The sequence below is a fragment of the Copadichromis virginalis genome, linkage group LG17 (assembly GCF_057382275.1).
Source record: "Copadichromis virginalis isolate Kocher_CV1m ecotype Utaka linkage group LG17, C_Virginalis_male_GT1.1, whole genome shotgun sequence".
Lineage (NCBI taxonomy): Eukaryota > Metazoa > Chordata > Actinopteri > Cichliformes > Cichlidae > Copadichromis > Copadichromis virginalis.
The window spans coordinates 23,594,772-23,734,211 of record NC_140634.1 but is presented as its reverse complement, the minus strand read 5'-3'; the positions used below and the strand labels follow the sequence as shown (position 1 = coordinate 23,734,211).

The 139,440-nt window shown below is 40.1% G+C and overlaps 9 protein-coding genes across 10 annotated transcripts; 2 read left to right on the top strand and 7 right to left on the bottom strand.

Annotated features, from left to right (window-relative positions):
* Window positions 1–27,982: 27,982 nt before the first annotated feature.
* Window positions 27,983–79,308, bottom strand: nrip2 (nuclear receptor interacting protein 2). The gene is made up of 6 exons (XM_085436556.1): window positions 78,863–79,308; window positions 42,569–42,883; window positions 36,728–36,810; window positions 34,986–35,092; window positions 33,270–33,322; window positions 27,983–31,350 (listed from the first exon to the last, which is right to left on the bottom strand). Exons 1-6 carry the CDS (start codon window positions 79,016–79,018, stop codon window positions 31,234–31,236), a joined length of 831 nt encoding a protein of 276 aa, XP_085292682.1. The 5' UTR covers window positions 79,019–79,308; the 3' UTR covers window positions 27,983–31,233.
* Window positions 79,309–81,764: 2,456 nt separating this feature from the next.
* klhl42 (kelch-like family, member 42) lies at window positions 81,765–88,150 on the bottom strand. The gene is made up of 3 exons (XM_085437013.1): window positions 86,989–88,150; window positions 86,722–86,915; window positions 81,765–84,189 (listed from the first exon to the last, which is right to left on the bottom strand). Exons 1-3 carry the CDS (start codon window positions 87,750–87,752, stop codon window positions 83,735–83,737), a joined length of 1,413 nt encoding a protein of 470 aa, XP_085293139.1. The 5' UTR covers window positions 87,753–88,150; the 3' UTR covers window positions 81,765–83,734.
* Window positions 88,151–93,447: 5,297 nt separating this feature from the next.
* On the top strand, window positions 93,448–108,945 carry LOC146689456 (endosome/lysosome-associated apoptosis and autophagy regulator family member 2-like). Of its 2 annotated transcripts, none has more exons than XM_085437695.1 (22): window positions 93,448–93,728; window positions 98,153–98,273; window positions 98,348–98,537; window positions 98,642–98,789; window positions 99,568–99,657; window positions 99,742–99,847; window positions 99,929–100,078; window positions 100,329–100,417; window positions 101,682–101,862; window positions 102,516–102,644; window positions 103,093–103,183; window positions 103,290–103,392; window positions 103,571–103,708; window positions 103,849–104,121; window positions 104,218–104,391; window positions 105,125–105,314; window positions 105,723–105,819; window positions 105,904–106,005; window positions 106,148–106,274; window positions 106,607–106,785; window positions 108,251–108,413; window positions 108,506–108,945. In XM_085437695.1, the coding sequence occupies exons 1-22, from the start codon at window positions 93,591–93,593 to the stop codon at window positions 108,572–108,574; spliced, it is 3,048 nt and encodes a 1,015-aa protein (XP_085293821.1). In that variant the 5' UTR covers window positions 93,448–93,590; the 3' UTR covers window positions 108,575–108,945. The 2 variants fall into 2 exon arrangements, with proteins under 2 accessions (XP_085293821.1, XP_085293820.1); XM_085437694.1 differs by having other exon boundaries at window positions 108,503–108,945.
* Window positions 108,946–109,985: 1,040 nt separating this feature from the next.
* LOC146689455 (tetraspanin-9) lies at window positions 109,986–117,578 on the top strand. The gene is made up of 9 exons (XM_085437697.1): window positions 109,986–110,342; window positions 114,013–114,054; window positions 114,504–114,583; window positions 114,681–114,872; window positions 114,947–115,021; window positions 115,120–115,221; window positions 115,314–115,445; window positions 116,441–116,524; window positions 117,215–117,578. The coding sequence occupies exons 3-9, from the start codon at window positions 114,521–114,523 to the stop codon at window positions 117,284–117,286; spliced, it is 720 nt and encodes a 239-aa protein (XP_085293823.1). The 5' UTR covers window positions 109,986–110,342; window positions 114,013–114,054; window positions 114,504–114,520; the 3' UTR covers window positions 117,287–117,578.
* Window positions 117,579–118,572: 994 nt separating this feature from the next.
* Window positions 118,573–123,250, bottom strand: LOC146689454 (putative imidazolonepropionase). Its single transcript, XM_085437696.1, has 9 exons — window positions 123,059–123,250; window positions 121,691–121,797; window positions 121,279–121,343; window positions 120,922–121,199; window positions 120,626–120,851; window positions 119,870–119,994; window positions 119,668–119,761; window positions 119,195–119,355; window positions 118,573–118,770 (listed from the first exon to the last, which is right to left on the bottom strand). Exons 1-9 carry the CDS (start codon window positions 123,193–123,195, stop codon window positions 118,665–118,667), a joined length of 1,299 nt encoding a protein of 432 aa, XP_085293822.1. The 5' UTR covers window positions 123,196–123,250; the 3' UTR covers window positions 118,573–118,664.
* A 361-nt stretch (window positions 123,251–123,611) lies between these two features.
* On the bottom strand, window positions 123,612–126,342 carry LOC146689453 (putative imidazolonepropionase). Its single transcript, XM_085436752.1, has 5 exons — window positions 126,151–126,342; window positions 124,784–124,890; window positions 124,372–124,436; window positions 124,015–124,292; window positions 123,612–123,944 (listed from the first exon to the last, which is right to left on the bottom strand). Exons 1-5 carry the CDS (start codon window positions 126,285–126,287, stop codon window positions 123,656–123,658), a joined length of 876 nt encoding a protein of 291 aa, XP_085292878.1. The 5' UTR covers window positions 126,288–126,342; the 3' UTR covers window positions 123,612–123,655.
* Window positions 126,343–126,707: 365 nt separating this feature from the next.
* LOC146689452 (putative imidazolonepropionase) lies at window positions 126,708–129,436 on the bottom strand. The gene is made up of 5 exons (XM_085436770.1): window positions 129,245–129,436; window positions 127,876–127,982; window positions 127,464–127,528; window positions 127,107–127,384; window positions 126,708–127,036 (listed from the first exon to the last, which is right to left on the bottom strand). Exons 1-5 carry the CDS (start codon window positions 129,379–129,381, stop codon window positions 126,748–126,750), a joined length of 876 nt encoding a protein of 291 aa, XP_085292896.1. The 5' UTR covers window positions 129,382–129,436; the 3' UTR covers window positions 126,708–126,747.
* Window positions 129,437–129,796: 360 nt separating this feature from the next.
* LOC146689451 (putative imidazolonepropionase) lies at window positions 129,797–132,548 on the bottom strand. Its single transcript, XM_085436732.1, has 5 exons — window positions 132,339–132,548; window positions 130,970–131,076; window positions 130,558–130,622; window positions 130,201–130,478; window positions 129,797–130,130 (listed from the first exon to the last, which is right to left on the bottom strand). The coding sequence occupies exons 1-5, from the start codon at window positions 132,473–132,475 to the stop codon at window positions 129,842–129,844; spliced, it is 876 nt and encodes a 291-aa protein (XP_085292858.1). The 5' UTR covers window positions 132,476–132,548; the 3' UTR covers window positions 129,797–129,841.
* Window positions 132,549–132,666: 118 nt separating this feature from the next.
* On the bottom strand, window positions 132,667–135,685 carry snrpf (small nuclear ribonucleoprotein polypeptide F). Its single transcript, XM_085437322.1, has 4 exons — window positions 135,538–135,685; window positions 134,796–134,921; window positions 133,028–133,092; window positions 132,667–132,881 (listed from the first exon to the last, which is right to left on the bottom strand). Exons 1-4 carry the CDS (start codon window positions 135,538–135,540, stop codon window positions 132,815–132,817), a joined length of 261 nt encoding a protein of 86 aa, XP_085293448.1. The 5' UTR covers window positions 135,541–135,685; the 3' UTR covers window positions 132,667–132,814.
* Between the last annotated feature and the right edge of the window lie 3,755 nt (window positions 135,686–139,440).

Genomic DNA, 139,440 nt, shown 5'->3' with positions numbered 1-139,440 from the left:
GAAAACGTTCATATTTAGTGAAAGATATTTATTAACATTATCCAATGAGAGTTACTGAATGTCTGTAGGCAGTGAGATCTTGGTGGTTGATGAGGCGACAGAATGTCATCTATGTTTTGTTTTAAATTCAGTTTCAATGCTGAATCTAAGAAACAACAGACTGCAGAGGGAGACTTTAATAGAGGTTTACTAACTCTTACTATCATATACATTGTGGAAAAATCTGTCTTTATTTAGCATAATATATTTGTTATAAGCACTAAATATGTTTTATGATTAACTGATGAACACTAACGTACCAAGCTGAAAATTCTGCTCACCAGTCAGCAGCTTATATTCACAAAAAACAGATAAATCTGCGATCCATGCAACTCTAACCAGCAGAGGTGGGACCAAGTCATTGTTTTGCAAGTCTCAAGTAAGTCTCAAGTCTTTATCCTCAAGTCTCAAGTCAAGTCTCAAGTAATGTCAGGCAAGTCAGAGTCGAGTCTCAAGTCACTGGTGTAAAAGTCCAAGTAAAGTCACAAGTCTGAAACTTTGAATTTCAAGTCCTTTCGAGTCTTTAAAAAAAAAGGAAAAAAGAATGTTGCAGTTATGCTAAATGTAAATATTAGACCATGTAATTTTAAATCTGTGTTTTTCTCAACACATGACAAAATAGTGAACTTAGAAAATATACACAAATTGTGAAATTGCACCTCTTTAAAATGCAGCTCAATTAAACCTAGCTCCAAGAATAATTTTCACCGACAGTTCTGAGATAAGCTGCATGTTATTCTTGGATGCGCTTGTAGGACCGGCTTTAAAATCGCATGACAAAAATATCATACATATTAAAAAAAACTGCATCACCAACGTAGCCTGGAAAACATTTGCTAGTTAGATGAAGTCAGCTATCTCATCGTAGCATATTTATATGCATATTTATAATCATACGGTTCTTGGAGTGAGTGCATACACTCATGAAGTTTAGTAACTTCAGGTCACTGCAACAAGCCCAGGTACAGTTTACCGACGGATGGGTGCAGGACCTTGAAATGCACCGTGTAGAACGAAAGACCATCGTACGTATCATAAGTTTACCAGTCTCACAAATCGTCGTCATAAATACACATTCCTTAACCGTTTATTAATAGGACCTTTGAGCTCAACGGTAATTAATTAGTAGTGGAAATAATTTCTGGTACGCGTTACAGAAATGTAGCAGTGACAATAATACTGTATGCTGTAATCGTACTGGGCAATTAGTGATACAAAAAACCTGTTTTATCCTGTGAATAAAAGTATGTTTTTGTCAATGTACCATAATAACAGAAGCGAAACACAATATTGTGTCAGGACAATTCACTATTTATGCACAATAAACAAAGGAGCATAGCGCGACAATTTCTGTTCAGCGTCAGACTTGCTTGTAACCTATATCACCAATTATGTTATGAAAATGACGCATTAACTACAACAGAAGACTGACCTTTGTGGAAATGCTTGGAGCAGACTAACATGTGAGCTGGAGTGTTCTGGGACGTTATATTTGGTCTTTGAATGGCTGCGATCCAGGCCATCCGTCGCCTCTTTGTTACTTCGGAAACATGGCTCGAACAATTTCTCTTCAACGACGTAATCCGATAACAACCGATTTCTTTACCCGTCGGCTTCCCGTGGCTGTCATGTGACCGGCTATTGCAGTTAATAATACAACAGCTTCTTGCCATTTTTTGTGTTTCTTTTTATCGCTGTATAACTGATTTCAATTAAAAGCCTGCGTGCGCTAGTACCTCTTGCCACGAGTTCCCAGAATCCTTTGTTGTTCTACCCCAGAATGACATCACATTTTCAATCTCTATATGCATGTTACATTTTATATTTGGGGTGAAATATCAAGTCTTTTCAAGTAAACCGGTTCAAGTCCAATTCAAGTCCCAGGTCATTGGTGTAAAAGTCCAAGTCAAGTCACAAGTCTTACAACATTTTTTCAAGTCAAGTCTAAAGTCATAAAATTAATGACTCGAGTCTGACTCGAGTCCAAGTCATGTGACTCGAGTCCACACCTCTGCTTAAAGGTAAATAAATATAATGTAAATTATTTTGACACCATAATATTTAGACACCACCATCAGAAATGGAGTTGTACAATTTACAAGGATGCAGAAACCTGCATTCAGCTGAGATTGAAGTAGTCACTTGGATGAGTAATGAAATGCAGGGGTCATAATTATGATTTTGTTGGGAAAATTAAAGGTGCCCCACAGGGCTCCCTTTTAGGACGTGTTTTATTTTCTGTTTTTATTGAAGCATCTTCATGCAGATGAAGTTATTTAAATTCCCTTTGTAGTACAAGAGCTTTAGACTGCATTTGTTTTTTCTTTACTCTAAGAAAAATGTTTTTTCTGACCTTGGCCAGGTCTCTCTTGGCCGGGATTTCCTGGTTAAAAGCTAATAATAATGCTGGGTTTGATAGAAGAACATCAAAAGGCTATAAAATGTGGACGTAGATGATGCAGTTTTTAATGTCATTAAAGATGCTGTACAAATCATTTCACCCTGGAAAAGAACAGTTTAAAAAAAATCATTAAAAGCTCTAAATTACCACAGCATCCATGCCCACAATGAGTTTACATAAACTTTTAACCACAACCACATCCACTACCAAAATAGGGCTGTTCAGGGGACTATTTCCTAAAAACTTTTACTTTAAATTGCAGATATTTTGTGTTATCTACATCACAGTTGTTCTGAATCCTAAAAGTACCTCATGTTATGATTGGTATCTTTTAAATGTACTTAACTATATTTACCTCATCAGTTTGTACCTCATGAAAAGGGCAAGTGGCCAAAATGTATGCTGATAGCTGTGTGAGTAGATGAGTCATTATTAAGTTAACCCCAGCTGTAAAGATAATTGCAGCAGTTGCAGTCATATCACAGTCCTTGGTTCAGTTACAGCTAGGGCTGCTCAATTAATCGAATTTTAATCACGATTATGATCTGGGCTTTCAACGATCATTAAAAATGACTGAGCCGATTATTAGCCCCTCCCTCATGCTTTACTCTCGCGCTGCTCCATGTGGCAAATCAAGCGCACTGCTCTGCATTTCGAACACGCGTCACAACAATTAAGAGGACCCGAGGGAAGCTCGGAAAGCTAAGCAGAAGTTATTTGGAGAGGAGTGGACTGCCGTTGGTTGAAAAGAGAGGTACAAAAAAAAAAAACTTAAGTGGTGTGGAAACATTATGGCTTCGCGGAGTCAGACGTGGATCAAGTAGACACAGTGTGTAAACTTTGCTATGGTGTCGTAGCTGCACCACAGAGCAACACTGCAAAGTTCACATTTTTCATTTATTTCTTATATTGCAAACATTTGCACTGTTATCAGTATTTGCACACTATTTTATATTATTTTTTAAAGTCATTATTCAATACATTGTTATTGTTAAACCTTTAAAGCCGGTCAGAGCAGCATGCTCGTTTTGTGTAACTATTTTTAAATCCCTGTAGAACCTGAACGCTAAGCTAGCACAATAAATTTTTTTCCATATGAAACCAGAGGAGTTGTACTTACATCTTATGCCATCAGCTTGTCCTCGGTCACGGTTTCCTTCCACATATAGCTTTGCAAAAATTGCATAAAAAGAGCTTGCAGGAACAAAAACATAATATTCCAGAAACACGCTTTGCCGATCCGATCAGCTGTTCTTAACACTTCCCACATTGAAAAAGACGTCAACGTGAACTATCACAAGTGACGTCATTTTTGCGGAAAATGTAGTTTTTTACTTGTAGGCCTTAGAACTCGAATTGCACTGCTGGAAATAGTTTATTTTGATGCACATGCACATTCTTTGCAAATTTGCATCATAGGATTGTTTTTTTGTTTTTCCTGCAGTATATAAAAATTGCTGTATCTCCAAAAATAAAACTATGAAGACACTCAAAATAAATTTCCTGTTGTTGTAAACTATTTTTTGCAACTTTTTTGTATTTAAAGTTTTGAGGGATAAACCTCTTAAATTTCTCCAAGTAGAAATATATGTAAAAACAAAAACGATTTTCAATTTTTTTGTAGTTTATTGCACTTTTTTGCAATTAATGTAGTTACTATGGACTTAATGCATACACATTTTTAAAATATGGGCTATAACAGTTGTATTGATGTATAGCAACTTGAAATGCTCCCACAAATGGCACTACAGCATGTAAAAAAAATAATATAAGCTCTGGCGGACGAAATAAATATCGTCAAATAATCGTGATCTCAATTTCAGTGAAAATAATCGTGATTATCATTTTTGCCATAATCGAGCAGCCCTAGTTACAGCCTGGTCTTTTAAATGAGTCCAGTAAGTTCACACTGCCTCATCTTCATGACCATCAAAGGTCAAGCAGGGCCCAGCTCATTTGTTATGCTGTTGTGTTTATGTATCCCATCAGATAAGCATGGATTTAAGCTGGTTGGTTTGTGTTGAAACAGAGTATGGGACTCCTGTTTCCATTCGGATTTCCCAGGCAAAATGTCAGCCTGTTTAGCATGCAGAGCCCTGCCTGCTTTCCAGCAATGATTCCTGCGCTCGGCCTTGACTTTTGCTCTGATATTTTCCCCGAGCAGGCAAGCTGGACGTAAAACACATCTCAGACATCTGACCCTGTGACATCACCATGCAGGGCTAATAGCCTTGCCATGATGTCTCTGACCTCCTGTGTGTATATATGGATTTATCTGCAGCTATTTTAGCCACATCATTTCATGGACTTACTCGAGTTGAAGCCTAGTTTGTTTTGTTTAGCAGGAAAATTGTTGATAGGCCACTGGGGATATCTCGTGTAGGGATTTTGTTGTTATATAGTGTGGAACAATGTGAGCAGTGTTGTCTTCATGTCCCTGAATGTTATCACTTGAACAGAGGTGGGACCAAGTCATTGTTTTGCAAGTCTCAAGTAAGTCTCAAGTCTTTATCCTCAAGTCTCAAGTCAAGTCTCAAGTAATGTCAGGCAAGTCAGAGTCGAGTCTCAAGTCACTGGTGTAAAAGTCCGAGTCAAGTCACAAGTCTGAAACTTTGAATTTCAAGTCCTTTCGAGTCTTTAAAAAACCCAGAAAAAAAGAATGTTGCAGTTATGCTAAATGTAAATATTAGACCATGTAATTTTTAAATCTGTGTTTTTCTCAACACATGACAAAATAGTGAACTTAGAAAATATACACAAATTGTGAAATTGCACCTCTTTAAAATGCAGCTCAATTAAACCTAGCTCCAAGAATAATTTTCACCGACAGTTCTGAGATAAGCTGCATGTTATTCTTGGATGCGCTTGTAGGACCGGCTTTAAAATCGCATGACAAAAATATCATACATAAATAAATGATTTTTTTTTTTAAATATCATTAAAAAAAAAAACTGCATCACCAACGTAGCCTGGAAAACATTTGCTAGTTAGATGAAGTCAGCTATCTCATCGTAGCATATTTATATGCATATTTATAATCATACGGTTCTTGGAGTGAGTGCATACACTCGTGAAGTTTAGTAACTTCCGGTCACTGCAACATGCCCAGGTACAGTTTACCGTCGGATGGGTGCAGGACCTTGAAATGCACCGTGTAGAACGAAAGACCATCGTACATATCACAAGTTTACCAGTCTCACAAATCGTCTTCATGAATACACATTCGTTAACAGTTTATTAATAGGACCTTTGAGCTCAACGGTAATTAATTAGCAGTGGAAATAATTTCTGGTACGCGTTACAGAAATGTAGCAGTGACAATAATATTGTATGCTGTAATCGCATTGGACAATTAGTCATACAAAACAACTGTTTTACCCTGTGAATAAAAGTATGTTTTTGTCAATGTACCATAATAACAGAAGCGAAACGCAATATTGTGTCAGGACAATTCACTATTTATGCACAATAAATAAAGGAGCATAGCGCGACAATTTCTGCTCAGCGCCAGACTTGCTTGTAACCTATATCACCAATTATGTTAAGAAAAATGACGCATTAACTACAACAGCAGACTGACCTTTGTGGAAATGCTTGGAGCAGACTAACCTGTGAGCTGGAGTGTTCTGGGACGTTATAATTGGTCTTTGAATGGCTGCGATCCAGGCCATCCGTCGCGTCTTTGTTACTTCGGAAACATGGCTCGAACAATTTCTCTTCAACGACGTAATCCGATAACAACCGATCTCTTTACCCGTCGGCTTCCAGTGGCTGTCATGCGACCGGCTATTGCAGTTAATAATACAACAGCTTCTTGACATTTTTGTGTTTCTTTTTATCGCTGTATAACTGATTTTAATTAAAAGCCTGCGTGCGCTAGTACCTCTTGCCACGAGTTCCCAGAATCCTTTGCGGTTCTACCCGTGAATGACGTCACATTTTCAATCTCTATATAATATGCATGTTAAATTTTATATTTGGGGTAAAATATCAAGTCTTTTCAAGTAAACCGGTTCAAGTCCAATTCAAGTCCCAGGTCATTGGTGTAAAAGTCCAAGTCAAGTCACAAGTCTTAGAACATTTTTCAAGTCAAGTCTAAAGTCATAAAATTAATGACTCGAGTCTGACTCGAGTCCAAGTCATGTGACTCGAGTCCACACCTCTGCACTTGAACACATTTCACATGGAAAATTGCAATCTGGCTTTTTATTAATGTGAATCCGGATCACCTTTGAGGATTATTAGAGGAAAGAAATGTTCAGGTTTGGGATTTTTTTGAGTAACTGTTTTCATCAGATGACTGTTTTAACCCTCATCTCACTGAGAAGTGTGGTTTACATTATGTCCGTATGACTGATTTTTAAATATCATATAGTTACTATGCAGATTTTAATCTTTAAAAAATGTATGCTAAATTTAATTATGTTTTCTTCATTTTAAAAAATATGTTTTTATTACACATTTTAGGTCATTAATGTGGAGATTTATATTATTACTGTTATAAATCCTAAATGCTGGCTTTTTAAAATATTTGACATCTCCAGTGTGAGACATGTTTTGGGAGATCACAGGCTAAAATCATTGAGATGTGAGCATACAGTATACTGTGACTATAATGCCCATGACGGACCTCTACTCTACCCATCATAAGGAGTTGGTCTATAGAAGCTGGCATGCCATGGCATGCAGCCACAGTCCATTCAAGCCACTCTCTATACACTGCCTGCCTCATTTGTTAATATTGTAAAAATGTGTTGCTTGCCTTCCTTGGACATTTCATTAGATACAGCTTTCTAGCACCACACTGCCTTCAGAGCCATCTTAATTCTTCCTGTCACAGATTTTACAAGGTGCTGGAAACATTCGTCGGAGATTTTTCTCCATGTTGAAATGATAGCATCCCACAGTTGCCGCAAATTTGTCGGCTCCATTCATGATGTGAACGTCCTGTTTAACAACATGCCAAAGCCACTCTACTGGTATTGGGTTCTGGTGGCTGTGGAGATCATTTGAGTACAGTGAACTCACTGTCATGTTCAAGAAACCAGTTTGAGATGATCTGAGCTTTTAACACGTTACCTTACCGCAATGGAAGCAACAAACAGGAGTTCAGTATGTTATGGTTATAAAGGCATGCGACAATACTCAGTAGGCTGTGGTGTTTAAATGATGCTCAGTTGGTACTAAAGGACCCAAAGTGGACTTTACATTACCACCAGGATCCTGAACCGCTGAGAAAAGACAGGATGGATCTGTGCTTTCATGTTGCTTACATTAAATTCTGACCCTACCTACAATCTGAATATTGCTGCAGAAATCGAGACTCATCAGGTCAGGCAGCGTTTGTGTAATCTTCTGTCCGTGAGCCCATGTGAACGGTAGCCTCAGTTTCCTGTGCTTAACTGGCAGGAGTGGCATCAGGTGTGGCTCTTCTGCCGTTGTATCCCATCTACCTGAAGGCTGTGCATTCAGACATGCTCTTCTGCATACCTTGGTTGTAACAAGTGATTATTTGAATTACTGTCGCCTTACTCTCAGCTCTGGCTATTCCTGGACATTTTCAGCTGCCACTCACTGGATGTTTTTATCTTTTTTGGACTATTCTCTGCAAACCACAGAGATGGTTGTGTGGGATAATCCCAGCACATCTGCAGTTTCTGAAATACTCAGACCAACAGCCATGCCACATTCAAAGTCAGTTAAACAGCTATTTCCCAAGTCTGGACTTAGTTTGGACTTCAGCAGGTCGTCTCAACCATGTTTACATGAATTGCTGCCATGTGATTGGCTGATTTGATTTTTTTAGATAACAAGCAGTTGAACAAGTGTAATTAATAAAGTGGCCAGTGAGTTCATTTTACAATAAAAAAATGATATTTACAGCTGGGCAAAAACACCACAGGTAAATGAACTAAAATCCGTCATACATGATTAAAAATTAAGCTCAAGATTTTATGCTTGGAATTGGAAAGAACATTTTGATGAGCTGAATGTATAATATCTATAAGAACTTAATCTAACTTTTAAAGGCACTTAAAAAACTTCCTTTCTAATGTCTTGAAAGCTTAATCTGCTAAAAAGAAATATAGCTGTTCAGCATGAAGAAAAGCCTCCACAGTGAGCTGAACACAACCCGACAGTCCAGCCTGGCACAAAGCACACACTGAATCCTCCCTCCCTCCACAGCCTTTAGCGTCAGGTCACAGAATCGTCAGGCAGCCGCTGTCAGATCTGTAAATATATACGACTGCTGGCGCTCAGACAGCCTCTTGTTCCTGTGAGAAAGTAGGAACACCCACAAATCAGAGGAAGAGATGTTGATGTGCTGTCTCTGTTCCCACAAGGTCAACTCCGCTGATGGAGACCAATTCCTGCTAAAAATAACCACAGTTTACTACAAATTTTGCTCATTTATAGGCAAATATTCTCTGAAAGTTGGACAGAGCTGCAACTGCTGGTTATTTACATGAAATTACTTTCATATAAAGGTATTCAGCAGATCGTCCCTTTTTCGCGAGTTTCAGGTGGTATGTGTTTGGCATTTTTGATTAAAAATCTACTCAAACAGTTAATTGTCATATATGTATATATATATATATATATATATATATATATATATATATATATATATATATATATATATATATATATATTAGGGGTGCAACGATATTCGTATCGATATTGAACCGTTCGATACAGTGCTTTCGGTTCGGTACGCATATGTATCGAACAATACAACATTTGTAATTTATTTTATCAACTTTCCTTCTGACGATGCTGTCTGTGTTGAGCGCTCAGTGAATCTGCGTTCGACTACTCCGCCTAGGCTGCACTGTCAGCGCAGATCCACTGAGCGCTCAACACAGACAGCATAGTCAGGAGGAAGAGCACAGGGCAAGCTAGCGAGACAGAAGTTAAGCTCTCCTTGCAACATGGACCTCCCTCATTCAGATCTGGCGTCGGGAATTATTTTGGTTTTCATGTGACGTATGACCCTGAAGGTAAGCGAGTCATGGACTAAAGTAAAACAGTATGTTGGATGTGCCATGCAATGCTCAATTACATTGGTGTGAACTAGTGTGTTAGCGCAGTTAGCTCGTTAACGTGTTGGCCGTCTAGCCCCATGCACGGGGCGATCGGCGGTAGCTCGTCAACGGAGATTTGCCGTGTTGTGGCGTTAAGGTCATTTCAACGAGATTAACCTGAAAGCACTAGTGGGAACACAACGAATATGACTGCACATTTACGCCGACATCATCCTAGTGCAAAGACAAAAACAACAAGCATGCTACTAACTTTAGCCGAGTCATTTAGACAGCTGTTAGCACGTGATTCTCCTTATGCTGCTGAGAATATAGCCCAGAAGAAGCGGATAGTATAGCTTTTATTTTGGAAAGAGACATTTCTCTGTAATAAACTCTCTTTTCCAAAGATGAGTGATTCCTCAATCAGATACAGGGCTTGCAATATCGCTAGCCCGACATCCCGGAGCTAGCGATCTTTCCAGTCGGGCTACAAAAATCTCTCTGCCCTGCCCGTCGGGCTATTGTAGGAAAAATATATCGTTAGCTTCATAGCATAAGTGCCTAAGTCATTGACTTAGGCACTTATGCTATGAAGCTAACGATATGTCAATGCTTTTGCATTCTTTCAGAAATGTAGCTGGGTAATTATGTCATTGGCATCGGTGAGCCACTGTCAATATGTGACATATTGAAATCGGGTTTGAATTTGCGCTTGTTTTTTTGCTTTCACTTTGCAATGACAGCACTGATCTGTGAGTGATGATAATTTGTGCACCAATTCCTCTGACATCGTCTTATTAATCGTTAGCTTACTATGCAAACATGACAAGTGAAATCTCCCGCAGCAAGCTTAAACATGTGAGAGGTTGATCGCGCAGAGAATCGCTGAGCTTATGTGAGTCCGTGTGTAAAAGTAGCAGTATATATATTTTAGTTCTGCTGAGCCAAATAAGACAGGTCGGGGTGAAGAAGTGACAGCCAAAGAAAAGCTTACCACAAAACGGAGAAGTTATGACAAATGAGACTATAAGGCAAAAAGAAAGTGCAGCTTTATGGTTTCATGGACAAAAGAATTTCTGTGACTGCAATATGACGAGCTAAATAACCAGGGGTGCACATAAGTGGTCCGCAGGTGCGCATTCGCTGTCAAAATAAAAAACGCGCACAAGGGTTAGGGTTAAATTTAAAAACTGTACTTTTGAGTTAAAATATATATTTATAATTTTAATAAATGACAAATTAAAAAGGCATGAACATTTTTTTGTATCGAAAAAATATCGAACCGTGACACCAAAGTATCGAACCGAACCGTGAATTTTGTGTATCGTTGCACCCCTAATATATATATATGGTCCAGGATTCTAATAATTTATGTTACTATCTCCTCAGCATAGAAAGGTGAAGCCGAAACCTGACTCTTTTAAACCTGCCATTCTTTTTAACGACACACAGGAGGTGAAAGTCTTGGATGCAAAAAGACTTTCAGTGAAACAACCACTGGACTTGACTTCGGTAAACAATTTTCTTCTTTTTGAGACCAGAGGAGTCGCCTCCTGCTGACATTAAAAACAACGCAGGTTTAAGACACTGCTGTCACCAAAGCCAATGCCATCTCTCACAGTTTTAAAGAAATGGAGACACTTAATTCCCTTTGCGCATGCAAATGCAAGTCTGAAGTTTTTGTGTAATCTGTCTGTAAAGCTTTGCTACTCATTGGATCAAGTCTTTATTTGATTTCTGAAACCACGATATGATTCTGTGATTAGATTAGAATCAAAAACCAGAAAAAAAACAGAATCCTCAAAATAATTCCCAATTTACACGAGGACATCTTTAACCTAGGTAATTTATTTTGCTGATAAAGCTGATATTTACCGTATTTACAATAACCACAATTAGGTAAACGTACTGGTTTTTCTCAGTACAAAAGCTCTGCAGTAACAAGCCATGCCTTTTAATTTTCTTTCTTTCACCCAAACCTTGGGAGTTCATATTGAATTTGTGACAAGCAAATGTTCGAATTACTGCTTTAAAATAGACCCTATGTTTTAGCATCTTAATATGCCTTTATTTAGAATTTAAATATGTTTTACAGGTTTCTGATAATTCCTGCCATTTACGAAACAGTTAGGATTCTAGTCAGTGAAAACTCTTTCTGACCACAGGGTCTGATTTGCTGCACTTGCTGAACTTTACCTGAATGTGCTGAAAATGAATTCAGTAAAATGAGTGCAGCTATTATACTTGATTGCATAACCGAGGCTGAAACAGGCTGAGACGACTGCTGATTAATGCGCTCCCAGAGATCCTATTTACACGTCTCGTACGGCTTGAATACAATGCTGATGAGTCACAAATGGTTGGGACGGCCGTGTTTGCAGGAATACATGAGGATAATTATGCAGAGGCTGGCTTTGAAAGCCCAGCTCATCTTCAGACTGTGGAGCCCCGCAGGAGGTGAAGAAAATCACAAGAACAGCCGAAATGCAATTCAGGTGATATTGTTTACTTTACTCTAGGTGCAAGCTTTGGGTAGTTTGAATGCCACTTTATACTTCGAGTACACAACATTTCTGAGATATATTTTCTCTCCACTGCATTTATCTCACCAAAGTTATTTTCGATTTGACTGAATTGGATCAATGAAAGAAGATGGATGGATGGGTAGATGGATAATCTTGATAAGCTTAACCACTCAAAGAGTGAGAGCACTTAACATAAGCTCTGCCACGTCCCATCAACAGCCCCAAGCCACTGATGGTAACCACACTTGTGATTAACAGCCCACTTCTGACTTAATTCCACAACATTTCTTTGTTTCAGTGAACAACAGGAGTTTTAAAAATTAGGGGAGTTATCTCAGTAGACACAGGGGATTGCAATCTTACATGGTGTCTTATTGTGTAATATCGTGCAAGTGTTGGATTTTTATGCAATGAATTTTATAGCCACTCTTGCTAACAGCGTTTTGATCATTGGAACAATGTGCTGCAGATGTGACAGGATAATGCTTATTTTTGATTCAGTGTCACTTTGAGGGTGAAAAGAAAAGAAAGACAATTTTTCTGGAGGGAATTTATGTTGGAGTGCCTTTCTGAAAATGCAGTCATTGTGACAGTGGAAGTTAAGAGAGAATGCTGGTACTTTAAAAAGGATTTTATGTCATAAATAAATATTCTACATAATTAACTTTGTACACAATCTCCAGTCAGAGGGTCTTATTGTTATTATTATTATTATTTTATAATTTTTTCATACTTTTATGAACAAAGAGAATGTAACATTAAAAAAAATGTAATGCCTCATTTCAACATCTTTAAAATAACAATTAAACTTTACTTGTAATTCTCTGCACCAATACATAAAATATATAATAAAACACGTTTACTTTAGTAATATAGCAAGTATAAAAAATATACTAAATATAACTATAAAACTATTCTGGATAGGTACAGATTTATTTAAAACGACGTATTACTTTACATGGTTTTGATAGTTTAAGAATAAATGGTTTTACTCTACTTTGGGCAACTTGTGTTAGCATCCTAGCTTGTTTAACATTCTTGCATTAGCATGTTGAACAAAATTTAAAACCTAAATAGCAAAACCCAAATTTTACAATCAATTATAAAACTACTAAATCTGACACTTTAAATGCATCTCTGATTTTTATTAGTGGACGTGACTGATTGACATGCTAATACAAGGACGATAGCATTAACATGTCAGCATGTAAAGTGCACCTGAAAAATGTACAAATCTGTTTTGTGCTCTGTAATGATGAGCAGATTTCAGCATGTTTGCAGCCCAGTGCTAAAAATTGTTTTAGTATACATAGCTAACATAACACCTGTGCATGAGATAAATTTGGTAGCTAAATCTAACTTAAGAGTAGAGGGTAAACTTCATTAGGGCTTCAAATTGTGCATTATAGGTGGTATAATTTTAGTAAAAGATATAAGCTATTTTGTCTTGTTCAGTGTCAGGCCAATCAAAAACATGGTAAGGGGTCAATTCTCCTGTTTTGGGGTTTTTTGTTTTGTTTATTGTACATTTTGAGCCATTTTTTTCTTGCCAAACTTAGTCTTGTCAGCCATATCATAATACAACCTCTGGTTGCTGGGGGAAAATGTGTACTCCTGAGCCAACAAGTCAAGTGGTTCCTGGAGCTTGCTGACTTTTGCTCAAATCAGTTGCAAAAATGTACTTCACCAAAATCCTCCATTGCTTCCTTCTATTTTACATGCATGTCTACAAATCCTTGGTAGCTAGAAGCCAAGCGGCAATTCAACATGACAATGTACGACGCAAACTATTGTTTTACATCAGTGCTACAGCCGGAAAAGGCAAACCTTCCCCATTTCCAGTTTGTGTTGCATATTTAACAGTTTCAGTACAGCTTGGGAAGTATCTGTACAGTGTTTGTAGAGAAGTCCGTCACTTTCATTCAAACTACAACCGTAGCAATGTTCTAGTGACAAAAACAGTGACACAAAGAAGTTTTTACCAGTTGACAGAGAAAAACAAGCAATTTCCAAGAAACATTTGCCAAACACCTGAGGAATATAGGTTTTTCCCTAGCGGCAGTGATTACCAGAGGGTCACTGACAAGTCTGTTGGCATGGTTTATAAATCATTTGGAAATCACTTTTCCTGAAACTGCCCTGTGGGAGGCCTGTGTGACTGGGTTCTAATTCACCTGATTGTACACTGTCACCCTGATTGTCACACATCTACTATGGCAAACAAGTTAACATTGCGTGGTTAGTGATCACATTTCTGCAAAAGATGCCCTTTACTAACCAAGCTAGCTAGTTGGGGCTAGCATTAGCTGGTAAATTCCAGTTCTACCTTATGTCCAAATCAAGGCGTGACAGAACTGAAAAAGAGTTCAGAAACTGCAGGGTGGCCTTTCTGGATAGTTTCCACATTTATAACAACTCTGAGTGGGGTGAACTTTTTTTCCCTAACCTATCCAACTGAATAATTGAGTCAAGGATGTCGGTGTCTGGTATGCCTCATCCACTGCTTCGAGTCATTAAACTGGACCTCCTCACTATGTCTGTGCTTTTGGAGCCATTTGGAACATTCTTAATGCCTCATCTGACAAAGAATATGGTTTGCTGTGTGGTACAGATCATCAAAGTTTTTTCTTCAATTTTGGTAAGTCAAATTCTAATATTTGATTAGTCTTTTACTCAGCCCTGATTAGCAGATATGTATGTCTCTGCATTGCACCTGTAAACTCAATGAATGCAGCTTGGTAACAAAGATGCTAGATAACTTAGCAACTCCCCCCTTTCATCAAGTCCACGTGAACAAAAAAAAGGTTCAGATTAACATGTAGATTAATGTAAATTAACAGCTACTGTATGTTGCACAGAGTTACCACTGAAGAATGCAAAGACCGAATGGCAAATTTAATGTTCACATATCAGATATGCCTTATATCAGGAGCAGACAGTCATCTATGAGTCTGGAAATACACAAGCACTTAGCTTCCTAGGTGGTCACAATATTTCTAATAAAATGTTTTACCACTTTTGAAGGAATAATGTGGCAGAGGGGATTAATGTGAAATTAACTGATGAGACAGCTAATATTTGAGTTTCTGGCATGGGGTCAGGCATTAATTCGGTTTGAAGCTGTTCAGTATCATAAGTTTGTTCATCAAGATTTCACACAATTCTGTAGAGAAGCAGATTTAAGTAGAATTCACTGAAATAAACTGATTTTGGTGTAAAAAAACAAACAAACAAAAAAAGTATTTTCATCACATCAGGTTGATGGTAGTTGTTGTCTGTGTGCTGCAAAACGACTACCATCAAGTGCTGTCATTGGAGGCAACTGGACTTCTTTTATGTTTGTGAAGATGTTTCCCCTTTTATCCAATGAGCTTCTTCAGATTCGATGGAGGTTCGCAGGTATTTAACCCCAATCGGAGTCCTGTCTGAGGTGGTCCCCTGACAGAAAAAGAGGAATTGTTCTTTTGCAGAACCATATGCATTTGTGTATACTTACTTGACTTTTGCTGGGTATTTCTTTTTTATTTACCCAAATCATATACCCTTTATCTTGGAAAATTGTTAAATGTTTCTCGGTTTGCATTTTAATTTTCTGGTAGTTTAATCATCGGTCTTGTTTGAAATACTCTGGAGAATCTCCCACTCTGTGGATTTGGATTTACAGAACATGCTGCCTCACCACTGATGACTTGGTTTGATTAACATCCCTGCTTTGCTCTGTGAAGTAAATACTTGTGGGTCATTCCTGCTGTGCTACTAGAGCCTGCAGGGATGTGTTTTCATCCCCTCACCAGATGGAGGGGATGATATAAAGCGGGAAGAGATGCTATTGATAGAGATGAGGGAAACATGATGGAGAAAGCTATTTCTAGTGGCAGGCAAAGTAAATAATGTTTTCTTTTCTGCAGTAGTCTTGCTGCTGGTGTGGGAGTGAACAGTCTGTGATGAGGATGATGGTCTGGCTAGAGGAGTGGGCTGTCAGCCTTTATCAAAGGTCTGCGACAAAAGCAAAGCCCTCCTGCCCACTCTAACCTTCCACAGTTTCTAATCATGTGAAGAGGAGCAGAAATCAAAAAGTGTGTTTATATGAGATAAAAACAACTCGATACCATGTCTGGGCAAAAGATAAGTCACACGCTTTGACTGTAATGGTAGCATGGCTTCACCCTGGCATTGTTTCGATAACCTTACACTATAACACAACAAAACAGTCGCCTTCATTGTAAAAGATCTGCCTTACTGCTGCAACCAATACAATGCTAAAGATGCAACTTTTATTTTGAAAGCAAACGGCCTCTGTCTCTACTTTGCGTCACAGTTTCACTAACGATCGTCTTCTGTGCAAACTACAGGTGACCATGGCAACCTAACCTACCTATTTAGGAGAAAGGAGATAGCAGAGTGGTACAGTCTATGTTTTTAGGGGAAATTACTGAAAAAGAAATCATAGCTATTGTAGCAAAATCTAAAAACAAGACATCCACTGACTGTGATGGGTTAGACATGGTCATTGTAAAAAAGATCTTGGATTGTATAATCAAACCTCTCTGTTATATTTTTAATCTCTCATTTTATTCAGGTGTATTTCCTGACTGAATGACAGTGGCAAAAGTTGTCCCCCTTTATAAATCAGGAGACAGACATAGTTTTAATAATTATAGACCAGTATCATTGCTATCACAGTTTTCTAAAGTGCTTGAAAAACTCTTTGCACAAAGATTTGATAGTTTCATTGAAAAACATCAACTGTTAAGTGAAAGTCATTACGGATTTCGATGGAACAGATCAACAGCAATAGCATTAATGACTACTATTGAAGGCATTTCATCAGCAACACATAATAAATATACTATAGGGTATTCATTGATTTAAAAAAAAAAAGCTTTTGACACTCTGCAACACTCCATCTTGATTTCTAATTTAAGTACTTATGGTGTGAGAGGAATAGTATTGAACTGGTTAAGCAGTTATTTAAATAATAGGTTTCAGTATGTGCAGTGTTTAGGCAATTCATCTGATAGAATGAAAATAGAAGGTGGGGTCCCTCAAGGTTCTGTTTTAGGACCAAAACTTTTTAATTTATATATAAACGACATTTGTGATGTGTCAAAAATGTTAAATTTTGTTTTGTTTGCAGACAATACAAATTTTTATTGTTCCGGAGAAAACTTGAAAGAATTGGCTAAAGTTATGGTTATTGAAATGAAAAAAAATTAAAAATGGTTTGATGTAAATAAGTTATCGCTAAATTTGAAAAAACAAAGTTTATAATGTTCGGAAACCGTGTAAGGGAGGAAGAGATAGTATTCTCTATAGAGGGAGTATTAATTGAAAGAGTGACAGAATTCTGTTTTCTGGGTGTAATAGTGAATGACAAGTTAACATGGAAATCTCATATTGAACATGTTAAAAAAAAGTTGGCTAAAAGTATTTATATCCTGGGTAATGTAAGATATATATTAGATTACAAGACAATAAGAATATTATATTTTTCATTGTTTCTACCCTATCTGAGCTATTGTGTTGAAGTATGGGGGAATACATGTGTGACTAATATGAAACCATTACATTTGTTACAGAAGAGAGCGCGTTGAATTATGCATAATGTTAAATATAGAGAACACACTAATAATTTGTTTATAAAATCGAAATTATTAAGACATAGTAAAATTACAGACTTTAACTATTATGTTTAGGGCGAAAAACAAAACACTACCTCTTAAGTTACAAAGTTTATTTGTATTGTGTTCAGAAAATGGAGACGGCAGAAGGAAGTTTTATTTTAAGCATCGGTTTGCTCGAACCACACAAAGGCAAATGTGTCCAACAGTCATAAGCATAAGAAACTGGAATTCTCTCAATGATCATCTTAAGTGTTGTATAAATGTTTCTCAATTTAAAATCTACTATAAGAATAAAATGATAAACCAATATGAAGAAGTTGAAAAGAATAGAATTTAATTGTAGAAAAATGATCCTTTCAGTTTGATATTTAGTGGTATTGCTCATTGTTGAGTATATTTTTCTGTTTGCTTTGTTTTGTTTTGTTTTGTTTTGTTATGTGCAGAAAATTTTCATAGTGTAATTTTGGTTGCCTACTTATATTATCACAGATAGGGGGCAGGTATCAATAAGAATTTATTCTTCTTCCTGCTCCTTTTCATGCATGGAAACAGTGTTACTTTAATTGAAAGGAAGGTTGTGTATGGGAATGCATTACTGATGTACCATGTGTGAAACAAAAAATAAAATAAAATAATAAAATAAAGGTCTTGCATCTTTAACCCCTTTCTTAAATGCATGTCTTAATTGTTTATGTGTGTGTATGATGTACATGTTTCTATCTGCAGTGTGTGTGTGTGTGTGTGTGTGTGTGTGTGTGTGTGTGTGTGTGTGTGTGTGTGTGTGCGCGGGTCATGTCAAGTGTCATGAGTGTGCGCTTTTTGGTGTCAAGTGTGTTGCGCCGGGAGTTTACGCTCTCCTCCTTAGTTCTGCTTTTCTAGTGTATACTTATCCAAGGTGTTCGACTGTTCTTAACGCTGCCCTTTTGCCCCCCGTAACTTCTGTATATTTCTTAGTATCTCACTTATGCATCTTTTTCCTGTGATGTTACTTCAACTATTCTTGCTCCTAAGGTCACACAGGGGCCTGCTTAAAAGTATAATGTTTAAATAGTACAATGCTAAAAAGTATAATGCTAAAAAGCTATATAATACTATATAATTCCACAGTGGATTATCTCCGGACTGAAGTTTGGTCTGTTTTCAGCATGTTTTTCCTGCCACGCAAGTTTTCCAGAAATCCTTCAGTCAGAACATGGTATGTCATCTTTAGATGGAAACTAGCGAGCTAACTCCCTGCTAACTTTTTACTCCATTAAACTTCATAAATCCTGTTTTTCATGGATTCCTGCATGTTAAACTTTATTGTTACACCTAGGAGAGAGCAGCCACACTGATCATTTTATTAAAAATTTAATGAAAAAATTTAGACAGCTTTAACTCTCAGTGATGCCACAGTATTAGGAGTTTTGACGGAAACAGCTAATGACATCGGACTTAAAAAGCGGATGGGTGGCAACGGGTGGCTGACCAGTCTCTACGCCTGTGTGACTGCCAGTGCATGTCAATAAGAGTTTTTCAACTTGATTAGTTCATTTATCAATACCCGATTAATGATTTAAGTGCTTTCTACAAGTTCTTGAACAGTACATGAGCACAAACAAAAAACTTAAATCAATTCAATTCATCCGCCTCCTTTCTAAGGTCCAGATTACTCTGGCTAATGACTAATTATGCACTAACAGGAAGGGATAACGAGCATTTTCCATCATTATTTTTTCTGTTAATGGCCCAAACCCCACACCCCAGGTGAGACCTGTTGCACTGAATACCTACTGCTCTACATGTATATTGATTCGCTTCTGAAAACATTTATATTTTCCTTTCCTTGTTTTTTTTTTTTTTTACTTTTTTACTTTTTTGCATATTTGTCACACATGATTCACACCATCAAAAACAATGTTAAATTTTAGGCAAAGATACAAAGTGCAGTTTTCAAATTTAATTTTTTATTTTATTAATGTTTTAATTTTTTTAATGTAATACTTGAAAAAAGTTATCTAAACCTATTCTTCAATCGTATGTGAAAAAGTATTTGTTTCTGCTTGTTTAACAAATAATCAAATGTGATTAGCCACATTTTCGGAAAGCTGAGTTCTGTTTAGTTCAGCCACATCCAGGCCTGATTACTGCCAGACCTGTTGCATCAAGAAATCATTAAATACAACCTGTCTGACAAAGTGAAGTAGACTAAAAGAGCTCAAAAAGCAACACATCATGCCATGATCTAAAGATGAGAAACAAAGTCACTGACCTCCATCACTGTAGAAAGGATTACAAAGACATTTCTAAGGATTTGTGACTCCAATGAACCACGCTGAGAGTCAACATCTGCAGATGTAGAAAACTTGGAACAGTGGTGAACCTTCCCAGGAGTGGCTGGCCTACTAAAGAAGAGGTCACTAAAGAACCCAGAACAACATCTAAAGAACTCCAGGCCTCACTTGTTTCAGTTCATGATTTAACAATAAGACAGAGACTGGGCAAAAATGGCATCCATGGGAGAGTTCAAGGAGAAAACCACCGCTGACTCAAAAGAACAGAGAAGCTAATCTTTCATTTTCCAAAAAAACATCTTGATGATCCCCAAGACTTTTGGGGAAATATTCTGTGGACTGATGAGACAAAAGGTGAACTTTTTAGAAGGTTGGTGTCCTGTTACATGTGACATTAAACTAACAGTATTTGATCAAAAGAACATCACAGCAACAGTCAAAGATTGTGGTGGCAGTGTGATGGTCTGGGGCTGCTTTGCTGCTTCAGAATGACTTGCTGAAATTGATGGAACCATCAATTCTGCTCTCTACCAGAAAATCCTGAAGGAGCATGTTCAACCATCAGTTTGTTTTGTGAAGCTTAAGCTCACTTGGGTGGACCACGTCTATGTCTGAATGGCTCAAAAACAAAATGAAGGTTTTGGAGTGGTCAACTCCAAACTTAAACCTGATTGAGATGTTTTGGCATGACAAAACAGACTGTTCTTGCTGGAAAACCCTCCAGTGTAGCTGTTACGTCCCGGTACAGGAGACACATGCAAAAATTTGTCACTGAGAGTTTGGATGCCACGGGCAGGTCTGCTGTTGCTGCCAAGGGAACAGCTGTTGGAGAGGGTTTTTAAACCGGCCACTTGATAATGGGAACCAATCAGCAGCTACCAGCTCTCCAATCAGAAAGAGGACCTGCACAGACACTTAAAGGCACAGAACACACATATGGAGCAAAATCCAGACACCTTGATTCAAAATACAGACAGGCCCGTAACAGTAGCTGAATTAAAACTATTCTTTAAAGAAAAGCAGGACAAAATTCCTCCACAGTGATGTGAAAGACTCATTGTCAATTACAAAGGCCTGATTGCAGTTTTTATTTGATTCACTGTGGTGTTTCCAGAATAAGTAACGTTAGAAGTCTCATCATTTAAGTCTATAATCTTGAAAGGACCAGTGGTTAAACTTGGTTTATCTGTTTAATCACATCTCTGCAGTTATTGCTGGAGGCCGGCAGAGGCCAAGATTTATCTGTTGTTACTGTATGTGTGCTGATCCTACACCTGAGCTCACTTTCCAGTAATTTTCTATCAAAGCAATTACAGAGGTGGGTGAGCTAAAAGAGTAGTTACTGTAAGTTTATGATGGCTTTAGAGCCTCGGAGAATTCACTGGTGATGAATAGCGAGCAATCACTTTGAAACACCGTGTTATTATATGCGTGCTTTCAGCCCTCTGGGTGGAGATTTATATTAGTCATTCTCTCGTGTAGATTGGTGCACCCCCTCTGCTGTAATCCCCAGTCGAAAGCTGCCCTCTGAATGGTAAATATGCATATTGTATGGGAAGATGAGACATTGTTTTATGCAGCACTTCTGCTGCTGGCAGAGTCACCGATGCATAAAGCTTATCTTAAAGAACATAAAGTCAGAGCAGACCCTTTGATGTGTCCTCTCTACCATGAGCCAGTGATCAGTTTGTGGTTTATGTTCAAAGCATCTGCTGCAACTGAGACACTGCATTGCCTTTTCGGTAACAATACTTGACTTCTGGTACTTTCCTACTGGAGGTGTTAGCAGCTCAGTGTTGACAGGATGTGGTGTGAAAACTGACTCAAAACAGGGGAGGGGGTGGACTGAGGGAGGTTTTCTTTAAGGTTCGTAGTAATTTTGTGTTCCTGTAATGTCCTTTCCCCAACCGTGTTCCCCGGCTTAGCGGAGCAAGGAGCTGTCACACAAAGCTTTATTTTTGTTACGCTTCGTGTGACAGCTCTCACAATATCAATGCAGTTTGCTTTGTGAGAAAACAGCCAGAAATGAGGCACCCGCCTAATGCAGATGTGTCCCTGAACAAAAACAGTGTTTTGACAGATTTTCTGGGCTGTGCACCTCTAGGTTTCCCAGGTGCCATTAGTTTCTTTTACATGATGCAGTTTTTTCCTGTGCTTGTCACATTGACATCTGTAACACGCAGCATTGTGGGTCTTTGTTTTTTAGTTATACCAAAGGGATAGATGCAAAAATAAGGATTTCACTTGACACTTGCCTTCAACAGTGGGTGCACAAAGACCAGGAAACTAACACCAGAGTCCAATTCAATTCAGTTTTATTTATAGAGCGCCAAATCAAAACAACAGTTGCCTCAAGGCACTTTATATTGTAAAGTAAAGACCCTGCAATAATACAAAGAAAACAGAGAAAACCCAACAATCATATGACCCACTGTGAGTAAGTGTTTTGGCCTTAGTGGGAAGAAAATTTGTTGAACTGATCATTTTCTTGTATTGCACAATGTTGCCCCTAGGCAACAAAAATATTTTGGGGAGGGGGTGTCTGAAATATAAAATTGGTTTTTGTCAATAAAATGGCCCAAAGCGAGTCAGTAAATGATGTTAAGTAATTTTTAGTATGTACTATTAAAATGTGTACAGTAGAGGGTTACATTCGATTCTAGGTTTAACAGGGAACATGAACAATAAAGGGAGAATGAAGAAAAGACGTTATTGGGAGAAATATGCTCTCTCTTTCCAGTCTTGTTAGTACTCTAGCTGCAGCATTTTGGATCAACTGAAGGCTTTTCTGCGAGGTTTTAGGACATCCTAATAATAACGAATTACTATTTCATTTCATTTATTAATTCTAGTCCAGCCTATAAGTAATAAATGCATGAACAGGTTTTTAGTCATCACTCTGCAGAGTGATGACTAAAAACCTGTTCATGTTAAAATCGTCCCACTAAAAACCAGTGGGACGATTGGGGTCCTTGCCAAGATATGGGAAGACATTGCAAATGTACTTGGATTTTAGGTCGCAAGCCACCCAAAACTTGATCCCAAACTTGTCAGGCTTACTTGCAATATACTGCAGGAAACAGCACCGAGTCTTTGATGGGAAAAGCTGTTCATCAACGGTGATATGTAGACCAGCGTTGTAGCACGTGATGCAGTTGGTGACAAATGATCCCCACACACTGGAAATTGCAGCGAACTTATCAGTCTTTGCTCGATCACTGCGGGTGGACTTGTCATCAAAGCGTAGGTGTTGCATGATGTCTTGGAAGCGGTTTCGTGCCATAGTTCCAATTATCTGTGGGTTTCCCAGGTTTGCCCACCAGCAGTCATTTAGAGATGGAACCCTGTTAATCCCCCGCAAGATGACAATTGCAATAAATGCCATTAGTTCAGGGAGGTCCATGAACCAATGAACATGCTCCATGCACCACTCAGCAGGCCATTTGTAAATATGTGTACAAATGGTTGGTTTTTTTGTACTGTTTTTATCAATAAATCTCAGCAACAAAGAACATACACCCATGTGTGTTGATTTCTCCCTAAGATGGCAAACTGAAACACTCCAAGTTGGTGACTTTTGGAGATTTATTTCCCTGGATGATTGAGAATGCATCAAGATGAAACACAAAAGGAAGTGCACAGCTTTTAGCAGCTCCCCCACGCCCTCAATCACACACCCCCACTCCCCTCCCTCCAGAATTCCCAGATAACGACCCAATTTACATATGAATGACTAGCCAATTTAGCTTCCACTTGGCTGAAGCTAAAGCCTAGCTAAAAGCCATTTGGCTGCTCTCCAGGTTTTAAAGGTAGAAAACGCCAAATGGCGATCCGTGGGGGTTTAAGTGATAGTGCATCTGCAGGTAAATGAACATCAAATCTCTAAGACAGACTGAAATCTGTATATTTATCACCCTTATGATAAAACCCATGTCAGCCATTGGTTTATGGACTTTGTATTTTGAAGCCTCAACATTTGCTTTCTTGCTGTTGCTATGTTGGGACCATATTAGGATGAGGGATCAGAATCTGGAGTCATGCACACTATTATTTCATTTAGTGTGTATCCATAAGATTCGTACAGCAGATCCAAGTTGTGCCTTGAAAACAGGAAATCCGTCTGCATAGAGGAGAACTGTAATAGCAGGCTTGTACAAAGTGAGGCTTTGTGCTCACATTTGCTGCAAACACTCATTTTACCCTGTTTTGATGCAGATTTCACTTGAAATCAGGCAAGAACTGGACTTGTTTTTTACAATGTGTTCTTGTGAATTGATTGTGTATAGCATTTGTTTGATTGATTTGACTTTCTGCAAGACAACAGTCATCCACTGGCCAAAACAATTTTCCAAATACCTCCACGTGATCTAGCCTGGATTTAGAAAAGAATAGCAAAAAAAATCTGCACCTCCTGCTTCAGATGCAATTTGTGTTTGTGTGTTCAGAGGCAGCGGCGAGAGGGGAGACCTCGGGTCATCCAGCTGGAGAGCCTGACCAGGAGGAGTCGAACATTAACTCAGCTCTTCCAGGGCACCCTGCAGACTCGGCTGTTGGCATCGACGAGGGATGACGTGAACGCCAAACTGGAGTCCATCACAGGTCAACTGCAGGTATGCGAGTCAGACCTTCTGAGGAGGGTTTCACTTTTCTCTCTTCTTTATAATTGACTCTTTTCTCTCTCTTTCAGCTCCTTGTCTCAGAGTGGGAGGGATTTGAAGCACAAAGGGAGGAACTTGTCATTTGTTTGGCTGATATGGATGTCCGCCTGAGTGAGGTTGACCAGCTGACAGGAAACACCAGTGAAAAACTGAAACAACTGCAGGTGTGGGCTTGTTTTGATATGACATATATTTGATATGAAACATACGTCAGAGACATTGTCCTAAACTGGACTAACAAAGGACCATGAGTACAACATGAAAAGTACATTACATAGCGTAAGGCTGAAGTTCATTGATCATTTTAATCATAAACTTGTTGTTGAAATGTTTTTACTGAACATGCAAATATCTGCTGATGAAAATGTGTTGATTTATTGGTCTGTTATGAAGCTATTGCTATTTCTAATGTGTTTTATCACTTTCTGATGTTTTATTAATTAAACAATACATGTATTATTTGTTGTGTTATCTGTAGCTATAGTATTTATATATATTTATTTATAGTATATCAAATATATTTAATTATTACTGTTTAAAACACTAATATGTGACATGTATTAGTAGTGATGTTGTGCTGAGGGTTAAAATGCCTTTTTGTCTTTTGGTAACTACAAAATGACAATAAACCATTAATATATGTCTATGCTGTGCTCGTATTTATTTTACCCTACTCAAATTCAATTTATGATGCATTTTATTTTGAAAGATTTAAAATGGTTTTTTAAAGAACCACTCAAAAAAGGTTCTTTAAAATGGTTCTTTTAAAGAACCATTTTTAAAAAGGTTCTTTGAAAAACCATTAAAGGTGCCCCAAAGAACCATTTCTTGATGGTTCTTTGGGGCACCTTTAAAGGTTCTTCAATGAACCACTGAAAGAAATGGTTCTTCAAAGAACCATTGTTTGAAAGGTTCTTTGTGGCACCAAAAAGGGTTCTTCTATGGCATCAGTCTAAAGAACCACTTTTGGTTCCAGTTGGCACCTTTATTTTTCTGAGTGTGAGATAGGATGGTTCTCATTTTAGAGCTGTTGCACAAATGTAAAAAATCTGTCCTACATATTTGTTTAATATGGACACTGAAGGACATATGCTTGTCAAAAAAGACTCCCTCACAGTGCTACTGGAGGCCATCAGTCCCTGCACCAGCCCTCAGCTGCTTGCCTGCAGCTGGCCCTGAGGCTCCCTCCGTAGCCTCTTTCTATCAGTTCTCTTTCTGCATCTACCTCTTTTTCTAGAGGAAGACAGAGCTAGTCCATATTTGGAACCCTGTGCTTCATCTGTAAGAAAAAATATATAAGGAGAGATTCATCAGGGCATGAATCAAAAGCTATTTAGTTAAAACCAAAAACTGTCATTGAAGACAAAGCTTTAGCTGCATTAACATTTAGGAAGTTTTTATTACACTCAGCTATGCAATGACTTTGAATGCTTCTCCTCTTCTGTTTGTGTGTGACTAAATAGGACGAGATGAACCCACAGGCACACCTGTAAAACAAAAAAACGTCTGTGATATCTGACATGTTATCAGCTCTTCTTTTAATTGTATCATCAGACGGAGGGACCAAGCTTTTTTTCTTTTCTTTGGAGTAAGCTCCACTAGCATGTAGCTTGTCCCATGGCCTTATCAGATACTTTCACGCAGTCTAGAAAAGGGTTTGGCTCAGATTCAACAGTCTAAAGAGTAAGGCCAAGTTATATGCAACTTCCTGTACCAGCATGTTAGCATGAGTACGTTCAGGCTGAGGGCCTTTAACAACAGTTTCTCTTCTCCTTACATGGTCCATACTTTTAAGGATATAAAATTTGCCTCCATGTTGGTCAATGAGAGTCTACAAAGTATTTTTAGAGTAATGTGCTCATGATTTGTGTGTTGCAACAATAAATTCCAAGGCACATGTAGACCTGCCCCACAACACAACCTCATTAACATCCATCACCCATCCAACCATTATCTGCTGTGTATCTGGTCTGGTCACAGTTCACCTTCCTGATCACCTCCTCCAGCTCCTTCGGGGAAACACCAAGGCATTCCCAAGCCAGCTGAGAGATATAATCTTCCCAGTATGTCCTGAGTATAGCCCTTCTCCCAGTAGTACGTGTTCAAAACACCCAGCAGGCTTCCTAGTCAGAGGCCTGAACCATCTTAGCTGGCTTCTTTCCATGTAGAGGAGTAGCGGCTCTACTACGAAGCTTTTCTGAATGATCGAGCTCCTCGTTTTATTCTTAAATGAAATAAAAGGCCAGCCTATCTGCTATTTCATTGGTGTTGGTCACTCCAAAACCTTCATTTTGTTTTTGAGCCATTCTGACATGGACTTGGTCTACCCAAATGAGCTTAATCTTCAGGATATATTTCTGGTAGAGAGCAGAATGGATGGTTCAATTACAGCAAGTCGTCCTGAAGCAGCAAAGCAGCCCCAGACCATTACATTACAACCGCCATGTTTGAGATGACTGTGGATGAATTTTAGCCCACTCTTCAATGCAGAACCTTTTTTAATTCAGCCACATTGGAGGGTTTATGAGCATAAACAGCCTTTTTAAGGTCATGCCAAAGCATCTCAATCAAACTGAAGTCCAGACCATGTTTGACTGTTCCTATGATGTTCATTTTATGAAGTGTTGTGTTAGTTTTACTCCCAATGTAGTAGGACCTTTTCAAAAGAGTCCAGCTTTTGTCTCTTCACTCCACAGAATATTTTCCCAAAAGTGTGACAAATGTGCAACAAATTAAGAAATGAGGAAGTGGCAAATTTGTTTTCCACTCCACGTTATATTACATATATATATCTGACTTGGCCTATGGTATACATTTGATAGCTACTGTATATAGCATATAAAAAACACATTAACATGTTAACACATTTAATCATTCTGTGATTTTAATCATGCTTAGATGTAATTTACTGTAAAAGATTGGTTATTGGTGTGTTCCTTTGAAAGAATTTCTAAAAGAAACAATTATCTATAAAACATCAGAGACACAGCTCTCAGTTCAGATATAAAGACTTCTGTCTTTCTTCTGGTTTTCTTTAAAAACACTTGAAATGTTTTTGTCTCGTGCTATAGAGCTAAAAGGACTTGATCTTACTACATATTCAATGGGAATTGGCTTGGGTCTCTGTCATGGAAAAAAAGGGCAGTGCAGCAAGATGGGAACCTTCAATGCTCAGGCCAATCAACTGTCAAAGGCCCCTGGTGCTGTGGGAACATCTGCTTCCTCTATTCTAACATGACATGCTTCTTTATTTAGCAAGATGTAGCAGTGAAGGGCACATACATGGGTGTCTAGTTACTGCAGAACATGGGAATCAGTGTTCAGGCTGGTCTGTCTAGTGGAGTCCTCCCACAGCCAGTCTGCTGAGATTTTTTTCCAAATAGGCTCATCACTCCTCTGTGTTGTGTCTCCTTGTCATAAAATTATGAATGCCAAGCTAGCCAGAATACATACTTTATTAGGCAGAGAAAATACTGTCCAGAAGAAGAAAAACACCAAAAATAAATTTCTGTCATACATCGATTCCTCTCACACGTCATAGGAAGGTCACTAATACAACAAAGAGAAACAAATATTTCCAATCTGACCACCAAGAATAGGCTAGATGGTTGCTGTAGCACGGTCAAAAAGCGTGGCGCAGCTCGAGTGTTGTTAAAGCAGAGCATGATGGTGCTTTCGGTGAGCACATCTGAGGCAGCTTCCTTACTCTCCACACTATGAAAACACATACAAGAGAGGCAGGTGGCACTGTAGTGGGGAGGCAAATCAGCAAACATGAGGCATCAAGAGTGAATAACATCAGCCAAAAAATGGTGGCAAATACACAAAGAAGATCAGTTGCCTAAATGAAGATAAGCTTGAAGAGGTGCCTTGGCACAAGTGCAGCCTTAGCCGAGTGGTTAAAATCTCCTGAAAGAGTCAGAAAGGGAAGGCAGCGGGGGTCGGCTTTTGGCAGCTTGTTCTGACCGGAGCTCGCTGTACCAGTTTGGGACCTGTTCCACTTTTTTCCCACGTGGAGCTGCTGTTATAAGATGGCAGAAAACCCTGCTGTGCTTATAACACACACATCCAGCCCCTTCAGACTTTCAACATGACACAATCAGACTAGTACATAAACATGCAGACTTATACAAAGGCAGAACTTTACAAAGTCATGCAGATGGAATGTTTTGATATTTCTGACTCTTGATATATTTAACCGGCTGGCCTTAAGTCTATTTTTATATGAGGGGATTTATAGGGAACTACCATAACTCAGTCTAGGCCATCGTGATGGGCTGGAAAGTGTGCTCTTGGAAAACATAACCAAATCAGTCTCTTTATGAGGGAAAAAAAAGAATGAAGGGACTTTACAAAGCTAAATATATCTACTTAAGAAATGTTTCCTTGGATCTCTTGAAATTCTCTATGAGAACCGGTCCGTGTCTTTTAAGGAGGTAGCCTGATCCACACTTAATTACACTAGAATCCTAAGCTTCTCAACATTTTCTTTTAACACTCAGGAAATAGCTTGAAGACTCTCTTCGTTTTATATGAGGCGTGTCGTGTCTTAAATGTAGTTTGGGAAATGTGCTTAATACAGCTTCATACAGCATACTGATGACAGCGAGAAGTCTGACACCGCTCTGTCTGATAAATATAAGGCAGGAAATGTTGATTTACAAAATCCAGCCTGGCTTGGTCCAAAGGTGAGAAAAAGAAGCCTTCCAGCACCAATTAAAGCCTCACTAATGAACATGTTAAGGCAATATGTTAAATCCACTGATTCCAGGGGTACGAGGTAAGATAGGAGTGGACGTTTGTTAGCTTGACGCTCTTCTTACACACAGGACCATCTGAAAGAATAAAGCTATATCATCCAATAGAGTTTAAGGAGTGCAGGTAAAGATTAAAAATAAGTGGAAATAAATGTGCACTTTGCTGAATACATGCGTAACTATTGGAAACTGTTAGTTAAAAATAATGAGCAAACAGATGGGTACAAGTTAGGGATAGATGGAGGAAAACTATGTAGCTACAGCTGTGGAATAACAGGTTAAAAATGGCTAAAGAGTGGAAATAAAGCATTTATGTAATTATTACAGTTGAGGATAAATGTCGTTAGCTTCATAGCATAATTGCCTAAGTCATTTGACTAAGTCAATGACTTAGGCACTTATGCTATGAAGCTAACGATGTGACATAATATGCAAAATTCCCACATTTTCATTTTTTACTTTTGTTTCCTAAAATTTGAAAATTTTGAGATTAACATGAAATAATCAGTTTGTATTTCTCAGTTTTCTATGACTATATCTCTTGAACATGTCAAACTCTTTGTGTCTTTTGAATGACTATGGTTCAGTAACCATTCAATTTAGGTAGATACACGGAAATTATTATATCACTGAGGGAGCAGGGGTTTTCCCCTCGTAGGTGAAAGTTTTGCTGGAGGAGGATTTGGGGAAAAATATTATGCTGTTTAATTGCTGTTTATGCATCAGAAACTGTTCGGTATACTATGTTTTTTGCATTTGCAGACAGTTAAGATAACAAACAATGGAAATACTGTTTTTGTGCACAACTGTGATTATTTGTTAGCAAAACTGATAAAATAAATTGATAATACCTGAAACAGATTCATAGCAATTCAAAGCCAATAGCTTTAAGTTATACATAACCAGGTAAAGTTACTGATATTAAATCAAATATTTAGGTAAAGAATTGAACTAAAAAAAACAACAACTTTAAAATAAACATTAACTTTATAAACTGAAACTTATGTATAAAGAGCTAAAACTTGGAGTGGTTGAAAAACACAATCATTATTTTGCCAAATTTATTGGAAAATGAAAGAATGGTTTGATGTTTCTAGCTAAACGTCACAGATGGTGTAAGCGGTGGATGCCTGTCTAAGTGGATCAGTCTTAATAGCTTTTCAAATAAATGGTCAACACACATAGTTGATAAATACTAGAGTATGACTAATGTTTTGGATCAGTTGCTAAAGTATTTGCTAGAAGAAAGTTAGGTTGAATGAGCAATCTGGTTTCATCTATAAAAAGCTTTAAAAAACTTTAATATGCTTATATTCGTTTTTGTCAGCCTTTATATTACGTACAACTTTTATTTTGTACATTTAGTGTTCGTATGGTCTTCAGAAATTAGCTGTAATATGTTAAATAGTGAGTTTTAATGGTGCTGATAGGCTAATGTTGTTGCTAAACATTTCGAAATATAAAATTATTCCTTTAAGAATATCTTAAGTGAAGTTGTTTAACTTCACAATTAACTTGTTTTTCATTCACTCTATGACTCAAAGTATTTTTACAGTTAAATCACAAAATATTCCACAAAAAATCACTTTAAGGATTATTATGGTTTTCCCTTTTAGTGCATTGGCGTATTTGAACAGCTCAGCAGACAAATTGGTTTGAATATATAGTCTAATCACAAAGAATGATTAAACTTACAAGACTGGATTTTCCTCTGTTTACTAGACTAGTTTTATATAAGAGATAATCATGGTGAATGTCTTAATTCTACCAACACAAAGATGTAAACTCAAGCACGACTGATGCGAATGCTCATCCATGTTCTGGCAGTGAGAGACACGGTGACCCCACAGCCCAGACATGAACAGCATCGTGCCGCATTGCTGCAACCGAATAGGCTTTAGGAGGACGTGGTCCCTGCTGCGGAGTCGATCTCACAGGTTCTCGTTGGTGTCGTGTTGGCACTGGCTGTCGGTCAAGGGGTTCAGGAAGGGCAGATCCTCACCGCAGCCCTGCAGCTTCAGGACCCGACTGCTCAGATCCAAACAGCACTATGAGAGGAGTCACATGGGGAGACATAATTAGTACGCTAAATATTTAACCACAGGTGGCCAATCTTGTTTCACAACACACATGAAAAGTTGGATAGTTTATTGCACTTAATACCTCCAGATATATTTCAATTTAATAATCTAAGATGGAAAATTGTGTGTATTCTTAAATTCTGCTAGAGTAGTTTTGCATGATTCATATCCAAAATAATCAGCTTCTGAAAAAAGCAGCTGTAGGTCCCTTCCCTCTCCCTATACGCCAGTTTTCTTCTGATCAGAAGCAAAGTCGGTGTTGTGGCTTCTGAACTCAAAGCCAGAGCTGTGAGTCTTAGAAACAAGTTTGGAACCCCATGGCAACCACTGGTCACTATGGAAACAATGCTTATTCCCCAACCAGTTGACAAGTCGTTGCTGGAGGTTGCCAGCAGTTGCTAGGTGAAACTGGTCACAAAGAGGTACAGAGTGCTGCATAAAAAGAAATCTCATTAATTGCTTTGGTTCCTAACAGAATGCTGCAGCCTGTAGGTCACATGGAAGATACAGGCTTGTCTGCAACTACTTGCCATCTCTAAAGTAAAAGTTGCACCTTTTTAAATGTCTTGGTTGCAGCAGCAGTAATCATAAGGTCTTCGACACAGCACTGTTTTTGCAACCACTCGCCAACTGGTCAGGGAATATACTTTTTTCTCTAGTGACCAAGGCACAAAAAGGCAAAGTGGCATCATGTGACACCCCTTCGATGAGAATGTATTGGCTATTACTGGGTTCAACAAATGAAATTCAGCTGAAAGTAAACCAGGAAGCTGCATTTTGGGCACAGATTTACTCCATCTTTGATATGACTTAAGTCAAAAATAGACCTGGAGGGCAACCTGTGGAACGTTTCTGAAACAGGCCCCCATATTTTCGGCATGATTAGCTCCATTGAGTGGGTGGAGACAAATGTCAGGGGTGATTTGTGACATAAAGATAGCAGCAAGCGTGAAAGGAAAGGTTAACAAGCTGGTAGTGAGATCTGCATTAATCCAGTATCGAACTTTATACGGTGTAATGGGAATTATACCATAAATATCCATTCATTTTGTTGTGTTTTTATTGAGTAATTTGCTTCATTTTTCTGATTCTTCTGTTGTTGGTTGACCATAAAGCCTCCCTATCATTGAACTTGATTATGTCATACAAGTTGAAAAATGAATGATAATGAATTGAAATTTAAAGTGCAGTCTAACACTTTCTCTATGAAAACAAAAAGACTTGGAACATTGATTTATGAAAGCAGGGATGTTTTATTCTTCGTCCTTCTGTTAAGCAGCTTTTATATTACATTTGTGCTGGTGCAGGTCATTAATCACAATTACTAACACTGCTTATGAATATTTGCAGGGAAAGCTAAACACCGGAATGAGCTCGGAGCTAAAATGTTCATCTTACCTCACACAGTCCTTCAGGGCTGATCTACAAAATAGGAGCTCATGTTCTTTTCACACCCTGAAGTCTCACTTTAATTAGATCTTCCAGGAGATAACTAGTTGCCTGATTATGTAAAGCTGAAATAAACGAAGGACTGCTCTCAAACTGCCAGCTTGTCTTGTGATTGGATTTAGATGTCATATTTCAAATGTGAATATTAAACATTTCACGTCACAGAATGTCCAGAATCTCCTCATGTGGGATTTATCTGCACAGCGGGCGCCCGATTAAATGCTGTGCTATAAAAACAACACGACCCTTATGCAATAAGAACCGGCATATTTCCCCCTTACATGTTCAGTTCTATGAGAATATTTCTTCTTCTCCTCCTTTTGGTTATTTAAAGCTTTGTGACCATTACAGCTTAGCTGAGTCTGTAAAAGGCCACGCACACATCAAAAGATGCGATAAGGCTCACAAAATATGAGAAAATGAAATGAGGATTTTACTTTAAGTTCCAAAAGAGTCTGCAGACCCAGGCACAGCTCGAACGCCTCGTCCTCTGAAAGGGAGGAAAAGGAGGAGAGAGATAAGGGCAGAGGGAAGAGAAATACATAAACTGCATTTCAGTGCATTTTGTAAGCTGCTTCCATTTCTTAACACCTCATCTGAAAATGCATTCATTAGCCTGAATCCAGGTTAAGTCATCAGCATGCTCCATATTCATCTGTGTTAATGAGCGCTGTTAAGCATATGTACTTGTGTGGGTGGTGGCAACGTGAGAATTTAATGCACACGAAGGACCCTGGATGCAGGTATAAGGGATTTAGAGTCGGTGGAGAAAGTCCACAAAAAATACAATAATAACAGCAAGCGGTCTTTTTTTTGTCTGTGTGAGGACTGAATGTTTTCACAGCAAGGGAAAGGTAAGTAAAGTAAGAGCAATTGCATGACTTAAGGGCTCTAGATTAACATTTACAAAACAGATTCTAGCTCCTTGCAGGGACTCAGATGAGAAGACTAATAGCTGCATGCTGGAAGCAGCGTTTTTAGTTTTAGATTTAGTGTAGCTCTGTCCAAAGGTAACAAAATCCACCTAAAACCACCCCTGAACCTTTTATAAAAAAAAAAAAAATGAAATAAAAGTAACTACTACTTAGTTACTACTTACTACTACTACTTAGCTGTAGGCTAAGCTTGTAACAGGGTTTATTTAAGGTTATCTTAGACCCCAGTCACAGGAAGCGACAGGTGTTTGCAGGCAAGTTTTCCACTCAAACTACTTTGCAACAACGGCAAAGTTAGGAACAAGGTTAGGATTCATGTCAGTCTGTATGTTATCTACAAAGCTACACCAAGGAAACTGTTGACGCTGTTTTGAGAAGCTAATGCATTTACATAAGTGCTGCAGGAAATAACAAATTCGGTCTACCACTCATTTACACATTTGTCCTGACAAACTCAACCCACCATTGGAGTGGGGCTGCCACTCTCACTATGGTTTTCTTCAGATCATCAGGTAAGTAATCCAATAGCGGGCGCCATATATCCAAAAAAATATCATCGTTGCCACTTAATTTACAACCGATTATTTATAAAAGGTGTTAGATAACTCAGTATAGGATTACTTTCAGTGTATTTATTCATATCACGCCATGTGTTTAAGTAAGTATCAATCATTACTTTGTTATGTTTTTTAATATATTTACTCACTAGTTCGCTTAGGAGATTAAATGGCGAACATGTCCAGGCTTCAAGGGGATTCTCTGTCTCTTTTAGATATGCGTGGATCCATTCATGTATAACTCTACTTTGACATGACCAGTTATACAGCAAAATGTTAGGAAAGGCAAGACCCCCTTTATCTTTGGGCAGCTGTAACGTTTTCATACATAATCTGGGTTTCTTACCCCTCCAAATGAACTTTGACAGATCTTTTCAATTTCTTTTACAATTTTTTTGGTAAGAGTTATTGGGAGCATTTGTAAGGGATATGAAAGCCGTGGCAACACGGCATTTCTATTCCTTAAAAACCATCGTGCCAAAAGTTTAATAGATTTTGGTGAAATTTGCTCCACACTTACCTCCACCCACACACGTGAGACCTTCAGTTCTCATTTATTGGCATCAAGAGTTCATACACAGCTAATGTTATCCAGTTTAAGTCAGTGGTGAACTTTAAAAATCTTGAAATGGTATTCATGATTTCACTGTGATATTTTTACCTTTAATGTAAGCTGAACACTGGACTCTCTGTGTTCCCAGCTGCAGCTGCAGCTCCGTCACCGAGCTGTTCACGTCGCATGGTGAACTGGCCTGTCTGGGCACCAGTCTAGCAGCACACACAGAGACACGCACACACACGACGACAATGAAGAATATCTTCATCAGTCCAAAAACAGCCTTTGTGGGTGTATCATGTCAGTACACCTACCTACAGCAGCTTCACCTCACAAAAACAAAGTGCATCTGATTTTTATTAAAATGTCAATCAAAGGTTGGTGCTGCTGGGATTTTATTAACTAGGATCATAAAAAGCAACAGAGGAGCAGATTTTCACATTCACGTACTCGCAGACAAACACTTGTTTACGATTTGGAAAATGAAGTTTGCCGAATTAACGATCAAACGGTTTTTTTCCTGTGTAGCAGTGGAAGTACTGAAAACTATCACTGAAAAAAAATCTTCAAATCGAGAGGATTCAGAGGGAGGTTCTGTAGCCTCTGCACTCCTTCAGTCTGTTGTACAATATCACATTTTAGCAGCAATACTTTTGACACAAATATAATTCCAATACATAAAATCAAGAGAAGCACCAACAGTTGCGTTTAAGAGTGAATGTAAGAGGATTTCCACATGTGTAATGCAAAGACAAGTCAGAGGATTGGGACTAAAATATGTAGCCTTAAGAAAACCGCTCATCAGTGAGGCTAATCAGAAAAAAAAGGCTTCAGATTCTTAGGGAACATAACTTTTACCCTGTTCCAGAGTGATTGGCTCATCAGGGAAAGAAGAGAAGTCGATGACATGATGCTCCCAGCATGCCTGGTGCTTAATGAACAAGCCTGTGGGAGCAGTGTTATGATCTGAGGTTGCTTCAGTTGATCAGGTTTAGGTTCAGTGATCTAACTACCTGAATAAATGTATGACCATGTTCTTCCATCAACTTTTTTTCTTCCCTTATTCCTATAACAATGCAAGAATTCACTTGGCTCCAATTATGAATGAGTAGTTCAGGGAGCAAGGATTGAGTCTGGACCATAACCTCACTGAGTCTTTGGGATGTGATGGAGTCTTTGCATTGAGGTCCAACTCTCCCATTATTAATGCAAGAGCTTGGTTAAAAAAAAAATTAATTAAACTCTGACAGAAATAAATGTTGCGACATTGAAAAGGCCCGTTAAAGCAATGCCATGGAGAATTACGCCGTCGTTAAAGCTAAAGATGGCCCAACAAAAGAATCTGAGTATGTGCTTTTTGTTTTTTTAAACTGTCTCTCAGCGCTAACCACATTCTACACAGGCATGCGGGTATTAACCTGAACTTTATCCACATTTGGCAAACTCATGGTGTAAACGGCTGCACAATATTTGTAGGGATAAAATGTAACTTTGTCATAGAACTGACTCCTTACTTTAAAATGGAAATGATTTTCTTTTTCTTAAGGAAAATTACGAAATAGCCACCAGAAAAAAAAAGATCTTTATTATATATTTGAAAGTTTAAAGACGACATTAAGATCACATCTTTAACAATCTGGAGAAACTTAAGAGCTTTATGTTGTCATTCAGATTTCTCTTTAAAGCTCATTTATTTAAATCTACTTCTTCTGTGAAGTGTCCTTTCTTCTATCCTTGGTTACTTTTTTAATCACTTCAGTATTTGTACTGAGCTGATGTGTTTCTCAGAATAAATTAAGATGCTAATATTAGGTGCATGTGCAGTGAGTGTTTAGAGTGTTTCTTACCCCAGCCTCTGACAGCAGGAGGTGGAGATGTGGTTGTGTTGGCTGCCGGTGTTGATGGATGCCTTGACTTCAGTCTCGCAGCACTGTGGGGAGACAGAGGGGTGATTTTTGGTGTCACAGTGTTATTTTTTACTGCTTCATTTTGGGACCAGTGCATGCAAGGAAACCAGCCAGCATGAACAGCACATTAGCACATTAACTATGGAGAGCGTATAAAGAACGCTGATCTCTCCTGTTTTGAATGAATCTTTTTGGCTGCCATATGCTCACGACTGCCAAACTGAAAAAGTACTTTCAACTCTCAATCAGGTTGGGTTGTGCAAACAAAACAAATATTCCAGTAGTGGAGTATTTCTAACTCCACTGTTGTTTTTTGCTATTTTGTCTGCTTAGCTTGCTCTGTACTGACTCTCCGTTGCTGCAGGTGTTTAGCTTTTTCATACAGTTAAAAATAAACCACCCAGATTATTCTTCATTACCTCCATTACAGGTCTTGAGGTGTTAACCATTAGCTCTATATTAGACTCAAATTGCTGACAAAAGATCTCACTTCCTCAGTTTGGACAATGATTTTTTTAGAAACATGCATAGAGTGCAGATTTAACACATTGGCCAAGCAACTCTCTGTGTGGAGAGCAAAGTATTTGATGTGGGGGAAAATATACAGTTCACAAACTAATATCCTTCAAGTTAGAACAACAATATGAAAATTAAAAATTATTATTCATTTTAATATCATGTTCTCAGAATTCCAAAAAACAAGTCATGGCCCCCAGTTTTTTTCCTAGGGGCCTTAATTATTTTTTTTTTTCCAGTACATATGCCACTTTGAAAGCACATGGACCCACCAAAGTCAGAAGGACAATTTCCCAATTTGGGAAATAGGATCATTTGATTAGAATTTGAACCTAACTGCTCCAGCTGTTGCGCCAATTCTTTAAGATGGTTAAAAAATATAGTGTTGTTCTATTGTTTGAGTTACTCTATATGGACAAAAGTACTGGGTCTCCTATACATTGCACCTGCATGCGCTGCCTTACAATGGAAACCTATGTCAAGACGCTGCCAGCACAATTCCTTATGCTGATATTAATGCCACAGAAAGTTTGCAGTTACTGAGTAGGCAGAATGCGGGTGGCTTTTATACACTGTGTGCACCTCAACACTGTGAAACCCCTCACTGTACATGATCTACTGTTTAATTACTGAGGTGCTACTTTGCAACAATACCATTTAAAGTTGATGGTGGAATATCCAGGAGGGAAGAAATTTCACAGACTTACTTTTTGCAATGGTGTAATAAGCCAGCAGTTAAAAAGGCTACTGTAGCTTAACAGTAGCTAGCTTAGCAGCTTGGGTCAGCTAACACATCTGATAAATGCATAAATGTTTATACATGCAAGAATAAAATAAGAAAAATATCATGTTATTATGTGCCCAACAAAAATGCAAATGAGTGAATTCCCAATGTATCAATATAGTCTTTTAATCATCAAACTTTTGTCCTGAAAGTACATGTTACATGCTAATGTGAGGTTTGCCCTAATTAACATTGACAGCCTGTTTTATCTCATATTTTCTCAGCTGCTTGTAGTCCACTTTAAGCGCTTTTTTGTATTTTCTTGTAGTATTTATGCTAACCTAACTCACCTGGCGATAGATTTATATTATTACATAGATTTATATGAACAAAGTTGCATCCTATACCCACCAAAAAGGGCATTTAAGTACATTTCCTTATCTGATTTTAAATCCAGAGTTTTACAGTAGCAATGCAAGCAGGCGTCTTTTGGCCCAATTTCCACTGACATTTGTACTTTTCTTTATCTCACGGGTGCCCTGCTGCCTGCAGGGCGCCTCATGTCACAAAGACATGTTTCATCTTTTGCCAGCAGATTGTAATGGTTTATTAGAACTGCAGTCTGCAAAGGCCTCTTCCCATTCAGCATCCTCTGAGGTGATTTCATGCAACATGTCCATGTTTATGGAAAGAAAGAAAAGTACTGGATTAATGAGGTACATACAGAACATATGGCAGAAGCAATGTGCTGGCACCACCCCCATAAGTGAGCATCAGGCTCTTTTTAGGTATTTTCCACCATAAGATGCAGATATATATCAAAGATTCTCGGTGTATTTATAAACAGATTTACTTTCAGATCAAGTAAAGCTTTAGTAGCAGAATCTTTGGGCAATTTCCAGTCATCAACAATCTGAAATATAGTCATCTGTTTCATCTCTCTTACAAATCTAGGACAGTCAGCTTGAGAAAATAAGGCACTTAAAAACACTCGAATGGTTAGTTTCTATAATTTGCTGATGTTTTAAATAAAAGTACAACTAAAAATACTCAGTACAAGTTCACAGGAACACAACATCCTGCATTTTTTAAATTGTATCTTGTAAATAAGGAGTCAGTATTTTAATGTCATGAAAAGAGAGTCTTTCTGTTTTAGATATTGGACATATTTTCAAACATCCAGTGTTCTCTTGTCCTTCTCTCCTCGTTATCTCCTTTATAAGTCAATACCTTATCTACTTGACCCGAGGATATTCCCCCATTTGGAAGTAAACACGTTGATTTTCCATTTACCTTGTTTTGATCCCTCTCAGTCTATGCAGACCGAGCTGACTGAGCAAGGCTTCTTTGTCCTCACTGGCTTATCAGCAGACCCACAAACCTGCTCTTTTGTCTCAGGCCGGTAGTGCAATAATCCCTCCCCATCCCTGAGGTTTAAAAATAGCAGCCAAACAAGTAACTAAAGAACACTTTGCATTTAATAAGTTGATGATAAAACCCAGCAAACGCACACCGAGTAATGGGTGAAAACGCTGAATCCACTGAAAAAGTGGACTTAGAGAAACTGTGTGATATTCTCCCACAGGGATGAGAAGCTGTTTGATCTCTGTATTGATTTCTTTCAAAGGATAAAATACAGTTATGTCCTTGGTGTTATGCATGGCCACAATTCTCCAAAATTCAAATTCAAAAGGGCAAAATATTATAGTATCAAGCCAACGGTTATAGACAAAGTATGAAATATTCTGCCGCATGTGTTACTACAATTAAACTAGAAGGAACAATAAATCCCGTAGTGTGTTACTGTGCCTTTCAGTTGTTTCCAGTCTATGATGGCTATGGCACTCAAGCTAGAAGACGCTGTAAAAGTTTTGAGAAGCCGCTCTTTCTTTATGTTTTGCTTCTAAACGAGCCGGACTTTCTTGTAATTTCTTTAAGTGGTCTTGAGCAACAGTTCTTCAGGCTTTCTCAGGGTCTTTCACTAATTTTCAGTCCAGTCCTTGTACCTGGCCAGATTAATTTTACTTGGTCTAAAAAATAATTTTAAAAAATGCACCTAACTCAAGAGATAAACCACTGTTGTGTATACAGAAAACAAAAAACTTAGGAAAAAAATCTATTTTAAGTTTTGATCATTTTTCCACGTGACAAAGGATCCTAAACACACTGCCAATGCAGTAAAAACAAACATGGATAGAAAAAAACACAATGGAACAAAGTCATGGATTAGCCTCAATCAGAGCTTCGTCCTTGGTATTATTGAAGCAGTGTGGGATTGTCTGAAGTCATAGCCTGGAGAACTGTATAACTGAAGACTACTTAAAAAATGAGAGTAAAGCTGCCTGAAAGAGTTCAGGCTGAAGAATAAAGGTGGTTTAACCAAAATATTGACTTGTAAATAAGATGTTAGGATTTATAGGGCCGAGTGCAGCAAACTCAGTTTTATCTGAATTCAGAAACAGGAAATTAGACGCCATCCAGCCCTTTATGTCTTTAAGACATTCCTGGAGTTTAACTAATCAGTGTGTGTCATCAGGCTCGATGGATAGGTAAAGCTGGGTATCATCTGCATAGCAATGAAAATGTATGCTGTGCCTTCTAATAATCAAGGGTGTAGATTTGGCAAAGATGGAAGGGACATGTCCCCACCAATATCCAGCGGTTATTGAATTGTCCCCACCAATAATTTGATCTCTCCGAGTAAAGAAAAACAAAACCGATAGAAATAAAAAAAAAAAGACGATATGTCAACGTCTCATTCACCCAGCGGTGCAGAACGTTCTCTACCGGAGTCCTACCTCATGTGACAAATATGGCCAATGTGATTGGCTGTGCCTTTCAGGGAGCTCTGTTTAGTTTTAGCAGCGGCAAGCCTGCACTGCAAGGACCTGCAAGGAGGAGAGCAGGATGGCAGCACAAAGGAAGAACCTGGATATAAGGAAGTATTTTTCAAAGAAACCTGTAAGTCACTTAAAGTCAAGTTCACTCATAAAATGTGTCCGTCATAAAACCGTTACATGCTATGCTAGGCTTTGGCCCACATCAGTCTAAAATTGTATGTAACCATGAATAACGTGTTTTGTAAACTAACTGCACAACAGGCAGCAGTATTAGTTGTCTCAGTCTCAGAGTAGGATTTCTAATTTTGTTTGAAACTGTCAGAGAAAACGGCAGCCTCGAGCAAGCCAGGATATTAGTTTACAGAGGCTGTTAAAATTATATGTCTAACGTTAAAATGTTGGTGACACAATAATTTCATCCTAATGTGCTGACATATTCATAGGGTTAATTTTTGAGACAAAATATCACAAAGTAGTCATGATTTTGCAAATATTCCACCTTGTAGTGCAGTTTGCACAAATGGTTTTAAAAATGCACTCATGCTACAAACATTACTGATGAGTCCAGATCTGCACAAATTGACAGAAACACTGAAGCAGCTACACATTTTATTCTTATTGTCATGTATGTCCTATTTGTCAGGTGACAGAAGAACCAACACAAAGCTCAGAGAGTAATGGTGATACAAGATCACAGGTGAAATTGGATGATGACTTGGCGGGTCATTATTGTATTTGAAGCTATTTTTATTTTTGTATGATACCCGATTTATATGGAATATAAACTAAAGTCTAAAATACTTTTTTAATTGTAATTTAACATTATATAAAACTATTAATTGTAATTTTAAATGGTTTAAAAGCATGTAGAATAGCATATGTAGGCAAGTATATTTCTCCTTTTTTATCAAGAAGCAAAGACAAAAAGGAGGAAATAAAAGAAACGGGGCAGAGTTCGGTGGTTGAATCATCAGTCCCCACCAATGCCAAAACCAAATCTACGCCCTTGCTAATAATAATGTCCATGATGAGATGGTGCTAAATTCTGTCCACTGATTAGCACAGGCTTCTTGTCCAGTGAGTTAAAATCTAATAGTATATAGCTTATCCACTATGTTAATGTTGTAGGTAGTATCAACACAATGACCTCAGTTTTCCTCCTGAAAACACTGTAGACCCACCACTGAACCACTGAAAAATGAGAGTATAAATGAAACAGTGGCATAGGCTCTTTGATGACTCAACCTAGGACTACAAATTATGCTTTACAAGGGCCAGTGTTGGGTACAAGTGGAAAAACTAGCCCCCAGGTGGAGAGTTATCTGTTTCTTACCATGTTGGTTAAACACAAGTTTGGGTAACCTGCTGCTGAAGATTTTATACCATTTTTTGTCTTTCTCTCCATCATTTTATCCTCCACACTTTTAAGCCCCTGCGCACTTTTTCTTTTATATGCTGAATCTGTTTTGGGCGCATGCAGATGTGTTGACCAGGTTAGACTTATTTAATCACTGTGACTCAGTGGTGTCTGTGGGTCCTGCAGAGCTTTTGATATGTTGTAAAGAGAAAGTAAATGAAGGCTTTGAATGATGAGTCATGGGAGCAGAGTAGTGTGGTCTTTGTCTCCTCTTTTGTTTTCAGTTTGTTTCAGCAGAGCACCGAATGTGGGTGAGCGTAGATTGAGTACGCAGGGTTCAGTACCTTGCACTGAATGATGAGAGCAGTTAGGACAGGCGAGCTCTCCCCGCCCTCGGGCTTCTCAGCTGTCTGTCTGGCTCCGGCCTCGCTGCTGTCGTCCTCCTCATCCGACCGTAGGCTCCTTTCACTTTCCTCAAAAGACTCCCTCTCCTCTGTGGAGTCGTCAGCCGTGCTCTCGCTCCTCTCCTCGGTGTCAGCAGGTCCGTCCTTGGTGTCGGCCAGTGGGGAGCGAACCCTGGTGCTGAGGTCCCGGCCCTCACCTCTGAGTCGCGTGATGTTTCCCTCCAGCAGGCGACGCTGCACGATGCTGTGAGGTTGCTAGAAAGAAATGCAGAGGACAGATAGGTCTTATACAGGAGTTTTTCTCAGTACAGACCTTTTGAAAATTGCACATAGTGTGTAGTGCGCATATAAGGAGAAAGAAAAACACCCTGTAACTCTACAAATAAATTAGTCAGACCACTGTGTACTGAGCGTTAGTGCAAACAGCTAGTATATAATGTATGTAGTTTAAAATATATTTGTTAGGAAAAAATAGGCCTGCTTCCTGTTTAGGCAAGAATAAAAGAACAAGATGAGCCAGAGATGTACAGCTGCTGATGTGTGAATTAGTATATATATGAGGTGTTGTTCAGATCAGAAACTGAAACACAACTTCTTCTGATGCCTCCAGAAAAGAGCCGAGAAAGAGATCACTTGTGCATATGAAACAGGCTGCTTTTTAATATTTTGCATTGCAAATGAGTAATTTATGCTCATGAAATGAATCACTTTTGCCCACTGATAGTTCATCCAAATATTTCACATGCATGTTTGCATACTGATGGTTCACACTCTGGAACCTTTGTTAAAACAGAGCTCAGATTTCATAGCCACAACTAGGGATGGGTATCATTTAGGTTTTATCCGATACCGGTGCCAAATCGGTACTTTTGAAACGGTGCCGGTGCTCAAACGGTGCTCAAACCGGTGCTTAAAGAATGGAGAACACAAAATTGGTCCAAAAACCTCTCATGTTCAGCTGTTTTTTGTAAAAATATAACAATGTTAGCCTTTTCTGCAGCTATGGGGCATATATGGTATCACTCTTGGCTGGAAGCAGTGCTTAAACAATGGAAAAAACACAAACTTTGTCCTAAACCTCTCATGTTTAACTGTTTTCCACTTTTTCTTTGGTCATTTTAGCCTTTTTAGCCAGGGTGAAGGGAGTATCTGCCATCAAACAAGAAGACAGCCGCATGTAGCTATGATGATGTTTGCTAGTTCACCTTACATGCATTAATGTAATAACGTGGTTAGCCTACTCAACGTAAATTAGCTACTCACGCAGAGAAGAACGGCTGCTGCTGCTGCCACCATCATCCGTCATCATTTCTGCTACACTGGCAGGGCTAGGGGCCAGGACTCTCCTCTTCGTGTTTTTAGGGGATGTTGCATAACAGGCAACCCACCCGCAGTAGATGTGCTCGGTGTGAGGTCTCGCAGCAAGCTATCAAATACGGCGCATTTCTGGGCTTTTAAAAAAAACGCTATGCGTCGCCAGGTGTTTCATCGGATTCGAGGTGTTACCTCCTTTGACAGTATCACAGTATCAGCTTAAAGCACTTGTTGCAGGCTGCTGAGTTTGCAAATTTTGCTATGAAGTACAGCCAGACTTTTGACCGCTTCGCCTTGGACATTTTTAATCTGTAGCTCTGCTCTAACAGAACGCACGTACCTGGCCCCGCCTACTATCCTCGGAAACGTAAAATGATTGGCTAGAATCTAAAGTGTATCACAGCTCAGGGAAAAAAAAGCACCGAAATAAAGCACCGAAATCTGCGCTGCTTTTCGGTCTGGTTACTACCGTTTATGTCAGAACCGGTGCCATCATGGCACCGGACACCGGTACCCATCCCTAGCCACAACCCAAAAAATCCCACAACGTACATGAGAATGCAGCATGCAAAAACAGTTTCATTTCTGGTTTATCAGTGCATGTCAATATCAAAACGAAATGAAAGTTATACTGTTGATATCTGACTTATTTTAACTTCCTTGAGAAGTGCACACAGCTAATATCTACGTCATCTACAAGCATCACCGTTTACAGCTGACTGTCCTCATACTTCATAGTTACAATGCAGAGGGACACATGCTGAAAACAGCTATCTGTTTGAAAGAGAAACAGTCTTAAATCAAAGTGTCCTCACCTCTATCTTTAAGCTTTATATATATGAGTTATAAAATAATCCAACTCTCATGGTTTGGCCCACGTGGATATAACATGAAGGGGTTTTGTTCCCAGTAGATGAGTCACAGGAATAATTTTTAAGTCCGGTATTGTCAGACTTTACCTGTGGACTTTTATTGATCCACTATTTCTTTTGTTATGAATGTTGATTAAAAACAGCACCGCATTAAAAACAGTCATGGAAATGACTGCATGACCTCAAGAACACTTCCAGAAATCACTGTGCCATTAACAAAAAGGTTAACCCTCAGAGGCTTAAGAACTCAACCCTAACCCAAGTTTTAAAAAGGAAAAAAGACTTCATTTGGAAAGTGAAGTCTTTTTGAATCTGGAGCTGTTAAAATGATTGTTTTCTTTGTGTCTGAGAGAACAGTTTAATAAAAACAAAAATGACATATTCTGTCTACCTGGAGTTAGAGTTAGAGTTATGGTTAGGGTTGAGTTCTTAGATGTTTGAGAGTTAAAGGTTCAAGTTCAAGGTTCAAGGTTCTTTATTTGTCACATGCATAGTTATACAAGTATAACACACAGTGAAATGTAGCCTGACACGTTCCTCGACTTGTGCAAAAATTCTCCTCACATGGCAGAATAAAACTTTATCTTCAGTGAAAAAGTGAAACGCTGTCCCAACTAGCTGAGATGAAGGTCGTATTATTAAGACATGAAAGGCAATTCAAGGAGGATACTAATGCTTTCAAGTCATCACTGTCAGCGGACATAAAAGGCTTAATGCAAGAGGCTTTTATTTGATACACAAACCTAGTGGCCTTTTTTTTTCGTCTAATAAACACTCTTTTAAGTAATCTTAATAAAAGAAAATGTTCTGAAAAAGTTCCTCATGTTTGAAACTGCATTTTAAAACACAGCCTCCACAGATGGATATTGAAAAGCCTGATTTCTGTTGCTTTAGAAACACAACATGTGGCTGTTTTTTCTGGATCACATGAGGAGAAAATTCTATTTAAGCTGCCTGTTGCTCCATAATCACATTGTTCTTCCAGCAGTACAGAGCCTGGGTACAGACTTCCAGAAAGTACGCTTTTAAAAGAGCAGGCCACTTAACACCAGCAGAGTCACTGCATTAATAAAGCACAAATGAGTTGAAGGAACACTAAAATCAGCAGGATATTAAGAGATGTTCCTATAATGTTCTAATCACACTTAATGAAAAAACAACAGCAACAAAAAAACAAACCTCTGGCCAGGCTGTCATAGAATAATTTGTTAATAATTTGGGTTTCATAGAAATGTTGCTAATGAAATGATGAGGAATAAGAGGAAAATGCACAGACTTGTTGCTTTTACTGTATGTGGACTGTTTTTGCTGCTCGGCTAGGGAAAAAAAAACAAATAAGATAATATTATGTGACCAAAATAAAAAGAATGTTTGGCCTGCTAACATGCTATTAGCACCTAACAGCTGGGACTGTTAGGGATCCAGTCACTGGTATCGTAGGCATCCTGAAGCATTTGAAGTGGACATTTGGACCCGTGAAAAGTCATCAGATTGCCTCTGAAACAGACTGACTGGATAACTGTCTCGCCAACCAGCAGTGGCATCTGTCGAGCCGTAAAGTCGCAGTTTGAGCATTCTGGGTAAATGCCAAGCCTATAAAGCACATCGCCAGCTGTCTCCCTGCTGTTATCAAAAGCATTGTAATACTCTGTCAAACAACCTGGGACCTCTACAACCTGTCACACACACCAGCTTGCATCTTGTATCTTGTACCTCATTCTTAATACGGTTAACAGACCTGCAGGCATTGAACCTCTATAGGAAGTGACGTTTGGCAACTTCAGTCACTCCTGCACAGGCGATTCATCTTGTGGGATGCGGTGTAATTTCTTAGCTCACATGTCCTGACAAATTAAGCAATTTTTTAAAAATCTAGAAGGAGGTTTGCAACAAATGCACATAAACACTGGTTATGCTCAAGGACAGAAAGGCCAGATTAGACTTTGCCAGAAAGCATTTAAAAGAGCCAGCGCAGCTCTGAAAAACATTCTTTGAAAACCTGAAACCAAGATTAACTTGTACCAGAATAATAGAGAGAGAAAAATGCGGAACGAGAGAAGCAGCTCATGATCTGAAGCCTACAACATTATCTGTCAAACGCGGTGGAGCCAACGTTATGACATCGCTGTCAGTGGAACCGACTCACGAGTGTTTATTAATGATGTGACTACCGATACTCTCGGCTCAGATTCAGCCAAATGCTGCAAAACTGCAAAAGCAACCCGAGAGTTTCTCACGACAAAGAAATGGGATATTCTTCAATGGCTAAGTCGGTCACCTGATCTCAGCCCAGCAGAGCAGCTTTTCAGCCACTGAAGACAAAACTGAAGGTAGAGACACTCACAAACAAGCAGCAGCTGAACGTGGCTGAAACAAAGGCCTGGCAGAGCATCTCAAGGGAGGAGACACGGCATTTGGTGACGTCCAGTCATTGAATCCAAGTATTTAAAAAAACAATCCTTATATTTAGAAAGCATATATGTTAGTTTGCCCAGTTATCTTGAAGTCTCTGAAGATAGGGACTGTATAAAAATGAAAAATGTATGTAATGCAAAACTTTGGCTAAATCCTGCAAATTAAAATTATTTGTTTGATTTAATGTCCTCTCTAGTGTTGCATAGAACAAAAATTACCAAAGAAAAAAAAACAATGTCGTTGCCAAAAACGTAACTTCAAAATAACGTGACTACAAGTGGCAGATTAGGTTAACACAGCACATTAACTTCTCAAGTTCTCCGCTGCTCTTTAACAAAAATCCTCAGATTTAGTCGGCAACATCTAAATGACTGCGAGGTCAACATTAACAACTTTGTGTTCTACCAGTGAGAATTTATATAATCAGCCTCCTTTCTCTTGTGATCAATCAACGGCACGATCTATAAAACTCATCAACGTGTACGTAAGTGATTCAATAACAGCCATCGAACAATGAGTCACTGACACATTTTCCTCTGTTGCAAGTCATGTGTAGTCCACCTCCCAGATCCTTGGCAAGGAAAAACCCTGATAAGATGATCATATGTGACCATCCAACGGCTGGGGCTGTCAGAGATTCACTTGTTGGTATCGAAGGTATTCTGACGCATTTAAAGTGAACATTTTCACCTGTGATTGTCTCTGAAACAGACCGACTGGATAAATGAACAAAATGGACAAACGATCACCTAAACAATCAGCCATTCTTCTGTCTGGGACCCAACCCAGATTAAAGTTTAAATTTCAAACGAGGAGCTGGAGAATAAATTGACATGAACTATACAGTTCAAGAAAATAAACAAGAACTGGATGTATGATTTGTTTTGGAACATGTACGAGCGATCAGCAGCAAAAGCTGACCTTGTTTCTGTGAAGAAACGCCATCCAGCTGCTGCGATTGTCTCCGTTTCACTCCTGATATGACACAGGAGTTATGACACTGCTATTCGCTTGCCTGTTTATTTTCCACATTACTGGGTATTATTTGATGTTCTGCTCTGATGAACATGCACACACCATCTCTGCTGTTAAAGTATTCCTGAGCACAATATAAATGAAGACAAGGACGATTTTCTGGATTGCAAAGCAAGAAGAGGACAGATGGAAACACGACAACTAAAAACAAATAAGAGGAGGCTTCGGGGCCCCGGAGAGGCGGCTGTCTAACCTTAACACAGTAGTAATAATGTCGTGTCATGTCTGGACATGTCTGTGGTCTCACTCTGTTTGATCTGCCATCACGTTTGAGTGGCACTTCAGTCCATCGCCTCTGCGGACCATCCAGGAGTCTGTTTGCCTGCCTGTCAGCTCAAAGAGCTCAGCGAGCATTTATTCACCTTTAAAAAAAATCAGCACATACTTGAAATAAAACAAGTTTTCTGCAGTGTTCTGTTGTGTCCATAGATTGGTCTCGGCCTGCTGGGCTTCACTGCCGAGCTGCAAAAACAGCACACTTCAAACTAGTAATCACTACTCGTGTCACAGAGTTCAATCTAGCCCATTCATTCCTCGCTGAGCTCCAGCTGTGGCTGAGCAGCTCCTCTTTAAATGTCTCCTCCTTGTTGTTCCCCCCTTTCATTTCCTCTCATCTCCCCTTTTCCTTCCCTTATCTCTCCCATCCTTTCCTTTCTTTCTGTCCCCTCCCTCGTCTTATTGTTGTCCTTTTCTCTCTTTACTGTACATCTCCTGTTTCTTTTTATCCTTTTCCTTACATGTAATCATATCTTATACAGTATATTCCTTTCATTTTCCATTATCTTTCCATTTATCCCACTCTTTCTCCTCATCCCAGCTCCTGTTTTCTTCCATTACCTTTTTGACTATTTGCTTTCAATTTTCTTTTCTTCCCTAACCTCTTCTCTTTCCTCTTTCTGGGCATGACATAATCTCCCCACTCTTCTTTATGTCTCATAAAACAGGGTTATTCACACTGGACATGCTCTGTAATTGTTTTTTGTTCTCCAATGCTAACTTTGGTTTTCTCTTTCTGTGTTTGTTGTTCCATAAATCATTAATTTTGGCAATTATACTCTTTGACAAATATGACACACGTAGCTTGTTAAATGGATAGAAATGGCATGTGGAGGATAACAAAAATTGTATTTTAATTAAATTTATTATTAGGTCTGGTGGCATACCAGAATATTTTTATTCAGCACACAAAGAAAAAGACTTAAATGTCAGACTCCAGCAGTTTGCAGAAGACAGTCTGAGTTTGATTAAAGGTTCATTTGTTGAGATCTTCGGCGCTCTCTTTGGACTGACTCACAGAAACACTGAACACAATCTAATTTTAGCGATTAGCTTCTCCATATGTCCTTTGATGGTTAAAGTCTGTTTCTGTTGACCCTCTAACTGCTCTGGGGTCAGCTGGTGTAAGTAAATCACATTTTGCAGCAGGATGCTACCAGCAATCTGCATTTGCTGTTTTACAGTTTAGGGTAAATGCTACATTTTACATTGCAGGACACACTTTCTACCACTCTAAAGTTTTGACACACTGTCTCATTGAATGATTTTTCTTTATGACTATTTACATTGTAGATTCTCCCTAAAGGCATCAAAACTATGAATGAACACATATGGAATTATTTAGCAAACAAAAAAGTGTGAAATAACTAAAAACATGTTTTATAATTTAGATTCTTTAAAATAGCCACCGTTTGCTTTCATTACTGCTTTGCACACTCTTGGCTTTCTCTCAATGAGCTTCGTCGTCACCTGAAATGGTTTTCCACCAGTCTTGAAGGAGTTCCCAGAGATGCTGAGCACTTGTTGGCCCTTTTGCCTTCACTCTGTGGTTCACCTCATCCCAAATCATCTCGATTGAGTTTAGGTCAGGTGACTGTGGAGGCCAGGCCGTCTGGCGCAGCACTCCATCACTCTCTTTCTTGGTCAAACAGCCCTTACACAGCCTAGTGGTGTGTTCAGGGTCATTGTCCTGTTGAAAAATAAATGATGGTCTAACTAAACGCGAACTGGATGGGATGGCATGTCGCTGCAGGATGCTGTGGTAGCCGTGCTGGTTCAGTGTGCCTTCAGTTTCGAATAAATCCTCAACAGTGTCATCAGCAAAGCACCCACACACCATCACACTTCTTCCTCCATGCTTCACGGTGGGAACCATGCATGTAGAGACCATCTGTTCACCTTTTCTGTGTTGCACAAAGACAGGGCGGGTGGAACCACAAATTTCAAATTTGGACTCATCAGACCAAAGCACAGACTTCCACTGGTCTAATGTTCATTCCTTGTGTTTCTTGGCCCAAACAAATTTCTTTTGCTTTTTGCTTTTTCTTAGTAGTGGTTTCTTAGTAGCTGTGTGACCATAAAGGCCTGATTTTTGCAGTCTCCACTGAACAGTTGATGCAGAGATGTGTCTTCTGCTGGATCTCTGTGTGCCATTTATCTGGGCTCTGATCTGAGGTGCTGTTAAGCTGCGATTTCTGAGGCTGGTGACTCAGATGAATTTAACCTCAGCAACAGAGGTGACTCTTGGAATTCCTTCTTCCTTCTTTCCTCGTGTGAGCCAGTTTCATCGTAGCGCTTGATGGTTTTCGCAACTGCACTTGGGTTAAAGCTTTACTAGTTAGCAGTGCCTTCAAAGCAAGTTCAACACATCAGGGATATCTTTTTCTTATCTGGCTTCACCAATCAGGCTCACCACAGAAGTGCTTATCAACTTAATAAGTTAACCCAGACTTTCCTAATCCACAGGTGTTTACAGCAAAGAGGTGACACTGGCAGCATCTTCCCAATCACAAGCACAGACAGGTCTGCTGCCAGCAAAGCACTGGAATTTATAAAATCAAGATAAAAGTATAATATTAGGAAAATATGTGGAGGTTCAGCAGGTAATACAAACTAAAAGCAACACAGCTGCTGCAGACAAAAAGAAGTGTGAGTGTGTGCGATAAAGCGCTGTACGAATGTGTGTGAGCTTTGAACGCTTTAGTGAGTAAGACTCAAAAACAAACCACAGTCCCATTAAATAAATGTTTAGTTGTAGCTTTTATATCCCACAATTAAAAACAGGAGCTGCTAATTGAGTTGCAATGGCTTTATTTGGCCAAATATAGACTAAAAATACTGACTTATTACAATTAGTTCCTGGATTTCTGTTTACATTTGCCAAACATCAAGGGCAGCATCATCCAATGGATCATCATCCCAAAATAAAGTAACACTAATACCTTTTTTAATATTTCTATCTTAAGGGCACGTTGTGTCAGACTTTGAACAGCTCATGAAATACACACTGTGTATTGCTGTGCTGTGCTATGTCTTCAAAAAAATGCTACGTGAGCCAAATTTCCTCCGTTGTGCTCTCAGCACGCTTCTCATCTCGATCCACCGATTGCTTGTTAACAGACTGCGAGTATGTGAATTGGCATGTTTCTGGATTTAATGTAATCTAATCCAATGAAGACAGCAGGCTTCAGTATCCCATAAAGAGTCGGTCCATCATACACGATGCAGCCTGCTGCTCTGCCTCGTTTGACAGCGAGTGTTTTTCATTGCTAGAACAGCTGAAGTGAGGTCTGTTTGTTTTGTGAAGGGAGATTTTGGACAACGTGTTTGTGAACATTTTCTTAACTGTAAAATGTGTAATAGATATTGTGGCAACCATAGGAAGTTTTTACTGTTTATTCTATCTTCCGATCATAATTAAAAGGCATTTATTGGCATTGTTCTTATTTGGTTAGAAATTAGCCGTGAGGCAGATGCTTCATGAATCCTTCCAGCCATAATTAATCCCATGAGGATAATAAGTTTAAAATATCAGTCATAGATAAAAGAAACAGTACAGCTACAGTTGTGCTCAGAAATTTCAAACATGAATGTCATGGCAGTCTTTTTAATGTGGAATGATTGCACAGCATCTTTAATAACTTAAAAAAAACAAGTTAGGTACGTTTCGATTTATATTGGATTTTCTCTAATCCATACAGGGTCAAAAGTATGCATACAGGCTTAAATATATACATGCACTCACTTAAAAATTCTGTGGTGCTGAAGGTTCTGCAAAGGACATAACCCATTAACCTTTTGTTAGTCTTGATAATCCAGACTACAATTGGTAGTTTCTCTTTGCCAACATAAAAAAGATTTGTTTGACAGCACTCAGTACTCAGAACAATAGTACTGATCAGTCCAAGCAAGTACCAATTCTCCAGAGAGGATTGGTCAAACGTGAGCGAAAGTTATGCCAGAAGTTTGTTGATGGATACCAAAAGTGTCTACTCAGTGTGCAACTCGCTAAAGGACATTTATCCAAATATTAGTGGAGATGTGAATTAGATCAAATCCATCCATCTTCCTCCGCTTATCCGGGGCTGGGTCACGGGGGCAGCAGCCTAAGCAGAGAAGCCATGACCTCTCTCTCCCTGTATTCCCCTGGACAAGCTGGAGAATATAATCTCTCCAGCATGTCCTGGGTCTGCCTCCCATTACGGCTAAACTCCTCATCCTATCTCTAAGGGAGAGGCCAGCCACCCTTCGGAGGAAGCTCATTTCTGCCGCTTGTATCCGCAATCTCGTTCTTTCGGTCATTACAAACAGCTCATGGCTATAGGTGAGGATAGGGATGTAGATCAACTGGTAAACTGAAAGCTTCGCTTTTTCACTCAGCTCTCTCTTCACCACTGCACGTACAGCGTACAGCGTCCACATCACTGCAGCCGCAGCACCAATCCGTCTGTCTGTTTCCCCTCCCTTCTCCCGTCACTTGTGAAAAAGACCCCGAGATACTCAATCCCCCCTTAATTGGGGCAGAAACTCGTCCCTGACCTGGAGTCGGCACTCTACCCTTTTTCCGACTGAGGACCATGGCCTCAGATTTGGAGGTGCTGATTCTCAGTCCCACCGCTTCACACTCGGCTGCGAACCGTTCCAAGGCAAGCTGGAGGCCATCACCCGATCAAGCCAGCAGAACCACATCATCCGCAAAAAGCAGAGATGATATCCTGAGACCACCCAGGTGAAAGCCTTCTGCCACTCGGCTACGCCTAGAAATTCTGTCGGTAAAAGTTATGAATTGAATCGTGACAAAGGGGAGCCCTGGCAGAGCCCATCACCCACCGGGAACAAGTCCAGCTTATTGCCAGCTATGCAGACTAAGCCACTGATGAGTGGTTGTAACTTCTGACCACAGATTTATGAAAAACACAAAGAGTCATAAAACACTTTCCTTTGGGGTTGTTAATGATCCTACTCAGTCACTTGAGGTTTACATTTAAACCTGCCATCATCTCAGCCAATATTAAAGGTTTATAATGTTGTACTTTTCTGTCTTATTGTCTAAAAACAAGATTTTTTTGTTTTTCACATGCAGCCAGAGGAATAACCAGGAGTGTTTTCGCAGCGTGGGCACAATTCAAGCCAAAACTGGTCAACTGTCCCGCAGGCATCATGTTCATTTGTGCTCATTCATACGTGGCCTGTTGCTGATTTTGCTGATGTGGGTCCTGCGGTGACCCCTGAACACTAACCCGTCCAAACTGGTCTCCCTCCAGTACGTCAGAAAGACAACTGTTCATGTTTGACTTTAGACCTCGACTCTCTGTTTTTCTCAGTTTCTCTTCCTTTGAGTTTCTCCCTCTGTGAGTCAGATTAGAGGCTGAATGCCATGTGGACTAATTATCTCTGCAAACAGGCTCGCCTCACCCTCATCCAGCCAGTCACGTGACCTCACTAATGCCCTCTCCCTCACTCTGATGGACGTCTCCAGCTGCTGACTTCCTGTCACAGCTTCACATCTGCTGCCCACCCACCCACCTCTACGCTTTCGCCTGTTTTACACTACTCTCCTTCTCTTCATTAAGTCCAATAAACCTCAGTGGAGTCGCAGAAAAACCTCAGTGACTGAATGAAGTACAGATGTGGCGACTAATGGCGCTGCTGAGGGTCTATTTGATGATTTGATCTCATTTAGGAAGACACAATTGATCCACTGATCAGGATTAATGATGTAGCCGTGATTTAAACGGAGCTTTTCACAAAATGGACTTTTTAGAATTGTGGTTATTTGCTTTCTTGTAGAGTATTTCTGACTCATTTCCAGACCTGTGTCGGATATTTTATTGACCAAAAGTTGTTGTATTTCTTTGCCAGCTTTCTTTGCTCCCAGATTTTTTTTCTGCCCTCCGGCAGCTTGTTTCAGAAAAAAAAATTATTTATGCCCTCCCACTCTGACTGGCTGCAGGTGTGGCAGTTAATGGCTGCAGCTGGAGACGTCAAACCGTGTCCAATGCTGAGTGAAGAGCCGAAGAACATGCTGCTGCACAGCAGAGACTCCAGCAGGATGGTTCAGGATGCTAATTTTGTGTCTAAGCTCACAAAATAAAAGCCTGAGTGAAGTGTGTGCTGAGGCTAAGCGCCACAGGCTAATAACACAGGGAAAATAATGAATTCAGCTACTCCTGATGTGAATTTTCCACTGCAGCTGGTAACGGTGTAGTTTTAATCCCAGCTTAATTGCTTTGTCACTGTAGCAAAAGCAAACAAAAGAAATTCATGTCTGTTTTTTTTAATAGAACAATGATTAACTGACAGTGTGTTTGGCTGTGATCACACAGCAGTTGCCTTCCAGAGTTCAGACGTGCTTTTTAGTTTTCTATCTTTATTTATGTGTTAAGTATATTGTGTAGGCATTTCTTGACTGGTTTCTTTTAAAATATAGTTTCTGTTAGTGTCTATAGATCATTTATATCTGATTCTTTGTATTTTGGTTAATGTTACTGCAGCCTCCACTAGTATTCTTGTACACATTTGCTGTGTAGGTCTGCTGTCTGTGCTGAGCTACTTCGTGTTTTACTTCTCATTAGCTTGTCTCCCTTGTATATTGTCTTGCTTTACTTACTGTATGTCATTTACCTTAATTATGTTCAGCTGTGTTTAGGTTCCCTCCTGTTTCCGCTTCCCTCGTTATCTCATGTGTATTTATAGTTTGCCTGGTTTCCTGCCTCATTAACTCTTACTATATTCCACATGGTTTCTCCAGTGTCTTTTGATTTTTTGGAGATTATATGCCACAATAAAGGCTTGTTTCTTTTGTTTTAAACTGCTAGCTTGTCTCTGCAGTCTGCATTTGTCCCCAGTCTTCCTGCACTTTATGACACATTCAGGTACCATGCACAACATTCATTTAAGAACCATAACATGACATGTAGATGAATGAATGTTCAAATAACAGTTATTCAGCTGTACAACAATTGCTGTCCTGCTTTGTCTGTCGTCTTCACATGAAAGCTAAAGTACATACAGTGGCTTCAGAAAGTATTCAGACTCCTCACTTTTTTTAAACTGTAGGTTTTATGTTTTTAGTAAAAGTTTCTTGAAATTCTGTCATCATGGGAACTAATGAGAAAAAAAGAAGAATTTAAAAACGATGTAGCTAAATCGCAGTCAAAAGTTGTATACCTTTGAAAAAGTGATTTGATACCGAAATCCTAAAAAAATTTGATACTGAAAAAGTAAAAAATGTTTTTTTAAAAGCCCAAATGAATTATTTTGACCACATTTTTTTTATGTAAATCTTTTTTCTTGTTTTTTTACAGTTTCAGTTTGGGGCTGTTGTTCATTCCTAGAAAACAACCAACTGAACATACAGAACTGGGCTCTGGGTGCCATGTTTAACTCTTTTGGGCATTTTATAGGCATAAATAACCAGTGAATTAACTAGTCATAAAGAAATGTCCTAAACATTTTTGTTTTTTTCTTCCAGTTGTAAAGATCACAAACACCAAAACAAAAGTTGGATCAGGAGGTCTCGTTTCTCACACTGTGCCAACATCTCTGTCCCTTTCTCTTGCTTCCTCTGCTCTGCTGTGTGGGTTGTTGTGTCGTTTTTGTTTTTGTCTGGTATTTTTAGCCCCTCTATGGCATCGAGGGAGCAGCTGAGGGAGTGTTACCGCCCATCCAAAGCTCTGGATGACAGAGAAAGAAGTGTTCACGCTAACCCCTCTCCAGCCCACCTAATTGTCCTGGAGCTAATAATAAAGCACTAACCGATGTGGCAGACAAACTCTCCAGAGATCCGGGAGATCTGTGACCTTGTCATTGTTGCTCTGAAGTGCTGCTTCACCCTCTAGGGAATACAAACAATTCAGTTCAGGGAGTGGATATGAATGAAAATTAAAACCTGATGGAGGATGAGGTGTGCACATCCCTACCCTGATGTTTTCCTGTCTTTAAAGGCAAAGTTTACTCAGTGCCATTTTATACATCAAGATTGTTTTGGAGTCAGCTGCCCAGTTTTGGAGATACCTAGAGATAATAAAATGGAACCACTTGCCATTTGCCTGGCATAAACTCAGTGTACATCTCACTTTCCCAAAAATCAGTTGCTCCAGTAAAATCCACAAATAAAATGTAATTCTTCCAAACTACATTTGACATCAAAGAATGCCTCCATCTCCCAATAATGAGACACATTCTTGTGACAGCAGGACGGAATGCAAACTTTCATGGCATCCCTTCTTAGCTGCTCAGCTTGCAGGCTTTCAGCTTCAGCGCCAGGGTTTTAATCAAATAGACAAATGCTGTTTGTTCACTTGAGATGTTCTGCCAGTTCTTTACTGCAATTTCCTTTCAGCTGCTACATGTTTGTGGGTCTCTCTGCCCTCAGTTTTGTTTCCAGTAACTGAAAAGCTGCTGTTGGATTAAGATGAGTTGACGCACTTGGCCACTGAAGAACTCTTGGGTTGCTTTTGCGCTGTGCTTTGGGTCATTATCTATTTGCACTGTGAACCATCATCTGATCAGTTTTCCAATATTTGGCTGAGTCTGAGCAGAGATCTTGCTTTGTCTATCAGTAATCACATCATCAAAAAAACAATAATGACACAGTTCCACTGGTAGCCATATATGCCCATGCCGTAATACTGTTTCTACCATGTTTGACAGATGATGTGATTTACTTGGGATCATGGGCTGTTTCACTTGTTTTCTGGTATAAGTTAATCTTGGTCTCATGTGTCCAAAGAATGTTTTTAAGACCTGTGCAGGCTCTTTAGATGTTTTCTGGCAAAGTCTAATTTGGCCTTCTTGTTCTTAAGTGTAAACAGGGGTTTGCACCTTGCTGTAAACATCCGTATTTACATTCATGAAGACATCTCTTGTAAACTGTGGCAATGCTACACCTTCCTATTCGGGAGTTTTCATGACTTGGTTAGATGTTGTAAAATTGTTTTATTAACCATGGAAATAATACCATGGTTAGTGCATTCATTCTTTTTTAATAATGTACCAGATTGCTGATTTGCCCACTGCATTGTGGTGGAGTACAGAAGCAAAACTACAGAAACTGTAATTTACAGACCTAACTGTATGTCCATATGACTGCATTACTGTAGCAGTAGTCTGATCTGATGCACCTCACAAATACAACCACGGTATCTATATAACAGAGAAAACTAAATTTTGCACTAATGCAAAATATTTTTAAACAACAGTAGCTAAAAAGCAGAGGTGGGACCAAGTCATTGTTTTGCAAGTCTCAAGTAAGTCTCAAGTCTTCTTTATCCTCAAGTCTCAAGTCAAGTCTCAAGTAATGTCAGGCAAGTCAGAGTCGAGTCTCAAGTCACTGGTGTAAAAGTCCAAGTAAAGTCACAAGTCTGAAATTTTGAATTTCAAGTCCTTTCGAGTCTTTAAAAAAAAAGGAAAAAAGAATGTTGCAGTTATGCTAAATGTAAATATTAGACCATGTAATTTTAAAATCTGTGTTTTTCTCAACACATGACAAAATAGTGAACTTAGAAAATATACACAAATTGTGAAATTGCACCTCTTTAAAATGCAGCTCAATTAAACCTAGCTCCAAGAATAATTTTCACCGACAGTTCTGAGATAAGCTGCATGTTATTCTTGGATGCGCTTGTAGGCCTGGCTTTAAAATCGCATGACAAAAATATCATACACATTAAAAAAAAACTGCATCACCAACGTAGCCTGGACAACATTTGCTAGTTAGATGAAGTCAGCTATCTCATCGTAGCATATTTATATACATATTTATAATCATACGGTTCTTGGAGTGAGTGCACACACTCATGAAGTTTAGTAACTTCAGGTCACTGCAACAAGCCCAGGTACAGTTTACCGACGGATGGGTGCAGGACCTTGAAATGCACCGTGTAGAACGAAAGACCATCGTACGTATCATAAGTTTACCAGTCTCACAAATCGTCGTCATAAATACACATTCGTTAACCGTTTATTAAGAGGACCTTTGAGCTCAACGGTAATTAATTAGTAGTGGAAATAATTTCTGGTACGCGTTACAGAAATGTAGCAGTGACAATAATACTGTATGCTGTAATCGTACTGGGCAATTAGTGATACAAAACAACTGTTTTATCCTGTGACTAAAAGTATATTTTTGTCAATGTACCATAATAACAGAAGCGAAACACAATATTGTGTCAGGACAATTCACTATTTATGCACAATAAACAAAGGAGCATAGCGCGACAATTTCTGTTCAGCGTCAGACTTGCTTGTAACCTATATCACCAATTATGTTATGAAAATGACGCATTAACTACAACAGAAGACTGACCTTTGTGGAAATGCTTGGAGCAGACTAACATGTGAGCTGGAGTGTTCTGGGACGTTATATTTGGTCTTTGAATGGCTGCGATCCAGGCCATCCGTCGCCTCTTTGTTACTTCGGAAACATGGCTCGAACAATTTCTCTTCAACGACGTAATCCGATAACAACCGATTTCTTTACCCGTCGGCTTCCCGTGGCTGTCATGTGACCGGCTATTGCAGTTAATAATACAACAGCTTCTTGCCATTTTTTGTGTTTCTTTTTATCGCTGTGTGACTGATTTCAATTAAAAGCCTGCGTGCGCTAGTACCTCTTGCCACGAGTTCCCAGAATCCTTTGTGGTTCTACCCCAGAATGACATCACATTTTCAATCTCTATATGCATGTTACATTTTATATTTGGGGTGAAATATCAAGTCTTTTCAAGTAAACCGGTTCAAGTCCAATTCAAGTCCCAGGTCATTGGTGTAAAAGTCTAAGTCAAGTCACAAGTCTTACAACATTTTTTCAAGTCAAGTCTAAAGTCATAAAATTAATGACTCGAGTCTGACTCGAGTCCAAGTCATGTGACTCGAGTCCACACCTCTGATAGAAGCCACTAGAAACAAACTATTCCAGCCTAATTGATGACATTTATGGCATTTGTTTTCTGTGCTGACTGATATGCTGCTCAGTGCTTTGCTGCCTGCTTTTAAATCAGATGTCACTCTGAACATAAACACAAGCTACATGTGATGTCTCTGATGTGTATCTGTTTCTACCCGTGCTGATGCTAGCATGACTAAAGCTAGCCAAGCAGCAGTAAAATATGTGAAGCAAGGCAGAAGGATATACTCATCAAACAAACAGGATCATAAGAATATAAAACCACGAGCACTACAAATGTAACAGAAATATGTTGACATAAAATGGCATGTTATTTGAAATCTACACGAAACAATGACACAACTACTTTTTTTCAATTTTTTCAATTTATTTATTTTTTACCAATTGTCCAAATTAGTCTGTGATTGGCCTTAGTGTGACAGAAATCATATTTATATACAACTAAATATGACTCAGCAAACATGTTTTAAATGGATGATTCCTCACTTGATGACGAATGATCCATTTCCATATTTGCTGAGTCTTAAATTTGATGTCAGTGAACTTTTCAGTGGTTGGTGTTAAAAAAAAAGCCCCCAAATCCCCTATGAGCAAGCACTTGGCGACAGTGGAGAGGAAAAACTCCCTCTTAATAGGGAGAAACCTCTGACAGAACCGGGCTCAGGAAGGGGTGGCCTTCTGTCTTGACCAAGAGGGGTTCAAATGTTCACTGACAATTTAGTTGTATATAAATATGATTTTTAGGACTTGATGTTGACACCAATTATGTGAAATTGGGGACGCGCACAGTTCCGCTTCTTCTTGTTCTTCTTCTTACTTGGCGGAATCTCTGGCAGGTTCTTGACTTCAGTCTTGAGTTCAGCCACCTTGACATTGAGCATTTTCTGTTTGTCTTGTACACTTTGCAAAGATTCCTGTACAGAAAATGCAGCTGACTCTTCTTTTTCTATCTTCTGTTGTTCTGTGGTGTCTTTTTCTTTCTGAGGCTCCTGCAGAGACCTTGCAGTGGATGGCAGTGAGTCCTCTTTTTCCATCTTGTCCTGTTCTCCAGTCTCGTTTTCTTTCGGAAGCTCAAATTTGTGCATTTCATTTGCAGCAGTGGAATTTTGTTCTTTGTGCTGCTGTGGGATTTTAAGTGAGGAAGCTTTGGCCCCTTTCAGCTCTCGCTCCAGAGACTCTAGCTTCAAATCATGAAGGGCCTTGTTGGGGCAGAGCTGGGATTTCAGGTCAATGATTTCCAGGTTGAGTGTCTCCTGCTCCTGCCTATGTTTAACGGCCTGCTCTTCAAGCTGATTTTGAGCTGCTAGGAGCTGTTTCTGGAGCATCTCAATCTGCTCTTGCTGAATCCTACATTTGAGCTCAAATTCAGCCTCCTTAGAGGACTTCAGTCCTACAGAGTCAGTGTGTGAAGCCTCTGTGGTTGGAGTGGCAGACTCCACACACTGCTCTGTGGTAGGGTGGCTGATTTGGTCCTGCAGGGTAGCAATCACCTCATCTAATATGACCATAGCTTCATTGTCACTCACGAGAGTGTCTGTCTCACTGATGTCATAGGTCTTATTACTAGAAGCCTCTTCCAGCTGCTCTATGAGGCCTTTGATCGTTTCCTCGTGATTTCGCTCGTTCTCGTTAATTTCTTCACGAAGTTTGTTCACCTGAAGCTGGTGATAAGAGGCCCTCTTGTTTGCACCTACCATTTTACAGTAAAGGTCGTTCTGATGGTATTGGGAGGCTTCCAGTTGGTGTCTGAGAGCAGCAATCTCGTGCCAGGGATTAAACGGGGGTCTAAATGTGGGAATGGGTTGATATTGCCAAGTCCCTCCATTAGGCACAGGGTTTTGTCTGCTGGGGTTCTTCCCATTTCTCTCTCTCTCCATGTCCTCCTTTGCATTTGAAATGGGGAGCATTTCTTCATTTTTTGGGTTTGCTCCATCAGCCGTGCTGTTTTGAGCTTCAAGAAGAGCCCGGGCATATGCCCGAGTAATTGCTCTTCTTGGTTCTTCAGCCATTCTTTTCTGTTTTTGCATTTTTTGTTTCTTTGGTTTCACAACCGTTTCCTTTGGTGGTTGTGCCACAGGAGACTTTTTAGTATTTGGTTGTGCGGCTTTATCAACCTCAGGTTTTGGTGTGATGACCATTTCTATTTTTGCTTCTGCCATTGTAGATGCGTCAGCGTGTGCGTCTGCGTTTCTCTGCGTCCGCCTTGTCTTTGTTTTAACAACCAGGTTGCTTTGTGTTTCTGCCATCCGAGATCCACTAAAGTCGGTTGAACGTCTCCCCTATTTATAGGGTTTTCCAGTAGAATGTGCACTGTGACATCACAGGCTGTTCCTGTGATGCGCTGTTCCTTTGAAGTGCCATGATTGGAACAATTCAAAATAAAATGCCCACAAACCTAATGTAAAGGAAAGGCTTTTATTTTGTAGCACATACTGAATTAACACTATAAAAGCTACTCTACAGGAATTGCAGTAAAAAATAAAACAAAAGCAAAATATGTTTTTTAAATGGTTGTTAAAAAAACTAACCAAAGTAGAAGACAACTGTTTAGTGGAAAGTATTCGACATTCTAGAGATTCTCAGGCATAATAACTTCTTTCATAATTTAAACAAGGACAGGTAGAAAACGTTCATATTTAGTGAAAGATATTTATTAACATTATCCAATGAGAGTTACTGAATGTCTGTAGGCAGTGAGATCTTGGTGGTTGATGAGGCGACAGAATGTCATCTATGTTTTGTTTTAAATTCAGTTTCAATGCTGAATCTAAGAAACAACAGACTGCAGAGGGAGACTTTAATAGAGGTTTACTAACTCTTACTATCATATACATTGTGGAAAAATCTGTCTTTATTTAGCATAATATATTTGTTATAAGCACTAAATATGTTTTATGATTAACTGATGAACACTAACGTACCAAGCTGAAAATTCTGCTCACCAGTCAGCAGCTTATATTCACAAAAAACGGATAAATCTGCGATCCATGCAACTCTAACCAGCAGAGGTGGGACCAAGTCATTGTTTTGCAAGTCTCAAGTAAGTCTCAAGTCTTCTTTATCCTCAAGTCTCAAGTCAAGTCTCAAGTAATGTCAGGCAAGTCAGAGTCGAGTCTCAAGTCACTGGTGTAAAAGTCCAAGTAAAGTCACAAGTCTGAAATTTTGAATTTCAAGTCCTTTCGAGTCTTTAAAAAAAAAGGAAAAAAGAATGTTGCAGTTATGCTAAATGTAAATATTAGACCATGTAATTTTTAAATCTGTGTTTTTCTCAACACATGACAAAATAGTGAACTTAGAAAATATACACAAATTGTGAAATTGCACCTCTTTAAAATGCAGCTCAATTAAACCTAGCTCCAAGAATAATTTTCACCGACAGTTCTGAGATAAGCTGCATGTTATTCTTGGATGCGCTTGTAGGCCTGGCTTTAAAATCGCATGACAAAAATATCATACACATTAAAAAAAAACTGCATCACCAACGTAGCCTGGACAACATTTGCTAGTTAGATGAAGTCAGCTATCTCATCGTAGCATATTTATATACATATTTATAATCATACGGTTCTTGGAGTGAGTGCACACACTCATGAAGTTTAGTAACTTCAGGTCACTGCAACAAGCCCAGGTACAGTTTACCGACGGATGGGTGCAGGACCTTGAAATGCACCGTGTAGAACGAAAGACCATCGTACGTATCATAAGTTTACCAGTCTCACAAATCGTCGTCATAAATACACATTCGTTAACCGTTTATTAATAGGACCTTTGAGCTCAACGGTAATTAATTAGTAGTGGAAATAATTTCTGGTACGCGTTACAGAAATGTAGCAGTGACAATAATACTGTATGCTGTAATCGTACTGGGCAATTAGTGATACAAAACAACTGTTTTATCCTGTGACTAAAAGTATATTTTTGTCAATGTACCATAATAACAGAAGCGAAACACAATATTGTGTCAGGACAATTCACTATTTATGCACAATAAACAAAGGAGCATAGCGCGACAATTTCTGTTCAGCGTCAGACTTGCTTGTAACCTATATCACCAATTATGTTATGAAAATGACGCATTAACTACAACAGAAGACTGACCTTTGTGGAAATGCTTGGAGCAGACTAACATGTGAGCTGGAGTGTTCTGGGACGTTATATTTGGTCTTTGAATGGCTGCGATCCAGGCCATCCGTCGCCTCTTTGTTACTTCGGAAACATGGCTCGAACAATTTCTCTTCAACGACGTAATCCGATAACAACCGATTTCTTTACCCGTCGGCTTCCCGTGGCTGTCATGTGACCGGCTATTGCAGTTAATAATACAACAGCTTCTTGCCATTTTTTGTGTTTCTTTTTATCGCTGTATAACTGATTTCAATTAAAAGCCTGCGTGCGCTAGTACCTCTTGCCACGAGTTCCCAGAATCCTTTGTGGTTCTACCCCAGAATGACATCACATTTTCAATCTCTATATGCATGTTACATTTTATATTTGGGGTGAAATATCAAGTCTTTTCAAGTAAACCGGTTCAAGTCCAATTCAAGTCCCAGGTCATTGGTGTAAAAGTCTAAGTCAAGTCACAAGTCTTACAACATTTTTTCAAGTCAAGTCTAAAGTCATAAAATTAATGACTCGAGTCTGACTCGAGTCCAAGTCATGTGACTCGAGTCCACACCTCTGATAGAAGCCACTAGAAACAAACTATTCCAGCCTAATTGATGACATTTATGGCATTTGTTTTCTGTGCTGACTGATATGCTGCTCAGTGCTTTGCTGCCTGCTTTTAAATCAGATGTCACTCTGAACATAAACACAAGCTACATGTGATGTCTCTGATGTGTATCTGTTTCTACCCGTGCTGATGCTAGCATGACTAAAGCTAGCCAAGCAGCAGTAAAATATGTGAAGTAAGGCAGAAGGATATACTCATCAAACAAACAGGATCATAAGAATATAAAACCACGAGCACTACAAATGTAACAGAAATATGTTGACATAAAATGGCATGTTATTTGAAATCTACACGAAACAATGACACAACTACTTTTTTTCAATTTTTTCAATTTATTTATTTTTTACCAATTGTCCAAATTAGTCTGTGATTGGCCTTAGTGTGACAGAAATCATATTTATATACAACTAAATATGACTCAGCAAACATGTTTTAAATGGATGATTCCTCACTTGATGACGAATGATCCATTTCCATATTTGCTGAGTCTTAAATTTGATGTCAGTGAACTTTTCAGTGGTTGGTGTTAAAAAAAAAGCCCCCAATTCCCCTATGAGCAAGCACTTGGCGACAGTGGAGAGGAAAAACTCCCTCTTAATAGGGAGAAACCTCTGACAGAACCGGGCTCAGGAAGGGGTGGCCTTCTGTCTTGACCAAGAGGGGTTCAAATGTTCACTGACAATTTAGTTGTATATAAATATGATTTTTAGGACTTGATGTTGACACCAATTATGTGAAATTGGGGACGCGCACAGTTCCGCTTCTTCTTGTTCTTCTTCTTCCTTGGCGGAATCTCTGGCAGGTTCTTGACTTCAGTCTTGAGTTCAGCCACCTTGACATTGAGCATTTTCTGTTTGTCTTGTACACTTTGCAAAGATTCCTGTACAGAAAATGCAGCTGACTCTTCTTTTTCTATCTTCTGTTGTTCTGTGGTGTCTTTTTCTTTCTGAGGCTCCTGCAGAGACCTTGCAGTGGATGGCAGTGAGTCCTCTTTTTCCATCTTCTCCTGTTGTCCAGTCTCGTTTTCTTTCGGAAGCTCAAATTTGTGCATTTCATTTGCAGCAGTGGAATTTTGTTCTTTGTGCTGCTGTGGGATTTTAAGTGAGGAAGCTTTGGCCCCTTTCAGCTCTCGCTCCAGAGACTCTAGCTTCAAATCATGAAGGGCCTTGTTGGGGCAGAGCTGGGATTTCAGGTCACTGATTTCCAGGTTGAGTGTCTCCTGCTCCTGCCTATGTTTAACGGCCTGCTCTTCAAGCTGATTTTGAGCTGCTAGGAGCTGTTTCTGGAGCATCTCAATCTGCTCTTGCTGAATCCTACATTTGAGCTCAAATTCAGCCTCCTTAGAGGACTTCAGTCCTACAGAGTCAGTGTGTGAAGCCTCTGTGGTTGGAGTGGCAGACTCCACACACTGCTCTGTGGTAGGGTGGCTGATTTGGTCCTGCAGGGTAGCAATCACCTCATCCAATATGACCATAGCTTCATTGTCACTTGCGAGAGTGTCTGTCTCACTGATGTCATAGGGCTTATTACTAGAAGCCTCTTCCAGCTGCTCTATGAGGCCTTTGATCGTTTCCTCGTGATTTTTCTCGTTCTCGTGAATTTCTTCACGAAGTTTGTTCACCTGAAGCTGGTGATAAGAGGCCCTCTTGTTTGCACCTACCATTTTACCGTAAAGGTCGTTCTGATGGTGTTGGGAGGCTTCCAGTTGGTGTCTGAGAGCAGCAATCTCGTGCCAGGGATTAAACGGGGGTCTAAATGTGGGAATGGGTTGATATTGCCAAGTCCCTCCATTAGGCACAGGGTTTTGTCTGCTGGGGTTCTTCCCATTTCTCTCTCTCTCCATGTCCTCCTTTGCATTTGAAATGGGGAGGGATTCAGCCTTTTCTTTTTCAAGGGTGGCTCCAGAGTTTTTTTGCAGTTCTTCATTTTTTGGGTTTGCTCCATCAGCCGTGCTGTTTTGAGCTTCAAGAAGAGCCCGGGCATATGCCCGAGTAATTGCTCTTCTTGGTTCTTCAGCCACTCTTTTCTGTTTTTGCATTTTTTGTTTCTTTGGTTTCACAACCGTTTCCTTTGGTGGTTGTGCCACAGGAGACTTTTTAGTATTTGGTTGTGCGGCTTTATCAACCTCAGGTTTTGGTGTGATGACCATTTCTATTTTTGCTTCTGCCATTGTAGATGCGTCAGCGTGTGCGTCTGCGTTTCTCTGCGTCCGCCTTGTCTTTGTTTTAACAACCAGGTTGCTTTGTGTTTCTGCCATCCGAGATCCACTAAAGTCGGTTGAACGTCTCCCCTATTTATAGGGTTTTCCAGTAGAATGTGCACTGTGACATCACAGGCTGTTCCTGTGATGCGCTGTTCCTTTGAAGTGCCATGATTGGAACAATTCAAAATAAAATGCCCACAAACCTAATGTAAAGGAAAGGCTTTTATTTTGTAGCACATACTGAATTAACACTATAAAAGCTACTCTACAGGAATTGCAGTAAAAAATAAAACAAAAGCAAAATATGTTTTTTAAATGGTTGTTTAAAAAACTAACCAAAGTAGAAGACAACTGTTTAGTGGAAAGTATTCGACATTCTAGAGATTCTCAGGCATAATAACTTCTTTCATAATTTAAACAAGGACAGGTAGAAAACGTTCATATTTAGTGAAAGATATTTATTAACATTATCCAATGAGAGTTACTGAATGTCTGTAGGCAGTGAGATCTTGGTGGTTGATGAGGCGACAGAATGTCATCTATGTTTGGTTTTAAATTCAGTTTCAATGCTGAATCTAAGAAACAACAGACTGCAGAGGGAGACTTTAATAGAGGTTTACTAACTCTTACTATCATATACATTGTGGAAAAATCTGTCTTTATTTAGCATAATATATTTGTTATAAGCACTAAATATGTTTTATGATTAACTGATGAACACTAACGTACCAAGCTGAAACTTCAGCTCACCAGTCAGCAGCTTATATTCACAAAAAACGGATAAATCTGCGATCCATGCAACTCTAACCAGCAGAGGTGGGACCAAGTCATTGTTTTGCAAGTCTCAAGTAAGTCTCAAGTCTTTATCCTCAAGTCTCAAGTCAAGTCTCAAGTAATGTCAGGCAAGTCAGAGTCGAGTCTCAAGTCACTGGTGTAAAAGTCCAAGTAAAGTCACAAGTCTGAAATTTTGAATTTCAAGTCCTTTCGAGTCTTTAAAAAAAAACGAAAAAAGAATGTTGCAGTTATGCTAAATGTAAATATTAGACCATGTAATTTTTAAATCTGTGTTTTTCTCAACACATGACAAAATAGTGAACTTAGAAAATATACACAAATTGTGAAATTGCACCTCTTTAAAATGCAGCTCAATTAAACCTAGCTCCAAGAATAATTTTCACCGACAGTTCTGAGATAAGCTGCATGTTATTCTTGGATGCGCTTGTAGGACCGGCTTTAAAATCGCATGATAAAAATATCATACACATTAAAAAAAACTGCATCACCAACGTAGCCTGGACAACATTTGCTAGTTAGATGAAGTCAGCTATCTCATCGTAGCATATTTATATGCATATTTATAATCATACGGTTCTTGGAGTGAGTGCACACACTCATGAAGTTTAGTAACTTCCGGTCACTGCAACAAGTCCAGGTACAGTTTACCGACGGATGGGTGCAGGACCTTGAAATGCACCGTGTAGAACGAAAGACCATCGTACGTATCATAAGTTTACCAGTCTCACAAATCGTTGTCATAAATACACATTCGTTAACCGTTTATTAATATAACCTTTGAGCTCAACGGTAATTAATTAGTAGTGGAAATAATTTCTGGTACGCGTTACAGAAATGTAGCAGTGACAATAATACTGTATGCTGTAATCGCACTGGGCAATTAGTGATACAAAACAACTGTTTTATCCTGTGAATAAAAGTATGTTTTTGTCAATGTACCATAATAACAGAAGCGAAACACAATATTGTGTCAGGACAATTCACTATTTATGCACAATAAATAAAGGAGCATAGCGCGACAATTTCTGTTCAGCGTCAGACTTGCTTGTAACCTATATCACCAATTATGTTATGAAAATGACGCATTAACTACAACAGAAGACTGACCTTTGTGGAAATGCTTGGAGCAGACTAACCTGTGAGCTGGAGGGTTCTGGGACGTTATATTTGGTCTTTGAATGGCTGCGATCCAGGCCATCCGTCGCCTCTTTGTTACTTCGGAAACATGGCTCGAACAATTTCTCTTCAACGACGTAATCCGTGGCTGTCATGCGACCGGCTATTGCAGTTAATAATACAACAGCTTCTTGACATTTTTGTGTTTCTTTTTATCGCTGTATAACTGATTTCAATTAAAAGCCTGCGTGCGCTAGTACCTCTTGCCACGAGTTCCCAGAATCCTTTGTGGTTCTACCCCAGAATGACATCACATTTTCAATCTCTATATGCATGTTACATTTTATATTTGGGGTGAAATATCAAGTCTTTTCAAGTAAACCGGTTCAAGTCCAATTCAAGTCCCAGGTCATTGGTGTAAAAGTCTAAGTCAAGTCACAAGTCTTACAACATTTTTTCAAGTCAAGTCTAAAGTCATAAAATTAATGACTCGAGTCTGACTCGAGTCCAAGTCATGTGACTCGAGTCCACACCTCTGCTAAAAAGTAATGGACAGAGGGCACTACAGGCAAAAGTAAAGATATTTTTATTTTCAGGATGAACTGTACCTTTAAATAGATGATCGGGGTTTATTGGTTTAAATTGGACACAGTGCTTAGTTTTATTTAAAGTAAAGCTCACTTTTCCACCCTCTATAAGCTCCTTCTGTGCCACCGTTTTACATCCAAGTCCAGTTCTGTAGCTTTTGATCATCCTCAGATGTACCTGGAGACTCCAGATCTCTTGATTAGACAGGCCTACAAACACACACACACACACACACACTCAGGCTTCTGACTCACTCGTCTGTAAGAGATCAAACCGACAGCTAAGCTGCAGGGTGAGGAATGAGCAAACTGTGCAGCAAAAGTAACACCAATAGGAGATTTCATTTCAAAGCTTAAGTAGTGCAATACTTTAGGAGAAACGTTTTTTCAAAACTGTGAAATTTGTTCAAAATAGCTGATTTTATAATGTGGAAGTCCTTGATATTATCTACACAACAATCAGGTGTTTTGCATTCAATAAGATGCCACAAATTATTTGTGCCACTCCAAAAATTTCTGTCCACTATAAAGGAGAACATCACAGCCTGATACCTGCAGGTCTGACAGCAGCAGGTGTATCACTCCTGTTTTCTACCTGGAGACAGCAGTCGCCTCATTGTTCTGACACACAACACAAATCTATCCACAACACTACACACTAACTACACAAGACAACACATTAACTACACTCCAAACACGCTAAACGTCACAAATCTCTCACATCTCACTCTCTCTCTCTTTTTCTCCTCTCTCTCTCTCTCTCGCCGTCACTCCAAAAACTTCCCCCTCTTCCTAAACAACCAAATGTCATGTCGCCATATCATTTTTTGATTGGTTGACGTGGTGCATTTTTCCACCAACACGAAAGGGCAGTTTTTTGTTTTGTTTTTTTATTTTTTGGTCATAAGCAGAGAGTGCTTGCTAGCGCTGTCCTTAGACAGTAAACGTGAGGAAACTATTGAGGAAAAACAACGTGTATATATTGTTTATCATGACTCTGGTTTTTGCGTGTCCTATCAACACAATTTGAAAACTGATATAGATATCACCTTGTTGCTTTGTAATCTTAAAGTGGTCGTGTGCCCCTTAGCTCCAGGTGTTGTGCCAAAAAGTGATCGTCGGGCAGAAAGTGATTGCCGTCCGCGGGAGCGCGCGCAGCTGCTTAAAGTTGTAGCGCCCAGATTACTTACAGCTACTTCCCTGCAACTGATATAAAACGCGGTAAGCTGAAGACAGCTTCAACCATCTATTTATTGAAGAATAGTAACGCGACCGCACCGCATTTTCTTGTTAGTAACAGTAACGGCGTTGTAACGATTAAAATAGTAATTAGTTAGATTACTCGTTACTGAAAAAAGTAACGCCGTTAGTAACACCGTTACTTGTAACGCCGTTATGCCCATCACTGCTACTGACAGATACAAATATTTAACATTTCACACACTGTGGACAAAGTAATGGTGAGTATATTTATAATAACTGAATGAACTCTGCTGATAAGGACCATTTCACATGTCTGAACGCTCAGGACAAACTTTTACGTACTAAACAGCCACTTTGTTAAGAACACCTGTTCAACTGCTCATTAATACAAATATCTATCACTTAATGACATGGTGGCAAATCAGTGAATTTAAGCATGCAGACATGACCAAGACAACCTGTTGAAGTTCAAACAGGGCATCAGAATGTGGACAAATATGATTTCGAACATTTCGTGGTTGTGGTTAAATGCTGGGATTACACGCCACAGCCTTTCTGAGTATCATTACTGGCCATGTCCATCCCTTTATGTCCACGGTGGCATCCTCTGACAGCTGCTTCCAGCAGCATCACACACCATCTCACAAAGCTCAAATCATCTCAAACTGAATTTTGGAACATAACAGTGAGCTCACTGTACTCAAATGAACTCCATAATCACTAGATCACATTCTAATAGAGCTCCATTGAACGGGAGATTCACCTCACGCATGTTTCTTGCACCTTGTTCAACTTCTAACCCTAACCTAAATCTGTGTGTGTGTGATTTTTGGCTTTTGAAAATTGTTCTTCCAAAAAAAACATCCTTCTGTCTAACTCGCATTAAAATATTTACAAATCTTATTTCCCATTGTCCAAACTACACTGGGTGTGGTTTATGCTTATGGGTTACCCCTGATTTTTAGGACTAGACTTAGACCTGGTGCTAATCCCATGATGGTTTAGACCTCACAGAGTCTTCTACATTTGTCATGTCTCTCAGGCTGCAACAGCTTTGGTGAGCACATGTTGAGTGTGTACAGTGGAAAGCATCGCGGTTGCACAGTGGTTACACAATAACTCGCTCTATGCTGAGCTCAGGTGTTGATGTTTCCAGCCCAACACAAACACTCATCCTCTCCTGTTTACTCTTCTTACATTGTCATATGCCTGCTCAGAGGTTTGTATTGTGTTGCATAAAACGGCCCCACTAAACTGCGCCTCCTCCCTGACTCCACCTCCAGCTGTCTCTTTCCTTCCCCTCCGCCGCTCTTGTGTTCGAGAGGTGGATTTTGCCCTTTTCAAGCTCAATTCTCCCCTGACTCCACAGCCAAACATGGCTGGAGTAATGCTGCTGCTGCTGCTGCTGCTGCTGCTGCTGAAAGTGAAATGACCTCAGGCAAAAGAGCAGCAAAACAAATTCACTCTTACATAACGGGCTCTGTGGTGCTGCTGAATTACTCACTGCACAGGACAGGCCAGCAAGTTCAAATTAACTGGAAGGAGACGATGCTACAGCAAAAAATAAATAAATAAAAGCGAGCTTGTGAACATTTTTTTATTGATTTTAAGTATGAGGATTGTGTAGCATCATATTTTTTCATTATCATAATTAACCGTCAAATGGCCAAGTTATGACCTCAAGATTAAATAGCTTGCGCAACAACCTTGAAGTAACTGTTTTCTGTATGTATCAGTCTCTCACATTGTTATGTGGGAGTTTTGGTCCACAGTTCTTTACAGTTTTTTGCATTCATGGGCTCATTGCAACACTTCAATTCTTTCATTTTTCAGCCTTTTTGCATATTGGCTGCTGTGTTTGACATCATTGTCCTGTTGCATGACCTACTTTCAGCCAAGCTTTAGCTGTCTCTAAACATCCTACTCCAGTATACTTTGGTATACAGAGCAGTTTATGGTGCCCACGTGCTGTGGCTGCAGAACAAGCCCAAATCATCACCCCTCTACCCCCGTGCTACACTCTTTGTATGTTGTGTTTCTGCTGAAATGGAGATGTACATTATGGCCAAATGTCTGATCATCTGTTCAAAGTCTTTTGGTTTGTTCAGATGCATTTTTGCAGACATAACCCATGCTACCATGTTTTTTTCCTTGAAACCTTTCCAAACAATTCATACTACTGTGAATGTGAACTCATGAATTTGAACATTTAACATGCTGAGGCCTGTAAAGTCTGAAATGTAGCTCTTGGGTTTTTTTGCAGTTTCTCTGGCCATTGCAATGTTTGACCTTCAAGTGGATTTGTGGGTCAGACCATGAAACTGTGCACTTGTTGGCTAAAGACTTGTGATTGACAAGTCTATAGCCAGCGAGCATGTTTCCTACCAGAATTTTAGATTTCCAAAGATTTAAAATCGAATGACTGAACCCATAAACTCTTCAAGAAAGTGTTTACAGAGGCCAAATCATAACGTTGTTTTCCCACAGAAGTGTAAAGGACCAAAAGTCTGGGATGAAATAATGACACAAACCCGACCCATTTTATAATCCTGCACTCCTAAAGTTCCGATGTAATAAATTTCCTGTTTGTTAAAGTCTCAGCTGTTCTGTTTTTTGCTATATGCACACGCAAACTCACCACTCAGCCTGAAATTTCATGAGGCTAAAACTTCCTCCTCATAGTCAAAAGCTTATTAGAGGTCTACACGGGTTATATCTTTAACCAACGTTGTCCTATTTTTGGAGCTCAGTTTCAGACACAGGGTGAAAGGACATCATGGAGCAAAGTACAGTATAAATATCTGTGTGTTTTAAGACAGAGTTATTCAAACAGACCCCCCAAAAAGAAAAGGATGGATCTGTAAAGGGGCATCTGCCTCCTAAATCTTCCCTTTAAACTTTGTAAACGCAGTTGTGCAGCTGTTTATTTTCACCCTATAGACCACAGCTCACTGTGTTTTATCATGTAGGATTTATGCATCATCTGTCTGGTAATACTCACAAATCACCAGGAAATGCAACGGTTTCTGTCAGATAATGCAGCACAGACTCAGTGCTGATTGTGTTGTGTCCTTAAAATTATGTAGTTTGTTGGTATACTTTCATGATATTTCTGTATCTTAAGTGTTTCTGCAAAAAATACTTTTTAAATTACACCTGTGCATCCAGGATGCTTAGATTTAGCTTGAAACAGAAGCATGGACGATGAAAACCACCCTGCTTATGATGACGGCATTGTAATTTGCTGTTAAGTGTTAGAAAGCTAACAGTTCATCTTAATTGACATTTACATCTACATTAGCTTCCATCACACATCCCGTAAATATGCTGTAATGTGAGATGACCTATTTGGCTGCAGCTTCAAATTCATCCCACAGATATGAGATTGGTATCCACCCACTCGTCTAATGATAAGACACAAAACAACGAGCAGAAATATCCTGAAATTTCATCTCATGAGTAGCTTAAGCATTGCATAATATAGCAGAACCAAGAAAAGCAGGAGGATACGACCAGTGTCGCTCTGTCCAAAATTTTAAAAAAGGACCCCTGAAGGTCAAAAACAAATGTCTAAGAGTCAAAATAGCTTTACAACTCTCAGTGTAGGGAACAGAAGAGGCCACAAGACAATACAGTAGCAAAACGTACTGCATATTTATTGTTATATTTATACGTGAAATGTGAAGATGTTGGAATAAGTTATGAAATAAATAATAGATTGTTAACTGGTTACTATATATACAGTAAGTACATGAAAACTTGACAGTGTATAGTGTATAGACAAGTACAATGTTTCTATAACGATGTACAACAAAATCAAAACAGTGTATGCGGCGCAAAAAGCTAAATAAATAAAAGACAGCTAAGCTGTGGAATCTTGTTTCAATTTTTTCTGGGTAGAACTAATCAAACTTTCAAGTTATTGTTTCAGACATTTGAGTTTGCAGAACTTTTAAGAACTTGGAACTTGAAATTTTGACTCATGGATGGCAAAAAGGTGTTTTTTAGTGACAGAAACAAACATCCTTTTCTTGATGTAGCGCTGTGGGGTTTATGTTAAGAAATAGCTCCCATATGAAATCTCAAACAAAATAACTGTTTTTCAGATTTCAGTAATTTCAATGATTTCTATCAATCTTCTGACCTAAAAATGTTAATAAAAGCATTTCCACACTGTCATAATATTAATTTAAACAACAGGAACATGGTTAGGGCTACAGGTAATGGCTGTTTTCATATTTCTCTGGGAATTGACTTGTTAGTTTACAAAATGTCTGCAAAAGCTGACACCTTCAAATTATACAAAATAAAAAAATAATTGTGAAAATGAGTAGAAACAGGATTTTTTCATAAATGTTCTTGTATTATCAAAACTATTCTCACTTCATGTTTAAGTCTAAATTTCTAAATGAACGGCACTGTGGCCTTTAGAAATTTTTTTTATTTTTTTATTAGAATTTTCCAGAGAAGGAACAACATATATGTTAATTTATTGTTACAATTATCCTTAAATTAGGTTAAAAATACCAGGATAAAAAGTCTGGAAAATAGAAAAGGCAGACAGCTTTGCAGACAAACAAGCAGATTTGACAGCTGAACCCACATGACCTCATCTTTTTGTCCTCAGAAACACATCATGCCTTCCTTTTAATTTATTTATAGTGCGTTCATTCGGAGCCTGAGTGAGTACACGGCCGACTGCGGGGAGGATGTACAGGCACGGTGGAGGACTGCTGGCAATTTCAGCTCCCTCCTCAGTTTTCCTGGAGCTACTCTCACATCAGAAATCACTTAGATGTCATGCTAATTGCAGCGTGGCCCCCCCTGGCCATGTCTGTGCTACAGATTGCATTTCGGATAAGTGTTGAGATGAGCTTGGTTCTGTCTTTAAGGAGAAGATAATTGGTATTGTGATAAGAGTGTTTTCAGGCCCCTGCAGATGTGGAATCGCAGGCTGCAAATGGATAACTTGCTCATTAAATTCTAATAGTGTTTTATTGAGTTTTTGTTTTTCTGATTTTATCTTTTATAATGTTCAGATGCATGCTTGTAATGGACTCTTTTCAGCTGCCAAAGAGGCTCTGGAACAATGAGCCTAGAAGCTCAGTGAAGCGCAGCGAGGCTTTGACCTGAATGCTAATGTCAGCATGTTCACAATGACAAAGTTAATATGTCAATGTTTGCTGTGTTCATCATCCTAGTTTACATCACAAATACTTGGTGATGTGGAGGGAAAAAAATCATGCTCTTTAGTTAATATTTAATCTATATGATGAAGACAGCATTTATGAGGAACTCAGGATCTGGCTTTTTATAAGCAGATGAATTACTGTGGCCAAAGTGGGCACATGAATGTGAAAAACAGCTCACACAGCGACGGACCCCAATTTTGCCATTTTTGTTACAAAAACAAAACAGTAACATTTCGAGTGGGTCATCTAATAATCAGAAGGTTGGTGGTTCGAACCATCAGTCCACTATCTTTGATGTGCAGAGTGTGCGTGAATGTTAGGCCAAGTGTTACGCAGAGAAACAAGCACCTGTGTGAATGAGCCGAACCAGAAACCCAGTTAAATCTACACGTGTACGGAAAAGCTTGTCACTGCTATAGTTTCAAAGGAATCATAGCTGATGTTGGATTAAAAATATTGAACTATTGCAGCATGACATTTGTGTTTACATCACTGTGACGGGGCGCGGTTTGCGGTGCTGCTGCAGGTGCGATTGACCCACCTGAGCGGCATCTGCAATCACGCCTCGCTGGCTTAAAAGTTTAGTGAGCAGCGGGAGAGCTGCAGCTCTGTGTGTGTGTGTGTGTGTGTGTGTGTGTGTGTGTGTGTGTGTGTGTGTGTGTGTGTGTGTGTGTGTGTGTGTGTGTGTGTGTGTGTGTGTGTGTGTGTGTGTACGGCAACCGGTAAAATAAAGATGATCAAAATGCCACTGAGTCTGCCGTGTATGTTTACAATCACTATCAGAGAAATATACACTTCTCTTTGTTATATTTGTTACTGCTATGAAGAAGTCATCTTTGATCTGACTATTAAACTTGAGTTCCTCTATGACCGCTCTCTTCACTTCTTTTTGGACTATGTTGACCACCTGGCAACCTCTAGTTGCTAGGGAAAATCTGAATTTCCTGACCATTAAGTGAGTGGTTGCTGGCTGGCTGATACACGGTGCCACACTGAAAACCACCTTGTGATTACTTTGGTCACTAAAAGATTTCCGCAATCATCTGTTGTTTGCATGGGAGACGGCTGCGTTTCTGGTTTGCATCAAACCTTTTCAGGTTTTACTACCTCATGGTGGCTACTAGTTAGCAAGTGTTTGCATGCTCATCTTCACGTCTTCTATGCAGACTACAGGGAACTTTTTAGGAACCAAAGCAATCACAAGGAGGTTTTTGGTGCAGCATGCTCTTTGTGACCAATTTCACCCAGCAAACACTCATTGATTGGTTAGAGAAAACTATTTAATTACTATATCATTTTTTATGCTTTTTCTTAGCAATTGGAAGTTGTTGTGAAGTTGCCAACCAGTCTCTGAACTTGTGTGGCTGAGGCCTAGGCAGCAGTCGTGCAGGATATATGATAAGGACAGGAAGAAGACCTTTTTATACATCTGTAGATAAAAGAGGAGTTTCATTACAGAAGTCTACATAGAAGTGCTTTAAGCTTGCTTTCTATTTTAAATATAGCTGTAGTTGCAAAAATATCTTATGTTCATATAGACATCTGCTGGTGAACACTTGATTAGTTTATGGGCTCAGTCACTCATTTTTTGGATCATAATGAATAATATATTTAGTCCACTTTGTAAATTTTGGTTATTCTAAATTTAAGAAATGAGAATTATCCATTCATTGTCACATCTGCCACTCATTACCACATCTGGAAAAAAAAACTTTATCTTGAGGCTTTAAAATGGGACCTTATAGACCACCACAGTATCTACAAACAGAGGTGATGATGCACACAGATTAGTCATCTGAGATCATACTATTAGTCATATGGTACTGACACAGAATAAAATAAGTTGGAAACATGTCCAGCTGTCTTTAAGAGAGTTTTAGACCATCTGGGTGATTATATTTTGTAAAATCTAAAACATCTTGGATGGCTTTTTTCGCTTTTGAAGGCCTGGTTGGAGGGTTAAAGGTGGAATTGGTTCTAGGTTAGAGTTTGGGACTTAAATGTGTGGTTAAGAAGATTGGGAATGCATTGATGTAAATAAATATCCTCAAAAAGCCAAATTAACAAGACTCTGTCTGTATGTGTGCAGCACGCTCTACAAACAGAGTGGAGCAGGCAGCAGCCAGTGTAACAAAGAGCAATGTTTAGCCAAAATATGAGCACCGTTTATGCAAATTAACTCAAACTTAACTATGCACTTACTCTAGTCCTTAGCTAAATATCCGCCAGGTTTGAAGCGAATCGGATCAACAGTTTTTGAGCTAGCTGAAGAAAAGCTAAATGTTAGTTAATAAATAAAATCACAGCATGCGTCCTTCCAGTATTTGTTATTGTAATTCATTGAAATGATGTGTATTTCTCAGACACTGGGTGAAGAAAGAAAGAAGGTCAGTGGAAACACATCTACATCACTGGATTGTAATGAAGCAGCTCAGTGGAGACAGAGGAGAAGGGGGGAGGAATGTTTTTCTAGCAGCAAATGTTGGTATTAAAATCTGGCAGACGTAAATGCATCGCAGCGTGATATCCACAGATCACAGAGCGCTGCCAGAGCTGCTTTCCTGTGCCAGCGTGACTGTGCTCAGGTTCTCAGAGAGCTCTGGGGAACCTGCGAAGCTGCCACCATCAAACCAGAACTGTGTCAGAGGAGAGCTTGAGTAATAAATTGCTGAGATTATTACAGGGAGTTCCTCCAGAGTGTACATAACAACTTCAGTTTAGTGAGGTTTCTGGGGGAAGAGGAAGTGAGCAGGTCAGACTTGCCCCACTTTACTTGCAAGGCTGTCTTTCATCCTGTATGTCAACCCTTAAAGTGTGTGTCTGTTTCCAAGTGTGCACTAACTTCAGTCTCTATTTGAGAGGCCTGCTCGGTGAACTGTAAACTCCTTTGACAAGACGTTCCCCTCTCTGTATGCAGAGTGCACGACTGTGAATGTTTTATGAATCTTTATTTTAGAGGTTACACTTAATGGCCATGCAGTAACAAGAGGATTTGCAGCTTTTCTTCATTTTATATTGTTATAAAGTGGTTTTGAGAGAGTCTCTCACCCCCAACCATGATGGAGCGTTCCACCGTTTCCCATCAGGGAACCAGACCAGGGGGGTAGTTTAAGCCAATTTTTTGCTTGCTGTCCAATTTTTTTGTGCAAAGCAAGGAATAGCCTGGCAACCTTCAAACGATTTCTTTATTTCACCAGCTCTATCTACAACATCCTTAAACTTCCACTGACTCTTTCAGCTCTTAGGTGTCTCAGCACACCCTTCTACACCATATAGTGTTGTTGGTACAGCCATCGTAGGCCTGTAGGTTTGTTTCCAGCCAATGAAATGCCATCAAATTACACAACAATCATTGACCATAATCGACAAGGAAAACTGTATTCAAGTCGAACACAGAACACAAATAACATAATCACATTACATCACAAAATCCCAACTGTTGCAGCTCAGTCAAAGTGTGGGTTAGGTCATCAGCAGGTTATGGCAAATTAATCTGCTCACTGCAGACCTTTGACAGCTGCCAAGCACCTGCATGCACATCACCACCTCTCCAGTTGAGTTTAGACACTCATGCAGCTCACTCACCAAGTCTTTAGATGTGCCCAGTCTCTTCAGACCATCCAGGGGCAGGAGGTCAGCAGAGTCCTTGTGTGTGAACTGCGTGGCCTGCTTCAGACGCCTCTGCTGGTGCAGGATGGCTTTATCCCGGATTGCTATCTCTCCTTTTTTCGCCTCGCTCATTGTCTCAGGCTATTAAAACCAGTTCTTTCTGATGCTGTGCACGGGAGCACGGAGACTGTAACCTCACAGCGGCAGCAGAAGAGGAGAAACCCCTCCAAAGAACATAAAGCTCTTGTCCTCTTTAAGGTCCTCAGCAGCAAAATAAACCTCTAAACGTTGCTTCTGTTGCTCTCTCTGAAATGCTGCTGTATAGTCCTGAGCATGTATTTCTCCCAGGAGCTATTGTCCTGCTCCTCTCATGTGCATCTTTCCTCACAGCGTCAAGATCTGCTGAGTCTCTCACAGAGGCTGTGTGGAAGGTGTGACAGAGTCTGTGTAAGTGTTTCCTCCCCTCCCCTCAGAGCTGTCTGTCCTTGTATCGCTCTCTCTCTCTCACATATACATCTCTGCCTTCGGTAGTGCTTCTCTCTCTCTCTCCTCTCAGCCTTCCTCTTTCCCTCACCCCCAAACACTGAGCATATTTTCCCAGCTGACTCTTTGTACATCAGACCTCACTGCTCCCCTGCTAATCTGTAACCACATTCTTAACCATCACAGTAAGCATTTCTCTGCCTCGTCTAGTCTTTTAAACTGGCACAGCCACCCACACGCACAGTCTGTCACTCCTGTGTGTTGCTTCTGAGCCCGACACAGTTTGCAGCATCAGTCCCCCGCTGTGTAGGTGCAAGAGCTCGCTGTGGTCCGACCCCAAACAGGGGATCAATCTGCACCACCAATGGCAACAATTGATTTCCTTCCCGTCTGAATTAAAGAATCCATTTTCTCCTTTCCATCCATCCACACCACCAAAAGCTATAAATATGCCGTTCATCATGACCTCTACGCGATGACACATTTTTATACAGCAGTGGTGATTTGGCCTGGAGGTGTGGAGGGTTTCCTTGAAGTGTAGTATGGCTGCTCATTTATCAGTCACAGCGTTTAATGAGTGTATCCTTGCAGAGGGTGCGTGTTAACACACACATATATATATATATATATATATATATATATATATATATATATATATATGAAGACTGCTTTTTTAAAGTGTATAATTTTCATCTGGCAGAGGGAGTCCTTGTGAAGGTGAAGTGGAAAATACTGCCGAGGGATTTGATGTTTGTGTGCTGCCACCTGCTGGTTGAGTTTTTCTGCCCAACGTGCATCTTTTCTATCAGTAAAGAAAGGTTTTGAAACCCCTAAATCATAAAACACGTAAGCCCTTCCACGTTATCTCTGGGTCAATTACAATGGCAATGCAAGACAAGCACTGAGGCACAACCAGCCATTATTGAAAAGAATCTGTTTTTTTTTCCTTTGTACTGTACATGTCCTGTGTTACAGTTGGACAACTTAGCGAAGAACCAATATTAATTTTGTATCTTAAGGCACAGCAGATGAACAGTAACTGAAAGTCATGTCCTTAAGCAAAATGAAAAAATAGATCAAAGACCTGACAATGAAATTAGAGTTGCATCTGACCCTTCAAGTGATTATCTACTGTTCACTGAAGCATCATCAGAAATGGCCTCGGTGGAAGGGTGGCTGCCGAGAGAAATGTCTGAGGTATAATTGGTTCAAATCATCATCAGTATGTACAGATGAGGTTAGGAGAGAGGTAACAATGAGTTTTTAGAGCCATCTGTAAAACATTAAGGCTCTGTCATGGTTTGGAGATGCATTTCAGCTGGTGGTGTTGGGGATCTTGTCAAGATTGATGGAATTACACAGAAAAGTACCAACAGTGTTTGCACCACCAAATAAAACCATCGGGAAAGGTTTTGAGTGGCGCTGGCTTCATTTTTCAGCATGACAATGATCTAAAGCACGCTGTCAATACATTTAAAGCATACCTGGAAAGAGAAACACACATTGGAGCACTATCAGTTTTATACTAGCCTCCCCAGAGCGCGGACCTCAACGTTATAAAGCAGTGTGGGATTACCTAAAGGCAGCCGACATAGGAAGAGTTTTGAATGTCTTTCAAGAAGCCAGGAGATTTATACTGAAAGGCTATTGAAATAATTTAAAAGTTGCCAAGAAAATTCAGGCTGTGCTGAAGAATATACCAAATATTAACTTTCTAGTTTGTTAGAATTGTAGAAACACTGTTGAATTAATTGAAAAAGCCAAAATAGGTGACTTGTGATAGTAGACATACTAGTAAAGGTGAGCTAAAAATGATCTTTCTGTTGATTTGAGGTTTAATATTTCACAAATGGGTAAACAAATTAATATAAGATGGAAATAATATCACAGAAACCCTTAATTCATGGACCATGAATGAAGCCTCAAATTAGGAGCAAATGCACTTGCAGGCCAGGCATTTGTGCCAACTTTTCCTGGGAAGGAATGGAGCAGGGTGACCCTCAGAGGCAGGACTTTCTCCGGGGTCATGTTCCCGGAAAGTGGAAAAGATATTTTGGTAGGATGTCACATCATAGATTATCAGAGTTAAAAACAGTCAGTCCTTTCTGCTGGTTGAAAATAAGCTACTTTTGGCTGTTCCCTAGTCACAATGGGTCACCACAGCGGGTAGCTCAGCATGTCTGAATTTTATAGCCAGATGAAGGATTTATGTCTCTGGCTGAAATGGAACCAGTGTAATGAAACCAGTGAATGTGCAAACCACACTCTCCGTTATTTGTGTGTGTGTGTGTGTGTGTGTGTGTGTGTGTGTGTGTGTGTGTGTGTGTGTGTGTGTGTGTGTGTGTGTCTGTCTGATTAGTAGGATAGCATTTAGCAAAGAGAAGACACTGGAACAGACCCCTGAACTTCACCTTTATTGGTCATGACTTAAATGTCCAAACTGTCAAACAACCACTGCAGCAGTTTCAGACTCACTTCTCAAACCTGCACCCGTCCCTCCATTCATCGCAGAAATGAAAACAAAACCTGCTTCAGCAAAAATCAGAAAGTAAACACAGCGATATTGGTTGGTTGCTGGAAATGTAACAGAGTCCTGCATCTTGTGCTTTTTTTCCTGTTTTTATCCTTGCAGAAGGCACGTGTGCATCAGTTCATGAAATCGCGCTTTAAGCTTTTCTTAGTGTCTCTCTGAAGAGTAAGACTATGCAAGTGTTCATACAACACATGAAGCTCCCTCTGAAAGAACTTCTGCTCCTTGTACGACTGGCAGTGTAAAACCAAAGCCACGTTATGATTACCTGCCATGTGCAGCGCATTAATGCATGTTGTTTCTGAGATTTTTTTAAGGTTTGTAGTGTGTTGTGCTGTGTTATGTTAAACTTTGATGCCAATGGAGTGTAAACATCAGGAATAACGTGGCCGTTAGATTTGAAAGCATGCTGTTATGCAGCCCTCGTCAGTGCCTCTCATGTTTTGTATGGTCGTGGATGTAAAAGTAGAAAAGTGCGTTTTAAGTCTGCTTAAGACAAAACAGTGGCAGGCAGGAGATCTGCACAGAGCCTAACTCGGAGTATCATGTCTCATTTCAAAGGCGGAGGGGTTTTCAAATCGCCTGAAAACTCTGGGTGCTGAAATATTTTAGTTAAAATAAAATAAAATAAAATAAAGTAGACAGAAAGGAAATAAATAAAACGAATAAAAAATTTTTTTCGTAAATTAAAAAAAATCAACCAAAATAAAAATATAAAGAAACTGTCAGCAGTTTTAGTGTTTGCAGTCTGTGCTTACTGAGTCAGCTGCTTCCAAAAAATGTTTTTATTATAATGATTATTCTGAATTTTGTTAAGCCTGGGACCTGCTAAATATCCTCCATGTAGTAATAAATTAAAACATGAAAAACTGAAAAAAAAAAAAAAAAAAAAAAAAAACTTTAATTAAAAAAAGAATTAAAACTAATTAGTGCATTTTTTATTATTCTATTTTTTAATTAAGCTGTATTTAATATTTTCTTTCAGTTTATTTTCTCAGTGTTTTTGTTAAATGATTTTTGGAGAGAGTGTGGACAGAAATGTCACGCTGTAAATGTTAAAGAGTAACACAGCATGTGAAAAATATGCAGGATCCAGGCTGTGCGCAAAATTAATTTCCAGTTTTTCAAAAATTCATTTTAACGTCACAGTCTACAAATAATAAGGAAAACTCATCCCCACAGTGATGCTGCAGACTTTTTAGTCTCTCTGAAAGAAATTCATAGAAACAAAAATGAATATTTTGCATGTTAAACTAGAAGTTTTGAAATTTGGACTCCAGATTGGTTTTCACATGCTGCGTCACACAAAGAGGTTGTTAAAGCTCTGTACGTGATATAATTTACACTATTTGAATTGGAAATGTTTTTCTCATCAAACATCATTTCCAGGACCCTAAAAGACTCTTTTGACCATATGTATGCTGTTCCTCCACCTTTCAAATCTGCAATCCAACCATCATGTGCTCATCCAGATGGTCAGAGGAGACTTTTTGAGGGTTGTGGAAATGCCTTCAAAAGGCAAAACCAGCTGGTTCTGTGTTTTCTAAACTTCACCTGGTGATTATTTAATGGTGACTGCTGACTTTAACACATGAGAGGCACAAACTGGTGCTACCTCTGATGATGCTTTGGGCCACACTTGTGATTATAGCTTTTCCATTTGCATCCACAGCAGTATCTTTAGCGTAGTGCACGTTTTTCAAGTTTTTAAATCCGAGGCACGGCGGTCACGAGGCGTTCAAACTGCCAACCACACCCTGACGCCACAGATCCCCAATGAGTGCAACAATAATTGGTCTGTTAACAGTGCTCGAGCTTTCCCGCCGCTCTGCGTGTCACAGCACGTTAGGAAGGTAAAGTGAGCAGAGCAGCATGTTCTGTCCCAGAGCCGGGAAGCGCCTGAAGGCCTCCCAAGCGTCTGAGAAAATGTTATATTTGAGAAAAACGCGGTGTTCCAGGCTGGTGGGCAGGCTGACGTCCCGGCTCATAATGTAGATGCCGTCGTTGTGCAGCGTGCATGTCAGGTTCAGTCCCGACTTGGACGTGTTCTCCTTCAGCTGGAGCCACTCCCCTGTGGTGACGTTGTACGACTGCACCGTCAGCACGTCCTCCGTTTGGCTGGGACGTCGCCGCCGCAGCCCCGTGTCCAGCTCGTGGGTGTATCCACCCACCAGGTAGATGGTATCCTCCACGGAGAGCATCTGCTGCTTCCGGATGTGAGCCGGGCAGGATCGGAACGTCGTCCAGGTGTCAGAGATGGGGCAGTATCGGAGGATGTTTGTGTTCCTCTCTGTCCGGTGTAATGGGAAGAAGAAACAAAAAAAACTTTACGAGAGTAATTGTTACATATTTAATATTAGAAAGCCCAAAATAAAAAAAAAAAAACAAAAAAAAAATAAAAAAAACACAGAATGACTGAATAATTAACAAAGAGAAATGTAAGAATGTGCTCCAACATAAACAAACCGATAATAAAATAAAGAATAGTTTTTAAATCTTATAAAATCTCCTACAACCTGGGAGATGCATTGAAGTTGCTCATCTTATTTAAACAAAAACCCAAATATGGAAGCAATAACCGCTTTGATATCCTGTTCACCCAGCAGTGATAAATCCCTTATAATTAAGGTTATATAAGAGATAATCCGGGAAAAGGTGTCCTGATTATAAACGATATGTTGCTGACTGGTAAAGGGATAAATACACATTAAAATGAAGAGTTTATAGGATTATAAGAAGCAGGAGCAGCTCAGCAGACCCAAATATGGTAAAATGGTAAATGGCCTGTATTTGTATAGCGCTTTTCTAGTCCCTAAGGACCCCAAAGCGCTTTACACAACCTGTCATCCACCCATTCACACACACATTCACACACTGGTGATGGCAAGCTACAATGTAGCCACAGCCACCCTGGGGCGCACTGACAGAGGCGAGGCTGCCGGACACTGGCGCCACCGGGCCCTCTGACCACCACCAGTAGGCAACGGGTGAAGTGTCTTGCCCAAGGACACAACGACCGAGACTGTCCAAGCCGGGGCTCGAACCGGCAACCTTCCGATTACAAGGCGAACTCCCAACTCTTGAGCCACGATCGCCCCCATATGAAGGATCCAAACTACCAAAATCTTAAATTACTCAATATAGAAATAATGAGTCATTCAGAGATCAGTCTGGGTGTGTAGTAACTACCTTAAGGTGCATGAGCGGTCCATGCTTTTACTGTAAAAGTTTAATAACTTTTTGTGTGATTTCTCATTTCAATTATATTTTTGTCTTTTTGCTTATTGTATTTATTATTTTTTACTTTACTTAAAATTCTCGTTGGGCGCTAAAATGTGACATGGACATAATGGTTCTAACGAATGCCTTTAGAGGGTTTTTTTAAAGGGGGTAAAAAGTGATCTAATTTTGTTTGAGAAAAGTAAACTGCAGCTCAAGAGGAACTGAATCTGAGAATATAAACAGCTGTAGGTAAGAAAGATCCAAAAACATCTGGTGGTGCAGCAAAGCCTGCGTCTCTAACAGCCAGCAGGGGGCAGATGGTTACGTTGTACAGAAGTGCATGAGAAAAGGTCCTCGGCTCCCTCTTAGTATGAACTCAGTAAACACTTTGCTGATGAGTTTATGGCTGCAAAGCACACGATGTTTGTTTTGTAAACTGTGGTCCCATTAGAGTCAAAGAGGAGGGTGAAGCTGGATGTTTCAGACTTTGTTATTAACAAATCACCAGAAGAAGCTGCAGTGTGGAAACGCGATCAGATTTGGATAATCACAAATCCTTTATGGTGAGGAACGGAAAACAAAGAAAGGGATGGATGCACTTCTGCATTAACGGTATGTAAAACATCTACTTCAAACTGTCAACAGTGACAAAACAACACAAGGACAACGTGACAAACACCACAGCCAACTGAGAGGAAGTGCAACAATGCAACAACAAGAAAATCTGAATTCACACAAAGTCATTTTCAGTTTAACTCACTTTTACTTAGTGACCTCACAGTATAAGGAAAAGACACTGTCCTGGGTATCTGTGTTCTGTTTGTTCCTCTTCTCTCGCTTCTCTTATTTTAAGCCTAATTTTTTCCCCTTGTGACGATTAAACTTAACAAAACAAACATCTTGATGTTTTCAGTAAAACGTATCAGGAAACTGTTTACTGTCTTTACACTATAAACTGCCTTGATATGAGAGTTACAGTTACCTGACACTAAAAGTAAAAAAACAGATGTTCCCTTATGAGCAGCACATGGCGACAGCAGGGAGGAAGAACTCCGTTTAACAGGAAGTCTTCTCCAACAGAATCACCGTGACATACAAACATCTGTTGAGACTAACCAGAGGCTAAAAATACCATACAGCCATCAGGGAGGTTTTTACTCTGTGGAATTAAGTTCTGTTTTTTCCCTTCATTTCTCAGAGGCTTTTTGGAGGAGTTATAACTACAGTGCCATGAAAAAGTAGTAGTCAGGATTGGGTGTGGCTAAAAAAATGTGGTTAATCACAATTAATCTATGAGTTAACAAGAGGAGTATTTACTTTTTCACACAGGGCAGGTAGATTTGGATAATTTTTTTCTCTTAATAAATGAAATTATCTTTTAAAGACCGCATTTTTTATTTTATTCAGGTCATCTCGCACTGTGGTTTCTGCTGTGAAATGATTCACGTCACCTTCAACCTCTAAATGTGGGCTTTTTTTGCTCCTTAAAAAAAAAAAGGAGAAAGAATCACTAGATGAAAATTCACAGTTACTCTCCAAACTGTTGTCGGACTGTGTTGGCGTGTTAGTGTATATGCTGCTGTAGCTCCTGTACACACACCTCTCGCAGTGTATCCACCCATGACGTAGATCATACCCTGGCACTCACAGGCAGAGAACTCAGCCAGCGGGTCGGGCATCGAGGAGACGCAGGTCCACCAGTCCTGCTCAGGGCTGTAACACTCCACTGTGCCCAGACACTGGCCTCCCACAGCGTACAGCTTCCCCTGTACAGCCAGCAGCTTGAAGTTGGACCTGCATGAGAAGAATCACTGACTGAAACGCGATGCAAGGCAACCAATGGGGACCAAGTGGGGACTCGTGTTACCTCTTCTGGTTGAGTGGCGCTACCTGGTTCCACTCGTTCCTGCAGGGGTTGTAGCAGTGCACAGCAGAGATCTCCTGACTCGTCATCCTGTACCCGCCAACTATGAACAAGTAGTTATCGAGGATGGCCGACCCATACCCCCTGACGTTGATCATATCTGGAGGGAGGTTGTTGGCGAGAGGCTTCCAGCGCTGCTCCACCTCTCCATACCTCAGCATGGACCAGGGCTCATCCTGATCTGGAACGTCCAGGGACAGGCTGGTGAAGTCTCCGATGGCCACCAGGGTGGCAGTGCCATTCATGCGCATCTCCTTGACTTGGTCCCTGACAGCAGAGGCCAGGCTGCTGAACTCGGGCCGCCTCAGCATGGGGTGGTAGTAGCAGGTCATGTATTTGAGGCAAGCGGTACGCAGGTCGTGAGTCCCATACACCTCGGAGAGGCTGTACAGCTCCACGCAGTTCTCCAGCCGGATCTCCGAAGTGAGGAGCTTAAGGATGGAGGTGACCTGGAGAAAGGAGGCGGTCTCGATCAGATCCTCCAGAGTCTCGTTGACTACCTGGACTTTGGAGGTGTTGATGAACTCCAGGACCAGCTCCAAGCCCAGGACGCTGAGTCCTTGCAGCTGCACCGAGTCCTCCGTGGACTCCCTCATCCCCGAGCTGTACAGAGCTCGGAAGTAGTCGCTCTTCTCAATCAGCTTCTTTTTATTCACCTCGTAGGTTTTGTCATCCATGATGATGGCGATGATCTGCTCGGATGACATGGTGAAGATGGTGGTTTTGGTCTCTCAAGCTGAGTTTTGTCTTTGCTTTCCCTTTCTCAGTCTCCCGAGCCCGTCGCCGTTTACATTTCACCGGCCAGGGAGCTCCGTGCCCGGTCTATATATGGTAATGCTCAGCCCGTAGATCGCCATGGAGCTGGGAAGCTAATCAGCTAGCTGTAGAGGCGCTGCAACCGCTCCCGGATAAACCGGCCAAAAGAAGCTTTTCCCCGTGATGGCATTCCTCCACAACTCGGCCCCACTTTCTGAAAATGTTGGTTGAATATCACGGTTTGTTTCTCAGCCTGCCAGGAACGTTTTCATAACATTTTCCTTGTGAGGGACAATGTCGAGCTGTCAAATTTAACTGTTTTGATTCTGCACCCTACATCATGTGCGTCTTCTTCTTCCATTGGAATTATTGGCAGATTAGGCGTATCGAAGACACCTTACTGCCCCCAGCAGGTCGTTATTAGAATTACATAACATGGTTTGAATAAATGATAAGAGTATGTTAAATATTTGATCCCCCTTTTGATTAGTCTATTTATTTTTGTGATTGTTTATTTATTTATTTATTTATTTCTATTTACTTATTTTATTTGGTTTGGCTAATTTTGATTAGTTAGTTGTTATTATTTATTTAGATTTTTTAATTAAATAAAATTTAATTTGGGGTTTTGTCAGAGATGCTTTTGGCTGTGGTCACCTCAGCTTGACCATAATTTCTTCATATTTTGGTTCCAAGGAACCAGACTTTCTTGTCATTTTTAAAGTGGGCTTGAGCAGCAGTTCTCCAGGATTTCTGAATATCTTTCAAAGTTTTTCTTTGGACATTGGCTGCTTTTTTAAATCATTTTCAGTCCAGTTCACGTACATATTTACAGAAGAATGATTTACACTAGGGCTGCCACTAGGGTTGCCAACCGTCCCTTAAAAAACGGAATCGTCCCGTATTTAGAAACAAAAGTACACGTCCCGTATTGAGCTAATAAGGGACGCACTTTGTCCCGTAATACAGTGAGAATCAAAAGTAGTCTATAAATGTTTATGGAATTAACGCTTTGTTTGAAAACATAATTCCCAGCCCCTCTCCTGCTTTGTGACCAATGAGCTGACAGCACACTTATGACAATTCGAGTATGACAATTCAGATTACCGCTCATCTCATTGGTCGAGGAAAGGTCGCTTACGGAGAAAATACCGGAAGACAACAGATGACCACAACAAGAAGCATGGCCAACAGGGAAACAAACGCCGTCACTGCGGTGCAAGTCTCGGACGACAGTACACCTAAAGCTGGGCAGACACTGTGCGATTTTTTCAGTCGCGTTATTCAGCTCCTGCTCAAACTGCACGATTGACTCGCAGGGGTTAGAAGTTGGTAGGTCACGATGCAGGTCTCACACTATACGCCCGATGCTCTGATGCGACCTGAGTGCTCACACTGTGCGTCCATAAAATTAAGGTTATAACAGAAAATCTGTCGCTCGCTCTCTCTGTCTTTCACTCACACAGACACACCACCACCATCAACTTTGCTAAATTGCTAATGAAAAACATGATCAGGCAGCTGTGATTTAGCAGCGATGTAGATCCAACTATTTTCACGGTTGTTGTGGTCGTGATAATTTTGTGAGGCCACATCGAAAAGGCTCGGATGAGCTTTTCAAAGTTCTACAAGTTGTGCCTCCGTCGCTTGTGTCCAGATCACACGCTGCACAGCCGTGCTGCTCCGTCTTTTTCACGGCGTTTACGTGTTTGCGCGCGAGCAGTGTGAGCGGCTCACGAGCGATTGATGATCGGGAGCTGGTCGTGAGGTGTTAATCACTTCTCGTTACCCCACGTATACTACACGATGAAGGCCAAAATCGGTCCGATCACTCAAAAATCGGCTCAAAATGGGCCTAAAACCGCACAGTGTGAGCCCAGCGTTAGAGCAGCAATGTTTGTTCCCCTCAGAGAAAGGGAAGAACGGGAAAAGGAAAACACCTGGCTGGAAAAAGTTAATATGGGCATGTGCAGTGAATATCAGCGCTATGTGGCCAGAAGTGTGATAATATAATTTATTTTGTGTAATAAACGACTGCAAGGATAGATGATTACAACAAATAGATGACTAATACATAAAAGTAATACACAGATGAATAATGATGATGAGTTAAGATGCGTAATCATGGGAACAAGCGGGTTTTCAAACGGGAGCAGCTGATTAGCATTAGAAAAGCTGAAATAATACCTCAGCTGAAGCCAATTGTACTAAATGCACTAAATGTGCACTGTTACAAGAATATTTTTCTTTCTATTGTTTTCTATTATTTTAAGTTAAGCAGGACAGAGTTCTTTTAAAGAAAGATTTACTTATATTCTCAAAAGTTAAGCATGACAGGCTTCTGTTTAAGAAAGAGACCTGTTTTATGTGTTAATGTTGTCATTTTGAGCTAAAAATAAATGGCTAAATGATCATTTGTTTCACATGTGTTCATATCACAAAGAATACACATCTACTTAAATCAAATTCAAGTCAAAGGTAGTGATGTGACGTTCTGTATCGAGGCTTCGGAGCGTGTGTCGAGTAATGGAGGGGGCGTTTCCGCGAAGCGCGTATCGAGGCTTGCTTCATTTATGGGAGGAGCTGAAAATGATGACGTCCGAAGCCTCGCTGCCCGGCTGTACCACGTGACTGGTTCATGAAGCGGTTCGAACTTTGCCGCAAATAATCATTTTCCATACTGCCAGCATAAATATACACAGTATACTGCCATCACTACACTATAGGTGTTTTACACACTCCTTTTGTTGTTGACATTTACAGGCTGTGTGCAAAATGCCACACTCTTCAAATTCATGCCAGCTATTATTTTTACGTCCAGTAGGTGTCCTGCTAGAGCAAATGAAGCTTCATGAAGCTTCGCGTTGGGGTGAACCAATTGGATGAAAAGCTTCAGTGCTTCATGGGGCTTCATCTGCCCATCACTAGTCAAAGGGTTAAAAAAAATAATTTCACACACAAAAAAAGAGCTAGAAAATTCACCACACTGGGAAGGGTGAAGACAACTGGGTCGCCCGGCCCTGGCCACGAGGTGTCCCTTATTTATTTTTCAGGGAGTTGGCAACCCTAGCTGCCACAAACGATTATTTTGATAGTCGACTAGTCACTGATTATTTTTGTGATTAGTCGACTAATCAGATCATCATCCATTGGACGTACAGCTTATTGCACCAGCAGCATCTGGTCTTATATAACTATCATTAGCTTACAGCTTGAAGTGTTTGTGCTAACTAAAAATAAAGACAAGATGGTAGTTTATTAATTTTTAATGAAATTTGCAGATTGTTTCGGTGAAGTTTAATAAACTCCTTGCTTTCTAAAATATAACAGGACACCGGAGTATATTATCCAGCGTCTCAAACTTCTGATGATCAGCTGTCTGCTTGAAGTTTATTTAGCTGTGCAAAAACTATAACTTTAATCTTAGCCAAACCGATTTACTCAGGAACAAATAAAATACTAAAGAAAGCCAAACAATAACATTTTAAGTTATCTAAGTGACTTATATATCATGTTTAACCTGAGTAGCGAAAGACAGTGGTGGGTTTGAAAACGATTTGCCGGGAGTCCGGTGTTCTCACGGCTCTAGTTAGCCTTGCCCCCGCCTAGCTAACGAGCTAGTGGGTAACAGACGTCTCCGAAAACGTCGGAGAGCTTTTGAAAATATGTGGTGTCTTGATAAACTGAGCAGATATTTGAGGTTTACACAGCTACATTCTCGCCTGAAAATATGTTAAACGTTTATTTTGTGACCCAGAAAGAATAATAAGAGTAAAGTTAAAACTAACTAGCTGCCGCCATTGTTGACAGCTGCGCTATGAATTCTGGGACACAGCTTCTTCTTCTTCGGGGTTTAACGGCAGCTGGCATCCTTGTACATGCAGTGCTGCCATCTTCTGTTTCAGTCCGTTATTACACCCTTAAATCCTACTACTCATTCCTGCGTCCTTTGTGATCTTACAAAGCTTCAAACGATGCGTCGACTATTAAATTAGTCGTCGACGATTTTAATAGTCGACATAATCGTGACTAGTCGACTAATCGTGGCAGCCCTAATTTACACTTATTAGGTCATTTAACACTAACCCTTGAGTCTATGAAGCACTAAAAAACAATGTTGTATCTTGCAATAATACATATATGACAAACATAAAATGTCAAATAAATATTATGAAGTATCTAAACAAAGTAACGGTACCCTGGAGTTGTGTCACTGGCGTTGCTGATTAAGAAAAGCCTTTTATTTTGAAGGAAAACACCGCGGTGCCGACATCTATAACATGTTTCGTGAAGCGCTGCAAAAAATTGGTGTGGCGAGTCCAGTATCTCTTTTCATTTTTCAGACCTTTTCTTTTTTATATCATAATTTCATATGAAGCATTTAGTTGAAGTTGTTAGAGAACTGAAAAAGAAAGAAGAAAGAAATTTTGTGAGAAAAACAAGACTGACAACATGTGGTTTGATGCCCTATAGGTTTAGAATTTTTTTTTATAGAAGTTGTCACTGGTGTCACCTTGATGATGAATCACAACAGAGCTGTTACAACTAACTAACACCACCGTTAACCATTAACAGAAATAAAAAGCTCTTCATGAAGTTTTGTAATAATAATAATAATTAGTAGTAGTAGTAGTAGTATTAATCCTGTGTTTGTATGTCTAAATCAATTCCACCCAATCCCTGGGTGGTTTATTGTGTCACTGATGTTACTATGCTTTGGGGTTTGGGGGATTTTTTCCCCGACTGTCACAGATCCATTGAATTCTGTTACACTTAAGGGTAAACATCAAATGGATTGTGACACTACTCATTATAACAGTTGCATAGCAAATAAGTGGCTTCACAAATGAACAAACACTGTGCAATCAAACTTAACAACTGAAAATAAGAAAACATAATCTCCTGATTTGTTGCATTATGAGTGCAAGTCCGACTACATGTGCTGAAGAGACTGAGGAAATAATATTTATCAAACGCCTTTTAAATTGCAGAAAGAGTGAGGTAACACCATCTAGTCTGTAAGCCGATGTACAAAAGGAGATTAAAAATCATTAATTTGCCTTTTTTTGTGAATACTAAAGTGAACAGGTTATGTTATAATATGGTCTATGTGTAAACATTAGAAAAATAAATCAATTTTAGGACATCTCACCATCGCCAAATCGGAGTTTATGTAGAATAAAAAAATAAATACAGACAGGATGAAATTCAGTTTTAAAAATGTTGGACCCATGTTACAAGGTGTTTTATTTTTAGGTACAACTAGTGATTGTAATCCTGCAGAGAGAAAATTACAAACTAAATAAATGTTTAGAAATTATTTGTACATGTATTGTATTTTAAATTATAATCTTTTTCCATCAGATGCAGATCTCATTATTCAGATGAATGATTAACTCTCTTCGCTAACTAATATTCAGAGACATTTATTTTAAGATCGTACACAGTTTTACTGAGAGAAAGGACACCAGTGCACTGCATATATTTTTAATTTAATAATAATAATAATAATAACCACACATTATAAAACCCTGGAGAATAAACCCAGGATAACGGTGTTGTGATAAAAACTGAGGTTCATAGGACGTAACAAGAGAGCTTTAATTTGAAAACCTGTACCGGAAACGATTTTTATTATCAGCCTGTTGACGCTGTTGTGGGTGGAGGAGGGGAGAGTGGGTGAGACAGGCAGGCGGGAGCATCAATGACAGGGACTCTTCTTGTGCGGCCCGCTTCGAGTACGCGGCTCCAGGCAGCGGACACCCGGCGCTCTGTGACCCGGACTGAGGATGAGGAAGCAGGCGTGGGCCTCCCGGTCCCCAAGCTGCAGCTTTTTACTCAGCATCACCACCACCACCACCATCATCATCATCGCCGCTCATACATCATCAGTTAAAGGCGCCGGAGACCTGCGGCCGTGTAATAAGGTGAGCGTCGTCGTTATTATAATTATAATATCTGCTGCTTTTTAAAACACAGATCCCGCTCCGCTTTGCTTTTTCTTTATCCTAGAATAAATGATCAGGGCAACAAGTCAAATGGCCATGCATGCAAGAGTAAATGTGCAGAATAGATTAAGATAAAATAAAATAAAATGAAGAAGGATTAAAAATACAAAAATAAATAAAAACAATGTAAGGGCTGCAAGTCGTTTTGCTGCTTTACATTGGCTCGGCTCAGCTCGGGTCCGGATGTATGTGCGCCTCGTCCTTCACGTCGCTGATCGGCTTAAAATGCCGTTCATGTTGACTATAAACACCCTGCTGGAATCCTTCTCTCATCCCCTTCAGAGCAGCCTCATGCCGGCAAGCCCGACCGGGATTACTCGCTGAGGAGGACAGAGAAAGGCTGCTGGCACGGTTCGCTCTCAACCCTGTAAGGATGACTTGAAGGAATACAAGAAGAAGCTTTTTGCCCTCTAGATGGGGAGATTTTCATGCCAGGACTGATACCCTGTAAATGAAAAAACTAGCATTATCCTTATGGTCACTAGGGGGCGACAGCTGTGATTGAAAATCGAAATCCAGTTATGAAGAAATGTGTGATCCCTGCGCTCGGCAAACACTTATAGCGATTGTTTATGGACTCATTTGCTAGTTTTTTGTAATACTGAACAGATCGAACTCTAAAAGTGCCTTGTATTGTGAGATAAATATCCTGCAATATTAAAGAGAGAATGATGAGCCTGTGGGTAAGGACATGGTGAAAGGGGGGAGGAAGAACTTTCTTTTAGCAGGAACAGATCACAGCAAAATGTTAGCATAAATTTATCACAGATAAATATGTATCCTTATCATTGAAGATTAGACTCTGTATAACATGTATATGACAACAAAAATTTCATATGGGTTAAAAAAAAACAAGTTTATTTTGTTTGTTAAATCAGGGTTACTTATTTAATATCCTTCTCTGTGAATACACTCCTGCATTTTATGATGTCCTGCCTTTACCTGGTCCAGAGAAAAGCTGCTAGTTATGAACCACTTGAGTATTTAAAACAGAAAACAAAAGAAAATAAAAATAAAAAAGCTAATAAAGTGCATGAAAATAATAGAAAAAGAACATTTTTATGACTTTTATTTTATAGTTGTCTACGTAGCTAATCCTAGCTAACATTATCCTGTTAGCTAGATAACTAAGTTATCAGTTACAGCAAACACTGTGGCAGTCACAACTCCATATGATGTCAGACAATATAAATAAACTCTAAATGTTCTGAAAGCTATATATATATATATATATATATATATATATATATATATATATATGATTAAAACAGGAAATAACAACTACTGATCATTAACTGGATCAGTGTGCATGTAAATTCAAGCATAGTTCAACTGTGCTTTTACTTTCGAGGTCACAAATTAAGTTTAATGGCCACTTACTATAATTTCCTATTGAAATGCACAATATAAGAGTGTTAGTGAACGTTTCGTCTAACTGTTGGAAAAAAATTATAGAAGCAAATGTCTCTAAATGGTAAATAAAAATGTTTCACACTTAATATAACTCAATAAATAAAAAACTAATTTCTCATCAGAGTTTGAATTCTGGGTAATAAAACAGGATCCAGCCTGTGTTAGATAACAGTTCACTGCCGTCAGTTTATAAAATCAATAAAACCTACCGCACCCTGCATCAAGGAGCCGCTAAGCCACTGGGAGCAGTTATCATTATTAGATTAGATGAGATTCAGCTTGATAGCTGTCACACAAAACATGGAAATACAGCATTTAAAGAGGTGTGAAACGTCTGAACAATGGTACAAAATGAACATTAGTCTAATACATGACGGAAAACATCAGCAAAGTCTTGATCCCCGTTTCCAAGGAACCAGACTTTTTTTTATATTTTTTAAGGTGTAAGAAATGTTGAGAAACAGTTCTCCTGTTTTTTAAGCTTTTTCAACATTCATCTTTGTACATTGGCTGCTTTTTCACTCATTTTCAGTCCAGTCCTTGTACCTGACCTTTTTTTTGTTTGTTGAACCTGTTAACACTGACCTATGAAACATTCAAGCACACAAAAGGCACCAAACTCAAGGGGTGAAGCATAACACCCCTTGAGTAAGGGTGTCTATTCATAACAGACAACAAAGAACTAAGTTTAAATGTTATCTTTAGGCACTTTGTTATCAACAGTCTGTCATATAAACATATTGGTTCCAGTTTCTTTAGTTGAATGTATAAAAAAATGTCAACGATGACATATTTTGATCCACCAACCAAAACCATCAGGGAATCATCTGGACATGGAGAAAATGAATGGGGAATTTTACTTCAGGAGTCAGGGCCATTAAAAAAGCGGGCACTGACAAGTTGATTCCTTATTTTAGCCAACAATAGCAGAAATAAGGGATAAACTGTTGAAAATGGTGACTAAACATCATGTTAGGCAGGGAAAAAATAAAAATTACTGGTGGTTTAAACACTGAGTGTAGATGTACATCAAAATAAAGCATGAGAAGTGGTGTTACTGAGGGGGTCTTTACATCACATGAATGGGCTTTCTGGGTAAGTCAGATGAAAACGGTTGGAAACCTGACTGAAAAAGCATAAACAGTAAGCGGTCATATAACAGCTGTGTGCTGTTTTCTAAAGATGACCTTAATACAGCTTCAGAAGTTTCCAGATGTTTTTTTCTGCACTTAAAAAAATACATTGTTAGAGAGATTAGGGTCCTATCAAATCCTCAAACCTCTGCTGTAAAGAGGCACTGAATTTTATCCCGTCCCTGCTCGCTTCCTTCCATCAGTCTCCATGACAACCGGCGTGAATCACCCAGGAGACCAGCAAAAGGCATTAGCCTGTGGTTTGTTTTTTTTATCAGTGTAACCTTTCCCCCCACTGTCAGCACATTAGCCCTCTTTGTGTGCAGAAACACAGAAAGGTGAATCTGAGCGCAGGTGATGCTGCTGCTCGCACAGCAAAGCCTCAGTTTGAATGTTTGCTGGCGTGTTTGTCGGAGGGGGTGCGGCATGAATGGCCACGTTTGTCACTGCGGCGAGGTGATTAGTCATTTAAAAGAGCTCGGGCTTATCTGCACCAGACACACACATCTGACATCTGAAAGCCATCGCTCTAGCACCGATTGACTCTGTCAGGTTTATCGCTGCGATTGTTTCAGTTTAATTAGCTGCTGCTCGGATGTCAGTCGGTGCTCAGCTGATTTGTTTGTCCAGTTGAACAGCAGGATCGAGGGAGGAGATGGAGATCTGCCAGAGCGAGGCTTTGGACTCAGAGGAAGTTGCTTTAAAAGTACAAAGAATGCTTTTCTTTGGGTTTTGTTGTGCTGCCGCCACTATTAATGGTTTCACACTGATTAATTTGTGGATTGGTCACCATAATGTGTGAAATTCAAAACTATAAGCTAGTATCACTCAACAAGTCCAATATCAGCTGATGCATGGACAGCTGGCTGGACACTTGACTTGTTTCTGAAATGGAAAACAGGTGAAAACACATGTTACTAATTCCATTAATCAAGTGTAATTTCTGTGACTAGTAACACCCAAGTTTACCTTCTATTTCACATCAAAGTAGCTGCTGTGAAATACTAATAGGTGGTATAAAAGACACAAATGAGCATGCCAAAGATAAACCTGATTTCATATATTAAATGAACTTCATATTTTATTCAGTGCGACTTGAAAAAAACTAGTGACTGACACAAAAAAGTCACCAGGAAGGTTTTTATTTGGAGCTACAGATCAATTCAGGTTCCCCATGTGCTCTTATACAACCAGAGGTTGTAAATAGATACATTATAAATAGTATGTAAGACATTTTTTCGTTATTACTTTACCTTTTAGTGCCCTTTATTTTAAAGGGCACTAAAAGGTAAAGTAAAAAAGAGGGCCTGTGGATGAACATTCAGTTCCCTCAATGAGCATGAGGTCACAGCCAGCAGTCCTTTGATAAGATGACCCGCTAACACGCTCTTAATGGACCATTAGATGACCGGTGGATGGTTGCTGTGGACATTGAGGTCAGCCATCTTTTTACCCTGTAAATGTCTCCATGCTCTCCTTTGTACGACCAGCTTTTGTTGAATGTGGAATCAGCAGCAGAGCAGTGTTGTTAGTGTCAGGCTACACAGGGTCAGCTCTTATTGGGGAAGCTATGTTGTACTGTATGTGTGTGTAGCCTGTGCGGGCAAATTACGCAACATTAGGCAAACAGTGCTAAGGGGAAAAATTTGAAACCACCAGTCATTTTTGGTCCAGTTCAACCTATCCACCAATCCACAGATTTGAAACAGTCTCATCTCCTGGGAACCATGAATGGATACCTTATTGATCTTTCTATCTGCGTGTCTGTGTGTGTTTGTGTGTGTGATCATCGTGCAGTCAGAGTACTACTACCAGTACACAGAGTGTGACAGCACAGGGGCACGATGGAGGGTCGCCATCCCTAGGTCTCCAGGCTCCTGCTCAGACCTTCCTCCTCCAACCAGAGGCACTGACTGCTGTGAGTACCACCACAGTGTGTGTGTGTGTGTGTGTGTGTGTGCACGTGCCAACACAGCCTCTCTGTTCCCTCAGCCTTCTCATGCCCGGCTGGGAAGTTTTTGGAGATGTCCACGCAGCAGTGCACGCCGTGTGCGGCTGGTTCTTATTCTTTGGGCAGCGGCCTTCGTTTTGACCAATGGGATGCCATCCCTGCAGGCTTCACCAGCTTAGCCAGCTTCCTCGACACTGGGCCGAATGGAGAGGACATTCAGGCCTGTAAAAGGTGGCGCACACAGCATTACCATTACCATGGAGATGGGTATTCATGTATTATTGAATATATAACAAGATGGAGTATGCTGCCGCTGTGTTTTGCTCTCATTGCAGCTCATCGTGGACGCCGCAGGGCGTGTATCTGGAGTCCAACCGTGACGAGTGCACGGTGTCCCTGGTTTATGCCGTACATCTGGAAAAACAGGGCTCTGTCTCCTTCACCTATCAGTACCCCGACAACAACATCTTCTTCGAGTTCTATGTAAGCACCTGTAACTAAAATAGTGAATAAAACCAAGAGTGTTTTATTTCTTGATTTATTGACAATTTAGATGATTAGTGATTGTAAATTGGTTGTAGACGACTACCTGTCTGTAGTGTGCTCGGCCTCTTGCCCAGCTTGGTTGAAGTTGTTTTATTACGGGAGTAACTTGTGTTGCTCATAAACTGCATCCTTGAGAGTGTTGTGAAAAATCTGGTCCAAATCACTCATTTTTAATATGAGATAAGATGAGAATTTCTCATAATTACAGTAGCAAAATGAATAGAGCACCAATAAAAATAAACTATAACAATAATACAACACAATAATAGAATACACTCCACAAAGTAGAAATAAATAAATGTAAACATAAGTATGATTCATTCTATTTATGCTATTAAAAAACTTACATGCAAGACCTTTAAAAGCTTGCTATGAAAGAAGACATTTTTAATTATTCTTACTGGTTAAAGAATAATGAAGGTAGTCAGGAGGCGGCTGAGCTTACCTTTGCACAGAGAAACAGTCATACTGCAGATATTTGTTAGCTGATGAGTTTTGAGTTTGTATGAGCTTGACTTGTTTTTAAGCCTATTTCATACAGATGAAATGTAGTGCTTTAAAAAGTCAAACACAAGGCTGTGCAAGTTTATTCAAGTTATACTCTGGGTGTAGCGTTTGTCCGTATCCGTAATGAATTTAATAGCAGGTAATGTTGAAGAAGAGTCATTTTTGCTTGTTTGTGTAGATAATAACCTCTGTGTTAACTTGTTCTCAGGTCCAGAATGAGCAATGCCAGGAAATGGCTCAGACTGACGATCAGAAATGGATAAAAGTCACCAACAATGGAGAATGGGACACACACACGGTGAGCACGTGTTTCTACCTCTGTGTGTGCAAGCTGCTGCAGTATCATGTGATGTGTGGCTCACTGTGTGCACCTTGGCCTCAGGTGAGCCTGAAGTCTGGTACCAACATCCTGTACTGGAGAACCACTGGGATACTGGTGGGGGGGAAGATGGTCAAGCCTGTGCTGCTGAAGAACATCCAAATAGAAGGTAAAAGTTGACCTCCAGCTCACGGTCGGATGCTTTTTGCAGGTGTGCGTATACTTAAAGCATCTCCACACTTTTGTCCAGGTGTCGCCTACACATCCGAGTGTTTCCCGTGCCGACCCGGTTGGTTCAGCCCGACCCCCGGCTCCTCATCCTGCCAGCCCTGCCCCAGCAACACTTACTCTGTGAAAGGGGCGTCCTCCTGTACGCCCTGCCCCGAACACCACTACTCACGTACGTACAGGACGCCCAACAGCACCACAACAAACAGTGTTTACATTATTTCAGTCATAATGTAAACAGTGTAAGCTCTCTCTCATGTTTGACATGGTGAACTTACAGTAATAATAAGCTTGCATATTTCCTCTGAGGAGACGGCTAAGGAAACACCTTCCCTCATAATAATAATAGATTCATTTAGTTTTAGCACCTCATTGGTCTCTGCTGATGCTCATCCTGCCTCTGTGTTTGCGTCCTCTCTCAGACGAGGGATGGCCTGAATGTAAGGAGAGGCCACCATGCTCGGAGAAGGATTACTTCCAGATCCACACAGCCTGCGACAGCGAGGGGAAGGTCAGCAGCGCTTGCATGTTTCATATTTCTCTCTCTCTCTCTCTCTCTCTCTCTCACACACACACACACACACACACACACACACACACACACACACACACACACACACACACACAATGACCTTTTTAAATACACAAGGACAGATATGCATATAAACACGCCCTGTGTCGCACTCATATGCAAAGTCAACAAGGAAAACCAGAGCGAGTGTATATATGTGTGTGTGTAGGTGTGTGTACCATATTTATATATCTTTGTGGGGACCAAAAATTGGAATGCTACTATACTTGTGGGGACCATCAGTCCCATATGGGGACAAAATTCACATCCCCACAATTTTGAGACTCAAAATGTGGTTTTAGTGTCGGGGTTATAATCAGGTTATGTTAGGTTTAGGCTAAGGGTTATGGATAGGGATAGGTATTATTTTAAGCGTACTAATTTATACTTATTAATATTTGATTCAAATTGCATTTATGCAGCACCAAATAACAACAGTAGACATTTTATATTGTAAGGTAAAGACCCAACAACATGAAAAAAAAAAAGAAACCCCTACAATCGTATGCTTGGTGACAGTTGGAAGGAAAAACTCCCTTTTAGCAGGAAGAAGCCTTTGGGAGAACCAGGCTCGGTTCTTTGAACATATTTAATATAATGACCAAATATATTAATGAAGAAAATTAAATTAAATATTTTTATAAGCTGGCTTCCTCCGTGCCTGATCATTTTTGTATTTATTTTATATTTGTTTTTAATTGAACTGCTTTAATAGTAACTTTCTTTATTCCTTACTTTTAATCCTTTTGTGCAGCTGGTATTCGTGTATCTAAAATGGTTTCACCTTTTAAATGTTTTACTTACTTTTTGTTTCCTCTCTCATCTCGTTTATTATTTATTATTATTTTTATTTACTTTGTCACATATTTCTGACACTGCCTGTCACGTGATATGTACAGCACTCAAATTTTATACACTGTACGTATGAAAAACCGTGAACGTTTCACACAGAAAGACAGATGTGATTAAAATGCATCATTAAAAGTGTTCGACGGCTCATTTAGTGTTGTAGCAAAAGCAGGTAAAGTCTCTCAGTGCGATAAACAACCCATGAAAACTCAGCCTGAGAGGCAGCATGCCGACTGGCTTTTGTAGAAGTGCACCTTGTTACAGGGCAGTAAAAAAATCTCACCTTTGTTTTTTTAAGGTGTTTGTTTTTGCTTGAGCAGAGTGAATTTCCTGCTTTAAACCTGCTTTGTTACAGACACAGGTGCTGTATCGTTGGGTGGAGCCAAAAATCTGCGTGGAGAACATCACAGGAGCCGTGGAGCTGCCGGCAACAGGCCAGAGAGAGCCCTGCCCTCCCTGCAACCCCGGCTACTACAACAGCAACGACTCCACCTGCCTGCCCTGCCCACCTGGAACGCACTCGGACGGCACCTACGGTAAACCTGCTCACACCTATCCTCACCGGCCTCACCCTGGTGTTGATAAAATTTAAATCTGTTTTCATCAATCTAAACATCTTTATCGTTTCCACTGCTTCGTGTTCATACAAGAGCTGGTTAGCGATACTTATAAATGCTTTAGAAAAGCATTTAAGGTATAAATACATATAGAATTTAAAGAAGCAGTACTCAAATTAAAATAAAATACAAGTAAAAAATGAAAAATGAGTTTAAAGCAGTACATAACAAACATTTACAAAGCAATAAATAAATGCATGTAAATAGATGTGGCATGCTGTAAACTGCTGCAAACATACTATAACTAATAAAAACAATTACAACAGTCATACAACTTGTACACTTAAGCTGGATCCTGTACTTGCAAATGAGCTCTCTTCCAATAAAAACCAAAGTTCATTTAATTCCTTCATTATTCTCCATTCAAAGGCTGGACGTCCTCCCAGCAGTTTACAAAGCCTCTCCATCTGCTTATATAATGATCACCTCTGTCCATCATTATGAGATGAATTTGTTTAAGATCGACCCGGCTGAAAAGATTGTACAAACACAATTTTGTACCCAGGAGGTAAATGTCATTGTCGTGTCTAAACAGCTTTTATGTGATCTTTGCGTGTGTGTGTGTGTGCCAGCGTGTGCACAGTGCCCTGCAGGTACCGAGCCGGTGTTGGGTTACGAGTATAAATGGTGGAACGTGCTGCCTTCCAACATGAAGACTTCCTGTTTCAACGTGGGCAATTCCAAATGTGACGACAAGAACGGTGAGCACACGGATGCCTGACACATTAGTAGATATATTTATAACAATACTTTGTTTATGTAACACCTTCAGCTGCAGACTTTACAAAGCACTTTGACAGAAAAGAAAAAGCAGAAAATGTAAAATATTAATTTTCTGGTTAATTACAGTAAAATTTACATGAAAAATGTAAACACAGTGAAGGAAACTACAACACTAGCCATTCCCCGTGTATCTAATCACTAAGAGCAAATGCAGAGGTGACAGTGACAAATGAGTCAAAATGAACACGTCTGGGTGGAAAATGGGCTTTGTGTTGAGCTTGAATTGCGAGCTGAAATCACCTGCAACCACTTTTTACCCATTACTGCTGTGCTAATTGTGGATAATGTTGTAAAACAACCTCTCATATGCTGTCATGGAGAATTACGGAGGTGTAATACGAGTGCATCGCGCCTTTTGCTCCATAGGATGGGAGGTGGCGGGAGATCACATTCGCAGCGGAGCAGGAAGTTCGGATAATGACTATCTTATCCTCAGCTTGCATGTCCCCGGCTTCAAGTAAGTCTGTGTGTTTGTGTACAGAGAAGAAACCAGCCTGTCCTAATGATGACAAACAGGATCTGTGTGTTACTAAATGCGAGTTTGTGTTTGTGTTTGGTGACAGGGTCCCAGCCTCGCTTTCAGGGATGACCGGCAGCGAGTTTGGCCGGATAACCTTTGTGTTCGAGACCATCTGCTCAGCCGACTGCGAGCTCTACTTCATGATGGTGTGTGCCTCTTTGTGTTCATTTCCAGCAGAAGGTGGTAATTAGGTGGCTAACTTTACTGAGTGAGTCAGAATGGTCACGTCTCATCATCGAGGTCTGGTTTATAATGGTGTTCTGCGTGTTACTGCTCAGTTAGCAAATCCTTTGTTTTTGTGTTTTATTGGCACGCCCCCTGCAGGACGTGAACAGGAAGAGCACCACAGTGGTGGAGTCCTGGGAGGGCAGTAAGGGCAAACAGTCGTACTCGCACAGCATGACCAGAAACGCCTCCGTCACGTATACGTGGGCCTTCCAGAGGACTAACCATGCTCTAGATGTGAGTGATTTTCAGTCGTGTGATTTTTATTCATGGCGTCAGCTGTTAAAGCAACGTTATTAAGGCTCTGCCGAGAGTGAGGCTGTCTCAAATATCAAGATATCCAACAAGGAATTGCGGTGGCATATTTTTGTCTATAGGTCCGTCGTTTCATTGCTGACACGGTGAAGATCTACTCCATCAACTTGACGAACGTGATTGATGGGGTGGCATCAGCGTGCCGTGCCTGCGCTCTGGTACCTCAGAATTCCCAGCGTGCCGGCTCGTCCTGCGTTCCCTGCCCAGCTGGTTTTTACATCGACAGAGACACCAACCGATGCCAGGAGTGTCCCCCCAACACACACCTGGCTGGGCGACAAACCTACGGCCAGGACGCGTGTGTCGCGTGTGGACCAGGAAGTATCAGTAACAAGGTGAGAGCCCTGCAGTCATGATACCTCATTCTGGATCATCATGTTTTAGTACTTTTATCCAGTTAAGAGAGATCATGTTTTTCCTTTTTCTTTCAGGAACACTCCCGGTGCTACAGCGACTGCTCCTTCACCCACACGCTGAACAACCGCACCCTGACCTTTGACCTCAGCGCCCTGAGCGATGTGGCCTCACTGACCATCGGGCCCAGTTTCACCTCTAAAGGCACAAAATACCTTCATCTGTTCAACATTAGCCTGTGTGGCCACGGGGTAATTGACCTGCTTTCTGCTTACATCAGCCTCAAAAACACTTCAGAGATCAGCCTGTGAAGCAAACGTATTTAAAAATCATTTAAATGTTCTTTTGTTCTTTTTATCTTTCACCTGTTTTTTATTGAATGTTTGAAGTGTAAGGGATATAAGAACTGAGTTTGCTTATCTTGCTTATCTAAAAAACATACTGAGAATTACTTTTTAATGGTGGATATATTGAGGCAGCACGGTGGTTAGCACTGTTGCCGCGCAGCAAGAAGGTCCTGAGTTCAATTCCACCATCAGGCCTGGGTCTTTCTGTGTGGAGTTTGCATGTTCTCCCCGTGTTTGCGTGGGTTCCCTCCGGGTACTCCGGCTTCCTCCCACCATCCAAAGACATGCAGTTTGTGGGGATAGGTTAATTGATTAATCCAAATTGCCCATAGGTGTGAATGTGAGTGCGAATGGTTGTCTGTCTCTGTGTGTTAGCCCTGCGCCAGACTGGCTACCTGTCCTGGGTGTATGCTGCCTCTCGCCCTATGACAGCTGGGATAGGCTCCAGCACCCCGTGACCCTGAAAAGGATAAGCGGAAACGAATGGATGGATGGATGGTGGATATATTGTATATTTGACCATGAGATGTTCGTGTCCACATCTCGTTAGGATGTAAAGCGGTGAAAAATAGATGTGAAAATAATCTGACATTAGAGAAATTATACACTGACAGATTCATTTTGGCGCTGGCTGCAGGGAAAGAGAGCTGCTGTCTGCACCGATAACGTCACAGACGTGTCCAACAAAGACGACCAGAGCGACGCAGCTCAGTTCGTGAACTCAGTGGACAGCTTTATCTGTCAGTCGACCATCATCCCATCGGATGGGCGGGGCTTCAGAATGGCCATTTCCTCGCAATCCATCAGCCTTGCTGACACTTTTATTGGTAAGGGCCTAAACAGAACTTCCTGAGTCACTCACTTTCAACCACCGCCAAGCTTCTTCATATACATACCTGGGAGTTTCACTTAGGGTTTAATTACATTTCTCAAGTCTAGTTATCATATGGAATCAAGTCCCATCAGTGGAGGGTGTCTATTTGTAAAGCCTTAACTGACCAGTCAGGTTGGATTAAGAGAATTCTGACGTTTCACTATAAGAAAAACTAATGGAAACAATTTGTGAAACAGATTTATTTGGGACTGACTCGTGAGCGCCCCCTGCTGTACCCCTGGGTGAACAGTTTTAATTGGGTTGGATCACCCAGATTGGTGCTGGTTGAATAGCGTCATGCAGTTTTGTGATAATCAGCTGGTAAAAACCACCTTGATCTCTCTCCCCTTTGTTTTTTCAGGAGCGACAGTAGACACCGTTCTCAATGGTGTCAGTGCCGAACCAGATCTTTTCCCGGAAAACTCACAGGATGTTCCCGACATCAATTTCTTCTACAGGTAAAAAGAAAAAAGAAAGCTGGAAGCAACAGTCAAATATTTTTGTTGTGTTCAAGTCCCTGATGTGTGTTTGTGTTCCTTCAGTTCAACGCAGGTGACGGCATCATGTGATCTGGGTCGGAGTTCAGTCATCACCGTTCGCTGTAACCCAGAGAAGTCTGAGCGAGGAGAGCTCTCCGTACCCAGGTAGTTGCACATCAGTTAAAGTGTAGTTTCTGTATAGATTTGATGTTTATTTTTATACTTTGTTAACAAAAACATTCAATAACTAATAGGTAACAAATGTACTACTCTTAGCAGCTCTATAACTGATCTGTGTGTTTGACAGCTCCTGTCCAGCAGGAACATGTGATGGATGCACGTTTCACTTCCTGTGGGAGAGTGCCAGCGCTTGTCCACGTTGCACTGAGGACGACTACCACCGGATAGAGGGAGCATGCAAGGGAGGCGTCCAGGTAACTCACACCTTCCCCATACCTCATTTACTTCACAGAAAGCCGGAGTCTCTCATACTGCCTCGCGCACAGTGAGTGAGGGATTTTGGTAAAACCATGCAAAGTTTTACCTTCACATTGTGAGACATTTTCAAGTTAAGACCCAAAAGTACATTTTTAATTTGCCTCATCTTTTCCACAACATGATTTTTTGCAGGAAAAAATAAAAACAAAACACATTTAAACTTTTATGGTTTAGCCAAAACCAGTTTAATAATGTTTTAATGGAACAAACTGATTTATAACCTGAGAAAACACATTAATCAGTAATGTAAATCCCCTCATGTCATCAGGAAACTCTATATGTGTGGAACGAGCCCAAATTGTGCACCAAAGGAGTGTCTCTGCCTCCCCGGAGCTCCTCCCCGTGTGAGGCCATCGCTCTATGGCTTAAGGTCGGCGTTGGAGGCGGGGCCTTTGTGGCCGTGCTGCTCATCTCCCTCACCTGCTATTTCTGGAAGAAAAACAAGAGGTAATAAGAGGCACCCTAACAGCAGGCCAATGTGCTCATTAAGATCACAGCGAATTGTTATTAGTGGTCAGAGATGTTTGTCTGTGACAGCAAATTCTTCACCCTGAAGGCACCGGTGACAGTTTTAATGCCCAGCGTTGCAAATCAGTGAATCGTAAACATGTTGCAGAGTGAACTCAAAAATCTGTTTGTAACCCTTTATGATTACTATCATCTTGAATGTATTTTAAAGGCTAGCAGGATTGAGAACATGCTTGTGTATGAAAAGAAATAATCTGTCTTTATTATCACCGTAATTGTGACCTCTTGTATCTATCTGTCTGTGCAAATACAGCACACTGAATGTTTGTGTATCATGTGATTAAGGTCACTGTAAGTAGATAAACCAAAGAAAAAGTGAGAATATTTAGTGGAGGGAAAGACTGTAGATTTAACAGTGATTGATTTTTTTTATAAAGAAATTGAATGAAATTTTATTCTAGACATAAGACAAATATTTATAGTTATAGCACAGCCTCCAATCAAGGGTGCGATCCTCGTGTATTTTACCTTACATCATGAATTCATTTGTAGCTAGAGCTTTCACAGTAAAGTTTAAAATTTACACTGGAAATACTTTTTAGTAATGTGTAACTAATTTTAAGTAACGTTTAAGTAACTTTAACTAATGTTTAAGTAATGTTAAGTAGTGCATAATTCCAATATATTTTAGTGGAAAAACAAATCAAATTTCCCTATCTTACACTGTTTATGCATTATATTAGTGTATATCATTGAAGTTCCACTATTGAATTGTCCTCTTATATTACATATAAATATGTAATAAGGGCTGGTCTCCCCTTCCTGCTTAGAAGAAAAAATAAACACCAGCAAACGCTGCAGGGCATAGGCCCAAATTATGTGCTACTTAAAATCACTAACAGTATAATTACTCCCTTATTCTAGTGTATCCAATGCTAAGTATTTCTATGACTATATAATTACATTGCAATTTCAGATTGAATGTACGGAAATTACTTTTAATTCTAGATTAATTGCACTTTTAGGGCTTTATTATAAAGTGTTAGGAAAAAGGAAAATCACATAAATATTTCCTGAAAAATTACAGTTAACAAAAGAAAGAAGAACGAAGATATTTTCAGTTAAGTGAGAATATAGTGAAAAAATATGGAAAAGTGTCAACAATATCCCACAAAGGAAATTGTCTTAATATTAGGCTTTGAAAATGATTATCATTTGACATCAGTGTAAAAAAAGAAAAGAAAAGCAGCTCTGTGAGAGATGAGTAACCGGGCATGAAGGGGGTGACTGAGTACATAAGAGGCGTGATTTTCTTCAGAAAGCTGAGTCAAATAGATAAGTCATGGAACGAATTTCTGTTTAAAAATACACTCGTACCGGATGCTGTCTGATGTTAAATGATACACTGCCTGATTGTGATTCACACCCTGTGGTTTGTGGCCAGGCTGGAGTACAAGTACTCTCGTCTGGTAATGTCTGCCAACAAAGAGTGTGAGCTGCCAGCTGCAGACAGCTGTGGCCTGGCTGAAGGAGAGGAGCCCGATGACGACGTGGTCTACGCCCAGAAACCCTCGCTGCTGGGGAAACTGCGCGCCATTGCCAACAAGGTGTGCATAAAGTAAATTTTACTTCACGTGTAAAGACTTACCATGTCTCTTTGATTTTACACGTAACATTTCTAATATGTGCGTCTCAGCAGGAGGATGGAGAGAGCAGCGAGTCTGTGCAGTTGAAATCCTCACAGTCTGATCGATGGGTCCTGGGTTAAACTGATGCCAGCAGAGGAAGAGCGAGGCTGGGCTGACACAACAGAGGAACAGTCTGTTAGCAATGGTCTCGCTGTCCACCTCCCTACGTGTCTCTTATAACCTCCTTCATTGTGGGGGCACCTCTACACACCCCAGTTTGAGGACAGCATGGACAATGGCTTTAACTCTTCCACCCTGGAATACACAGGAAGCTCCTGCTTTATCACCATGGATGCTCAACAGCAGTTACAGAGAGAGGAAAACAAGCTTTTAATGTTTGGGGTTTTTTGTATATTTTGTAATTTAATTTGGTATTTTCTGTTAAGAGTCACGTATTTATATTGATGTTATGATGTCAAACCTTTATTAAAGTTCTCTTTGGCTTTGGGGATTTCTGTGTGGATGTTTGGGGTTCACATACAAGCATTAATTATATGACATCATCATCCACCCACTCTGCCTCCTTAACAGACACCTGTTATTTTTAAAGTAGGCTGAGGTCAAACACCTTTAACACGTAATTTGCATGTATACCTTTGTAATTGGGAGTGAAGGTTAAAAGCTTGTTTTTATTGTATTCCTGACTTAAGGCCATACTTTTATTGTGAGCTTGGTACATGGGTATTATAAATGATAAAGATGGATGTAGCCAGCTTGGTGTTCTTTGGTTCACTGTTATTTATATCACCACAGCAGTCACCTCAAAGTGCTTTATATTGTACGGTAGAGAGCTTAAAATAATGCAGTTAAAACTCCAGCAATCAGGCAACCCCCTATGAGCAAGGAAGTGTTACTGATGTCACAGAGTGAGGACAGCTGATCGCAGGAAGTGTCTCTGCAGCCAGAGGAGTCACCTCCATTTGGCTGTTAGAAAAAATACACTTTTTAAAAATCTGTGCGAATTTCTTCATTATTATTATCCGTCATGTTTTGATGGTGTGTTTGTTGATACGAGTGTACAGGGCTAAACTGATTAGACAGTGCCTCACAGTGAAAATGATTAAAGACCAAAAGCATACTACAAAAGCAACCCAAGACTTTCTCAGGGCAAAGAAATTAGATATTTTTAAATGTTTTTGAAAATGTGGGACTGTGCAATATTTCTGTTAAACCCTTTGAATTAAAGATGAATGTTTGCACTTCAGTCTCACTGTGATGCGTTTGATGACCATTTAAATTCCATTGTGGTGGTGTACAGAGGCGAAATAACAACGAGTGAGTCATGTCCAAAACCCTATGTAGCTATATACATACTTATATAAAAAAAATTTAAAACTGTATGTATAACTTAACTCAGTATAAACGTCTTGCATTATTAAATAGTGTTAATCAGTATGGAAATATTTTTTTGAAATAAATTGATATCTGGTCGTTCATACTCCTGTTTGCTGTTAGATGTTGCAGTACCGCTGTTGACCGCTAGGTGAAACAAAACTGTCATCATTGCTCTTTTGGGCTTCAACTGTGTCGATAAAATCGGAGGATTGAGCCACGATAGGAAACTATGTGAACTATTCTAATACTCATATTTATCCAGCCGGGGTCTTTGACCGGCTCACTGTCTTCCCTTCCCCCGAAAGTCACGCCTCCAGTCCTCCAGTTCTGTGCTCCGCCTTTCTCCCTAGAAAACGTCCTCCTCCTCCTCCAGCCATAGAGGAAACTTCCGAGCGGACTTCGTAGCTTCCAACTGCGGGATTTGTACGTTAAAAGCCGCTGATGCTGTGAGGCAGAGCACCATGCGGACCTCCAGAAGTTAGCGGGGAGATGAGCGCAATTTCATTGACTGCGGTAAGAAAGTGATCCCCCATTTTTGTCCTCATCCTCCTCCTCTTCTTTTACCCGACATGGACATGGAAAGAATCACGGCCTGAGCCGCGGCGAAGTGGGCTAGCTTCGTGTAGGCAGACATTAGCATTTTTTCTTATCGCTAAAGTATAAAGTTGGTGAATTTAAAAATAACACCGGTACAGTTACGCTTACCCACCCCCCTCTCTTTTTTTAAAAAAGCGCAAACTGTTGACCGCAAACTGAAGTTTGGGTGATGACGTCACCACGGGACGAGGATCCCACTATATGTCTAAAAAAACAAAAACAAAATGGCTTTTCTCAGTCAAACCACGTCGAGGCAGAGATTTATTGCACGCACTAGTTTTTAAATTTGGAAACTGCTGTATCGTTGGGCGATGTTTTGGGATAGTTTGTGATGATGTGAGCCAGAGGGCATGAAAAAATTCTGATTTAATATAATTGTGAAGCTTAAAAATGTATTTAATTACGTACTTTTGTAGTGCCCACGTCTGAAAGCCCCATTCAAAATGTGATTGTGTGGACTGTATATAAAAGATGGAAGATGTCATTATTTTCAAAGGCCAGAAGGGGGCGACTTCTCTGGTTGCAAAAAGACTTCCAGTTGTATGATGGGTTATGGGAAAGTGAACCTTGTCTCCCCTGATGGAGTGTAGGCAAATGCTTTTTTAATGACATTAATTAAAAATGCCATCAATTAATTATTAATTAATGGCATTTGTTAAACTAAGCAAAGTTAAAAATGTGCTCATGCTACCTTTAGTGAGGTCACAGTACAAGAGGTGAGTGTTTGACACCAATACTGATGATAAAAAGACCTCTATCCAGATCTGGATCAACTCCAAAAGTTAATCACTTGTAAGCTGATTCAAGTCTTACCTGTGTTCAAAAATACTGTGTTACTACAGTGTGTATGACGTTAAATGTTGTAGTAGAGAAACACACACGCACAACAGTGATTAATTAAATTTAAAATTGTACTACTATTTCAGTTTGTTTAGATTCTTTGTCATATTTTATTCCCATAATTGTCACATGCTTTGACCACATTTAAAAAACAACTGTTAAAAAAATCAAATTTTTGTCAAAAATGTTTATATATAAAATAATAATAATAATAAATACTTGACAGAAAATCTGAGTTTGTGTTGTTGTTCAGTAGGGCTGCCATGATTAGTTGACTGGTCACGTTTACGTCGACTATCAAAATCGTCGACGACTAATAGTCGACACGTCGTTTGAAGCTTTGTAAGATCCCAAAAGACGCAGGAATAAGTAGTAGGATTTAAGAGTGTAATAACGGATTGAAACAGAAGATGGCAGCACTGCATGTAGAAGGATGCCAGCTGCCATTAAATCCCGAAGAAGAAGAAGCAGCGTTCAGTATCGTAGCTGTGTCCAAATTCAGGAACCGCATCCTCCTGACCGCATTTGTAGGCCGATTACGTTACAGCAACACGACGAAGACTGTCCAAATTCGAAGACTCCGACAAATGCGCCCTTCATTTCCCCAGATTTGAAGGATGGGTCGGGTGTATACTTCGTGGCCCAGCCTATCCCAGAATTCATAGCGCGGCCCTGCTCAGTTTCCAACAATGGTGGCAGCTAGTTAATTTTAATGTTACTCTTATTATTCTTTCTGGGTCACAAAATAAACGTTTAACATATTTTCAGGCAAGAATGTAGCTGTGTAAACCTCAAATATCTGCTCAGTTTATCAAGACACCACATACTTTCAAAAGTGCTCTGACGTTTTCTGAGACGTCTGTTACCCACTAGCTCGATAGCTAGCCGGGGGCAAGGCTCACTAGAGCCCGTGAGAACACCGGACTCCCGGAAAATTGTTTTCAAACCCACCGCCGTCTCTCGCTACTCACTTAGTCACTTAGATAACTTAAAAATGTTATTGTTTGGCTTTTTTCAGTACTTTATTTGTTCCTGAGTAAATCGGTTTGGCTGAGATTAAAGTTATAGTTTTTACACAGCTGAATAAACGTCAAGCAGACAACTGATTATCAGAAGTGTGAGATGGTCGAGAATATACTCCGGTGTCCTGTTATATTTTAGATAGCAAGGAGCAGACGGCAATCTGCAAATTTCATTAAAATTTAATAAACTATCATCTTGTCTTTATTTTTAGTTAGCACATACCTTAAACACTTAAAGCTGTAAGCTAATGATAGTTATATAAGAGCAGATGCTGCTGGTGCAATAAGCTGTACGTTTTACGTCCAGTGGATGATGATCTGATTAGTCGACTAATCGCAAAAATAATCGGTGACTAGTCGACTATCAAAATAATTGTTTGTGGCAGCCCTATTGTTCAGACAAAATACACATTTTTAAAGGTTTACCTGGATATTGGGATATTTGTAAAGTTAACATGTTTATAAATGAATTAATGAAATAATCAATAGCCATGTGTAGTTAGTTATTAATTCAAAATTCAGTTTAGGCTTTTAACAATTCTATATATATTTAAAAGTATATTCAAGGTAAAATTATTATTTTGCTATAATGATTTTTTTTTTTTAATGTGGATATTTTGTTCTGTGCTGTAAATACAAATACAAAAACAATCCATCTCTTTTCTCTTTTCCTCACATTTGGCTCAGTAAACTTTTCTAAAAATGCACAATTCTAACAAATTACATTTACAATTGAAGGAGATGCATTGTTAAAAAGACAAGTTTGTCTTCATAAAAGGTTCAATAATGTAAAATGCTTCCAAAAAACTAGGGTCTGTACTTGGAGGCTAAATTCTGTTTACCAACATTACTGATGATATCAATACGGCTAAAATTAGAGTGTGCAGTCTGTGTCTGCTGGTCCTTAAATGAATTCATTTCCTGTGAGTAATGTCTTTCCAGTTTTCTATTTTTAACTTTTGGTGGTGGGGAGACCGAGAAAGACACCACCTAAAACATAATGTGGAAAGTACTTGGACTTGGAGAAGTTGTATTATTAGTCAGTTATCTGTTAACCACACTTACGTCTTACTGAACTTTTTACAGTTTACAGGGTAAATGCACGTGCTTAAAAACATTTACAATATCTCAAATACAATTTTACAAGTAAGAGTAAAATCTATTACACTTTTTATGAATGGACCTCATGAAAAGTTCCATTAAATTTAAATTTACACTGCCTCTAAATTTAATATGGATCATTAATTTTGAATTGCTCAGTTTGTCATTTATAGTTTGACTAAAACAGTTTCAGGCTGTTTTGAATATTTCTAAAACGGTAAGAACAGGAATATAAGCTTATGTATAAATAAAGTTTTAGAAGCGAGCCATAGTTGGGATTTTTGAGTGTTCAGTCGTTTTTGTTATTTATGTGACCTTCTCGTCTTGAAGTTTTTATTTAAATAACAAAAGCAGAGGACAAATTCACCACTCCCACACTTTGGACAGGTGAAGGATGTGTGGAGCTGTCAGGTTAGATGCTACCAAACAAAACACGTTTAAAAATGTTCCTAAAGTCAACCACATACTTGTTTATTTGTTTTTGTTTTTTTTACCATACCCTTCATTTTAAAGTGACAACAGTTTGTTTGTGTGGTAAGTTCAGTATCAGTTAAAGTGGTATTAAAAACTTGTTTACACCTGTAGGCGCCGTGTTAATGCTCGTGTACGTTTGTGTGTCACAGGTAAACCACTAGAGCTTCTGCGTTCTCCTGCTTGTTCAAGTGGTGAGTTCATCTCCTCTTTGCTGTGTTGTGGTTGTACTTTGAGTCCCTGCAGAGGAAACTGTTTACAGTCAGTGTTGCATAATGTGCATCAAAGCAGACTGTGACTTGTGACTTGTGGCTTTTCTGTGCAAACAAGCAACACACAACAAGCGAATCATGTTTTGTTCCCTTAAAAATTCAAAACATTGCCACTGACTATGATGTAGGTGCAGCTCTACGTAATAAAAGTTCATTTTAGACCTAAATTAAGTAAATACTGGTGGTTGTATCTTTGCACAGACCAAAATAATTTAAGAAACTTTATCAGCGCACAGTGGGAACAGTGGTGCCCTAAAGGGGAATTTGGGTAGTATTCTTGAGATCAGTTTATTTCAAAGCTTTAGTAACTTTTTTTTAGACTGTTAATATAAATCTGCCATTAAAAAATCTTTATTTATTTATTTATTCAGTGCCCGTTGGTTCAGTCATGGCTCGCGGCTGCATCTGCTGTGTGAAGTACATGCTCTTCCTCTTTAACCTGCTCTTCTGGGTAATTTTTCCACACACACCGACTCGGCAGTAAGAGATTAAAGCAATTTATCGTCACCGAATCAGCAGGAAGTGTCTGAGTTTCCTGTGTGTTTCAGCTGGGAGGCTGTGGATTGCTGGGTGTCGGCGTATGGCTCTCGGTTTCTCAGGGCAGCTTCGCCACTCTCTCTCCCTCCTTCCCCTCGCTCTCCGCTGCCAACCTCATCATCACCCTCGGCACCTTAGTCATGGTGACGGGTTTCCTGGGCTGCCTGGGTGCCATCAAGGAGAACAAGTGCCTCCTGCTGAGTGTGAGTGTATTACCGTATTTAGTATAAATGAACTTTTGTTCATCTTATGTTGACACTTTTCTTCTTTTATTCAGTTCTTCATCGTTCTCCTGATCATCCTATTGGCTGAACTTATCCTCCTCATCCTGTTCTTTGTCTACACCGACAAGGTAAGACTGCAAAACGCTAGCAATCATGCTCACTCCCAGGCTGCAGATGAGTGTGCCTTCATATCCCATGATCCACCTCTCTGGTTCTGTGTGAACAGGTGAGTGAAAATGCCCGTCAGGACCTGAAAGAAGGGCTGGTGCTGTACAACACGGACAACAACGCCGGCCTGAGGGATGCTTGGAACACGATACAGGGAGAGGTGAGCAGATGCATTAAAGGCAACTCTTTAATCCAGCTGCTTGTTGAGTGAATGATGCACTGTCATTTCCTCCCTTCCTGCTTGTTTACTAGTGGAAGTGCTGCGGCGTGACGAACCACCGCGACTGGCACACGGCGTTCCATGATGACGTGGTTCCTGACCGCTGCTGCCAGCAGGTTTACCCGGACTGTGGACGCAACACCTCCAATGTGTTCTGGACACGGGTCGGTGAAGTTATCAATCTGCTGATTGTTTTATTCCTTCTGTTGTCAACAAGGCCCAATAAATTTAACCACTTAAGCCCCACGCCCCCGATACCGGGGGCAAAAAGGAGGAGATCACATTTAATCGGTTATAACACAGGGTCAGAAACATAAATCCCGACATGTGTGGTATCCACAGAAACCTCTGAATCTCAGTTAAAATCTCATATAAACCATTTCTACAACCACCAAACACAACGAAAACAAACCATGATTAAACAAGCAGTTACGTAAATGCACACAAGTCCGTTAAACAAACAAAACCGCACCAGAAATTCTTTAGACTTCATGTAACCGGCCAAAGAAAGGCTGAAGCTATCACCAATTCCAAACACCAAGTTTCACCACACTTTGACCAAAATTCACTGAATGAGCCGCAAAAGAAGACCACAAAAACACATAGCGGCGCAAATGCACCAAGACAGAAATTGACTTACTGTCCCGATTTTTGCCGGTAGCACGTGATTATCAGCAGTTACCACGCCTAACTAGCTGCATCAGAGCCACGTTCAACAACTTCCATTTTAGACCCACCTACAGACACGTGACTGGACAGAGGCCACATGCAGTAAATTTGGGCCCACGTGGGTTTTGCCCTTGCAACTTCTGATTGGTTGAAGTGACATGAACATGGCACAGTTACTGTGATCCTATTGGCTCAAACGATTAAAAAGAGGTCTCTGGTTTAAAGTGAGCTGCACAACCACGACTCATATAGTTAATGAGTTGGTGTTACAGTTCTTTTCCTGTTTTCCTGTTATTTCTTTACCTCGAACTTAATCCCAAACTGTTTTTGTTTTATTTGAATTTAAAGAAGCATTAGGTTGTGTTTGAATGTGTCAGAAACAACAACAGATGTTAGTAACCATGAACAAAAGGAGAAAAGAGTGAACTCAGTGTAAAACGTTTTTGTGACCAGATGTCTCCTGATGATCTGGTTTCCTTCGTCTTTTCAGGGCTGTTATGAGAAGGTTGAGGAGTGGCTGGACGACAACAAGCACCTTCTGGGGACTATTGCGATGTGTGTGTTGGTCATACAGGTGAGCAGCACTTTATTCACATCCAGACTTTAAATACTCACAGGGTCTGTGCAGTGAAGCAAGTTCAACATATCCAGGATGTAGTTTCCTTAACTTTCTCAGGGTTACAGATTCACAAAAAACTAAATGAAAATTCATTTAAGACATTTTACTGCCAATTAAGGCCATGTGCCTTTAAAGACTTTGTTAGGGACCCTTTCCCTAACAGCTGTGAGATACCACCCCAGGCTACCTGGAGGTTCTGTCTAAGGCTACTGGGGTTGGCAGGTTGCTGCTGAGTGTTAATATGGCACATTACAGCAAGTCTTCATGGGCTGTATTGACAAGAGTAAAACGAGGCAAAAGTTTAGGGCGGTTTCAGTATATTAACGCTCAAAGAACAACAGGAAATAAACTTCCCCTGGGGATCTATTTTCTTACTCATGAGAGGAAAAACAAAAACTTCAGACTGTCCCATAACCCTAGAGACCATCTTATTATCTTCCAGGAATTGTGATACAATTTTCCAGGGAACTGATCGGCCAAAAAGCCTTGATTTGATCATGTAGATCTCTTATCAGACTCCAGAAACGGTTTAGGGCTGGTTATGCTGGTTAAGAAGGGAACCACCTTCTAAAGTTAACTCGCTAAGCACTAAATCCTGCCTCATAACACAGCTCTTTATTAACTTTAGTGTTTTTCTGTTTCCAGCTGCTCGGCATGGCTTTCTCCATGACACTTTACCAGCAGATCCACCGGGCAGGGAAGAAGTACGAAGCCTGAGGGGATTAATGGAGGTGTTTCACACAGCTGAGCTTTGGGTACATAAAATATATCATCGTTAGAGTTTTTAAAAAGCCAGTTTTTATGTGTACCACTACAACCGTATATCTTTTTTCCATCTCTGCACCCATTTATTGTTGTGAATAGCATTTAAATTAGGGTTTTTTTTGTTTTTTTATAGTTAGCTTTTATAAAAATCACAATATATTGTGTTTTTTTAATGTAAAGTAATAACACGAGAAAAATCAGAACAGAAAAGACTGGGAATGAATTATCAAGTCGTTGAAAGCCACGCGTGTGAGAAAAATGCTTAGATAAGGCGAGCGTTGTGTACTAACATGTTCAATAAAGATAAAGAGCACTCTACAGAAATGCGGTTTGAAGAGATTTTTTTGTTCCAGGTGATGATTACTGAGATTTTCTTTTGTTGCTGCAATCCTCTGATAAAAGCAGAGAGAGTTTCATGCCTCTGCAGGCTTCACAGAGGTCAGATCAGGTAATTCAGTGAACTGATTGATCACCTGAGAGGGAAAGCTCTCTCTCTCCTGACTCAGCTTTTCTAACAGCAGTGATCTGATCTAGGTCATGAACCTTTGCCCACTTTCAGTGGCTCTCTGTGACTTTGATTTAAAAAATAAATCAAGACTAAACAATGGTTATTAACATGAGATTTCAGATTGTTTGAGGCCTCTGTTAACAGACCCAGACCGATGGCACTGTTGGTCTAAAGGGCGAAAATACTACTGTTGTCTGAAATGGTAAAATGGTAAATGGCCTGTATTTGTATAGTGCTTTACACATCCAGTCATCCACCCATTCACACACTGGTGATGGCAAGCTACATTATAGCCACAGCCACCCTGGGGCGCACTGACAGAGGCGAGGCTGCCGGACACTGGCGCCACCGGGCCCTCTGACCACCACCAGTAGGCAACGGGTGAAGTGACTTGCCCAAGGACACAACAACTGAGACTGTCCAAGCCGGGCTCGAACCGGCAATCTTCCGATTACCGTACAAGGCGAACTCCCAACTCTTGAGCCACAATCGCCCACAATCGTCTGATGACAAAGGAAGAGGAGAGGGGGACGGCATATTAGGAGGCAGTGAGAGAAGGAGAGGTAGGAGTGGAAGGATTTTAAATGTAGGGACTGTGACTGATAAAAGGAGAGAGCTGTTTGATATGACATGGCTTCATGCTTGGACAGAGCACTACATGAACATAGATAAACATCTGGACCGAAGCCTCCCAGTGCTTATTGGGCTGACAGGTGTGACCACACTGACATAAGAGACTAAAACTTTATTTTAGTTAGCTCCTTAAGCACACATTTAAATTTTTAGATAGTTTTACTTCACTCTGTTAATCTAGTTCCACAGTTACAAGTCCAGGATTTTGTTGTTATCATAGACGACGTCCCCTTTGATGATGACATACCGGATGAGCTCCTGATGTCCTCCCAGCTGGTAAATCAGGTGCTCCCACCTGCAGAACGACACAGAGGACAGCCTCTGTTATTTTTATTTCTTATTTCTAATGTAAAGCTGATACAATATTAGATTTTCAATGTAGGAAGAGGTCAGAAGTATCAGAAAAACACCAAATCTAAACATCTGCACACCAAAGTTTCTGCCTCTGATTAGGAATCACTAAAACTGCACAATTAATAAAGCTACCTGGTAAAATAATGGTTCAAATTATGAAACCATGCATTAATACAACATTACAGTTAAAGGCAGCACTAAACTGCAAGCAGTGAGTGACTGAGTGCAACACACAGAGTAAATAATTGCACTATTTCCACAATAGAAACACACAGCTGTTTCTTTAAATTTTACCTTAACTTTTTTAAGCTCCATAAAAACATGAAATTGGTCTTTGAAGTGTTCTCTGCTGTGGGTGGGCTTACCGTGTGGCGTTGAGGAGCAGCAGGTCTCCGTGCTTGTTGACCTCCAGCGATCCATGTGTGTGGGAGCGCCCGAGGGCGTAGGCCGCGTTGATGGTGGCGGCGGCCAAAGCCTCTGGCATGGACATCCTCATGTTAACACAGGCCAGATGCATCACTATCGGCTGAGGGAGAGAAAAAGAACAGAGGGGGATGTAAGCAGAGGGGAGCCTGCAGTTCCTCTATTGGCCACTTGAGGCAGACTCTTGAAGTGAATCAACCCCTCCAGACTTCCATGTTAAAATGTCCAACTTTACATGCCTACAGCAGCAGTTTGCACCTCAGTGGAAGCTAATAACTTATCATTCTTGCTTAAGGAAAAACGGAAACATAATGTTTAGGCTTCATGGGTAATGTCACAGTACTTACATCCATCTTTTATATACAGCGTGTGGCTGTGACAGAGACAAAGGAGGAGTCAGACATCCTGCACTCACCATAGAGCAGCAGTAGGCATTGGGGTTGAAGTCGCTGCCGAGGGCCACGATCACTCCGGCGTCCAGCATGTCTCTGGCCCGAGGCTGGGGCAACCTAAACATCAATAAATGTATTACTCGAAAACTCTCGGTTAAAGTGTGTGTGTGTGTGTGTGTGTGTGTGTGTGTGTGTGTGTGTGTGTGTGTGTGTGTGTTACAGTACCGCAGAATGTAAGCTGTAGTCGGCAGGAGGACCGCGGCAGTTTTTGCTTTGGCCATGGCAGCAATTCCTGCATCTGTCACCTCCTCCAGGTGACTGATGGCTAAGGCTCCAAGCTCCGCCCCCATCTGAAATAAATGCACACTCTGTTTAACAAGACAGGACCTCAGATGATTATTAATAAACAATTAAACTGTTAGGTTTCAGATAAATATCCAAAGGTCTCCGTGCAGCTCATCTGCATTTGGCCCCGGATCATCAATTATATTTTATGCGCCTTTAGTGTCTTTTTTTTTGTCGATAGTGACATTTCCCTCGCCTTCCTGACCATGTTTTTGGATGTGTTAGACTGTATTACTCTGAAAGTCAAAGATTATCAGCAGCTGAAATAACATATATTCTGTACACCCATATGTTCTTAGAAAAAAAACATATGGGTGTATGGAAACTGTTTAATAAGGCCACAAAACTCACATGACTCTGTGAACATTTGTTTTCTCAATCCATCTGTACGGGGATCTGGAGACTATCCAGATGCAGAAGAGCGTAGGTCTGGTAGTAAAGATGGTAATGAAGCATGCTAGTTTTCATCACAAAGGTGGAAACTAGCTGATATTTTTCTTTGGAGTTGGTGTAAACTAAAATAATATGAGTACTGTTGATCCGGTGAGCAGAAACTGAAGGTTATGATGTGGTTCAGAGGTGAATATTCATCTTTAGGCTGTAGCTTACAGTGTATACATAAGCTTCGGCAGATACCTGAGCAGAGTTCATGGGATGAAGCTCATCTCCATGGAAATTGATGTTGAGGCCCATTTGTTTGCCTGCCTGCAGGATGGAGCGGCTCGAGCTGAGGTCAAACACTCCCTGCTCACAAAACACGTCGATGTTGTCGACTCTGAGAGTCCCAGCAGACATCCTTTCCTTCAGCCGAGGCAGCTGAACTCTCAGAATGTCCTCTGTAGCTTCTGCCACTGTTTTCCCTCTGAAGGAGGAGGAAGACGTGGAGGAGGAGGAGGAGATATGGAATATAAGGCAAAAATAGTTATACTTACTTGGGCACTGCGTGAGCTCCGCAGTAGGTGGCAGAGATGTTTATAGGTAGGGAGCGCCGGGCCTCCTCGATCACTTCCAGCATTTTCAGCTCGGTCTGCAACTCCAGGCCGTAACCGCTCTTACACTCCACCAGGGTGGTGCCCGCTCGCTGCATCCGCATCAACCTGCTGCGGAGGGTCGCCAGGAGGTCCGAGGCGGGGGCGGCTCGAGTGTGCTCCACCGTGAAGTGGATGCCTCCACCTGCTCGGTGCACGTCCATATAGGTGGCACCTGCCAGCTGCAGATGGAGCGCCGAGCATGTCATCAACAGTTCAGATGCTCAGTGAAGCGAAGTGAAGTTAAGCAGAATAATTTACCTTCATTGCAAATTCATGCACCCGGTCCCCAGCCCAGACTGGATGAGTGTGAGCATCAACCAAGCCTGAAACAAGAAGTTTGCAGCAGTTAATCACTGCGAGAAGAGGCAGAAGTAAAAGGTCAAACATTAAAAGTACTTTGGACTTCGGCTCCTTCCTGATTTCTTAGTTTTTTTGCATATTTTTCACAAGCTTGATATCAAACAAATCATTTAAATTTAGCATCTTTAGTCTGTAAATTTGATGATGATAATGGGAGAAAACAGAAAACAAACAAAACAAATGTCTGGGAGTCTTTTTTTAGAACATCAAGTATTTTTTTACATTACACTAAGGCAAGAAATTCTCAACAATTCACACGTCTGACTGCTTATATTTAAGCCAACAGAACTGATACAGAGCTAATGCTCACCTGGCAGGACGCACATTCCTGCAGCATCGATCACTTTGTCAAACAAAGCTTCTGCATACTGAGCTCTGATGGTTTCTGCAGGCCCTACAGCTTTAATCAGCCCGTCACTGTGAGGGAAAAGCACACATTCATCCAGTGACGTTGTTCTCTGACATGTCATGAGTCTGTAGAGCCTGTAGGGGGCGCTCCAGTGTGTATCATTGGTCGTCAGGTTAAGAAATCACTTTTCAAATAACCTGAAACTGGTGCCCAAAAGCACAGCACAGCTCCTAACAAGCTCTGCTCACTTCTGTAGCTACATGAGATATTTTCCATCTTTCTGATGAAATCTGAGAGACTCTAATAAAGCTTCTTAACCTTCAACAGAGGTTATTTATGACTCCTGTCATATTTATTCATGTGCCCTGTGTAATTTTCAAGCATTTCCCAATGTATTTGTCAACCTCCAAAACAGATCTGTTTTTTTAAACAGAACCATTGATTCTATTGTAGTTTTTCACTTTTTTTTTTGCTATATTTTGATGTTTGGCATTGTAATATAGCTAACAGATCTACAGTGGCGTCTTGGATGACCTCTTTTGCATTAAAATGACTGAAAGTAATAAGCTACATTAGAACATTTCAGAGCATCTGTGATAGACAGTAGAGATATGATAAATACAAATAGAACCATTTTTTTTAAAGCCTTTAACATTACATGGGGATGCTCATCATTTCAGTCACTAAAGCAGCTTGGTCTGTGAATTAGCGATATATTAGAAAATAACAATAATAAGTAGTGTATAAATAAAATACCAAACCTGTCTAATTGTAGGGGAACATGGTAGAAGAGGCTCTGAATCAAACGTTTAAGAGACTTTAAAATTTTGCATTTGTGCAGCTACATGTGCAATAAAAACCTATCACCAGTTTAGTCATCTTTAAAATCTACTGTCTTTATTTTACTTAACAGGACAGTAAACATTTGACAGTCAAAACCTAATCTTTTACTCAATAATCCCTGTAGCCTTCTTTTGCCATCACATGGTGTAAAGCAAAAGGTGTCAAAGGGAAAAGTGCAGCTTCAACAGCAGGTCCTAATTTTCCTCATTTATTCAGTTTCCTGTCAGTTTATGTGCTTTTGTAGAGCACAAAGCATGCACATGTATAGATTTTGGAACCCAAACATTCCCACTTTCTTTACAATTCAAAAATCTTGAGATTTTAACAAGCTTCTAACCTTGCATAGACTTCTTCTACTGTGTTTAAATCCTCACACCAGAAGCAGTAGTCACTTTTGACCCCCGACCCAGATGTTTGACATCTCCTTTATAAAGCTTAGAGATCTGAAAATGTGCCTATAAAATTCAGAATTTGTGACAAACTTACCTTCCTATTACAACGCTCCCATTTTCAATCACGCAGAAATTTTGCATCCCATATTTGGTCAGGTACTTCTCAGAGTTTTTGCAGATCAAAACTAGCTGTTTGGCATTTTTAACCAGCAGTCTGTAAGGTCTGGACATTTTGACTCATCTGAAGTCAAACTTTAGGAGAGAGGGTGTTGAAGCCAACTCAGGAAACAGGCAAATATTTACCCAAGAGAGAAACAGCAGAGTTTAAAGTGCACAGAGGGGGGGTGGGGCTTACTGTACACCCCCCGCCAAAAAAAAAATCAAAAAAAAAATCAGACGACACACAAACACACGTATTTTTTAAGAAAGGGTACAATAATCACTTTATTGTGTCTGTATCACAACATAAAACTGGTCTCACATACAGTAGAAAAAAAAAGATTCAAAGCTGCTTGAAAAATAACCCCAGATGCAGAAGAGCGTAGGTCTGGTAGTAAAGATGGTAATGAAGCATGCTAGTTTTCATCACAAAGGTGGAAACTAGCTGATATTTTTCTTTGGAGTTGGTGTAAACTAAAATAATATGAGTACTGTTGATCCGGTGAGCAGAAACTGAAGGTTATGATGTGGTTCAGAGGTGAATATTCATCTTTAGGCTGTAGCTTACAGTGTATACATAAGCTTCGGCAGATACCTGAGCAGAGTTCATGGGATGAAGCTCATCTCCATGGAAATTGATGTTGAGGCCCATTTGTTTGCCTGCCTGCAGGATGGAGCGGCTCGAGCTGAGGTCAAACACTCCCTGCTCACAAAACACGTCGATGTTGTCGACTCTGAGAGTCCCAGCAGACATCCTTTCCTTCAGCCGAGGCAGCTGAATTCTCAGAATGTCCTCTGTAGCTTCTGCCACTGTTTTCCCTCTGAAGGAGGAGGAAGACGTGGAGGAGGAGGAGGAGATATGGAATATAAGGCAAAAATAGTTATACTTACTTGGGCACTGCGTGAGCTCCGCAGTAGGTGGCAGAGATGTTTATAGGTAGGGAGCGCCGGGCCTCCTCGATCACTTCCAGCATTTTCAGCTCGGTCTGCAACTCCAGGCCGTAACCGCTCTTACACTCCACCAGGGTGGTGCCCGCTCGCTGCATCCGCATCAACCTGCTGCGGAGGGTCGCCAGGAGGTCCGAGGCGGGGGCGGCTCGAGTGTGCTCCACCGTGAAGTGGATGCCTCCACCTGCTCGGTGCACGTCCATATAGGTGGCACCTGCCAGCTGCAGATGGAGCGCCGAGCATGTCATCAACAGTTCAGATGCTCAGTGAAGCGAAGTGAAGTTAAGCAGAATAATTTACCTTCATTGCAAATTCATGCACCCGGTCCCCAGCCCAGACTGGATGAGTGTGAGCATCAACCAAGCCTGAAACAAGAAGTTTGCAGCAGTTAATCACTGCGAGAAGAGGCAGAAGTAAAAGGTCAAACATTAAAAGTACTTTGGACTTCGGCTCCTTCCTGATTTCTTAGTTTTTTTGCATATTTTTCACAAGCTTGATATCAAACAAATCATTTAAATTTAGCATCTTTAGTCTGTAAATTTGATGATGATAATGGGAGAAAACAGAAAACAAACAAAACAAATGTCTGGGAGTCTTTTTTTAGAACATCAAGTATTTTTTTACATTACACTAAGGCAAGAAATTCTCAACAATTCACACGTCTGACTGCTTATATTTAAGCCAACAGAACTGATACAGAGCTAATGCTCACCTGGCAGGACGCACATTCCTGCAGCATCGATCACTTTGTCAAACAAAGCTTCTGCATACTGAGCTCTGATGGTTTCTGCAGGCCCTACAGCTTTAATCAGCCCGTCACTGTGAGGGAAAAGCACACATTCATCCAGTGACGTTGTTCTCTGACATGTCATGAGTCTGTAGAGCCTGTAGGGGGCGCTCCAGTGTGTATCATTGGTCGTCAGGTTAAGAAATCACTTTTCAAATAACCTGAAACTGGTGCCCAAAAGCACAGCACAGCTCCTAACAAGCTCTGCTCACTTCTGTAGCTACATGAGATATTTTCCATCTTTCTGATGAAATCTGAGAGACTCTAATAAAGCTTCTTAACCTTCAACAGAGGTTATTTATGACTCCTGTCATATTTATTCATGTGCCCTGTGTAATTTTCAAGCATTTCCCAATGTATTTGTCAACCTCCAAAACAGATCTGTTTTTTTAAACAGAACCATTGATTCTATTGTAGTTTTTCACTTTTTTTTTGCTATATTTTGATGTTTGGCATTGTAATATAGCTAACAGATCTACAGTGGCGTCTTGGATGACCTCTTTTGCATTAAAATGACTGAAAGTAATAAGCTACATTAGAACATTTCAGAGCATCTGTGATAGACAGTAGAGATATGATAAATACAAATAGAACCATTTTTTTTAAAGCCTTTAACATTACATGGGGATGCTCATCATTTCAGTCACTAAAGCAGCTTGGTCTGTGAATTAGAGATATATTAGAAAATAACAATAATAAGTAGTGTATAAATAAAATACCAAACCTGTCTAATTGTAGGGGAACATGGTAGAAGAGGCTCTGAATCAAACGTTTAAGAGACTTTAAAATTTTGCATTTGTGCAGCTACATGTGCAATAAAAACCTATCACCAGTTTAGTCATCTTTAAAATCTACTGTCTTTATTTTACTTAACAGGACAGTAAACATTTGACAGTCAAAACCTAATCTTTTACTCAATAATCCCTGTAGCCTTCTTTTGCCATCACATGGTGTAAAGCAAAAGGTGTCAAAGGGAAAAGTGCAGCTTCAACAGCAGGTCCTAATTTTCCTTATTTATTCAGTTTCCTGTCAGTTTATGTGCTTTTGTAGAGCACAAAGCATGCACATGTATAGATTTTGGAACCCAAACATTCCCACTTTCTTTACAATTCAAAAATCTTGAGATTTTAACAAGCTTCTAACCTTGCATAGACTTCTTCTACTGTGTTTAAATCCTCACACCAGAAGCAGTAGTCACTTTTGACCCCCGACCCAGATGTTTGACATCTCCTTTATAAAGCTTAGAGATCTGAAAATGTGCCTATAAAATTCAGAATTTGTGACAAACTTACCTTCCTATTACAACGCTCCCATTTTCAATCACGCAGAAATTTTGCATCCCATATTTGGTCAGGTACTTCTCAGAGTTTTTGCAGATCAAAACTAGCTGTTTGGCATTTTTAACCAGCAGTCTGTAAGGTCTGGACATTTTGACTCATCTGAAGTCAAACTTTAGGAGAGAGGGTGTTGAAGCCAACTCAGGAAACAGGCAAATATTTACCCAAGAGAGAAACAGCAGAGTTTAAAGTGCACAGAGGGGGGGTGGGACTTACTGTACACCCCCCGCCAAAAAAAAAATCAAAAAAAAAATCAGACGACACACAAACACACGTATTTTTTAAGAAAGGGTACAATAATCACTTTATTGTGTCTGTATCACAACATAAAACTGGTCTCACATACAGTAGAAAAAAAAAGATTCAAAGCTGCTTGAAAAATAACCCCAGATGCAGAAGAGCGTAGGTCTGGTAGTAAAGATGGTAATGAAGCATGCTAGTTTTCATCACAAAGGTGGAAACTAGCTGATATTTTTCTTTGGAGTTGGTGTAAACTAAAATAATATGAGTACTGTTGATCCGGTGAGCAGAAACTGAAGGTTATGATGTGGTTCAGAGGTGAATATTCATCTTTAGGCTGTAGCTTACAGTGTATACATAAGCTTCGGCAGATACCTGAGCAGAGTTCATGGGATGAAGCTCATCTCCATGGAAATTGATGTTGAGGCCCATTTGTTTGCCTGCCTGCAGGATGGAGCGGCTCGAGCTGAGGTCAAACACTCCCTGCTCACAAAACACGTCGATGTTGTCGACTCTGAGAGTCCCAGCAGACATCCTTTCCTTCAGCCGAGGCAGCTGAACTCTCAGAATGTCCTCTGTAGCTTCTGCCACTGTTTTCCCTCTGAAGGAGGAGGAAGACGTGGAGGAGGAGGAGGAGATATGGAATATAAGGCAAAAATAGTTATACTTACTTGGGCACTGCGTGAGCTCCGCAGTAGGTGGCAGAGATGTTTATAGGTAGGGAGCGCCGGGCCTCCTCGATCACTTCCAGCATTTTCAGCTCGGTCTGCAACTCCAGGCCGTAACCGCTCTTACACTCCACCAGGGTGGTGCCCGCTCGCTGCATCCGCATCAACCTGCTGCGGAGGGTCGCCAGGAGGTCCGAGGCGGGGGCGGCTCGAGTGTGCTCCACCGTGAAGTGGATGCCTCCACCTGCTCGGTGCACGTCCATATAGGTGGCACCTGCCAGCTGCAGATGGAGCGCCGAGCATGTCATCAACAGTTCAGATCCTCAGTGAAGCGAAGTGAAGTTAAGCAGAATAATTTACCTTCATTGCAAATTCATGCACCCGGTCCCCAGCCCAGACTGGATGAGTGTGAGCATCAACCAAGCCTGAAACAAGAAGTTTGCAGCAGTTAATCACTGCGAGAAGAGGCAGAAGTAAAAGGTCAAACATTAAAAGTACTTTGGACTTCGGCTCCTTCCTGATTTCTTAGTTTTTTTGCATATTTTTCACAAGCTTGATATCAAACAAATCATTTAAATTTAGCATCTTTAGTCTATAAATTTGATGATGATAATGGGAGAAAACAGAAAACAAACAAAACAAATGTCTGGGAGTCTTTTTTTAGAACATCAAGTATTTTTTTACATTACACTAAGGCAAGAAATTCTCAACAATTCACACGTCTGACTGCTTATATTTAAGCCAACAGAACTGATACAGAGCTAATGCTCACCTGGCAGGACGCACATTCCTGCAGCATCGATCACTTTGTCAAACAAAGCTTCTGCATACTGAGCTCTGATGGTTTCTGCAGGCCCTACAGCTTTAATCAGCCCGTCACTGTGAGGGAAAAGCACACATTCATCCAGTGACGTTGTTCTCTGACATGTCATGAGTCTGTAGAGCCTGTAGGGGGCGCTCCAGTGTGTATCATTGGTCGTCAGGTTAAGAAATCACTTTTCAAATAACCTGAAACTGGTGCCCAAAAGCACAGCACAGCTCCTAACAAGCTCTGCTCACTTCTGTAGCTACATGAGATATTTTCCATCTTTCTGATGAAATCTGAGAGACTCTAATAAAGCTTCTTAACCTTCAACAGAGGTTATTTATGACTCCTGTCATATTTATTCATGTGCCCTGTGTAATTTTCAAGCATTTCCCAATGTATTTGTCAACCTCCAAAACAGATCTGTTTTTTTAAACAGAACCATTGATTCTATTGTAGTTTTCCACTTTTTTTTTGCTATATTTTGATGTTTGCCACTGTAATATAGCTAACAGATCTACAGTGGCGTCTTGGATGACCTCTTTTGCATTAAAATGACTGAAAGTAATAAGTTACATTAGAACATTTCAGAGCATCTGTGATAGACAGTAGAGATATGATAAATACAAATAGAACCATTTTTTAAAAAGCCTTTAACATTACATGGGAATGCTCATCATTTCAGTCACTAAAGCAGCTTGGTCTGTGAATTAGAGATATATTAGAAAATAACAATAAGAAGTAGTGTATAAATAAAATACCAAACCTGTCTAATTGTAGGGGAACATGGTAGAAGAGGCTCTGAATCAAACGTTTAAGAGACTTTAAAATTTTGCATTTGTGCAGCTACATGTGCAATAAAAACCTATCACCAGTTTAGTCATCTTTAAAATCTACTGTCTTTATTTTACTTAACAGGACAGTAAACATTTGACAGTCAAAACCCAATCTTTTACTCAATAATCCCTGTACTGTCTTCTTTTGCCATCACATGGTGTAAAGCAAAAGGTGTCAAAGGGAAAAGTGCAGCTTCAACAGCAGGTCCTAATTTTCCTCATTTATTCAGTTTCCTGTCAGTTTATGTGCTTTTGTAGAGCACAAAGCATGCACATGTATAGATTTTGGAACCCAAACATTCCCACTTTCTTTACAATTCAAAAATCTTGAGATTTTAACAAGCTTCTAACCTTGCATAGACTTCTTCTACTGTGTTTAAATCCTCACACCAGAAGCAGTAGTCACTTTTGACCCCCGACCCAGATGTTTGACATCTCCTTTATAAAGCTTAGAGATCTGAAAATGTGCCTATAAAATTCAGAATTTGTGACAAACTTACCTTCCTATTACAACGCTCCCATTTTCAATCACGCAGAAATTTTGCATCCCATATTTGGTCAGGTACTTCTCAGAGTTTTTGCAGATCAAAACTAGCTGTTTGGCATTTTTAACCAGCAGTCTGTAAGGTCTGGACATTTTGACTCATCTGAAGTCAAACTTTAGGAGAGAGGGTGTTGAAGCCAACTCAGGAAACAGGCAAATATTTACCCAAGAGAGAAACAGCAGAGTTTAAAGTGCACAGAGGGGGGGTGGGACTTACTGTACACCCCCCGCCAAAAAAAAAATCAAAAAAAAAATCAGACGACACACAAACACACGTATTTTTTAAGAAAGGGTACAATAATCACTTTATTGTGTCTGTATCACAACATAAAACTGGTCTCACATACAGTAGAAAAAAAAAGATTCAAAGCTGCTTGAAAAATAACCCCAGATGCAGAAGAGCGTAGGTCTGGTAGTAAAGATGGTAATGAAGCATGCTAGTTTTCATCACAAAGGTGGAAACTAGCTGATATTTTTCTTTGGAGTTGGTGTAAACTAAAATAATATGAGTACTGTTGATCCGGTGAGCAGAAACTGAAGGTTATGATGTGGTTCAGAGGTGAATATTCATCTTTAGGCTGTAGCTTACAGTGTATACATAAGCTTCGGCAGATACCTGAGCAGAGTTCATGGGATGAAGCTCATCTCCATGGAAATTGATGTTGAGGCCCATTTGTTTGCCTGCCTGCAGGATGGAGCGGCTCGAGCTGAGGTCAAACACTCCCTGCTCACAAAACACGTCGATGTTGTCGACTCTGAGAGTCCCAGCAGACATCCTTTCCTTCAGCCGAGGCAGCTGAACTCTCAGAATGTCCTCTGTAGCTTCTGCCACTGTTTTCCCTCTGAAGGAGGAGGAAGACGTGGAGGAGGAGGAGGAGATATGGAATATAAGGCAAAAATAGTTATACTTACTTGGGCACTGCGTGAGCTCCGCAGTAGGTGGCAGAGATGTTTATAGGTAGGGAGCGCCGGGCCTCCTCGATCACTTCCAGCATTTTCAGCTCGGTCTGCAACTCCAGGCCGTAACCGCTCTTACACTCCACCAGGGTGGTGCCCGCTCGCTGCATCCGCATCAACCTGCTGCGGAGGGTCGCCAGGAGGTCCGAGGCGGGGGCGGCTCGAGTGTGCTCCACCGTGAAGTGGATGCCTCCACCTGCTCGGTGCACGTCCATATAGGTGGCACCTGCCAGCTGCAGATGGAGCGCCGAGCATGTCATCAACAGTTCAGATGCTCAGTGAAGCGAAGTGAAGTTAAGCAGAATAATTTACCTTCATTGCAAATTCATGCACCCGGTCCCCAGCCCAGACTGGATGAGTGTGAGCATCAACCAAGCCTGAAACAAGAAGTTTGCAGCAGTTAATCACTGCGAGAAGAGGCAGAAGTAAAAGGTCAAACATTAAAAGTACTTTGGACTTCGGCTCCTTCCTGATTTCTTAGTTTTTTTGCATATTTTTCACAAGCTTGATATCAAACAAATCATTTAAATTCAGCATCTTTAGTCTGTAAATTTGATGATGATAATGGGAGAAAACAGAAAACAAACAAAACAAATGTCTGGGAGTCTTTTTTTAGAACATCAAGTATTTTTTTACATTATACTAAGGCAAGAAATTCTCAACAATTCACACGTCTGACTGCTTATATTTAAGCCAACAGAACTGATACAGAGCTGATGCTCACCTGGCAGGACGCACATTCCTGCAGCATCGATCACTTTGTCAAACAAAGCTTCTGCATACTGAGCTCTGATGGTTTCTGCAGGCCCTACAGCTTTAATCAGCCCGTCACTGTGAGGGAAAAGCACACATTCATCCAGTGACGTTGTTCTCTGACATGTCATGAGTCTGTAGAGCCTGTAGGGGGCGCTCCAGTGTGTATCATTGGTCGTCAGGTTAAGAAATCACTTTTCAAATAACCTGAAACTGGTGCCCAAAAGCACAGCACAGCTCCTAACAAGCTCTGCTCACTTCTGTAGCTACATGAGATATTTTCCATCTTTCTGATGAAATCTGAGAGACTCTAATAAAGCTTCTTAACCTTCAACAGAGGTTATTTATGACTCCTGTCATATTTATTCATGTGCCCTGTGTAATTTTCAAGCATTTCCCAATGTATTTGTCAACCTCCAAAACAGATCTGTTTTTTTAAACAGAACCATTGATTCTATTGTAGTTTTTCACTTTTTTTTTGCTATATTTTGATGTTTGGCATTGTAATATAGCTAACAGATCTACAGTGGCGTCTTGGATGACCTCTTTTGCATTAAAATGACTGAAAGTAATAAGCTACATTAGAACATTTCAGAGCATCTGTGATAGACAGTAGAGATATGATAAATACAAATAGAACCATTTTTTAAAAAGCCTTTAACATTACATGGGGATGCTCATCATTTCAGTCACTAAAGCAGCTTGGTCTGTGAATTAGAGATATATTAGAAAATAACAATAAGAAGTAGTGTATAAATAAAATACCAAACCTGTCTAATTGTAGGGGAACATGGTAGAAGAGGCTCTGAATCAAACGTTTAAGAGACTTTAAAATTTTGCATTTGTGCAGCTACATGTGCAATAAAAACCTATCACCAGTTTAGTCATCTTTAAAATCTACTGTCTTTATTTTACTTAACAGGACAGTAAACATTTGACAGTCAAAACCCAATCTTTTACTCAATAATCCCTGTACTGTCTTCTTTTGCCATCACATGGTGTAAAGCAAAAGGTGTCAAAGGGAAAAGTGCAGCTTCAACAGCAGGTCCTAATTTTCCTCATTTATTCAGTTTCCTGTCCGTTTGTGTGCTTTTGTAGAGTACAAAGCATGCACATGTATAGATTTTGGAACCCAAACATTCCCACTTTCTTTACAATTCAAAAATCTTGAGATTTTAACAAGCTTCTAACCTTGCATAGACTTCTTCTACTGTGTTTAAATCCTCACACCAGAAGCAGTAGTCACTTTTGACCCCCGACCCAGATGTTTGACATCTCCTTTATAAAGCTTAGAGATCTGAGAATGTGCCTATAAAATTCAGAATTTGTGACAAACTTACCTTCCTATTACAACGCTCCCATTTTCAATCACGCAGAGATTTTGCATCCCATATTTGGTCAGGTACTTCTCAGAGTTTTTGCAGATCAAAACTAGCTGTTTGGCATTTTTAACCAGCAGTCTGTAAGGTCTGGACATTTTGACTCATCTGAAGTCAAACTTTAGGAGAGAGGGTGTTGAAGCCAACTCAGGAAACAGGCAAATATTTACCCAAGAGAGAAACAGCAGAGTTTAAAGTGCACAGAGGGGGGTGGGGCTTACTGTACACCCCCCCCCCCCAAAAAAAAAATCCAGACGACACACAAACACACGTATTTTTTAAGAAAGGGTACAATAATCACTTTATTGTGTCTGTATCACGACATAAAACTGGTCTCACATACAGTAGAAAAAAAAAGATTCAAAGCTGCTTGAAAAATAACCCCAAACGTTCATTTGTTTCACACGGTGAAAGCACAAACACACATCAGCCCGGCATCACTCTCGCATCTCGCCATCCTCTTCCTCCTCTTCTACACCTCTGATGTACAAAACATTATTGCACCTGTGGAGGTCGAGCACAGCATGAGAAAGCGTTTCCTTTCACCAGTCACTTAATTATTAACACAAGTTAGTCAAGTCTGACGACTTCAAACTGTTCAGACTCCCACTGATTTCTCTCTGTGGCGTTACAAAGTGTCATTCACATACCTGATGAGAACCTCACCGAGATGTCCGGCCAACGCTCCATCCACATACTCTTCTGTGTTTGCCAGCTGTAAAAAAATAAATAAAAATAAAACAAAGTTCAAAGGTCAGGTAAGATAATTGGTGGGGCAGAGAAGCCAAGACCTCCCTCATCCCAGCCACCTCCTCCAGCTCATCCAGGGAAACACTGAGGTGTTCCCAGGCCAGCTGACAGATAAAATCTCTCCGGTGCTTCCTGGGTGTCCACCCAGAACACCTCACACAGGAGGTGACCTCCTCAACTGTCTCCTTTCAGTGTGGAGGTGTAGCGGCTCTACTGTGAGCCTCTAATAGCCAGCCATCCTTCGGAGAAAGCTCATTTCTACTGCTTGTATATCAAAATAACTAAAAAGAGCCTTAACAATACGATCAGGCCCAGACTAGCAAAGTTATGGCATTTTTCTACAAAAATCTTGTTGCTGCAGCTCCATCTGGTGGCAGATAGTTGAATAAATATTTAGGACACCAAATCACCAGCATTGGACTTAAAATATAATTTAATTAGATTTAATGACTTGTACATTCAGCACTGACTAGTGACAATGGCAATGATCAGTCGCCACAGTTGCACAAATTCATACTTAAAACAAGCGCTAAATAAACGAATAAAAAAAATGTAATCTGTTTTTACCTGATTTCACCAGGTAAAAACAGAGCCACTTTGGTGATACAGAAAACTCTGACTTTAAGTTTAGCATAGCCTAGCATGCCATTCTGTGGTGTAATTCTATAAATGTGAAGTTTTTAATGGGTAGAAACTGTTCATACTTCACAAATTATCAAGTATCGGGATGTTTTCCCTGAGCTGGATTATTGATGTTGTCCTAAGTATATTAATATGTGTGTATTTTCATCAGGGTGTATGTTTAGAACTACAAGTGAGGACAGTGTTGAGTTAACACAGGTCCCTTCTTCTGTGACTGTCTGGTCACTGGTGTACAGCCCAACACTGGAATGATGCTTCCTTGCAATGATGTCATTTTATCCTTCAACAGGAAAATACTACAGGTTCTTGTGTGACCCCATGAACACATTGCTCGAGTTTTAATAATAATAATAATAATAATAATAATAATAATAATAATAATGTATACTTGATCCCCACAGGGAAATTACTTTCTCTGTATTTAACCCATTCACTCAGTGAAGCAGTGGGCAGCCACTAATCAGGCGCCCATGGAGCAGTGTGTAGGGAAGGTACTTTGCTCAGGGTACCTCAGGGTAGCCGTTCAGTGGATTCGAATCCCAGACCTTCCAATCATGGGGTGACCATGCTATCTACTGAGCTATCCCTGCCCACAAAATAATTTTCTGTTGCTGGGTAATGCAGGGGAACTGTGTACTGACAGCTTGGAGGAGTTCTGTGTTGCATTAAGCAACAGTAAAAACAACCTTTCTAAGAGAAGAGCTTTGTTTGCTGCTACAAACACAGCGACAAAGAAGCAGAGGAGGCAAAGGTAACACATTACTCTGGGCTAACAGTTGTTTTTACTTGGATACAGAATAACACCAAGTTTAGAAAAATAAATCCAAGTCACCTTTCATGCTACAGCAGCTGCATTAATGCCAAACTAAATGAGCTTGTCAATGTTAAAAATCACATTAGCTGAAAACTGCTTTTATTTTGAAATCGAGTCTCAGTTTCTCTTACCGTAATACCTAGTCTATAAACAATGCATAATTTGACCGTAGAACAAATTTTAGGTAATTGAACAAGGCAAATGATCCACACCTGCATATTCATGTACCCGTCCACAGACACGAGGTAGCCCTTATATTCCATGCCCCACTTCAGCTTCACCATCACTGGTTTTCCTGTCAGGCCGTTCAGGAAGGGCTTCGGGTTCAGAGGTAAACTCTGGAGAAGCAGACCAATCAGAGATAAATACACACACATCAAATTCAGACACCAATGAAACAAACAGCTACAATTTAGCATCGTAATACCCGTACATGTCAAATCAAAACCATATGCAGTGACTTATTCTGATCTGTGATCTTATAATAGGTATCAGGTCTCTAAAAAGAGATCTTGCACGTTTCCTTTCAGTTTGCACAGTTTTCCAAAGACAAAGACGATTATAAAATAAACCGTGAATTTTATAATTATCAAGTTATTATAAGTATTTAGCTTCAAAATATTTGTGTGGCAGTTAAATTAGACGTTTTCTGAATGAAGTTTGGTGCGACACTCTCCACAGATTCAAGCAGGAAGAAAATCGCCAATAAACAAACAGCCAATAAACAGGAAGCATTGAAACCAGCCTAATTATGTTTCCGTAGATAAACATAAAAAGTGAGGCTGCTTTCCGTGTGAGGATTCATTCATTATCTCTACAGTTATGAATGAGACGCTAGCCTCGCTTATGCTAACCAGCTAACAGGCTAGTCGCTATTCCCGCGCCCTTCTGAGTAAAAAATCCCCCAAAACATCCGGTGAAGCTAAAATGTAAAGTTTTCCGAGCTTTACTCACCATTTTAGCTCAAAGTAAATAAGCACTGTGCGTTTTAAGGTATACGTTTGGTATCCTTTCGTCACAATAACGTTGCACTTAACAGCAGCACACGCTTTGCCGCCGACCGGAAGTCCTGCACTTTGCTTCCTGAGGAGTCTGCGTGTTTTTACACACCGCGACCTAGCGGTCAGAGGTCTCACCACACCCAAACCGTATTATTTATTTATTTATTTATTTATTTTATTGGTTATCATGAGCAGAACAGAAACATTTAAGACCATGAGAAACATGAGAAAAACAAACTGTGGTCAACCATCAAAGCAAGGGACAGCGCACAATTTAAAAAATCAACTCAGTTCAAATTAACAACTAAATGATTGAAAATTAAACATAACTCAGTGTTCCAACATGACAATGATCCCAAACACACATAAAAATGACAACTAAAGTTATTTTGCCTCATGATAATATACTTAAAAGTTAAATTGTGATCTGATTACTGTTCAAAGCAAATAAAAGCATCACTGTCGGTGCCTCCACCTGCCCTCAGCTGAACTGAAGGCAGATGGATAATGACATATCCTGTAGGTGCAACACCTGCTCTACTTATGTCACTTTGACATGCCCCTCACTCACAAACTGCTCACTAGTTGAACCCTGTGGCCTCTTTGGGGGTGAAAAGTTAAATAACTGTAATAACCGAGTCAGCCGGCTGTAAGTCTGAGCAGCAATTTCACTCCAGGCAAAAACAGTCTGACGCGCTCACATTTTTTCTGCGCTGAAGCGTTGAACAGTTTCTGAAGTATCTGACAAGTTCAAACCTGATGCGATGAATGAAACTAACACCTGACTTCCTGCTGTTAGAGGCTGTGATTGTCCAGAAATTCCTCTGAAATTGCAGCAGAGCTTTATTTGCATATTTGAAATACTTGTGTCCTTACATCATTTTAGCCTATTAGCTGCCCTCTGTGTAATTAACCGACCCGTCAGTCAGTTTGTGTGTGTTTTATAGCATGAAGGAAATATGTGGCAGAGAGAGAATGAGAAATCCAAAAATTACTAGCAAAATATGTTAAAATAGGAAAGCTTGTCCATCCTGGTCACTCCCATAGCAAACTGTAACATTTTCAGCTTGGCCACCATTTCCAAACTGTACATTGTAGCATCTGTACTATCTTGTAAACCTTCCCTTTCACACTTGTTGCAATCCTTCTATCACAAATCACCCCTGACACCCGTCTCCACCCACTCCACCCTCCCTGGACTCTCTTCATTACCTCTTTTGTGCACTTGTCTGTTGATTTCGCTGGTTTAACTCAGGTATTTAGACTCATCTGCCTTCATTACCTCTGCTTTTTGCATCCTTACTGCAGAGAGATTTAAAATAATGACTTCAAAGCAGCAAAAGAGGTTCAAAACTGCTACAAAACATGAAAAATTAGTAAAAAGGGATGTGTTAACACTGCGTCAGGCTGGTGACCTGTCCAGGGTGTACCCTAACTCTTGCCCTATGGTTGCTGGGATAGGTTCCAGCCCCCTGTGATCATCATAAGGCTAAATGGAAGAGGATGGATGGATGGATAAAGGCATTCAAACTAGACTATAAAAGTTTTTGACGTGCCACAGAGATGGAAAAGTAGTATAAGACTACAAACTATCAAAAAGATAGTAAAATGTAGTAAAATGATAAGTAAAAGATGACTAACGTGAACACTGAGTGGGGGCTCAGTAAAGGGCTCACAGATGGAGGCGAGGGAGGAGGCAACACTAAAACACTTTGGCTTGTGTCTGAATACCTGCAGACACTAATGACACTCCTATAAGCTCCTCAGCAATTTAAACATTTATCAAAACTTCTTTTTTTTTGTTACAAATTTAGCTTTATTTAAATAAAATTGTCAAACCCTTAAATAATTTAAGTTATGATCTTCCTCCAGTGTAACCAACACATCCATTGCTCACTGGTGGCGCTGGTGGTGGAAAACAGACTAGAAAGACACACAACATGACTAGATTAAAAAATAACCTGAAACACATCCAGAAATACAACAAAAAGAGTGAAAGATGAGCACAAACTGAGAAAAACCAACACAAAGAGCTCCAAAACTGACCCAAAAACAACAATGGAGATGATAAAATGACTTTAAACAGAAACTGCCCTAAATAGATGTAAAGTGACCACAAAGAGCTTTAAGAAGACCACAGAGCATTATTGGAGACTTGTTCATTGACTTTTCTGCCCAAAAGCTGAGAAGATGAAAACATCTCTCTTGTCTTTATGGAGCTAAATCCTGGAAACTGTTTAAAACCGTGAGAAAAGAACAAAGTTTTCTCCTCCACAAAGAGCCAGGCGGGCGGTGACTGAACCAGGACAGGCAGAACAAAGTGAACAGGTGAGATAGTTTAACTTGGCTCACTGCTTATTGGACAAGGGTCAGGTGCTTAGAAAGCAGGTCACGGTCCGATTACACCGCAGACAGAGAAGCCAGAGCCGTGCTGGGTTCAGTCGAGCTTAAGCCAAATGGGCCTGAGAGGAAATCGGCGTTCTACCTCTGCTGAACACAGGGAGGCGCCCTGCAGCCTGCACGCTGTTGAAGCCACTCCTGCAGGCTGGAAGCTGGGGGCCCTCCCCTCTTCTTTTTATGGGCAGCAATGATGTGGAAAGCAGGATGAGTATTTAACTGGATCTTTCACTGGTTTTCTATGGACACTGGCGATGTCGTCTACAAAGGCTCGTGGTCGGCAGAGCAACCAGAGGGTGTAATTTGAAGTGCCTCAGCAGCTCACGCAGCTTCTGCATCCAAAGCCAATTAGTCAGAAATGTGGATGTGAGCACTCATGTGGTCCGTTCATCATCAGGGTCTATGTGGTCCCCTCAGGGGGTCCAAACCCTGTCAGGACCAGTGGTGGGCAATCATCAAACTCACTTCAAAGTGTCACAGCATCAAACCAAAATCAGATCATGTCTTACATCGCTGCAGTCTGAAGCCAGTGATGCACAGCAACACCTCACTTTCATCTGATTTCTGATGATTCACTATAGAGAACTTTGCATTCTGGGTAAAATTTCAAGTTTCTTAAGTCTGTTTCAGAATGGTGACTCTTCAAAGCAAATTACAGCATATGAAAGCTTTCCTTTTTTGTGCCTACAATTTGATCCTGGACTGATCTTCTAGTTTTGATTCCCTCTGTGCCCAAATAGTTTCCCACTGTCATTTTGTAAGTCTTGCCAAATGTAAAACCATTTGTTTTCCTTTTAGCTCTCTTGAACATATAAATCCTTTTTTACTGGCAGTTGTTGCCCCATCACAGTCCTGTGAGAAAATAAGTACATTCCATGATTCAGCAGCTTGTGGAACCACCATTAGCAGCAATAACTTGAAATAATTGTTTTGTCTTCCATTGTTATGAAGGACTTTTCAGATTTGTTGACAATTGGTTAATCAAGTGCATTTGATCAGCACTTGGGTGCTACATACCCTCTCAACACCACCACCAACGGAAGCAGTGAGGTAGGTCTTCATAAAGAGATGTGAACATTGAAAACACAGTTTCAGAGGTTAAAACTGTAAAATATACATTGTTGGGTAGTTGACCTGAAACAATGAACTAAATAAAACACAAAAGAAGCCACATATTTCTAGTTTACTGCGGTTTTCAGATGCAGGTAATGCGTGTTTTGTCATCACATGACTCGTGTTATACTGTACATGTTTGCTATTAGCCGTTTACAGTTAGCTTGAAACTTCCACAGCGTCAGTCACGTTTTTTTTTTTTGTTTATTTGTTTGTTTTGGTGTTGTTTTTTGTCTCTCCACAATCACTAAATCACTTCCGTTTTGTTTCCCGATTTTTTTTTTCATCTTGTGTTTTATTTTTCTACTTGCTGGTGTTTTCTTAGGTTGGAGTGCGTTTGAGATGC

Bases quoted from the DNA above. Each gene is read 5' to 3' on its own strand.
- nrip2 (XM_085436556.1), bottom strand. From the start codon at position 79,018: ATGAGCGAGGCGAAAAAAGGAGAGATAGCAATCCGGGATAAAGCCATC. The intron at 42,884-78,862 runs GTGAGTGAGCTG...ATTTCTTTCTAG, and splicing joins TGGGCACATCTAAAGACTTG to CAACCTCACAGCATCGTGCA. The intron at 36,811-42,568 runs GTACTGAACCCT...GTCTCCCCACAG, and splicing joins CTCTCATCATTCAGTGCAAG to TGCTGCGAGACTGAAGTCAA.
- klhl42 (XM_085437013.1), bottom strand. From the start codon at position 87,752: ATGTCATCCGAGCAGATCATCGCCATCATCATGGATGACAAAACCTAC. The intron at 86,916-86,988 runs GTAACACGAGTC...CTTCTCATGCAG, and splicing joins GCGCCACTCAACCAGAAGAG to GTCCAACTTCAAGCTGCTGG. The intron at 84,190-86,721 runs GTGTGTGTACAG...TACACCGGACAG, and splicing joins GGGTGGATACACTGCGAGAG to AGAGGAACACAAACATCCTC.
- LOC146689456 (XM_085437694.1), top strand. From the start codon at position 93,591: ATGAGGAAGCAGGCGTGGGCCTCCCGGTCCCCAAGCTGCAGCTTTTTA. The intron at 100,079-100,328 runs GTACGTACAGGA...GTCCTCTCTCAG, and splicing joins CCCCGAACACCACTACTCAC to ACGAGGGATGGCCTGAATGT. The intron at 104,392-105,124 runs GTAATTGACCTG...CGCTGGCTGCAG, and splicing joins TTAGCCTGTGTGGCCACGGG to GGAAAGAGAGCTGCTGTCTG.
- LOC146689455 (XM_085437697.1), top strand. From the start codon at position 114,521: ATGGCTCGCGGCTGCATCTGCTGTGTGAAGTACATGCTCTTCCTCTTT. The intron at 114,584-114,680 runs GTAATTTTTCCA...TGTGTGTTTCAG, and splicing joins TCTTTAACCTGCTCTTCTGG to CTGGGAGGCTGTGGATTGCT. The intron at 115,222-115,313 runs GTGAGCAGATGC...CTTGTTTACTAG, and splicing joins GGAACACGATACAGGGAGAG to TGGAAGTGCTGCGGCGTGAC.
- LOC146689454 (XM_085437696.1), bottom strand. From the start codon at position 123,195: ATGTCCAGACCTTACAGACTGCTGGTTAAAAATGCCAAACAGCTAGTT. The intron at 121,200-121,278 runs GTAAATTATTCT...CTCCATCTGCAG, and splicing joins TGCATGAATTTGCAATGAAG to CTGGCAGGTGCCACCTATAT. The intron at 119,356-119,667 runs GTGAGTGCAGGA...TCTCTCCCTCAG, and splicing joins ATGCCTACTGCTGCTCTATG to CCGATAGTGATGCATCTGGC.
- LOC146689453 (XM_085436752.1), bottom strand. From the start codon at position 126,287: ATGTCCAGACCTTACAGACTGCTGGTTAAAAATGCCAAACAGCTAGTT. The intron at 124,293-124,371 runs GTAAATTATTCT...CTCCATCTGCAG, and splicing joins TGCATGAATTTGCAATGAAG to CTGGCAGGTGCCACCTATAT. The intron at 123,945-124,014 runs GTAAGTATAACT...CTCCTCCTTCAG, and splicing joins GGAGCTCACGCAGTGCCCAA to AGGGAAAACAGTGGCAGAAG.
- LOC146689452 (XM_085436770.1), bottom strand. From the start codon at position 129,381: ATGTCCAGACCTTACAGACTGCTGGTTAAAAATGCCAAACAGCTAGTT. The intron at 127,983-129,244 runs GTAAGTTTGTCA...TTTCCCTCACAG, and splicing joins GGGAGCGTTGTAATAGGAAG to TGACGGGCTGATTAAAGCTG. The intron at 127,037-127,106 runs GTAAGTATAACT...CTCCTCCTTCAG, and splicing joins GGAGCTCACGCAGTGCCCAA to AGGGAAAACAGTGGCAGAAG.
- LOC146689451 (XM_085436732.1), bottom strand. From the start codon at position 132,475: ATGTCCAGACCTTACAGACTGCTGGTTAAAAATGCCAAACAGCTAGTT. The intron at 130,479-130,557 runs GTAAATTATTCT...CTCCATCTGCAG, and splicing joins TGCATGAATTTGCAATGAAG to CTGGCAGGTGCCACCTATAT. The intron at 130,131-130,200 runs GTAAGTATAACT...CTCCTCCTTCAG, and splicing joins GGAGCTCACGCAGTGCCCAA to AGGGAAAACAGTGGCAGAAG.
- snrpf (XM_085437322.1), bottom strand. The intron at 133,093-134,795 runs GTGTGGATCATT...ATTTTTTTACAG, and splicing joins ACGGGTACATGAATATGCAG to CTGGCAAACACAGAAGAGTA. The intron at 132,882-133,027 runs GTATGTGAATGA...CGACCTCCACAG, and splicing joins CTCGGTGAGGTTCTCATCAG to GTGCAATAATGTTTTGTACA.